The 139,158-nt window shown below is 47.1% G+C and overlaps 10 protein-coding genes and 2 long non-coding RNA genes across 15 annotated transcripts in view; 2 read left to right on the top strand and 10 right to left on the bottom strand.

The window, feature by feature from the left end:
• Nucleotides 1-51,377: 51,377 nt before the first annotated feature.
• Hoxa1 (homeobox A1) lies at nt 51,378-54,099 on the bottom strand. The gene is made up of 2 exons (XM_051202839.1): nt 53,370-54,099; nt 51,378-52,894 (listed from the first exon to the last, which is right to left on the bottom strand). The coding sequence occupies exons 1-2, from the start codon at nt 54,019-54,021 to the stop codon at nt 52,539-52,541; spliced, it is 1,008 nt and encodes a 335-aa protein (XP_051058796.1). The 5' UTR covers nt 54,022-54,099; the 3' UTR covers nt 51,378-52,538.
• A 108-nt stretch (nt 54,100-54,207) lies between these two features.
• Nucleotides 54,208-57,736, top strand: LOC127235523 (uncharacterized). Its single transcript, XR_007835721.1, has 2 exons — nt 54,208-54,488; nt 57,604-57,736. It is a non-coding gene; the product is annotated as an uncharacterized LOC127235523 (long non-coding RNA).
• Nucleotides 57,737-58,163: 427 nt separating this feature from the next.
• On the bottom strand, nt 58,164-61,082 carry Hoxa2 (homeobox A2). 2 transcript variants are annotated; one of them, XM_051202826.1, is made up of 3 exons: nt 60,909-61,072; nt 59,912-60,125; nt 58,164-59,274 (listed from the first exon to the last, which is right to left on the bottom strand). In XM_051202826.1, exons 1-3 carry the CDS (start codon nt 60,918-60,920, stop codon nt 58,535-58,537), a joined length of 966 nt encoding a protein of 321 aa, XP_051058783.1. In that variant the 5' UTR covers nt 60,921-61,072; the 3' UTR covers nt 58,164-58,534. The 2 variants fall into 2 exon arrangements, with proteins under 2 accessions (XP_051058783.1, XP_051058782.1); XM_051202825.1 differs by having other exon boundaries at nt 59,912-61,082.
• A 3,730-nt stretch (nt 61,083-64,812) lies between these two features.
• On the bottom strand, nt 64,813-108,657 carry Hoxa3 (homeobox A3). Of its 3 annotated transcripts, XM_051202818.1 has the most exons (5): nt 108,518-108,657; nt 96,371-96,474; nt 79,356-79,438; nt 67,885-68,532; nt 64,813-66,503 (listed from the first exon to the last, which is right to left on the bottom strand). In XM_051202818.1, the coding sequence occupies exons 4-5, from the start codon at nt 68,411-68,413 to the stop codon at nt 65,695-65,697; spliced, it is 1,338 nt and encodes a 445-aa protein (XP_051058775.1). In that variant the 5' UTR covers nt 68,414-68,532; nt 79,356-79,438; nt 96,371-96,474; nt 108,518-108,657; the 3' UTR covers nt 64,813-65,694. The 3 variants fall into 3 exon arrangements, with proteins under 3 accessions (XP_051058775.1, XP_051058777.1, XP_051058776.1); XM_051202820.1 differs by lacking the exons at nt 79,356-79,438; nt 96,371-96,474; nt 108,518-108,657 and adding an exon at nt 75,578-75,677; XM_051202819.1 differs by lacking the exons at nt 79,356-79,438; nt 96,371-96,474; nt 108,518-108,657 and adding an exon at nt 71,376-71,390.
• LOC127235525 (uncharacterized) lies at nt 71,551-73,506 on the top strand. Its single transcript, XR_007835723.1, has 2 exons — nt 71,551-71,679; nt 73,012-73,506. It is a non-coding gene; the product is annotated as an uncharacterized LOC127235525 (long non-coding RNA).
• Nucleotides 85,807-87,285, bottom strand: Hoxa4 (homeobox A4). Its single transcript, XM_051202841.1, has 2 exons — nt 86,709-87,285; nt 85,807-86,218 (listed from the first exon to the last, which is right to left on the bottom strand). The coding sequence occupies exons 1-2, from the start codon at nt 87,217-87,219 to the stop codon at nt 85,872-85,874; spliced, it is 858 nt and encodes a 285-aa protein (XP_051058798.1). The 5' UTR covers nt 87,220-87,285; the 3' UTR covers nt 85,807-85,871.
• On the bottom strand, nt 97,340-100,252 carry Hoxa5 (homeobox A5). The gene is made up of 2 exons (XM_051202824.1): nt 99,320-100,252; nt 97,340-98,373 (listed from the first exon to the last, which is right to left on the bottom strand). The coding sequence occupies exons 1-2, from the start codon at nt 100,212-100,214 to the stop codon at nt 98,123-98,125; spliced, it is 1,146 nt and encodes a 381-aa protein (XP_051058781.1). The 5' UTR covers nt 100,215-100,252; the 3' UTR covers nt 97,340-98,122.
• Nucleotides 100,389-104,331, bottom strand: Hoxa6 (homeobox A6). Its single transcript, XM_051202843.1, has 2 exons — nt 103,675-104,331; nt 100,389-102,138 (listed from the first exon to the last, which is right to left on the bottom strand). Exons 1-2 carry the CDS (start codon nt 104,114-104,116, stop codon nt 101,879-101,881), a joined length of 702 nt encoding a protein of 233 aa, XP_051058800.1. The 5' UTR covers nt 104,117-104,331; the 3' UTR covers nt 100,389-101,878.
• Nucleotides 108,658-109,963: 1,306 nt separating the features above from the next.
• Nucleotides 109,964-112,949, bottom strand: Hoxa7 (homeobox A7). The gene is made up of 2 exons (XM_051202844.1): nt 112,419-112,949; nt 109,964-111,446 (listed from the first exon to the last, which is right to left on the bottom strand). Exons 1-2 carry the CDS (start codon nt 112,792-112,794, stop codon nt 111,130-111,132), a joined length of 693 nt encoding a protein of 230 aa, XP_051058801.1. The 5' UTR covers nt 112,795-112,949; the 3' UTR covers nt 109,964-111,129.
• A 6,572-nt stretch (nt 112,950-119,521) lies between these two features.
• Hoxa9 (homeobox A9) lies at nt 119,522-121,599 on the bottom strand. The gene is made up of 2 exons (XM_051202842.1): nt 120,808-121,599; nt 119,522-119,804 (listed from the first exon to the last, which is right to left on the bottom strand). Exons 1-2 carry the CDS (start codon nt 121,379-121,381, stop codon nt 119,566-119,568), a joined length of 813 nt encoding a protein of 270 aa, XP_051058799.1. The 5' UTR covers nt 121,382-121,599; the 3' UTR covers nt 119,522-119,565.
• Nucleotides 121,600-127,670: 6,071 nt separating this feature from the next.
• Nucleotides 127,671-130,469, bottom strand: Hoxa10 (homeobox A10). The gene is made up of 2 exons (XM_051202821.1): nt 129,238-130,469; nt 127,671-128,059 (listed from the first exon to the last, which is right to left on the bottom strand). The coding sequence occupies exons 1-2, from the start codon at nt 130,214-130,216 to the stop codon at nt 127,785-127,787; spliced, it is 1,254 nt and encodes a 417-aa protein (XP_051058778.1). The 5' UTR covers nt 130,217-130,469; the 3' UTR covers nt 127,671-127,784.
• A 7,745-nt stretch (nt 130,470-138,214) lies between these two features.
• Nucleotides 138,215-139,158, bottom strand: part of Hoxa11 (homeobox A11) — a 3,210-nt gene continuing 2,266 nt past the window's right edge. The window contains exon 2 of the mRNA XM_051202840.1: nt 138,215-139,093. Coding sequence (XP_051058797.1) covers nt 138,861-139,093 — 233 coding nt within the window. The 3' untranslated portion in view covers nt 138,215-138,860. The remainder of the gene's footprint in view (nt 139,094-139,158) is intronic.

Raw genomic sequence — 139,158 nt, 5'->3', positions numbered from 1 at the left:
TAAATAAATAAATAAATAAATAAATAAATAAATAAATAAGAAACAGAGCTGGGCATGGTGGCAGAGGCAGGTGAATTCCTGTCTACCTATTGAGTTCCAGCACAAACAGAGCTATGAAGAGACACCCTGTCTCAAATAAACAATTTTTTTAAAAAGAAGAAAAGAAAAACAGAAAGAAAGGAGAGAGAGAAAGAAGAAAGAAAGAATGAATGAAAGAAAGAAAGAAAGACATAAAGACAGGTGAGATGTCTCAGCAGATAAAGGTATTTGTATTTGTCATGGAGCCTGAGAATCCCAGAGGCCCATGTGATGGAAAGGAAGAACCAATCCCTACAAGTTATCCTCTGACATCCACAATTGTGCCATGGCACCTACATGCACCCATACATATACAGGTACATGTAAAAAAAAAAAACATACTTTTAAGATATACAAACTAAAATAAACTAAAATAAAAGAGACAAATGTATCTTGTTATCTTGGTATCTTGTTAGTTTTAAAAATCTACTTTTTTCATTGCTATAATTCCTTACCCCATGATTTAGGTAGATGACAAACATGCATATTCTTCTTAACCCACTCTATAGGTGTAGGAAACTCTATATGTGTGTGCATATGCACATGTATGTTTCTATACTGGCTGTCTTAGTCACTTTTTTCTTGCTGTCGAGAGACATCATGATGAAAGCAACTTACCAAAGAAAGCATTTGATGGGGGCTTGCTTACAGTTTCAGAGGGCGAATCCATGACCATCATGACACAGGTATGGTAGTAGGGAGTATGACCCTGGACTAGGAACAGAGGACTTACATATGACCCACAAGCAGGAAGGAAAGACAGAGACAGAGATGGGGCCTGGCTTCTGAACCCTCAAATCCCACCCACAGTGATACACCTCCTCCAACAAGGCCACACCTCCTAATCTTTTCTAGACAGTCCCCAACTTGGAACCAACCATTAAAATATTTGAGCCTGTAGGGGTCATTCTCATTCAAACTACCACATATGCATGTACACACACACACACACACACACACACACACACACACACTTCTCACTTTCAAATTCTGGCCCCAGGACTTGTACATAGTTGAATTCAAAAGTAGTTGCTACTGTAAGATCAGGTTGACCCTAGATTGCTCCAACAGTTACACCCAGGATCCTGCCTCACTGCCCTCAATGATGACCTGTGACCTGGAAGCCTAAGCCCAATAAGACCTTTCCTCCACTAAGTTGCTTTGGGGCAGGGTGTTTTATCACAGCAGAAGAAATTAAAATAGAAGGGTGGCCCTGATTATAAAAGAAAGGGCTGAAATTCAACACAGCAGGAGAGCCATGGAAATAACCAATGGGAAGGAGAATCTGACTCCTGCAAGCTTTTCTCCCACCTCCACTCATACCATGCCCCAAACCAATAAAATGGACCATACAAACAAACAAACAAAAACCCATGAAAAAGAAGCCGGGTGAACAAAACCCTTTCTGTCCTTCTGTTTTCTCCGCCTGTAAAAGCCACCTGATGGAGTGGAGCTGGCTTGAATTCTGCCTCTTAGCTCTTAGTCTTTACCCAGATGCCACCAATCAAATCATTGTAGATTCTTTTTTTTTTTTTTTTCCTGAATCACAAAATCATTACAAGATGACAAATACCACAAGACTTCTGCATTGATGTTGCCTCGAATCATTGAGCTTCTGAATGCATTTATTTTATACGTATGGGTGTTTTGTCTGTGGGGATCAGAGGAAGCCTTGAATGAATGTGTGAAGAACAAATGAATGATGCCCGTGTACTGTTTGACCTGGTGGCTATGACAAGAACCAGTGCTTCAAGCCCAGCCGCAAAGCCCTGTCAGGCCCGCTGGGATGACAACGCCTTCCTTTGGTTTGGGTGTGACTGCTAACAGTGTGCAAGCTCTAGTGTGTATAAAGCACTGAACAGTGTGCACAAAAAACCAGCAAGTGCAGCTTCTGCCTCCCAGGTGCTTATAGTCTGAGACAGCTCGCCTAGGAACTCCTCCTCCTGAGATGACTTAACTCCTCTCTATACACATAAACACGCGCATGTTCTGGGATGCCTGCCATAGTGGGTATCACTCTATCAGAGTACACTTGGCCCACCTGGCCTCAGCTTTTCTGTACCTATGTCTGTATGTCTGTCCTTTTTTCGGTCCCTTGATACCCTAGTCAGATCAAGGCCCCAAGCCACAACATGTGTCTATGCACCACATGCGTGCCTGGTGCCCACTGAGGCCAGAAGAGGGTGTTGGATCCTCTAGCACTGGAGCCACAGATGGTTATACGCTGTCACATGTGTGTTGGATATTGAACCCTGGCCTTGGAAAAGATTTAATATACTCCTTTAGGTAGTCCCCAGGAATTTCTAGGAATTGAGAAAATTCTTAGCAAATGTTTGCTGAGTGAGTGTTATAAGCTAATACAGCAGACATTTCCAATCCCTATGTAGATGACTGTATCCTGAAGGATTTACACTATGCTTCTTGGTCCGTTCGGTGTTTTCCCCCCTTATGCATTATGTAACTTTCCAACCCTGTTCCATATTGTGTGATCTTGCAGTCATTGCTAAGAGTGAAGGGGGCTGGAGGTATAGCTCAATGTTGAGTGTATATGAAGCACACATAAAATCCTGGGTTTGATTCCAAGCATACACAGACAACAACAACCCCAAAACAAAGATAGTTTGTGTGTCATCAACAATTAATGTTTACAGAGTAGTCACTGAAACAGATAGGATTTTTTTCTGGAATCTAGTGGATATGGCAATAGCATAGAATATTAACCATGCAGAATAGTTTTTATGAGACCACAGGGAGATGTGGAAAAGAAGTTGTTTGTGTGTGTGTGGGGGGGTGTATGTACATATGTATACTACATAAGTTATATATATATATATATATATATATATATATATATATATTACTTTTTTCACTAATTTCAAGATGCTGAGTCATTTCCAACTGTGACTTTTCATATTTATAATGTATCAATTGCTCCAAATGGTCACATGTAAATATCTAAGGCAGTCTTTTAATGATCTTTCTTCTTGCCAATCGGCACAGATTGTAAAAGATGCTCACCCAAGGGAGAAAAACCATTCTCTCATGAGGTTCTCCCAGAAGCTGTGCCCCAGCACCTGAACTCACTGACAATGGATTGCTTCAGAGGAATACACTGGACTGCTTGGAGCATCGGAGAGTGGACTCCATACATATGACCAAAGTGCGTCATTTATTTATACCTAGAATAGATTCTGAGATCAGGGTTCCCCCATTATCTTTGCTGTGGTTTCAGAACGTTGAAAACAGGCTCTTTGGACTTCAGAGACATGGCAATCAGATGTAAAACACTAACCTCGGGTGGATCTCAGACTGTTTGAAAGGGTTCCGACAGGTAGAAGTAAGGCAAAACAGGCATTCAATCCAGGTGGGAAGCAACTTCCTATGTGCTTGAAAGCTTTCCAAATAAAAACTTTTCGAAAGGCTCTTTTTCGTGTACTTTACTTAGACATGCTACAGGGTGACCTGGGAGAATAATGCATGAGGACTGATGTACCCTTTTGACCTGGTGGTGTGCTGTTTCAGCCAGGTTGCTTACCGCCCAAGGGCTGCATAGCTGGGGAGGACAATGAGAAATCAAATCCATCACAAACATATCAAGCAGGGTTATCAACACCTCAGTACACAGTGCCTTCAACCACCATGTCCAGATCAATATGTCCATCAGTGACAGATGGCCAGAGCATCTCTGTCTGCTCAGGTCATTCTTAGTTCAATGGTCCAACAGAATTTAGGAGTCTTGTATCATTAGACAGTCTTTAGAAAACAATCTAGCCATTAAAGGCGGAAGCCAAGTAATGTGGGATGTCAGACAGCACACTGTTGACAGCCTAAATATACTGAATGTGTTGATTTTTCTGTGGGCTGTAATTACATTTTTTTTTTTTGCGGGCAAAGAATATATCATTAAAACATAAACGCATGTTGAAAGCAAAGCCATAAAAAGACTTTCTGTCACAAACCATTTCTAGACACAGCGTAGCAAGAAAGAAAAAGTAATATCGCTCAGCATTGATTTGATCAAAATTGTAATTCCTGTGGGAAGGAAAGGGGACTTTTGGCCCAAATATAATTTTTAATGTGGTTTCCACTTCCAGAATCTGATTTGGGGTCTACTTAGTTTGGAGACAGCACATGAATGGTGTGCCTGCTCTGAAGGAGCAATCTTGGGAACATTCCACGAGAAACTGGGAGTTTCCTAGCCTTCCTATGGTGACTGACATCCCTTGATCACATGATGACATGTTTCTACTGTCACCAGCTCAGCCTGCCCCTTGAGTCACCTAAGGAAAGGTATCATCAATTTGCCTCTGAAAGTGTGATTGCTTACACAGCACAAGGAAATACCTGTGAGGCCCTACATTTACTCTTAATAACCCTTCCCTATTTGAGACCTCCATACAGTCTACTTGCTAGTAATTAATATCTACGTGCAGCAGTTCTATGAATAATTGCTAAATTCATTATGCAAGGAAACCTATTCCAAACAGGGCCTATGAATACATCTAGCCACTCTATGTTTATGACATACAAATGACAGATGTATTACCATTATGGGGCAAATCCCTTCTTGCAATAAGTACCACAAACTTCATTATCTGAACATCGGACCTGGCTCAAAGTGTATTGACTCACAGTGTTTTCTTTCATGGTGGGATTTCCGTGAACAGTTGCTTTAAACAGAAGAAAACAGACTCAGGGTTGTTGAAGGAAGCAAGGGAAGGGGGAAGAGAGGGATAGGCAGACGCTGAACCCAATGGACCAGCTCTGATCACAGACAGGTCACAAATATTCCATTTAAAAGGAGATTTAAATATTTGTAAGAGGAGGGAAAAAACAATTTCTTTAGGAAGGAATATCCCTTAGACAAATCTCAAAACCAAATGGCAACATTTATACAACAATTGCTATAATGCCCTTCACACCCATTGACAAGAGAAGAGACTTGAAAATAAAAGAATTCTGGCCTCTAAAAGGGCAGTGGGAAACCTCCAGACCTTAGTTTAATTTCTTCTGTTTAGACCATGAAAAAAACTTCTGAAACCTCCCTCCTCTGCCATTAGGAGCAACAAGGCCAGCTGTGCAAACAGCAGGACTGTGCAGACAGACTGTGGGAAGATGTGTGCCCCAGTTCTGACTGGCAGGATTTTTGTCAGCCATGTGCATGGGCCTCTGAGCTGGGAGACCATGGGCAGGCAGAGGTAACACCAGACTGACCAGAGAAGCGCAAGGTACGGGGAGAGGGAGCGCTTTTGATGGCTGACAGAAAAGGAAGAACATTTCTGAAAGCCAGCCACGGAGGAAAGTAAGCAGTATCATGCGTGTGCTCACACGCTCTCTCTTGCTTTTAGTTGTTTGGGTTCTGTTATTGCTGTTATCTGTTGGTTGATTTTGGGCTTTAGAGTTTTTGAGACAGACTCTCATGTAGCCCAGGCTGGCCTGGAACTGTCCATCCTCCTGCCTTACCCTCCCCAATGATGGGATTATAGGCATATGCCACCATGCCAAGCTGATTTTGTTTTTGAGAGAGGGTCTCAAAACAGCCCAGACTATTCTAGAAGTCATCTCCCTGCTTAGCCACACCCAGCTTTGTCTTTTTTTGCCACCTTCTCTTCTTACTTGTGAGAAGTCTTTGGGGCAACTTCCAGGGTTTGAATTCCAGGAAATCGTGTATCTGTTGTTCAGTTTGGGTCATATACCTAACATCTCTACGCCTCAGCTTCCTCGCCTGTAAAATAAGATCACAGCTATGAGGACAGTGTGATCATGAATACTCAGTCCCTTGTTGGGGGCGGCATTTTCTCTTTTGGATTCTGGGAACAGAATCCAGGGCCTCCGTGAGCTGAATCTCTGTCACTGAGGTCACGTAAGGACAGAGAAGGTGGCAAGGTCTCCTGGAAACCACTTAAAAATACATCAGCAACCTCTCCTCCTTGTAGCCACTGGTCTTCCCTTGGTCTGCCTTTCACAGCTGATGTACGTTTGAACCCTTCCCCTCACAACTCATTTTCTACAGTCAGGGATTTGGGGAACAGAATTTCATAGTACCTGGAGTGGGTAGATGCTTGAGTGCAGGGCTAATGGCCTCCACATTTGCCTGAGTTTAGATAATGAGTTTTGTGTTGCTCTAATGAAGAACAGTCTGGATTTGTTTTTAGATTTATTAATTTTGTCTTATGTGTATGAATGTTTTGCCTGTTGGTATGTGTGTGCATTCCATACATGCCTGGTACGTAAGGAAGTCAAAAGTACCCTGGAACTAGAGTAACAGATGGTTGGAAACCACCATGTGGGTGCTGGGAATCGAACCCAGGTCCTCTGCAAGAACAAGCATCCTTAACCCTGAACTACCTCTCCAGCCCCAACGAAGTGTTTTTAAAATGGGAAATTTCTGGAATCTGGGAACTAGAAAAGAGGAATGCCTGGTTGATTTCTCCTGATCAGAGTTTGTTCTTGGATCTTCTCAAACAATGTGACCTTAAGGTCGAGTGAGTCAGAGACTCAAGGCTCAGCACAGACTTCCACCCAGCCTGAGTCCAAGCCTCCTGCCAATGACACTCAGGCTGGGGGGTTGGTGGCACTGGCTTATTAAGTTAGTTAGGAAGCAAGTTTTAGGGGCAGAGATGTGAGTTACACTGGGTACATAGAGGGAAAAAGCTAATTTTGTGTGGCTCTAACTGAAACCAATCATTTCTGCATGTGTTCACTCATTTCTGCATTTGTGAACTCAGTGCATATACTGTCAAGTAGTTTGGAGGGACCTAATGTCACTGCAGAAACAAGTCGTTACTTAAAATGGAGGTTAAGGTAGTTAGAGAAAAAGAAGGAAACTTCTGGGGGTGGGGGAATGTAGTTCTCCTTGACTGGCTCTCAAGAGATCCCCCTGTCCCTTCCTGGGCGGTCTGGAGAAAAGCAAGGGGGGCAGTTTGCCTAGAGAGTAACACTACCGACTGCTTCCTCGTGGGAACTTCTAGGGCTTGGCTCTCTGGACATAAGCTCTATCCATTTGTCCTTGCTTGGTGTTCATCCTTACGGCTTTCTCGTCTTACTTCAGAAGTCCTGTCAGAACCATTTTTAGAGACTTGCTGCCCATTAAGAAGTCTACCCACATGTACACACAACACTAACCCATCCTGTCTTCTAAAACCTACCTGCCATCCCGCCATCCACACCCTATGTACCAGTTCCCATAGCAACTCTGACGTCATTCACTACTCCTTCTACTCCCTTCTTCTACCTGTGTCTTAGGGTTTCTATTGCTGGAAAGAGACACCGTGACCACAGCAACTCTTATAAAGGAAGACGTTTAATTGGGGTGGCTCTTTTTCAGTCCATTATCGTCATGGTGGGTGGGACATGGAGGCATGCCGCAGACGTGGTGCTGGAGAAGGAACTCAGAGTTCTACATCTTGCACAAGCAACAGGAAGTGGTCTGTCTCAATGGGTGTGGCTTGCACACCTATGAGACCTCAAAGCCTGCCTCCAGGGTGACATACTTCCTCCAACAAGGCTACACCTACTCCAAGGCTACAACTCCAAGTGCCACCCCCTTTGGGAGCCATTTTCTTTCAAACCACAGCGATCCCCAAATCCAAATCTATTGCCAAATACTGTTAACTTTGCCTCTCGAATCTCTCTAGTTTGTACTTTTTTATTCCCATTTAGAAGGGTTTATATTTTCTGATCAGCCCTGGTGTCAGTGATCTCTATACCACCTAACTAATATTTTTCTTTTAACAACTTGGATAACATCTCAGAGTCCTCTGCTTCACACACACACACACACACACACACACACACACACACACACACACACACACACACTCCAAACACAGCTTTTATAACTCCTTCAGCTTTGTGATTCCACCTCTGCATCCCACAAGCCTTGTTTCAAACCCTAAGTAAGTCACGCCAGGCTGCTTGCTGCCTTCCAAACGCAGCCTGATTCTTTCATTCTTCACTGTCTGGATAAAACGTTTTCCCCTGCCAAGTGGGCTCCTGCACACACCGAGATGTCTGTCCTCTGTGAAGCTTTCCTTCACGGACCCCTGCGATCTGGGTCTAAATGCAGGCTCCTTTCCGGACCTCTGCTGGGGCACTTTTACAGAGCTACTTCCAGGACTGGCTTCTACATTTGTCTCCCTGGAGAAACAAAGGAAAAGATCCTTGAAATTAGCCAGCACCAGCTCTATCCTCCTCTTGGTGTGCCCAGCTGTTCACCAAATACTCAAAAAATGCTAATGGATGGGAGGGGGTCAGTTTTCCACACAATGAAGCCGGCACCCACCAGGAAGTACCTCCCTTTCCTGGAGAGAGCTATTCAGGCTGGTGGAGACTGACCCTTTCAATCAGCCCATAGCTGGAATGAGGTCAAAGCATGTTCCTTTACCTTAAAAGACTGGTTGAGAGGGTGCAGGACCAAGAGCCAAAGGACGAGGAAGGGCTGGCCATGCTTGGTGACTCTCGAGCTTTCCCCCTCCTGCTGCTAAATTCTGACAATAAACAGTGCCTTCTCCTGAGCTGTTTTTGAGATTCTCAGGGAGCACGTGAAGAGACTAAATTGCGGTGAACTTAGCTTCCCACCCCCACCTCTGCCCCTGCTCCCCGTCTTTTTCCTGCTTCAGTTGAAATCACTTGTAGTTAAAGCACAGGAAAGCTAAAATGGCCACCAGAAAATTCTTCTAGCCTCCATACCCAGAATCCCCCTAGAAAAATATGTTGACTCTGCGGTCCTAGTGTGTTCCACTGGGTGTCTTAACTATACATCTAATGCAGCAATTGTTCCTCTAAATATTTCCTTAATTGTATGTGAGTAACAAAGGCAACCTTTAATGACTACAGGCTCCCAAATGACTGATTTATGTGGCACTGCTACCATACACTTTTTTAAAAAAAATAAATAACTAAATTTTTCTAAATAGCTTCCATTAACATATAGAATAAAAGAAAAAAAACATTTGTTATTTGCTTTTAAATGGCTGGGGGGATTCTCCACCTCCTGCCAGAACCGAGCTTTTATAACAATTCTCTAAGCACATTATGTTTGAAAATGCAATATTTATACAGCAGAAACTGTATTAAAAACCTAACCTGCTTTCCTAAGTTTGTCCTTTAGAAACAATTTAATGTTTTTAATATGAGACCGCTTTCCCCGCCAATTCCATATCAAAGCCCTAAGACTTTGCATGTCTACAGAACAGAGTTCATGAACTCCAGCTAACCTTGTTAACAATCTACCAGGCTTCTAAAGGCTCAGCAGGGGTTGGAGTTAGAAGGCACTGCCACTAACATCAATAACAGGAACAGTGACACTCAGAGAACTTTCCTACCACGCTCTCCAAGGAGGGCTCCGAAAATTCAGAGATGGTACCACAGCGGAAAGAAGGCTGTGGTTAGTAATTCCAAACAGAATCTAGAGGGACGCCTTACTTCAGACTTTGTTTTTAAACAGTGGGAGTTTTACAAATGGGCTTTTTAAACAGTCAATCTGTGGACAAGCTATATCTGAAGGAATTTGAATTCAAATTTTTCTTTAGATTCACAGGCAAGAAATGAATGAAGTCACAAATGTTCCCAAGGAAAGGCAGAACAGGAAAATGGTTTCAGTGTTCAAGCTGGGCCCAAGACAGGTGGCCGACCAGTTCAAAAGCATGCCAGACCATGAGGCAGAAGAGATGGCTCTGGGTTAAGTGTTTCCTGCTTTTGCAGAGACTCTGAGTTCAGTTCCCAATCTGCTGGCTCACAAATAAGTGCCTGCGATTGTAACTCCAAGGGATGGATACAACACCCTTTTCTGCCCACCAAGGTCACCTACACTCACAAGAAATGTAGAACACATAAATAAAAATAATCTTTAAAGACAACAGAAAACCCCACATAAAACCAAACAGAATGTTAAGAGCTAATTTCAAAGCATTTGAAAGTGCTTTAATTCAATTTCAGGCACTTCTTAAAGCAAAAAAAAAAAAAAAAAAAATACTTTGCACAATATTAATTTATCTATGAATTTTTGCAAGCAGAAAAGTATGTTTCCTACCTTCCTTTTAAAATAATTCTCAAGCTGGGAATAATGATGCAAGCTTTTAAAGCCAGCACTCCAGAGGCAGAAGCAGGCAGATTGTTGTGAGTTCAAGGCCAGCCTGGTCTACATAGTGAGTTCTAGGACAGCCAGGGCTAGAAAATTAAGAGCACTTACTGCAGTTCCCAGCACCCACATGGCAGCTCACAGATATCTGTATTTCCAGTTCAGGAGATCCAACGCCTTCTTCTGGCCTCCTTGAGCAGTGCACACACACACAGCACAGACACACATGCAGGCAAAAACACCCATACACATAACATAAAAATAAGTGAATCTTTTTTTAAAAAATTCTCGCTCAAGATGACTATAGTGGCCCAGCACTTGGGAGGTAGAGGCAGGCAGATCTCTGTGAATTCAATGCCAGCCTGATCTACAAAGTGAGTTCCAGGACAGCCAGGACTACATAGAGAAACCCTGTCTGTAAAAAAAATAAATAAATAAATGTCAATCAATTTCCTCTCTTCATTCCTTTCTTCGCAAAATTTGAATGAATGGCTGAGATTTTAGTGGGGTGTGGTGGTGAGATGACTTCAGGCAGGGGCACCAAGCCTGAGTTCACAAGTTTCCCTTTGACCTCTATGCACATATACATGCAAAATGAAAGGTTTTGTAGGTGAGGACCCACACATACAATATCTGTACTTCTCCGTTGCCTGTGACAGGAAGACAATGTGGTGTCTTCTCACACATTCTCTGAGGCACTGCAGGCCCATGATGGTGACCTCAAGGGTAGCACGTTCTCAGTGGTAGCTGTCTGTCCACGAGGGTTGCAAGCTGGTCTTCCAGGCCTTTAATCTTGAGGAAACTCGCTGTCCCTCTATCTATAAGCCCAGGCTTGCTTCCCTTTCAGCTCCTCAGCACTAGAGTCAATCTTGCTTGCTAAGCAAAGGCTTCGGTGAGATTTTATGGGGCTCTTGTTAACTACTTCCAATCAGGCTAAGTAGTAAACTCAATTTGGGATTCTTTCAGAAGAAGGAGAAGGAAAAAAAAAAAGCTAATTCAATACAGCCCAACTGTGATTTCATAAGAACTTCCACCCAATCTGGCCCATCCAGGAAGCATGATCAGGGTAGCCATGGCAATTTGCACTCTGCAGCTGAACTGTCTCCTTGCTAATTTGCCATATGAATAAATCTTCCTCTGGAGAAAGCTCCCTGTTACTTGCAATCTCTGAACAACCTATTTATGGTGAAGACACCTGAAGTGTCCAAAAAAAAAAAAAAAAAAAGGAAAAAGAGAAGGCTAACTTGCTGAGAAGGTAGGAAGAATTTACACACGCTGACAACATGTCCTTAATCATGCTCTTTCCATACCTTTCAGAATAGCAAAGGGCCACAGGCTGAACCACACGGTCACCTGCTCCATCATTAGTTGGCATTTCTATTAATGTTGCTACAGGAAAACAATGTATTTTTCCCCTTTTGAATTTAAATTGATGATGTTTTGCTCCTTTTGTTGTTAACTTTTTAACAGATGATTTTGTTTCCTTTTTACTCAATTATGATTATACAGTCAACAGTTTTAAAATGTCTTTTTTTTTTTTTTTTTTTTTCTGAGATGGAGTTTCACTATGTGCCCCTAGTTGGCCTGGAACTGTCTATGTGGAACAACCAGCCTGACCTTGAACTCGGAGAGATTCTCCAATCTCTGCCTCCTGGGTGCTTGAATTAAAGGGTAGACAGGGCATTACGATTCTATGTTGAGGGGCTGTCTATCTCTTCTCCTTTCTGAAACTTATTTCCAAATTTTATATCTGACCAAAGAGAACTTTACATCCAGGAAAGCATTATTTGAAAACAATGCCAAAATATTTTGTTAACTTATTCAACTGTACATCATTTATCCCATAAATATTCCCCACATACCTGCCGCTGTGCTCCGTGATCATAAACAAAACACAATCCTTGGACACCGGAAGTGCACATACACTGGGAAAAGAGAATTGGCCCAGTAAATAAGGCCATGGCACAAGGCCTAACATGCTAGAGTGTCTTCAACAGTGCAATACAGCCATGCCACAGCACATGCCACAGACGCCTCAGGGGACAGGTCCAAACTCATAGTCTTTCTTGGGTGACAAGTGATAGCAGGTAGATAAATGTTAGCTCAACCACTGAGTATGTGCTTAGCATATTGTTGAGGTAGTTCCCAGCACCATGTCAGGTGGCTTACAACTGCCTGTAACTTCAGCTGCAGGGGATCCTCAAGCACAGCACACACACACACAAACACACACACACACACACACACACACACACACACACACCACATGAATGAATTAATAAAACTAAAAAAAAAAAAAAGAGCCACAGTCCTAACACAACTGGTCCACACTCAGGAAAACCCACCTCAGAGAATTATGGTGCTAGATCTGAGTCCAACTTGGACTCTCAAGCTCTGTTGACTCATGAATAAGCAAGCTATTCATCCATATTTCTGAAATTGCCCCCTCCAAACCTTCAAAATATTACTTTCAAAAGCATAAAATTGAGCCGGATGGTGATGACACACACCTTTAATTCCAGCACTGGGGAGGCAGAGGCAGGCAGATCCCTGTGAGTTCGAGACCAGCCTGGTCTACAAAAGCTAGTTCTAGGACAGCCTCCAAAGCTACAAAGAAACCTTGTCTTGAAAAAAAAAAAAAAAAACAACCAAAATTAAAAAAAAAAAAAAAAAAGCACAAAATTGGGGCAGGCAAGATGGTTCAGTGCACAGCTAAGAAGGCTCAGCAAGGCCTTGTCACTAGGCCTGAAGACCCGAGTTCAGCCCCTGGGCTTCATGTGGTGTAAGGAGAGAGCCAAGTCCTGCTAGTTGTCCTCTGATCTAAAAGTCCTCTTCTTTTAAAAGAAGAAGGGGAGAAAAGAAGAGAAAGAAAGGCCTTTCCTAAAATTTCTATCTGGCACATGGACAAAGATAAAACACCCTGCTTTAGCTATTTGTATACTTCATTGGTCTTCACAGAGAGAAAAAAAAAAAGTTCAAATTTGACTATCTTCCCGACTCACTTGGATTCCAATGAATTGAAAAACACTTTTCTCATGTGAGATAAGCCTGTAATCTCACCATGCAAGAGAGGGATCCTGGGTTAGCTCTACAGCAACCTAGGCCACACAGTGACACTGCTTCAAAACAGAAACAAAGAACCAAAATTTCTCAACCATCCTTGGAAACGTTTCCTAAAGTAACAGAAGATACAAGTATGCCCGACTCATTCCAAGTGCCTAACTGTTTTTAATAAACATATCCATAAAAGCCATGGTTTGAAAGGCTTTTCCTGAAAATCGAGGTTTGAGAAATCCCATGTGTCAATCATACTACGGCATGTAGTAGTATGCCGTGTCGTCTCCATCCAGCACTAACACTTTTAATAAAGCTCAAGGGACATTTTTCTTTCCTCTCATTTGATCCATTGTTCATTCTCTTTTGAGACAGGGTCTGATGCAGCCCAGGAGACTAGAATTTACTATGTGCCAAGAATGACCTGGGATTCCTGACCCTTCTGCCGCATCACCCAAGTGCTGGATTAGAGTTGTGAGCCACCGCAGCGACTGGTTCATTTAAAACAAAAGGGTAAGGGGGCGGGGCAAACATGCTAAGAAGAACCTTTCCGCTTACGTCTAAACATCAGAGTAATACAACATCAGCAGGGTATGTGTCAAACAGCTTTCATCCCAGCACTCAGGAGGCAGAGGCAGGGAGGTCTCTGTAAGCTCCCGGCCAGCCTGGTCTACATAGAGTACCAGGACAGCCAGGACAGCCAGGGGCTAAGAGCCCCTGTCTTGAGTGTGGCAGTGGGGACGGGGTCTTCACTGACCATGAAAATCAGGAATCAAGAAATGCCTTGCAACATAAATAACGTAAATTCAAAATAATCGACATTCCACCCAATCCACAAAAGCGTATTGGCGTAACACTGACAAATTCACATTCTAATTTCTCAGGCATTTCCCTTCAATTTTTTATGTCTATCCATTTCTAAGCATGTTTGTGACCTGTGACGTCATCAACAGACATTCCTTATCTATCTACAGTGGAAAACCAAGGTTTCACACCAAAATGACAACCTAAAACCCCACACATGTGATTTCTAACCTGGAAAAGCCTAAGATGAAACTTCTCTCGAATCTTGTCATCAAGGTAAACAATTACTATGTTACCAAATATTATACAACTAAGATATATTGTTTCTGTTTTAAACACTTTGCCCTTTACTGGGGTATTTTATTTGACCTGTGTCTGTGGTACAATGACAAATCCCTGGCTGCTAGGTAAGGTGTCAGGGCTTACTCAGAGGTTTTAGAATGAGCTGTTGGACTGTCTCCTTAAACTGCAAGTTACATGATCAAATTGGTAGCAGCCTGTTGAAAGAGCTTTACCTGTGGATAATAGCCCTTATCTCATGCTATCAATTTCTTTATTACCGGAGTTTACCTTTGGGCAGCTCCTACACCAGCTGTCAATCTGTCCTCACCCTGAGACAGCAAACCAAGCTCAGGTGTGTTGCAGTTTCACCAGAAAAGATTGTTTTCCTTCTTTTCCCCAGTGAACAGCTGTAGCCAAACTGCAGCCTCTGGCACTCCAGATGTGCTCCATCACAAGGCAGACCCAGAAGGTGCTCAATTCCTGCCTCCCAGATCACGACTTTACAACTAAAGATAGTCTCAATTTGGCTCTTTATCCTATTTTAACCTTTGCTGCCTCCCAGCCCTTCACTAAAGCATTCCAAACAGCAACTGTAAAAAGCTTAAACACTTCAAATGTCCATCAACGGAGACCTGCTTTAATGTAATGACATTCCATAAAAGGAATGACTAGGTACTGAGGAAGGAAGGATGAAAGGGGATGGAAAGGAGTGAAAATGGAAATTTCTTTGAAGAGACAATAGGGGATGGTTTTCAGTACACTGGAGAAAATGGGGGATGCACAAAAATGGAAGAATGTTATCTTTTGTATTTTAAAAAACATAATTGATTCCATACTCATGTAGAAGCTCTGAAGATGCATTAACAACCACTAATACTAGAAGTGGGATTCGACTGTGTTTGAAATAGGCTTGATGAGAGCCAGGCATGGGAAAGAGGAGAGCCAGGCATGGGAAAGAGGAAAGAATGTTCACAATGGCCTTTCTTATACATGTTACTTTTGAACTACGTAAAAACATTACCTATTCAGAGGAAAGAAGAATAGTGACTCCACAGAGGCCACTACAAATGGAGAAACAAATGAAAACATCTGGCCATGGGCAATGCAGTTTGACCAGAATTATTATTATCAGGAAAAAAATTAATTTTTAAATTTATTTTGTTTTATGTGAATAAATGTTTGCCTACAGTATGTCTGTGCATCATGTGTGTGCCTGGTATCCAAGGAGGTCAGCAGAAGGTGAATCCTCTAGAGCTGGAGTTACAGGTGATTATGAACCACCATATAGGTGCTGAGGATCCAACCCAGGTCCTCTGCAAGAGTAAGTGCTCTTAACAACTGAGCCATATCCCTAGAGCCCAGGACAGCAAAGGTTTGAAAAGCACCAGAGAAAGAAGTTCAGAGTAGTTGTGGCTATGGAACAAGCTAAATGACTCTACAGTATCAGCCACCAACCCTATGGCTTTGTAACTAACTTCTGTGTTTTAAAAGTGAGGGAAAAAAAGTTTTGAAGGAGAGAGGGATTGATTGCTCTCTCCTTAGTCATTTTCTTCCATTTTCTTTTTTCTTTTCTTTTTTTTTATTTTATTATTTTTTTTATTTTACATGTCGATCCCAGTCCCCTCTCCCTCCCTCCCTCTCTCCTTTTCTCCCTCCCTCTCTCTTTCCTTTTCTCCCTCCCCCACTCCCTCCCTCTTACCCTCCCTCCCCCCCTCACAGGCACCTGACCACCCTTCTAAAGGCTGTTCCTCAGGCTGCTTGCCTTGCACCTTGATGGCCAAGGTTGGGGGATGCCTGAGCCCTGGGGCAAAGCTGAGTAGAGTTTCCAGCACTACCAACCTAAGGCTGCCTGGCCTGTGCACATTATTCAACCACATGGTGCCTCCTCCATCACCTGGTGCATCAGGGGCTATAATATCTGAGGAGTTGCTAGCAGTCAAGGGCGGCTGATGGAGGAAGCATCACTCTCCTTTGGGGATATGGTCACTAGTATATTGCCCATACTTCACTGGATGGTCCCACATCCATGAGCTTTTAGACAACACTAATTGGAGTCAAGAGGTTATTAATAACAAAAAAGAGGGAGGTACATGAAATTGGGAGGGAAATTATGGGGGCACTAGGGAGTGTTGGAGGGAGATAGTGGTAGATAGCTGTGATTAGAATACATTCTAAAAAGAAATGTACCTTTCAAATACTTTTTTTTTAATTTTAAGGAAAATACCTGCCCTGGAAAGTGCCTGTGAAGGTTAAATGAGCAAAAATGATCACAAATAGCTTTTGACTCACCATAAATTGTCTTCTACTTTATTTTCTCCTTGACTCTTGTTTGTTTTGTTTTGTTTTGTTTTGCTTTCTTCTTCTTTCTTATTTTATGCATTGATCCCAGTTCCTTCTCCCTCCCATTTTCCCATGCCCCCCACCTTGTTTTTTGTTTAATAACAATCCCCAGCTTAACGCTCTTTCCTTTACCCTTAGAGTTTTAGGGTGGTTTTTTTTTCTGCTTTCCTTTCTTCCCACCTTCCTTATTAAACTAAGGACATAACTTCAAAATGCTCCTACAGAGTTCATGAGACAAGATCACCCTAAAGAAAGACACTCACAAAGGAAACGGAACCTGTGATGTTTGCCAGGAACACTCAGAATTAAAAACATCAGCATGAAGGTGATTCCCTGTGTTTCCAGCTCACTCTGCAAAGCTATAGATTAGTTCATTTGATTCTCAACAGCAGCCCTCTGAGATCACCGGGACAAGTAAGGTTCAAAGGGTGGCCTGAAGCCGCCCTGAATGACAATATCTCACCATGTTGTTAGTGTGGCTACAGTGTTCCCCAGATTCCAGGATGCTCCGTGAAGAGGGTAAGTAGGGCATACCTCTTAGTCTCATGATGATGGAGCCACTTAAAGCTATCATGTGGCAGAAAGGATTCCTAAGCAGGGATGGCAAGAACTTGAGCAGACCACTTAACCAACCCTGAGCCGATTTTCTCATCCTGAAATTAGTGAATGATTCTTTACCATTGTGTGATTGTAAGGGTTAAATGAGAGGCTGGCTATAAAAGTATTCTGTAAACTGTAAAGCTCTACCCCAGGTATGGGGGGGTAGGGGAGATGTTATCTGCTTTAACAGCGGAATGCAAGATCAAACGTGGGTTAGAGGTTGGGGGTGGGGGCTGATTAAAAAAAAAAAAAAAACTTAAAAGACCTCCCAGGGAGAGTAGCAACATTACAACCATCCACCCAGCTTCCCCTGCAGGGAGCACCCACTGAGGCACAAAGGCAGAGCGCATGGTCAATCCCACCTTGAACAAATGTACTCCTTTCCATTTGCTACAGCTGGTTGGTGGTAAGAGGTGAAGGGAGCAGGCCAGACAGCTGGCAAGACATGAAACAGAGAGGTCCATGTTTCACACACACACACACACACACACACAAAAAAAAAAAAAAAACCTGTGGGAAATAAAATAGTGAGAGACTGAGAGTAGCAGCAAGTGCTTGGGGCATTTCAGCTGGGAAGTGAGATGGAGGCAACCCCAAGACAGATGCAACCTGCACCCTCCATCTGCAATCAGAGGGGCTCACATGTCAGAGTTGTCCTCCCTTAGGGCAATCTTGAAGGCTGTCAATGTTCTAGCCATGAGAAAACAAAAAATCTATATGGAACATTCCAACATGTGGAGGCCTGATAGAGCTGAGATGTTCTTTGGGAGCCTGACTATTGCAGGCTTCTCACTTGGTGGACTGGGAATACTTCACTGGGGAGGGGAGAGTGATGTCTGAACCTGCCTGGGAATAGGCCACTGCTTCTGATCTAAGGAGCCAGCAGAGCAGGAGCCAACAACCTGGGTTCGAACCCAATCCCACGGCTTACCTCATGTATGTAAGCCTTGCTTCATTTTTTTGCTACATTGCTTAACTTAGTGGCAGAGGTGATAAACTTGGTAGGCTTTAATCTCCTGCTCTGTAAACAGAGGCAAATAACAGTGCCTTCCTCTGGGCTGTTGCATTGACTAAATGACAGTTGATAAGGCAATTACTAAGTGCCCAGCACAAAAATAGCCATCAATAAGCATTGGCTATTACAGAATTATTTCAAAAGGGAAACATATTAACTCACCTGGTTCCGAAGGCCTAGAGATGAGGGCTGGATGGAAACCAGCAAGCATGTAAAGGACAAAGGACAACCTGCAAGAATCGGTTCTTTCCCCATGTAGGTCCCAGGAGGATTGAACTCAGGTACTCAGACTCAGCCACAGTGCCTACACTCACTGAGCCATCTGGTCAACCCTCAATGCCTCTATTTTATGAACTATTTTAGATAACTCAGACATACACACAGAAGAGCAAGAACCTAGTGTCTTAATACTCATAGCAGAGCTGTGTCTAGACCCAACTCCATCTCTCACATTCTATGACACCTTGAAAAAGTCACAGCTTTGTGACTCTGTTCCACATTCATAAAACGAGAATAACAAAAGCAATATCTAGCAGTATGGTTGAAAATAAAGTAAGACAATGTACATGCTGGTACAGGTTATCATACAGTCCTTGGCAAATGAGTGGTGCTTAATAATTGGTTGCTATTATTGTTTCCTTCACTTCAAAAACAATAATGAGCAGAGGAGTATTTATTATTAAACTCAAAAGGTTTTTTAATGATTCATATTTAGCATTTGTATGTATGTGTGTGGAGGTGTGTAGACATGTGTGCAGCCTGTGCACACACAAAGGCCAGAGCTGTCCTGCTCTAACCCTTTCTACATATTCCTTTGAGTCAGGGTCTCTCGCTGAACCTGGACTAGGCTGGCAGCCAGCAAGCTCCAGTGACCTGAGTGTGTGTCTCTGCCTCCCACACTGCTGGGTCACAGGTGTGTGCTGCCACACCCAGATACTTACCTGGGTGCATGTAGTCCAAACTCAGGACTTGTACAGCACTCTTACCCACTGACCCTCCTCTCCAGAGTCTCTTCCATTTCAAACAATAGTGTTGTGGACAGACCTCTGGGAGACAAGTGCTGTACCATTCAGCTACATCGCCAGTCCCTATTCATTCAAAAAAAGAAAGAAAAGTGTCCTAAGCAGGTCTCAATGGTTAAGAGCATTTGTTGTTCTTAAAGAGGACCAGAGTTCGATTCCCAGCACCCACTTTGGGTAGCTTACAAGTACCTTAGCCTTCAGTGGGACTGGTGATTTTGATCTACACACACACACACACACACACACACACACACACACACACACACACACACGGAGGGAGAGAGAGAGAGAGAACAATTAAAAAATAAATTTCTTTTTTAAAGTTCCCAAATGCCTACTACTTGCCAGACACTTGAACACTACCTTCTGCTATATAGACAACTCATCTTTTTCAGCCATTGCTATTGAACTCATGAGTTCACGATGCCAGAACTCTACATTTCATTATTACCCACATTTATTAAAATCCCTGCGTGATCTGGCTGCAATCAGACTGAATCGCTTAACAACAACAACAAAGCTGTCACTTTAAGAATTTGTAATGTTTTCCACATTAACATTCCTCTCTGGTTTTATGCACTTGGTCTGGGCTGTGGGATGGAGCATAAATTATCTGCCTTCAGCAAAAGGAGCAGCTGAAATGCGTGGCTACCCTGACAGTGCTTGTTAGCCCATTAGCTGCAGTGAGAGCTCAGCAGAGACTGCCTGCCTTTCAGCTGTCTCAAGAAGTCTTTAAGTGATTGGAAACTGGTAACCTAGTACCCAAGCAAGTGCAGTACTCAGCATGATGACCAAGGGTTAATTAATAAACAACCCTCCAATGTTTATTTTTAATGTAAATATCACCACAAATTAATGTCTTGTTTTAGTAAAAAGCCTGCCATGGGGTGGGGGTGGGGGAAATCTATATTTTAGTAACTAAAGATTTAGTAACTAAAGAAATTTGTTTAATCATCTTTGAAAGCAAGCATTGCCACCAGAAATATGGGCAGATGTGCATAGTTGGGACTCACTGTTTCCATGGTGCTTGGGCTTAGAGCAGGGCTGTGTACCTCCCAGGCAAACCTCTACCACTGGATTACACAGCCAGCCCCAGAACCGAGATCTGAGTGTCTTCGGATAGTGAGCACTTCCTGCAAGTTCTGTGTTCTCACAGAATTCAATTAGCCTTGGTCCATGGGGTGAGAGGAATCGGTGGTCTGAGCCCAAAGGTCTGAAAGGTTTGCATCTTCTTCGCACATTCAAGATCTTCCGGGCACCTTTGCTAAGTCCAGCAGGGTTTCAGGTGACACACTGGGCATTGTTGAGCTACACCTTGCACAGTGCTCAAACCTGAAGTCAGTAAATGAACTTTTTGCAAGAAGCATCCACAAGAAGCAAATCCCTCAACACGTGTCACTTTGATGGTCCAAAGGCTTGGTGAATAAGGCATCATTTTGCATAGAGGATCTGAGTCCTGAGATCTAGCCAGTTTGAGATGTTTCAAAGAGGCATATATCCTCCTTTAACCTTTCAAAAAGAGGTGGAATGATGAAAAATGCTACCAAGAAAGGAAGGAAGGAAGAGAAAAAAAGAAAGGAAGAGAGGGAGAGAGGGAGGGAGAGAGGGAGGGAGGGAGGGAGGGAGGAGGAAGGAAGGAGGAAGGAAGGAAGGAAGGAAGGAAGGAAGGAAGGTGCTGGTTGTGGTGGCTCACACCTTTAATCCCAGTGCTTAGAAGGCAGAGGCAGGTAGATCTCTGAGTTTGAGGACAGCCTGGTCTTCAGAATGAATTCCAGGACAGCCAGGACTACAAAGATAAACCCTGTCTTGAAAAAACAATATATGTATGTATGTATGTATGTATGTATGTATGTATATGTATGTATTCATCTTTAGGCACACATCGGGTGGGGTGAAGGAATGGAGAGAGGGAGAAAAATAAGAGAGGGAGAGCCTCTATTAGAAGAATTTTACTGAAATATAGTTTCAGAAAAACTAAACTTAAGTTTCAGATCTCGGTTCTGGGGCTGGCTGTGTAATCCAGTGGTAAAGGTTTGCCTGGGAGGTACACAGCCCTGCTCTAAGCCCAAGCACCATGGAAACAGTGAGTCCCAAGTATGCCCATATTTCTGGTGGCAATGCTTGCTTTCAAAAATGATTAAACAAACTTCTTTTTCAAGCACTTGACCTTCAGCTTTGAGAAACTCCTTCCCTTTCTCTCCTCTCTCCAGAACCCTCCACGTTCCAGCTAGAAAAGAAAGTAATCACATTTCTAAAATGCAAAAGCAGCTGTTCAGAGGCTGGAGAGATGACTCAGTGGTTAAGAGAACATACTGTTCTTTCAGAGAACTCTGCTTCAGATTCCAGCGCCCAGGTCAGGTAGCTCACAATGACTTGTAACTCCAGCTCCAGGGTGATCTGATGCCTCTGGGCTCTGCCTGCACCTGCACTCATGTACACACACACACACACACACACACACACACTTAATTAAAACATAAGATAAATCCTTTAAAAATAGCTGTTTATCTAAACCTTAGTCTTCAGATAGCATCTCTGCAAGCCCACGTTCTTTGCTTGCTCTGTCTGGAACAGCTGGTCAAACTGTCTCTCACGCACCACTGGTCTTCCATGCCTGGGAAAACCCTTCTCACCCAGCTCTCCCCCCCCCCCCAAGATGTTTCCACACGAGAATAGGAAGAAATATGAACACTCAGAGAAACCTACGCACCAATTCATCACCTCTTTCCCACCTCCTGGTCCATCTTACTTTATAGTTACTGATGCCAACATCATTCTCTTCAGTTCAATTCTGAGTTCTTTCGTCTGGCATACCACACCGTTTTTTCTCTCTCTGCCTCTTTGAGTGGGGTTTCACTATGTAGCCCCAGCTCTCTGGTTGGTATGAAACTTGTTTTGTAGACCAGGCTGGTCTTGAACTCACAAAGATCTGCCTGCATTACAGACATCCACCACCATGCCTGGCAGTGGTCTATGCCCTCTTAATGGTCAGATGAGGGAGTCCTAAATGCAGTCACAGTTTATGTACCTCAGTTTCCACCTCTAGGGAATGGGCATATCTGTTCTGCTTAACAGTTTATCATGCTCTCAGATAAGACAATAATAAGATAATAAACACATATAAGATTTGTATGTGAGTATGCATGTGTGTAGGTGTGGATGTGCATGTGTGTATATGTATATGTGTGAATGTACATGTGTGTGGGAGCATGGGCAGACCAGAAGTCAACCTTGAGTCTTGTTCCTCAGATCTGTCCATGTTGATTTGTATGACAGGGTCTCTCACATACCTGGAACTAGCCAAGTAGCATTATAGTGTACACTACTAATGTCAGCTTTGCCTTATCTATCTATCTGTCTGTCTGTCTGTCTGTCTGTCTGTCTATCTCTATCTCAGTTCTGGGGATCGAATTCAAGTTCTATTCTTGTCCAGTAAGTACTTTACAGACTGAGCTACATCCCCAGTCCTGAAAGTTTAATTTTTTTAACTATTGCATATTTTGTCTGAGTCTATTTGGACTTTTATTTTAAAAAAGTAAAAATTTAAGTAATTTATATACAAACTTTTAATATATTTTTACCAAATTTTTAGAACTTCATATATGACTACAATGTATTTTGATCATATCCATCCTCTACGCCTCCCAGATGTACTCCATTACCTCCTCCTGACTTCCTATGCCCTTTTTATAGCCCACTGGTTCTAATTTGTGTTGCCCATGTGCTCAGAAGTATGGGGCCATTCACTAAAGCAGAGCCCACCTACCAGAAGCCACACCCAACAAAACTGATTCTCGCTCCCTCAGAGGGGAAATAGCTCTTCAACTAAGGGTGGGGCTCACAGTTCTCCCCCTCCGTGTTGGAAGGTTGACTGGCTTGAGCTTCTGCAGGTCTCATGCAGGCAACCAGAGCTGCTGTGACACACCCAGGAGTCCATGTGTGAGCTGTCCTGGCATGCACACGTGACACTGTTTCTGGTCCTCTCTGACTTCTCTGCTCTTACAGTCTTCCTACCTTCTCTTTCATGGTGTTCCCCGACCCCTGGATTAAGGAAATGTGACACAGAGGTCCCATTGCAGCTGAGCACTCCACAGACATTTGCTCTCTACACTTTGTCCACTCATGAGTTTCTGCATTGACCACTGTCCACAACACAAAGAAGCCTCTTTGAGGAGATCTGAGAGCCGCACTCATCTGTGAGGAGAGGGATAAATTTTGAGGGTAGCTTGGTGCTACTATAAACAGAAATTTACTGTTTGGTGTTTTAGAGGCTGGTAAGTCCAAACTTCAGGCCCGGAAGATCTAGTGTCTGGTGAGGACGGTGCTTCACATGGTGTGTCTTGCTGCATTCCCCCACACAGGGACAGACAGGCCTCATCATGCTCCATGGCAAAGCTTAGCTTTATTCATGAGAGCAAAACCAGCCTGACCTAATCATCTCTCCAAAGGTTCCACATCTTGATCATACTGAATTATGAATTAGGCTTCAGCATTCGAGTTGAGAGAGGGGACATAATCACATCAAAGCACAATCTATGGCAAATTAATTTGACAGTGTTTATCAAGAGCTTTAAATTATTTCTTGTCTAACTGTTCTACCCATTATCAATCTTAAGGAAAATCACAGATATGGTGTATGTTGCACAAGTGGAGTTGGATACATGACTCAGCAGTGAAGAGAAATTCCTACTCAGCCAGAGGGTTTGGTTCACAGAAGCCATGTTGAGTTTCTGACAATTTTCTGTAACTCCAGCTCCAAGGGATCTGACACTGTCCTGTGGCACCCACACACACATGGCATATACTTACACAGAAGCACACACATACACGTTGCATATACACACACAGACTCTCTCACACACACATACATATGGTATACACTCACACCAATACACACACATACACACAAACACACAGGCACACACTAATAATAATAAGCAAAATTTTGTGGATGAGGATTTGAGAATTTGTGGTTCCCTTTCCCCTCTCTGCATCCCCTCTGTCTTAAACAAAGTTCTTCTGTTTGGAAGACTTCTATGTACCCATGAGTTTGGCAAGCTTAAGTGCTTTGAAGGACAAATGTCAAGGTTAACAAGTTTTTCTAAGATAGTTGGTGTACTAAATGTTTTAATGAAGAGAAAGAAAAGCAAGTATCTATTTTTTTGTCAAAATTCTCATTCTGAGATGGCTCAGTGCTTAAGAGCACACGTTGCTCTTACAGAAGACCAGTTTGGTTCCCAGGACCCACATGGTGGCTCACAAACCAGTAACTCCAGTTCTTAGAGGATCCAATGCCCTCTGATGTCCTCCTCTAGCAACAGGGAGGCATATGGTGCTGACATACGTGCTGACAAACACTCACAAAATAAATACATTTTAAAACAACATTTTGCCCTCCAAAGACTTGTTTTGAATGTGTTTTGCCTTAAATATAAAATTCAAAATGTTTGCCTTCATTTCCAAGTACTTTGTGTACATTTGGGAGTGATGGGGAAGGTTAGTTTATTTTATTTTTGTTTTTGACCCAGGGTCTTATTGTGTAGCTGAGGATGGCTTTGAACACGGGATCCTCCTGCCTTAGCCTCTCAAGTGCTAGGGTTACAGCATGTACCACCAAACCCAGGTTTCATATGCTTTTGATGCTCATCTCTTACTGGTGGCTGCAACTCTCAATCCCTTCCTAAAAATGCCTATAGTATTAAACTTCATAGAGAAAATCTTAATGGAGGGGAGACAAACAGCACCTGAACCTCAATCTTCCTGTTACATCTCTTGAAGTGGAGAACTGCTCCTTTGACGGTGAATCTCTGAGGAGTTCATGCTACGAATGTGCTTGTTGAGTGAGTTCTCTTGCACCCATCTGGCCAGCTGTCACATCAAATCCCTGAAGTGGGCTTCCGGATGAGAGCCGCTGGTGGTACTATCTAATACACAGAAAACACCAACCAGCTCTTTCTGCCATGCACCATCTCTGTGGCAGAGACACACTGTATTTTCCATGTGCAGGGAACAGCGACAGCCAGCTTAATTGATCCACTGTTTTCCTGCTGGTCTACACTAATGCTTACCAGCAAAAATAGGGGTGATATTCAGAGATGGTGTATTTTCATTTATGTAGAGAATTTATAATTGCTTGCTGCTTCCAAGGGTGAGGAGGCTGTGTTTCCTTGGCCTCTGTGTACCAGCAGCTAGTATATACATGTTTGCTAAGCCAATGACATAAGAGTGTAAGTGACTTATGAAAACTAAGCTACAGGTTGGGGGTGTAGGTCAATTTGTAGAGTTCTTAGTTAGCATGCACAGGCTCTGGGTTTAATCCCCAGCACCTCATATAACCAGGCATGGTGGCACACTTCTGTAACCCTAGCACTGGAGAGTTGTATGTACATGTATGCATGATGAGATATTACAGAAGAACACCGAGCATAGATAACCCCCAAAAAAAGGCAGGAGGATGAGAAGCTAAAGTTGAGGTACACGGTGAGCCTAAACTACATGAAATTCCTCCTCTCTCTTCCCCTCCCTTTCCTCTCTCTCTCTCTCTCCCTTTCTCTCCCTTTCTCTCTCTCTCTCTCTCTCTCTCTCTCTCTCTTTGTGTGTGTGTGTGTGTGTGTGTCCCTGCTCCCATCAGTGATGGATTATAACCAGGATATATAAGCCAAATAACCCCTTTCCTCTCCAAGTTGCTTTTGATTATGGTCATTATCACAGCAACAGAAAATAATCTACTACAAACAGCCAAACCTTGAACTAGTACAAACTTTCCTCAATCCCTTTCTGGAAAGGTTGTCACAAAGTTATACTTCTGAAAATGACCCATGATTGTTATAAAGGGTCCTTCAATTCAAAATAGTTACCAAAAATAAAAAAAATAAAAACCACTGCTACTTTTTCGATAACAGAATTTTAATAAATTATTTTGCAAAAAAGAAAGAAAATGATACAAGACAAAGTGTTTCAAATATATCTTTTCCAAGGAGCCTCAAATCTGAATACAATAGAATTTTCATTCAGATTTACGATCCCATTAGCTTTCCCTCTCTGGAAAGTTAACTGGCTTCTCTGCAAATTTTTTTCAGTGTGGAAGTGGAGATAATACTACTCCCAGCTTCCCGGGGGTGCTGTGTGAATTAACTGGTTAATGTTCTTAGAGCCTAGCCTAAGTGCTAAGTGTTGCAGTGTATATCTGGCTGTAATTATCAGCATCTAAAACCTATGGCTCGTGAGGTGCCTCCCTCCTGGGATAGTTACAAAAGGTAAAAGCTCATGAGGAAACAGAGGGAGAGAAAGCATTAGGCTAATTTAGGACAGAGGAAAGAGACATTTGCAATTTGGCACATTTTATCGTTCTTTGTTATACAAGTTATGAATGTCTTGAAAATTGTGGATCATTGTGCTAGAATAAGTAAATCATCTACACACACTGTATGTAAGTTGAAAAACCACAGATATAGCTCAGTAGTTATCACAGCTTACTATTCCTGGCAGAGGACCCAGGTTCAGTTCCCAGAACACACATGACAGGTCACAACTGTATGTAACTCTGGTTCCAAGGAATGTGACACCCTCTTATGGCTTTCACATACATGGTTCACATAAACTCAGACATGCACATAAAAAACAATCTTTTTTTTTTAAAGAAGAAAAAACCCTCAGTTCACAGGACTTGGAAGGCAGAGGCAGGCAGTTCTCTATGAGTTCTAGGCCAGCCAGGGCTACATAGCAGTAGCTCGTCCCCAGATTCAATTAACTGATTAGTTAATTAATTAAAATAATTAAAAATTAGTTCAGGGCTGGAGTTGAAGCTCAGTGGTATAACACTTGCCTAACATACACAAGACTCTGGGTTAAATCCCTAGCACTGTGATTAATAAGTAAATAGTTGAGTTACTCCTTCCCACACTGCCATTCTGCCTCGGTGGCCTGTTCACACACGTTCCTTCTGACACATCCTGAGAATTCCTGCATCACATTCTCCTTTCACAGCTATGTCTGTGATTCTGAAGATTGTGGCAGTTTGGCCCAGAGGCTAGTTCAACAATTCATACAGCAATGAGCTTCCCACCCAGTTGAAAAGCTAAGGTAGAATAGTGGAACTACGGAGATTTCTTTTTCAAAAAGTATCGATCTGGGAGCCTAGGAAATGATTAAGAGCACTGGTTGCTCTTCCGGAAGAGCAACTCCCAACATCCATATGGTGACTCACAACAGTCTATAAATCTAGTTCCCTCTTTTGGCCTCAGCAGCCACCAGGTACCAGGCATGCATGTAGTGAACAAACACACACAAAACGTCCAAATGCATAAAGTAAATTCATTTAAGTATATATACATTCTTGCTGGGCATGTGATGCCCACTTTCAACCTCAGCACTCAGGAGGCAAAGGCAAGCAGAACGCTGTGAGTTCAAGGTCAACTGAGTCTACATATCAGATTCTGGGCCAATCAGGGCTACATATTAAGAACTCTCAAAAAAAATTATTTTTTGATCTTGAAAGTGAAGAGGATATTATATATATTTATATAATACTTTGCAAGCATGCCAAGATAATGCAACAAAACCTAATACTTCCTTTAAAGTGAGCTCTTCCTATGTCAAATCTTGGTTTAGCTTTGATTTGATCTTAGAGCATACCCCTTTTCAGGTGCATGTAAGTGTTTCCCAGAGGCCCCAAAAGGCTAGCATCTGTTATGAATCATCATATACTAACAGTTTGGGCTAATGGGTGAGAACTAGATCAGTGATCATATTATCGTCTTCAGCTCTATGGCCATGGCAAACCACTTAACATCTAATCACATCTGTTTTTCTTTCAAAATGAGCAATAATTTTTGAATTAGGGAAGCACCAATAAAGTATGTCTATAGTAAGAGCCTTCCATTAAAAATGAGAAATAAATACAAATTATCATAAAGACCTAGTTCTTGGATTACATCTGAGATTATAGACTGGGATTTAAGTCAGACTAGGAATGTATTAAGGCACTTTGGTAAACAACAGAACATTTTGACCAAAGGGCTAATGCTATAAGTTTTTAATATAAAGAAAAAAATTCTTTCAAAAGGTTCTATAGTTCTAAAAACCCGTGGCAGTAATTCCACAGACTTGCCAACTATGACAGCAAAACTTACAAGAACCCTGCTATTATACAACTCACTCAAGAAATATAGAATCGAAGAGCAGTTAGCATCTGCTGTGTGAAAAGAACACCTTCAAGCTGTTAAATGAGTGAATAGGGATCTGTTTATAAAGTGATCAAGAATACTACTCACATGTGGATCATCCCCATTGCTATTAACTGTAGAAAATGGATCACTTAAAGACATCAAAACTGAACGGAAATGTCTTCCAGTCATCGAAAAAGAGAGGGTGTTTGCTTCACAATAAAAATACTTTTGCTGGCGTCTCTATTGCAGGAGCTTTTGCAAGGTTTTTCTTGAAGTAGATTCCAGACGGTTTTGACATTTTGAAGCTCTATTTTCCCATTTCTATTTTATGGGAATGCTGTCAAGAGGTTCTAAGATGGAGCAATTTAACAGTGTTTGCAGTCTGATCATGAAGACTCTCCCCTAGCAACAAACACTGCCCTGGCATAACACTATTCAACAGCTGCTTATCTCAAGTTTAGACAAATCACAATAGTACCCTCTCATCTAAGACTTTGTTTTCTGAGATTTTAGTTATTCTCCATTAACCACAATCCAAAAAATCACTCCATGGAAATTTCCAGAAATAAACAGTCCAAAGATTTTAAATTGCTAAGCATTTTTAGTAACGTGAAACTTGCACTGTCCAGCTCCCTCCTGCCCAAGACATGAACCATCTCTGTGTCCAGAATGTCCGCCCAGTATATAGCACCTGCCCAGTAGTTACTCAGGAGTTGTCTGGGTTATCAGATCACATGTGATGGTGACGGCAACATGATGTTTGTATTTAAGTAACCCTTATGTTGGTCCCAAAGGCTGTGTGGTAATGGGGTCATTCACCTCACTTCTTCTCATTATGTAGAGAGTGTGCCATTCCTTTGCACTATGAAGAGAAAGTCAGAATACAGTAAACCACTTAGAGTGAAACCACACTCACACAAATCTTTATCATAGTACATATCATAATGGTTCTATTTTATATTCCCCATGGAAGGTGATACAGTTGTATTTATATCAAAAAACAAATGCTAAATTTTCTAGTTTTTTGTTTGTTTGTTTGTTTGTTTGTTTGTTTTTCTTCAAGACAAGGTTTCTCTGTGTAACAGCCCTGGCCATTCTGGAATTCACTCTGTAGATCAGGCTGGCCTAGAACTTGCAGAGATTCACCTGCCTCTGCCTCTGGAGTGCTGGGATTAAAGGTGTGTACCACCCCACACCCAACCCCAACTCCATAGCCTCCTTCTTATAAGTGTTAGATTCAACATTAGGAATTTGATTTTTTTTTTCCTGTTTTTTTTTTTTTCTTCTTTCTTTCTTCTTTTTTTCATGAATGAGGCAAATTATTAACCCAGCATTTTTTGTTCTAAGGCTTTTTGTTGGTAGCTGGATAGGTAGATCCCATCCTGAACTCTCTGTCCCTGGGGTGTTCTTGTGGCTCTAATCTTGGTCCTTTCCCACCATTTTCAGCCCCTCCAGGGCTTGGAAAACCCAGAAGGCTACACTCGTGGAGCCTCTGCCGAAGTGGCTAGGCATGACACCGTTTCTCTGCTGACCTAGAATCTGGACCTTTCTATATGTTAGACAAGTATACTACCACTGAACTAAACCCACAGCCTTCCCAGCCTCTTTGAGACAGGGCCCTCTTATGTAGCTCAAGTTGATTTCAACTCCTTATGTGGTCCTGACTGGGCTCAAACGTTTGATCCTCTTACCTCTGTGTCCTGTAACCATCTTACCGCCCAGATCAGGCAGCAAATGGACCGTTTCAGAATTTCCATGATTATTCTACTTTGTCTAAGGGCTTAACCCAATGGGAAGGAAGTTCCTTGTAACCACAGTCCTTGATATTTCTTCATTAATCACTCACAGTGCCTGGCACATCAGAGAAGCCCCAACAATATTTGTTGGATATATAAATCAATAACTATTTCTAACTGCTCTCTCAACCTGCCTCATTTCACCAGATCAATATCAATGGATATGCCACAGAGACCAAAGTTTCATGGGATTTTACCATGCTCCCAATGTTCGCAGGCATCTTAGTAAAAACTACATTATGTATTTCACTTAAAAAGATACTTCTAACCTCCCATGGGCAGATTTCTACGTATAAATTCTCTGAATGCAATTCCAATTAACAGAGAGAATCAACTTCCTCTAGTGGTCCTTTGATCTTCACATTCATGCTGCAAGCACATGCACACATGCGTGCACACACGTTCACACAAAATAACTAAATAAAAACTTGATAAAAAAAATTAAAATAGGCTGGCTGTGATAGTGCATGCTTTTAATATCAGCATGGGGAGGCAGAGGCATTGAAACCTGCCTGGTCTACAGAGTGAGTTTCAGGCCAGCCAAGGCTACATAGTGAGACTGTCTCAAAACAAATAAACAAAAATAAAAACAATGATGACAAAAATCCCACACACTAAGTTAAAATAACATTTGAGCTGGGTACTCATAAGTATTTTTCTAAGGCGTCCAGGCTCCAGGAAAGAAAACATTCACACTGAAAGTCAAACTCTTAATTCTCCAGGAGAAAGACCACAATTAAAGATGGTCAGATCTGGGGATAGAGAGAGATGACTCAGTGGTTAAGAGCTCTGACTGTGCTTCCAGAGGACCCAGGTTCAATTCCCAGCACCTCATGGCAGCTTACAACTGTCTGTAATTCCAGTTCCAGGGGACCTGAGTGACACTCATAGCAAAACACAATGCATATTTTTAAAAAATGAAAATAATAAATAAAAAACCTGCCCTCCCAAAAATGGTGAGATCCATAAACTTAGAACTACAGAACCTTTCAAATGTCTTTGCTGCTTCAACAGGAAGTGAACCAAAGTCCTGTCAGCCACAGACCTTATCTGCCCTCTAGTTCCTTTCTATTTGTTCCTTGGTTGCTCGAAGACATCTTGCACAGCCTGAGAATGAATGGAACACAGCAGATGGTAGTATGTAACCATGGGATGTTCTTATGACATCACACGAACTCCAGCCAGCTTCTCTTGAATACTGCTCCTGTCCTTTCAGTTATATGAGCCCGTAAATCACCTGAAGAGCTCAGCCTGGTCCATAGGTTATTGGTTTTCTATTGTAATTAAGCCAGGCAGTGTAGTAAACTAGCTTGAAAACAGCACCAAGGCGTGTGCTCCAAGGAAGCTGAGAACATGACTCTTACTTATCAAAATATATAAATGGGTTCTTGAAATGTGGCTTCAATGGCCATTAAATTCTGTGATTAATTCATCCATAACAGAATGCTTTCGCTGTTACTGTGCTAAGTGCTGATTACAGCGAGATCAGGACAGCTCAGTAATGAGAAATGAATGCAGTTCTTAAGTATATCAGTTTCTCCAACTGCCATATCTAACTGTGCTTGAAATGTTTATAGCAGAACATTTTAAGACTATTGCAATAACAAAGCTTAGTGGCCTAACTTCCCTCCTGAATGACAGCGGCTCCGATGACATTCTCAGACTTCAGTTATAGAAAACAGAGATGAGGACTGGCATGTGGCTCAGTTTGTAGAATGCTCGCCTCATATATGCAAGGCCCTGGGTTCAATCCTCAGCACTTCCTAAACTGGGCATGGTGGAGCACACCTGTAATCCCAGCACTCAGCAGGCAGAAACAGACAAATCAGGAGTTTAAGTTTCTCCTGGGTAGTATAGCAAGTTCAAGGCTAGTATGAAATGCAAGAGAACATGGCCAAAGAAAAGAAAGGAAGAGGAAAACACTTGAGAAATACTTCCTGATTGCTGACTGTGTACCAGCTGGTTTTATGTCAACTTGACTCAAACTTTAGTCATCTGAGAGCAGGGACCCTCAGCTGAGAAAATGCCTACATAAGATCCAGCTGTAAGACAAAGTCTGTGGAACATTTTCTTAATTAGTGATTGATGCAGGAGGGCTCAGCCCACTGTGGGTGGGGCCACACCTGGGCTGGTGGTCCTTGAAGCTATAAGAAAGCAGGCTGATGACTTTGACACGGGATGGCTAACTTCTCTCTCTCTCTCTCTCTCTCTCTCTCTCTCTCTCTCTCTCTCTCTTTTTTTTTTTTTTTTTTTTTTTTTAAGACAAATCTTAAGGCTGTTTGTTAGGTTTGAAATCATAAAGTGACACATCAAAGCAGTCCAGACTGGTAAGGACATTAATAGCTTCACTTGAATTAAATCAGCTCTTGATAGGAAAACACCAACCTGAGTCTCCTCATTTGCTTTTCCAGTGGGGTAGCCACCCCATATTCTAGAACAAGCAGGGGTGCCTTGCTTAAACAAAACTAGTATTTAATATATAGTTGTGTGAAAGGTTTATGGATAGAGCTGCATTTCTGTCACACTGGGGGAGTACCTTCTGCTTTAATACTAAATAGCTTGTTATTTAAATATTGGACAAAATGGCTGACATCAAAAATAGTCATTAGTAAAATTAACTTTATGTATACCTGTGTAGAAGAATTTAAAAAAGAAAGAAAGGAAGGAAGGAAGGAAGGAAAGAAAGAAGGAGAAAGAGAAAGCAGGCTGAAGAAGCCATGAGGAGCAAGCCAGCAAGCAGCACCCTCCATGGCCTCTGCATCAGCTCCTGCCTCCAGGTTCCTGCCCTGTTTGAGTTCTTGTCCTGACTTCCTTCAGTGATAGACAATGGATGTGGAAGTCTAAGCCTAAAAAACCCTTTCCTTCCCAATTAAATTTTGGCATCCATTTCATCCGAACAATAGGAACCCTGACTAGGATAGACTGGAAGCAAGGAAGATTCCAAGATAGTTTTCAGAAAGAAAAGCTAGAAGCAAATGGCAGAATTTTGTTAAAGCAACAAATGAAGGGTGGCAGAGCATGTAAATCTCTTCAATGGCCATAGTAAGATTGTGCTAATGTCCTGGGGTAGACAGGTGTCCAGGGGGCACACTTATACATGTCACTCATTCATTTAACAGTGTTAGTCAATTAATAAGGTCACCAGCACTCACTAGTTGTCATTTCTTCTTTGTAGGCACTCAGGACCAGTGCTGAACATTAATGAATAGGTCTCCAAGTACAGTGGCCTGATCAGATGGAGATGTTTATAAAAGGTCATGAATTGGATTAAAATCCTGACTCATCAGAGAGCTGGGGAGGCAATGCTCTCCTTTAGCTACAGATTCCTCTGCACCATAGGGGTCTCATAGATGCTCAGATTAGATTTGGTTAGAAACTATCAGAATATGCAGATTCTGCCTGCTTCTCTCATTAAAAGCACAGCAAGGATAGAAATTGTGAGGTGCTGTCCTAGGGAAAGCACGGGCATGAAAGATCACAGGGCTGGTGAGTTCAGAATCTTCTAATGGCCCTGGAGGGAGGAGGAGTCAGCAAAAACCTATGTAAGGGTTCCATTCCAAACATTTACCATTTACAGGTGATGCAAATATAAGCCCTCTGCCAGTCGGAGTGGGACCTCCAAGTCTGCCCCGTTTGAGGATCACAAACCCCTCCCCGACCTGGGAATCTAGTCCCCCCTGGTGCTGCCAGCGGTTTCACGGGATCTATGAACAAGCTTCAGTAACCTTTGAGAAACTGAAAATAAAAGGGTTATTGGTGTACTTATAGTTGATTTTCAATCAATTTTACACATGGAGATGTTATGGTTTGAATAAGAAATGTCTCCCACTGGTATATGGGGAGGTTCTGGAAATTTGAGGAGGTCCTTGAGTGCATTTTGTCCCTGTTCCCTTCCTCTCTGCTTCTGTTCGTGATGAGGTAAAGAAGACCTTCCTCCACTCTCTTTTCTACAATGTTCACCAGGTGCAGAAGAGCCGTGGGCTGCGCTCTCTGAAAGTGTGAGTCCACATAAATGATTCTTCCCTCAAGTTCTCTCTGTCGTAAATTTGATCCCAGCAAAAAAGGTGACTAATATAGAAGGGTTGTTCAGAAATTATCAAGTGCATTTTCAGTGACTGACATGTAAACGTCTTAGTTACTATGTACAATCGTACAAATAGTTTAATCTCTTATCTTTTTTTTCCAGTAGGTACATTTGCTTCTCATTCATGAAAATCCTAGAAAAACAATTCTCACAAGGAAGCAGGGAACTCTATACTTTATTCACTGAATGCTAAAGGTACCAAACAATTTGGGTGCTTAGTTACCACTACTCACTAATTACTGATTTATTCAACAAACCATCAGAGAGAGGAGACACAGTTTAGAGACAGGACCTTGGTATGAGTAGGACCTGGGTTCAGCACACACACACACACACACACACACACACAAAAAAAAAAAAAACCTTAAACAAAAATAAAAGTAAACAATGAGCGACTTTAACGAAGCCTTTCTGTGACAGGGCAGTCTGGCAGTGACATTCACAGCCTCCCTCTGCAGCCCCATGTGTGCATTCCCCTCAACTACCATTGTTTACCCAGCTACAAAGATTGAGACAAGCAAGACAGGCAAAATGTAAGCAGGCCTTACGGTTAGAGAGCCAGGAAAAACAAAATAAAGGGCATATTTTATCATAAAATGACATGTGACATTTTAGGCACTTCAGAATTAAAATTATTGACTTGTGTATGTTCAGAGAGAATTTACATCGTCTTAGGCAACTGAACACAATGTCAAATGAGAACATTTTAAATAATATAAAAACTCAATTGTCCTGGGTGTTAAGACACTGCAAAGCAGAGGTAATAAACAGGAAGTACAACTCTGTTTATTAATAAAGAGTGTGGCATGTGCCTTCTGTTGGCCACCCCCACGCACCCCAGACCCTGGAGTGATTCTGCAGTTGCTGTGCAGTGAGAGTCTCCAAGCCTGTCAGACACCTGATTCCTAAGCTCTGCAACTGCTCTTGCTGCTACACAGCTCTGCAATAGATCTCACTGCTGCGCCCAGCAGCACTCAGGGTCATTCCTAGGTCATGGTGGTTCAAGATGGCTGTCAATTCACGGTTGGGCTGGGCCTCAAGTCTCCTTTCTCTGTGTCATATTGATGATTTCTAGTGATAATTCAGGAAATTAACCATGCCATCCATATGCATCTTAAGTGATGCCTTGTAGGGCATATGTGGCTGTGTTAAAAGCTCAATGTGCTAGAGCTGAAAAATCTGTTGCCCCTTAAAATCTAAGGACTGGAACAAATAAATACCTTTTTATCTGAATAAACATTTATGGTTCTGTGCTGCTTTGCATGTTTTAAAAAGCAAGGGGATGTTAAAAAAAAAAAAAAGGCAGGTTGAAACTAGCTGATCCTGCCTTTTCTTGGTACAATGATAATAACTATTTGATCAAAACTATGTGCTAAAAAGAAGAAACTGCAGAAGGAGATGTCATCACCCCGAGTGGCCACCTGGTGCTTTTATTGTAACGAATGCCCTTTTGGGTCCCCATGCTTGCACAATTCTGTTTGTCACAGTTCGCTGCAGTCGAGGAGAAGGACAAGACTTAACTGTAAATGTGTGTGTGTTATTGCCAATGTGGTGGCTTGAGTGCATTTAGTAGGATTGTCACTCCGTCTAATTACTCTGATTTGAACATGGACCTATCACAGATGAAATTGATAGCACCAATTAGATGCACCATAAACCCTTTCTTCCTCTTCCTGGGTGAATTTCAGGTCCCTTGCATGTTTTCCCTTCCCCACCCCACCTTTTTTTTTTTTTAAGAGACAAGGTCTCTCTCTACGTAACCCTGACCATCCTGGAATTCACAGAGATCCACTTGTCTCTGCTTCTCTAGGGCTGTGGTTAAAGGTGTGTGCCACCATACCTGTCTCTTTCCATATGGCCATGTGTATTAGATGGGAAAAAATAATAGTAATAGGGTAGACTTTTCAAATTGCTGCCTTCCAAGTCAAGTTATGGTAGTGATATGCAAATGATAGGTGGACATTTTTATGTTTTCCTTCATTAAGAACTGTGACATACAGCCAGTGGCGGCGGCGGGGCACACGCCTTTGATCCCAGCACTCAGGAGGCAGAGGCAGGCAGATCTCTGAGTTTGAGGCCAGTTTGGTCTTACAAGGTGAGTTCCAGGACAGCTAGGGCTACACAGAGAAACCTTGTCTTGAAAAGTGAAAGAAAGGAAGAGAGAAAGAAAGAGGGAGGGAGGGAGGGAAAGAAGGAGGGAGGGGGGAGGGAAGGGAGGAAAGGAGGGAGGGAGGGAGGAAAAAACTGTGATGTGCAAGGAAAGCATCAGACAAATAGGGAAGGAAGGGAGTGAGTGAGCTTCCTGTTTGAAAGTTGTATTTATTATTTTGTTTTTGTTTTTCTCAGATAGGATTTCTCTGTACAGCCTTGCCTTCCTAGAACTCACTCTGTAGACCATGCTGGCTTCCAACACACAGAGATCCTCCTGCCTCTGCCTCCTGAGTGCTGGGATTAAAGGTGAACGCCGCCGCCGCCACCACCACCACCACCACCCCCCCCCGGCCTCAGAGAGTATTTTAAAGGATTCATTATACTTTCCCCTGAAACTAGTGAGCAAAACTTAGAAGCTGAAAGCTGGACAGTAGGTTCCAGGCATGGGCAGATGAGCCAGAGGTTCAACAGGACCATGGTCACAGCCGGTCATTGACGGAAATTGAAAACTGGCAACAAGAGAAGTCTTGGCCTGGAACCTGTAGGAGAGTGGTGGTGTGGCATGTGTCGGTAAGTGGGAAAGTGACACACTCTGCTTGAGGGAAAGAAAAAGCTCAGTGGCACCACCTCAGTGTTCAATGTTGCTACATTCAACTGTCTGCTACTTGAGTTCATTTTCCTATTCTACTTTATGACTCACTAATAAATACTTTAACAAAAAAAGAGTTACCAGGTGGTTCTAGTCCAGGGTTCTTTTGTCTTTCAACTAAGAAATGCTTGCACATGATATCAATAAAGTGAAGTAGTCTGAGAGTTAAATCGATAAACTATAAATTAATGTAAAAGAAAACATCAGGTCACCGTCCTGACACAGATTTATTATTAAAGTAGGTAATGCCATAGCAATCTAGTACATTAGTTTTTATAAAGTAAAAGTCATGAGAGATCAATGGTAATGTTGCCTTGCTGTTGCTCTTAATGGTTCATTTATAATAGCTACTGATCTCCTGTTATTTCAGCTTGCTTTAATAATGTCAGGCCAAGAAAAAAGATAATAACCATTATGGGAATATGCATTTAATTCAAGTCTCTCTAGCTATTCTTTAATCTGATTCATGTATTTGTGGAGTGGGCAGAAATAATTGAAAATGCTTAGTGATTCTCAGGTATGTGAAGCCCTCACTCTATAGAACATATTAGATTCAGAGTCCAAACATCTTGAGGGGCTTTGTCTATGCTTTCCTGGGTGGGTATACTATTAGATAAGCAAATGTTTCTGCAGTGCCTACCATGGACCACTAGCTCAGACCTACCCGCTGCTGTCAACAGCAAGGGTAACGGCTGAATCCTAAATGAACCATTTAGTCTCATTGTGCTTGCAGGAAACTGCTGTCTTTGCAAACAAAGGGCATAGTTTTCCTCCGGAGGTGGAACTTTACCCATACTTGCCACTTTTGAGTGGACGCTTCCTTGACCTCAACGGACGATGGTGAATGAACTTGACTGCTTCTCAGCAAGACTCAGTGCAAAAGGTCCTTACCAACCAGCTTCCCAGATACTGTCTTCTAGGGAATAGGGGTAAAATAGATATTAAAATGGAGAAGAGACTCTCAAGCTAGAAAAGGAAGCCTCCCTGCTACCACCGCGGTGGTGAAATGGTAACTGAAAGGCACATGAGTCCTTTTGGCAATATAAGGCCGTTCCACCGCCATTTGCTGCTGGTGACAGCTTTGTGACGGCTCTGCCAGAAGCATGAAGAGTATGACTGACTGTCACTGATTCTCCACAACTTCTGGGTGGCACTATTAGTTCTGTACATACGATTTCCGTCTAAGTATATAAAACAAAGCATCAGGTCGCTGTCCTGGCACAGTGGGCTTATTATTAAAGTGCTATTAAAAGACACAAAAGTGTTGGCAAGGAGGTGGAGTAATTGCAATGCTCCAGCATGCATGATGAAGGCAAAATCAGTATAACCACCTTGGAATCTGCTTAGCAGCATCTATGAAAGGGTCATATGCTTAGACTATGCCACAACGATTTCACACTTAGTAATAGATCCAGAGACAAGTGCATGGCAACAAGAATGCTCATAAAATATTTACTTAAGTGGCTAAAGAGGTGGCTCAGTGGTTAGGAGTGCACACAGCTCTTGCAAAGGACCCAACTTCAATTCCTAGCACCCATGCTAGGCAACTGACAACTGCCTGTCACTCTAACTACAGAGGGATTCGGTGTCTTCAGACTCTGTGAGCACCTACACTACCATCCAGGTAAGATACACACAGGTTAAAAAGTAAAAAATAAAATCTGAAGAACTGATTTGCTTAGAAGCTGAAAATGTAGCTCAGCAGCAAGCACTTGCTTGACATGGGTAAGACCCTTGAGTTTATTCTCCATTAGCACAGAATGAGGAAGAGAGGGAGGGAAAGGTAAAATCCCTAAATGCCATAACAGTAGATAACTTACATGCAGTATATTTATTTCTACAATGAACTACTACACAGTGGTCTTTTTAAAGAACAATTATTGCTAGCTACAAATACTAATGAATCCTAGAGATATATAATACTGAGCTTGGATGTAGCTCGATTGGTAATGTACTTGCCCAGCATATAAAAAGCACTGAGTTTAATACTTAGAACAACATAAATCAGATATGGTGGTACATGCCTGTAACACATCTGTGTCCCAGATATAGAAGTTTCAATAAGCTTAATAAGATATAGAAGGGGGATCAAAAATTAAGGACATCCTTGTCATCATAGCAAGTTTGAGGCTAGTCTAGGACCCATGAGACTGTCCTGGGGGGAGGGGTAGGGAGGGAAAACTTACTGTACAAATTGGTTTGTATGAAACACAAAAACAGGAATACTAATCCAATGGTAAAATTTGGTGATCAGGATTAAATGGATAAAGAGTATAACCAAGCTTTTTGGGGTACTGAGAAAATTATGTATGCCTTTAATTTTAGCACTCAGGTGGCAGAAGCAGGTGGGTATCTGTGAGTCTGAGGCCAACCTAGGCTACATAGAGAGTTCCAGAACAGCCATGGCTAAGCAGAGAGACCCAGTCTCAAAAGGAAAATAAGAAGGAAGGAAGAAAGGAAGGAAGGAAAAGGGAGTCTAATTTCTGCTTGTGGTTTGCTATGGGAACTACTTTTTAGTTGTTGCTGTTGAATAAAACTGTACAAAATTATTTGACTTGGAATGCGCTCCAAGACTCGCATCTCCAGGATCTGAAGAGAAACTGCTGGTCAATTGTGGAGCCAGAAGTAAAAACCTAGGACATTTGGCTCCTGGGCTCTGCTTCTAGTGTAAGGGGGGAATGCAGTAAATAAATAAAAAATAAATAGATGGCAAACTGATCATTTGGTACAAGATAAACAACATGCTTCCAACCAGTTGAAAAACTACAGATCTTGTTACCTACTGACTTTCTACTTCTAAAATGTTTAGAAAACAAACCAGAAATGTGCAAAACACCCTGAGCTACTTAAATAGTCCTATGGGATAATCTGGTAAATTGAATGTTCTTTGGTATTATCCATTTATTATAACATACATATATACACATATATGTATATGTATATGTATTGTATATGTTACCCACCCACCCCCATTTAAGGAGCTCAATTCAAAATCAAGTTGTGTTTATTGTCAAGCCTTCCCTATTTAGGGCATACCCAGCATCATTTAAAGTTCTAAGAGGATTCTGTAGAGATGTTTTAGGATTCAATCTAGTTTATGAAACCCTTTCTTTAGTTCCTCTAGAAATGTAATCCCTTTGTTAGGAAACTATTCGTTAAAGTGCGCACACACACACACACACAGATCTTACATTCTATGAAACACTGTCCATGGACTAAAGAGTCCCCAACACTGTCTTCACAGAATAAGCACCTGTGTCATAGTCCAGCTCTCTAAATATGAAACATTAAGGAAACAGAAAATCCATGTCACCAAGTCTCCTTTGCTGTGTTTTGTAGCTTCCCAGATGACCTTTTGAACTCCCATCCCTGGGAAGGCGCAAACACCGACTTCTCTCTGACCTCTACCCCCTGTCAAAACAGAAAAGACCCTAGTATCAGTTATTTACACTTTTTGATTGACTGATGGGTTACACTTTAGTTTCAATAAGCTTTAGTCTCTATGTTAATTCAAGTGACATTCCCATTTTAAGCCCTTTCCCCTTGTTACATAATAATAAAAATAAAAATAAAGGAAACAGTTGACTGATTTTTCCTTAGAGAATTTAAACTTTAATTTACCTAATTTTGAACTTCAATTTTAGTAAACAATGAGAAAACATTTCAGAAACAAGGAGAAAAACTGCAGCCTTGTGAGGGAGGGTGTCACAAACCACATCGAATGTTAGAGAAAGGACCCAAATGGGTCATTCATTCACAAATTCTGCATATACTGCCAAGTACTCACCATGTACCAGGATGGTGGCAGAAAGAAGCTGGGGCTGACATGATCCAGAACCACGCAGTGGTTGGAGTGATGGCTCATCAATTAGGAGAATTTAAAGCTCTTACAGATGACCCAAGTTTGGTTTCCAGCACCCACATGGCAGTTCACAACTGTCTGAAACTCCAATTCCAGAGGATCTGACCCTCTAGAGCCTCTGCAAACAAGTGCATGCTGCATATAAACTCATAGATGATAGATGGATAAATGATAGATAGATAGATAGATAGACAGACAGACAGACAGACAGACAGACAGACAGGCAAACCAAAAGCATAACACAAATAAGATAAATAGCTTTAGTCCAGCACCCAGGAGGCAGAAGCAGAGGGATCTCTGTGAGTTTGAGGCCAGCCTGGTCTACGGAGTGAGTTCCAGGACCGGCTCCAAAAGCTGCACAAAGAAACCTTGTCTCAAAAAAAACAAAACAAACTATAAATAAAAAAATAAATCTTTAAAAACCAATAGGAATAGTCACCAACATGTCAGAAGAATGTAAGAGCTAACAACGGGAAGGGAGAAATGTAGAAGGAGATCAGAGCAGAGTCATTCACCTGAGGGAACCTCAGAAGGCTGCACAGGGACTCTACAAGTCCAACCTGAAGGGGTCCGACAAGCTAAACGGCCAAGAATGGAACAGATGGACTTCCCAACTTGTGACCAAAGATGGGAAGCAACTGGAGGTGAATAGCAATCTTTTATGTGCCTACAGGGTTTAGCACATGACAAGCTCATGACACATCCAGTGTCTCCCATAGCCACAAACGAAAACAGTGGTGGTGGCAGCTGGGGCCCTTCCTTTTATCTTCAATCACACAGAGAGGCCAGTTGGTGACAAGTCTCACCAGAATGGTCTTAATGACTTACAGGGGAGGACAGGTGCTTGGTTTCCATGAATTTCCAACCCTAGTCAGTGTTTGTCAGAAAGTTACTTTTGTATCAGAATACACTAATGGAACATGACTTTTCATCCAGATTTTTATAAATTATACTTTGGTTTTGCTTTCTGTTTAGCTTTTAGAATCTCATTCTTTGCTGTCAAATGTAGGATAACAAAGGTTTAGGACAAAGTAACATTCTTGTTTCAAAATAGTCCCTGATACTGTGAGATTAGTGGGAGGTCCTCCTTGCTTTTGCAGATAGCAGCATTTTTCTGGAAGACACAGAAATTCCCATTCCACTGTCCCCTAAGTCTAACACAGCCAGGTGTGTTCCCACAGAGACACTGCCCTGAACTGCCTTATACTAACTTTGCACAATTTCTTAGCTCAACTCTCTCACCGGTGGCTCCAGAACTGATCCTCGGCTTCCATGGTACCTGAATCACACAGGGACTGAGAAGATGGCATGCTGTATAAGTAGCTTGGGCAAGGAAGTTAAGGAGCTTGACTCCTATGATGCTGTCTCTGGCTCACCTAGAAAAATATGTTTTATTCTGAAATAGGCCAGTGAATCTCTGAGTCCAAGGGCAGCCTGATCTACAGAGCCAGTTCCAGGACAGCCAGGGTTACACAGAGAAACCCTACCTGGGGGGGAGGGGATCTAAACTAGAACTGAAAGATGGCTTAGTGGGTTCAGTGAGTGTCTGAGTTCAGATCTCCAGCACCATATAAAAGCCAAATATAGCAATACACTCCAGTACCAGGATTACTGTGAAGCAGGTACGGAAAGACAGCATCCCCAGAGGTCACTGAACATCCGGTCTAGCCATAAGCATGAGTTCCAGGTTCAGTGAGAGACACTACCTCAAAAGATAGGGTGGAGAGCAATACAGCAAGAAGACTGAAGTCCACCTCTGGCCTCCACGCCAACATGCACAGGTGAGTACACATGAACACACATGTGCAAACACCATACACTACACATACACATGCACAAAAGTAAAATTTGAAATTCTGGAATGGAAGAAAAAGAAAATTGGCCAGTTTCTTGTAAGATATGAGAAAATGTCTGACTAAAATCTGGTTAATCATATCTGCTTATTCTTAATAACATTTAGACATTATATGTAATATTTAATATATTTATGTTATATAAATATATAAAACCTTTAATATTTAGTTACTATAGTAATTGCTTTGCTTACTGTAGTAATTATTGATGTTACTATATCCAGCATGCAATTAATTATTAAAGTGTGTGTGTGTGTGTGTGTGTGTGTAAGTGTGTGTAAATGTGCACCTGTGTCATGGTTCAGGTGAGGAGGTTAGAGGACAACCTCTGTGTAGTGCCCAGCATCTTGTTTCTGAAGCAGGGTCTCTTTTGTTATTTGTCACTGTACTATGTACTCCAAGCCAAAGTTTCTGGAATATTCTCTTGTCTCTGCCTCCCATCTCACCCTAGGAGTTCTGGGCTTATAGGCCTGTGCCTATAGGCTTTCACACAGGTCCCAGGTATCTGGACTCAGGTCACCAGGCTTATACAAGAGTCCCTTTACTGGGGAGTCATTGCAATCAGCCTTAACTAATTTTTGACTATTGTTTTTACTTCAGGCTTAAAAATATATTTGAGATATGTGTAAACATTACATTCTTGCTGCTAACATGTTCTGAGCCTCAATAGCTTCACTTTTTAAAGATAGCTTAAGAAGCTGGGCTGTGGTGATGCACGCCTTTTATCCCAGCACTCAGGAGGCAGAGGCAAATAGATCTCTGTGAGTTTGAGGCCCTGATCTACAGAGTGAATTCCAGGACAGCCAGAGCTACACAGAGAAACCCTGTCTTATAGTTGTGTTTTCTTTTACTCTAGCCCCGTGATGGAATGCCAAAACATTGTTGCTTGGGTTTTTACTCTTATTACTCTTTCGGTTCTTGAGCTCTTTTGGGGGGCCACCACCCAGCTCCCAAATAAATCATACATGGAGTCTTCTTATTTATTATGAATGCCTGACCTTAGCTTGTCTTGCTTCTTGCCAGCTTTTCTTAAATGATCCCACTACCTTTTGTCTCTGGGCTTTCCCTTTTCTTAATTCTGTATATCTTACTTTCACTCTTACTACATGGCTAGGAAGTCCTCCTTCCTCTCTAGCTACTTAGTCTCCTTGCCTCCTCCCCCAGTTCTCGTTCTATTTATACTATCTGTCTACAGCCCTGCCTATTCTCTCTCCTGCCTTGCTATTGGACATTCAGCTCTTCGTTAGATTATCAGGTGTTTTAGATAGGTCAAGAATCATGGCTTCACAGAGTTAAACAAATGCAACATAAACAAAAGCAACACATCTTTACACCATTAAACAAATTATCCACAGCATAAATAAAAGTAACACACCTTAAAACAATATTCTACAACACTGCCTCGAAAAGGAAAAAAAAAAAAAAAAAAAAAAAAGCTTAAGACATCTGGCATCTTTAGACAGAGGCAAGTAGATCTCCATGAGTTCAAGACCAGCCTGGTCTACAGAGTGAGTTCCAGGACAGGACAATCAAGGCTACAGAGAAAACCTGTCCAATAATGATGATGATGATGATGATGGTGATGATGATAAGACAAAAAAACCTAAGAAGTTTTTTTGGTAGAACATTTATACTAATTCCTTTGGTTAATTCTGTAAGGAAGCATACAGCAAAGAGAGTAGAGTCTGTGCTCTGGATTCAGCAGATGAGTTATACTTAAGATCCTGGACCACTCCTTTTTTTAATCTGCAAAATCAAGACAACAAAAATACCTTCTTCTTGGGGCTAAGTAAGGATTGTATGAGTTTGTACTTGTAAAGTATTTGTTACAGGGCTTGGCTCAGAACAATTCTAGGTCAGAATTTTAGGAAATTGAAAAACCACATAAATTTAATGGGACCACTTAAGCATTAGCAAAAGCAGTCGTTTTATAATGTAACAATCTGAGAAGCAGAGCTATAACTCAGTGAACAGGCACATGCGTGAGGCCTCAAGTACAATTTCCCACCCCTTCTCTCTAAGTTTACCCTGTGAGTGAGAAAAGGAAAATATGGGCTTGTGTGCTTAATTGCATTCTAATCTAAATGTTGCTCTATAGAAGCTGAGTGTGGAATAATGGTCACCAGAGGCTATGGAGGACACAGGGGAGAAAGGAAGGGAAGGCCTGCAAACAGGCACAATGGTACTCTTTGATAAAGGCATAAATTCTGGGGCCCCACAATACAGTGGCCCAAACAACTAATAATAATGCCTTACATATTTCACATTAGGAATTTGAAAATACAGCAAAGCAATGGTGAAGGCTTAAGTTGTTAGGTTTTGCTGTTTGCCCTAAGTAAAATACAATGTATACTTGAATCACATTATAACTGAGACTTGTTTGTTTGTTTGTTTGTTTGTTTGTTTTGAGACAGGGTTTACTCTCTGTAGCCCTGTCTGTCCTGGAACTAACTCACTTTGTACACCAGATTGGCCTTGAACTCAGAGATCTACCTGCTTCTACCTCCAGAGTGCTGGGGTTAAATGTATGCACCACCACTGCCCAGTTTTATTTTATGTGAATTAGGTGTTTCATCTGCAATTTTATTTTTATTTTATGTTCATTGGTGTTTTGCCTGCATGAGGGCATAGAATCCCCTGGAACTGGACTTACAGATAGACCACGTGGGTGCTGGGAACTGAACCAGGGTCCTCTGGAAGAGCAGCCAGTGCTCTTAACTGCTGAATCATCTCTCCAGCCCCATAACCCAGAGCTGTTTTGACTACAACGAACTGATGATACTCCAAGTTATCAGAAGTCAAGAGCTGTGTCTTCTTGAGATACACATGGAGAATTAAGACTGACATTATGAATAGCCTAGTTCACATCCCAGGTAGGTGTTATTAAAGGGGGGGGGTTATAGGAATTTAGCAAAAAAGAATGGAAAGTACAACAGGAAATTTCTAGAAATAATTTTAAATTTGATTCTAGGAATAAAAGTAAGACTTGAGGAAAAGTTCTATGGTAGAGTCTGATTCTGCTGTGTAAGTAGGAGCTGCCTTCCTGAATCTCTTGAGTTGAGCTGAAGTCATAGCTTACTCGGTGGAGCACTCCCTCACACAGGAAGTCCTCAGAGATAGGGTGCTCATCTGCCATCCCAGCACTGGGTGCGGGGGGGGGGGGGGGATGGAGGACCAGAAATTCAAGGTCCTCTACTGAGTTCCAGGGAGGGAGGGGGAAGAGGGAGGGAAGGAGAGAGGGAGGGAGGGAAGGAGAGAGGGAGGGAGGGAAGGAGAGAGGGAGGGAGGGAAGGAGAGAGGGAGGGAGGGGGAGGGAGGGAGGGACCTAATGTTTGTAACTTTCTCTTCACCTCTCATCCCTGACCTCACTGTGTAAGACTGAACTGGAAGAGTAAAGTTACAAAATGAAAGCTCATTATCCGGTTTCTTGGGGGCAAGGGAGGAACTGAGTGGCAAGCTACACTGCTTCAAGTCTTAGAAAGATGTACCTGGAGTCTGGGTGTCTCCTGCTAGTTCCTTCTTCCTCCTGAGTCTTGGTTCGGAACCCCTCAGATCCCACAGAGGTAAAGAAAGAGCCGCCCTTCAGTAGCGCCTGGAAGCAGGGCTGTGCTGGTGAGAAAAAAACACAGAGGCTTCCTCTTTTCCTTGAGACAGAATTGGGGCTTTTTGCAACCATGGAAGGGGTGTCCCCTACTCCCTTTCAAATGACTCCCACGCGAGCTAGCAAAGGCATGGGCCGAGAGCGCGATGCTCTCCTCTCAGAGAGTGAGGCTGAGTTCGGAGGCTAGTGAGGAAAGCGGCTCTCAGGACCCCCGTGGCTGGCCAGCTGTGGGTACTCTCAGTACCGCCAAGCCGGAGCCAAGCCGGCACCGGTTGACATAGCCGCCCCTGAAGGAGGAACCCCATTTGCTCCTTAGAATGGAAAGCCCCTTTCAAACTTGACCAGAACAGCACCCTTGCTGCTCTGCGAGATCGCGGTAGGGGACAGACCAGTGGAGTCCCCCACTTTAAACCGTTCTCCTTGTGGTAAGCAATGATTCTTCCTGACCACGAAGCAGCCCATAGTTTGAAAAGGGTCCAACGCAGCTAAAAATAGCCCTGTTTGCAAAGGAAAATGCCATTTCTTTTTCATCTCCTGTTGCAAATAGTTGCATATTTTTCCTAAGCCATTAACCACACACGCCTGACATGAAAACCCAAGAGTCTGATCCCCATAGATTAGCTTTGTGATTGAACCTCTGTGAAGCACGTTTTTAATAGGAATAACGTAAAATTTTGAAAAATGGAGATAAGCATTTTAGCTGTGCCTGGAAACGCTGAAAAAGAAACATGGGTCTTTTCATGTATTTCCAATAAACCCTAAACACAGTATCTGAAGCGAATTCTATATTATATAATTGGAGCTTTGGGTTGTCCAGTATGTCCACTCCCACTCCCCAGCCCCCCCCCAAGTAAAAGCAGTTAAGGGCTAGTCCCCACACAATGGAGTTGCTGAATGATACTTGGTTTGCAGCCCTGCAATCCAAAGCCAGCTGTACTTAATGATGTTATTAAAAATAGGGCGCTAACCCTCTGAGGGTTGCAGTTCAGCTCTTCATTGACAGCCCTTGATGTCCTTTGGGCAACAGGTTCTGCTGAGATTAGTGGGACCCTGTGGGGTGAGATGAAGGAGAAAATAGAGAGTGTTCTCACAACAAATCTGTATGTTAATGTTTCAGGTTTGGAGTTTGTGCATCTCAGGAACGTGAGTGAGTCATGGATAAATTAAGAAATATGGGTCAGAACAAGTCAGGAGGCAAACCCAACAAGAAAAAACAAAACAAGAAAACAACAAAAGACTCAGAGCTCCTGGAATGTTGCTTGCGTTTTGACGCTCCTTATATTTTGAAGACCTTGTCAATTTAAGGGAGACCAAATTTAGGTGGAGAAAACTATTATTTCACTTATTCTTCTCAAATCTGAGTTTTAAAAGTAAAGTGTGTGTGTGTGTGTGTGTGTGTGTGTGTGTGTGTGCTCTTTCTGTATATTTTAAGACTATATGCCTTTAAGAGAAGGAGACCAAACTGTACTACTTAAACAAGATGATAGGAAACATTTGTTTAAAGATTCTTTCCAAAGTTCTGTAGTCCCAGTGTGACCAATAGTTAAAAGAGAGAAAGCACTGAAGGATAAAGAGTGGAGAAAAGAGCAAAATTAGAATTTCAGAAGTGAAAAGTGGGCTGGATATGGGTTCCGTTTGAGAATTGGGTACTGATCATTGGCGCTCCTTCAAATCAATTATCACTGGATTCTTTTTTCTGCTTCTTAAAGTGGGTGGTTAGCTGGACGGGCCTCACTCAGTTCTAGTCATATAGACACAAGGAGTTCTGAAGCAGAGCTTCTGGGAGGCATTGAACAGGCTTACTATCTATGGGAAGTCACCAGGGCTAGCCATCCAATGTGTAGCTTGTCCAGCACTGGTGTGCTGCATTGTTTTTGTGTGCATTGGGAAAGCCTGAGCTTTTCTAGGAATGAGAGGCATTTTTACAGTCCCATCCAATGTAGAAAAAGATACTGTCCATATACTGACTTCAAATTTTTACAAAAGAAAGGTCGCCTGTCTCTCAAAATGGTAAATTAGACACCCAGAGTTCCTACTGCAAGAAAGATTATTCTTAGGGAAGAAACACAAACACCAGTGGCCATTTTTCTCAGGCATGCTCAGTCATCAAGAAAGCTTAATAAACCCCTATTTAGTATGCATTTATGCAGTGATTACATGAACTTTGACCTCTGAAGAGCTGTAGCAATTAGGTTCAGTGTCCGGGATCTTCTACACACCATTCCCCACAGACTTCTGTCCCTCTCTCTATAGTTTATGCTCTAGGAGGATGTAATTAGTAAAGCTTGTTTTCCAGCTCAAGATCTTCTTCTACACAAGTCAGTTTTGCCCACCACTCCTGTCTGAACAGCCATCTCAGATATTGGGGCTCCTGTTTCTATAACTCCTCAAAAGCAGTGCATTTCAATTCAGTCCTTGCACTTTCACAATGACTAGCGCTAATGACCCCACGAGTTTCATTGCTTAGTTCATGGCATCTGAAAAAAGTCAGAAGTCTTCTGTCAGCATAACTTAGCATTTTAAAAAGTATTCGGTATCGCTTATTGGGGTGGCAGGAAAGAGGAAGAGCAGTGGGAGGGCAGCCAGAAGCGCCTCCCCCCCCCCAAAAAAAAAGCACTAAAGGGAAGAGGAAAGTGTTTTAAGTTTCTAGTAAACATTGTTTAGCAAACGAATAATAGGAAGGTTGCCCCTTTCCCAAGGAGGGATGGAACTGTAATTGTTGCCTTTAGCTGAGAGCTCAGATAAACTGCTGGGACTCATTCTAAAGTGACCCATCACTGCATTCATCTCTTCTTGAACTTTTGGTGAACCTGAGATTAAACAGGGGTGAGCAGCTAAGCAGTTTGTTGTTAGCAGCCTTTTCAACAACCCTTTCAGACTGAGTAAATATTGATCGGTTTGAATCTGATTGCCCCAGAGGAAAACACCGCTGCATCTGAATAGCCTCCAAAAGTAAACTCTCTGGAAGGTGAAGCCAAAGCAGACTTCACAGTCCCAGAGAACTAAGTCAGGATAGTTTGAGGACAATCCCACTTTATTCAGTACTTTGGGTAAAGATAGAGGAAATGGGGGTGTGTTTGGAAACTCATTCTGTATTGCAGTTATCCGGTTCCCTGATTAAGACCTTTGTTTCATTTTTAAAATGTATGAACGAAATGTTATTTTCTGTTGTCCTTATTTACGTTATTTCTGTTACAATCGCTGTCATTTTTCAAGGTGTTAGCTTTGCCCCTCAGAGACCAGGACAGAAAAAAAGAGACCTTGAAATAGGATGTGTTAAGCGCCTTTGATTTAATCGATTGGGACAGCTAAAAAAGATACAAATGTTTTCCTTGTTGAAAGGTATATTAATGTCTCCTAAATGCATTGCTTGTTAGCTGATTTATTCTACCACCTAGGAAAGGCTAGGGATATTTAGCCATAATTTATCGTTCTCTTCCCTCTCAGCTACATTAAAACCAGCACCTTGAAGATAGGAATCTCTAGGATTTCAGCAGGTCAGACCCTGCTTTCAGATATTGAAATCAGGACAGTGGTATGCAAATGGCACTTTAACACATTAAAGAATTTGAAAACCAGCCATCTGTTTTGCTTTGTGGCCTTACACTAATAAACAAAAGATACAGTATAGCCAGGCGGGAAATGAAAGAAAGGGGTGGTGTCTTTGAAGTTCTCTCCATCCACTTGAATCTTTTCAGGCCACCTCAGAACCAGCAGCTGAGGGAGGGTGCCCAGAGCCCTTGATATGCACGAAGCAACTGCTCCCACAAAGTCCATCCCATTTAACAGGGATGTGCAGGAAATCTCACAAGTGTTCTAGAAGGCCTGCAAATTCCGAAGGTTTGTAGGTTTTTCTCCCCAGCCCATCTTTGCAAAACACCCTTTGAAAAGGAAGGAAGTCATATGTCTGTATCTGTGATGCTGTAGATTTTCTACTCTGCTCTGAGGGCTCAAAGCCTCCAAATATGTGTGAAAACTGAGGATGGTCCAACATTTGCCTAGAATGTACAAAGCTCTGAGCCCCACCCCCAGCACCACCAGGAAAAGAGTTAGAAAATGTTGGTTAAACCCTGAAATATGTTAAAAATAAAAAGAAATAGGCAAGAGGTCTAGAAAAGCCATGTTGAATGTCATCATTTGTTGACTCCCTCTGAGATCTGAGGCATGCCTCAATCAGAAACAACTTGGATATACAAAGATGTGAGCTGGTTTCCACAAGGTCAGCTAGAAGAATCTGAATTTAGAGAAGAGAGTATAAACTTCTGTCCAGCCTGTGTGGCATGGAATTAGAAAGGAGAGCCTTTGCAGTCATGTTGCGTGTTGGCATGACATGAAGGCTGAATCTGAGGGTAAGATGTACAAGGCAGAGATGTGAGGAAGTGGTGGAAAGGATGGGCATTGATAGAAAGAATGGGGGCAGGGAGGCAAGGCTGTATTGAAAACACACCATACTCAACTTAAAAGATAGAATATATTGAAACACTGCCTGACAATCCAAAACAGAAAGGGGGGATCCTTACCAGGGTTTTATACTGAAGCTGATTAAAAGTGAATCTCTCTGCTCTTGGTTCCCTGATGTGAGGAGAGACTGACTGAAGACAGTTTTTAGCTTTTGAAGGGGCTCTGTTTATATATGTGTCAACATTCAGTTGGAGGTGAAAAGGTTAGCACTTGACCCAGGAAGTATCCATGTTTGTTTCAAAAATAGATCTCCTTCATTCATTCCTTCATTAGTTTTTTCCATTTTGAACTTTGATTATAATAAGGAGCTGTTGTTATGATAAAGAGATCAGTGCATTAGACACTGGCTGGATGAAAATCTACTTACAAGGAATGCTGCAAGCTATATGACAATGGAAGGCCCACTTCTTTGAAAATAAATACCACCCTTCTGTCCTTCCCCTTATAGTAAGACACAAATTATAGCCCAGACAAATACACAGATGCTTAAGCATACCTGAAACTTGAATATTTTTATTACAGACATCTTAAGACCCGTAAACTCTGCTCTGGATCACATCCCTCCAGGATCTCAGAGCTGTTCATGATTGTACAAGAAATGGGGACTATCATAGGCTCACAAAGGATAACTGATAGAACTCAGTGTGGTACTTCAGGGACATCAAAACATTGTGCAACATGCAGAAGACTATTCACGAATCACACAAAATATACATTCATTGTGCCATCACATTAACAATTAGCTGAAAATACATTGTACCCAGCCAAGATAACTGTGGAAAGAAAGGGTGATTGAAAGAGTACCTTTAGGTTACAAATAATCCAGCACACTTTTTAAATGGAGGGTGGCCAGAGAAGCAAGAAGAAATCGGTAGTTTGGGAAAACTTGGCACAGCAAAGGTTCTGAACTTTGGGCTTCTCAGGCCTTCTTGACTCTGCAAGAACAAATTGAGGCTATCTTCTGAGGCATCTGGTTCTGTTTGAATGAGAGGGTTCCCCCCCCACTTTTCACCCATAATCACACATAAACTGGACCAGTTTTGGGAGTCTGGCCACCCTGTTTGATATAGTTCTACATGTTTCTAGAAAATCTGTATAAAGATAAATCTCTCCAGAGAAAGCATTAAGAGCCAGCAAACTCACACATATGAAATCAATAAAGTTAAGAGGTGAATTAATTGTGTAAACACACTCAGTGAATCTCTTCTTCATGAGCCTTTGGATACTCTTTTTGTGTGTCCTACTCAAGAGCCAGGTAGAGAAGAACAATACACAGATAAAAGATGAGATGCCTCCCTTCTGCAAATGCCTGCTGACAAAGGGAACTGTCCTCCATAGGACATCTGAAAAGAATCTTAGGTTGTGTGTGGGGGGAAAAAAAACTCTCACAACTGTGAGGAAGGGATGTTGGGGACCACCGGAAATTGATGTGGGCACTCGATGTGGATTAAGGACTTAACTTCCAACCAAGTCTCCAGGATTCTCTGGAACTACATTATCTTGGCCAGGAGCTCCCTGGGTTGGACCAGAAAGGAAAAGAGAGACTGTAAAGAAAGGAGGATAAGCTAAAGATGTGCTTTGGGTAAGACATCCCAGCCCAGAGAGAAGCCTGGACTGAGGAGTTGGGCTGCAGTGGTCTCAATGGGAGGTAGCCAGGGTGTCTGAGGTAGATGATGCCGGAGAAGGAACGCAGGGCGAGGAGCTGGATTTCTCAGAAGATTCTTCAGCTTTCTCTTCGCTTCCAGGAGGAGTGGCCGGAGAGATGGGCAGGAGCCCCTCCTTCTCACGTTTCTTCTGCTTCATGCGGCGATTCTGGAACCAGATCTTCACCTGGGTCTCATTGAGCTGCAGGGATGCGGCTATCTCCACCCTGCGAGCTCGTGTCAGGTACTTGTTGAAGTGGAACTCCTTCTCCAGCTCCGTGAGCTGCTTGGTGGTGAAGTTGGTGCGCACTGCGTTGGGTTGACCCACATAGCCATACTCTCCAACTTTCCCTAGGGTAAGGGAGGAAGAGAGGAAAAGATAAAAATTCTTAAGCCCTTATGCGATTGCCCCAAGTTTGGAACAATATTCGGTTAACTTCTCAGCACAAAGCCAGCTGGGAAGCGCTAGTGACGATGTGTATGTAAAGTGTTAACCTGAAGTTAACCATCAGCGTGGTCAGGCTCCTGATTAATGGAGCCTGTAGATATTAACAGAACTCCTTCACCACCACCGACACCTCCCACCCACAACACACACACACTTCCTACTTTTAGACCACTTAAGCCTCAGCCCCTTTAAAAATGCCAAGTCCAGAAACTCCTTTGCCCCAACACACCTGGGCACCCTACACCACACACTACAACCCCTGACGACACTACATCTTTTTAAAACCCATCTTTTAAAATCATTAACTTCCTAGGAAACTGGGCACTCCAGCCCCTTTCAAAATCAGGCAGCATTTGTTTGCCATCCGGCAGGACTCACCTGTTTTGGGAGGGTTTCTTTTAACTTTCATCCAGTCAAAGGTCTGCGCTGGAGAAGGTGTCTCTGAAGCAGGGGAGCGACAGGCTTCTTGGTGGCTGGCGTGGAGAGGGGATAAGGAGTTATTATACGTGGCCAGGGCCAGGCTCTGATGCTCTTGTCCATAAGAGTGGTGAATGTACTGAGGCGAGCCCACCGTGCCCCCAGCATAACCCTGGTGGTGGTGGTGATGCTGGACCATGGGAGATGAGAGATTTCCAGAGTAAACAGCGGGAGCGCACGGGGGGTACCCACCACTTACGTCTGCTTCCTGATTTAATCCATAGGGTCCATAAGCCGCACTGAAGTTCTGTGCGCCATAGCTTGGACCACAACTCGAGTGGGAATAGGAAACCCCCAGGTTCCCAGAAGTCTGATAAGTAGCCGCTTGGGGGTGGTGATGGTGGTGGTGGTGGTGGTGGTGGGGCGAGCTGATCTGCACCCCCCTGCCCACTAGGAAGCGGTCGTCGCCGCCGCAGCTGTTGGCACTGACCGCGCAGGATTGGAAAGTTGTAATCCCATGGTCAGAGGGGTAGGCTCGCGCAGAGCAGGTCCCAGAGTCGCCACTGCCAAGGATGGGGTATTCCAGGAAGGAGCTCATTCTTGCATTGTCCATCTGTCACTGGGTGACTGGGTCCTGCGAAGCCCTGGGTGACCGTGCCAACTTTCTCACTTCCTCCATGGGACCAGAGAAGAAAAATGATATGAATGTACAGTGCGCAAGAGGCGGGGCGGGAAGGCGGAGGGCTCAGGGGAACGGACACGTGACTTTGTCAGCCAATGGCTGAGCCGCCTGCGAAAGTTTACCGGCTGCGGCGGTGATGGATCACCGTTTCAGTGGCATTTAAATCCCCGGCGCTCCTCAGTCTAGGTGACGCGCGGTCGCCCCCCCAGGCAGCCCCGGCCGCGGCGGCTGCTGCGGCCGCTGCCAGAGCTGACTTGGAGCACTGGGGCCAAAGGGAGTAGGGATTGACTTCTGCGCGCGCCCGACTCTGCTCGCCTCCGCCTCCAGGATGTGGGGGATGGGAGGAGACCCTCCGCGGCCCTTTCCCCACCCAGCCGAGAAAGCTGAACTGGCAAGAGGTGAGAGGGGACGAGGCCTCCCGGCTCTCTTGAGGCGGGCATCGGTAGGCCAGAACTCTGCTCGGAGCCAGGAGCAAGTGGGGTGGGAAGGGTAGGAATCTAGCAGACATCAAGCCCTCAGCTCGGGATGGCCGCCGCCACCCAGTCCCTACAGAGACTTGAGCCTGGGACCGAGGCGCCTAGGGCAAGGCAGCGTTACTGGCTCGCCCGCCTCGGAATGTAGGGGGACGTGCGCAAAGGATCGTCTGGGAGGAACCAGGGAGGGTGCGCACGGGACCAGAGAAAGAAAAGAAACTACTGTCCTCATCCGGGGGGTCTCAGAGCCCTCTGCCCTGACTCCTACGGGCCAATAGCGTGGCAATGGGACCTTCTGTAATTCGACCCCAGGGGGGCGGGGGAGCCCTAGGAACCTAGCTCTCTGGGAAAGGCCGGTGTCTGCTCTCTTCTCTGCCTTGTATTTTCCCTGGATCTCTTCCCCTTTCTCCTTCCCAATCAGCTTTGCTCCTTGTAGCTCAGCAGGATCCGGAGCAACTCTGCTGCTGGAGTTTGAGGGTGGAAGAGAAAGATGACTCTAGCAGACGTGAGGCCGGTGTGAGGGCCGGTGTGAGGGCCGAGCCTTAGCTGCAGGCCATCTGCCCGCTCTTAGAGACCCGGGAGCTTTCGCTCCAGCGTGGGCCTGGAGGGACAGATCACAGTTCCTACAAAGTATGATGACCTCCCACGTCATATTTCTCTCTTCCAGGAGAAACTTGTTAGGAGTGGGAGAGCCTCCTCTTCCCACCGCCCCCTATTGCATGTCTGGAGTGTGGGGGGGGGGTGAGGCCTGGCAGGTGGGAGGGACAGTAGACAGATGGCTGAGTGGATAGGATACTTTCCAACGGACTGTGTGGTTGCTTGTGTGAGAACTTCGGGTCACTCCCTGGAGAGACACGTGCAAATGTGAGCATCATCCCAGGACCGGGGTCCTCCGATGATGCTGATGGTGTCGGTAATTGGTGTTTACTGCTAGGTGTAATGTCAGCCCTAGGGGTGGAGAGAGAAAATGCCATACTGAGATGAGAATGGACACATTCTTAAGCAGGAGACAGTCAGTGGTCACCTAAGAAGCCTTGCAGATAATTCTGCACAGGTCTTACTCTGACCATGCTTCTAGCATTGGATTCAGCCATGAAATTACCAGTGTAATTTATGTATGAGTTTGAGTGTTCCCTTCTCTGTAGAAAAAGGAAGTTTTGTTCAGGGCAGTCACTTTTCAAATGTGTAGTCACTCTTCAGACTTCTGTGTTTTGTTCTTCACATACAGAAGTTGTGGTCCCCTCCACCACCATCATCCCGGTTCCAAACCCAACCATCCTCAGGGAAACCTAAGTAAACCTTGTCCCTGGTCTTCCTCAGTAGCAACCACTTATTTGGGGAGTAGTATTTCTCTGTGATCTTTGTCTCACCCCAAAGTAGGGCTAAGGGGGAGAAAGAACTAGAAAGTTTCCTCTGCCTTGGCTTCAGCTCTTGAGGAATCATATCAGAGGAGAGCAAGGTAGACCTCCTGGTGGAGGTTGTCTTAGGAGGGCAGCCCTCCCTAGCTAGGAGGAATGAAGAGACTCCTGTGTGTCAGGAACAGGAGTGAGAGGCTCAATGCTGCACTTTCCTGGCCTTCCACGGGCCTCCTCCTTCCCTGGGCCCCCTCTCTCCGGATTTGCATTATCTAGCTCCTCAAAGCTGCCCCAGCTAGCCTACTCATGCTATTCTCTTCCTTCGGTCCTCTCCCTCCACCTCTGTATTCCTGGGCAGACACTGGAACCCGGCCTACAGACGCCAGGCCTTCCACTGACCTTGCCCTATTAACTGCAGGCTCGGCTCGGCCTCTGCCGGCTGCAGACCCATGCTTTCCCGGGTAGGCTGTCTATGACAACCTCCCCCAGCCTGGCCTGAGTAGGGTTCTGCCCCCGAATTCTCTCCCTGCCCCCACCCGGAGGAATCATCGGGAAGGCCACTAAGTGGAATAAAAGACCTTTAGTCTTTAGAGCAGGGAGGCCAGCGACCCACGCAATACCAATCGAGCAAAAGTCTCTTTAAATAGCCCCCAGTAGAGTGGGTGAAAGGCGAGCTTGGGCCATGAGTAAAATAATCCTCTGCAAGCGGCTTGTTTGGCTCCAAGTGCCTCTTTCAGGGCTCTTCCACTGGAAAGGGAATGAGCAAGGAGGAGACAAACCGAGGCCTGGAGCTGTTCTTGGCATCCGCGGCTCAGCCAAGCTGTTGTTTTAAAAGAGCAATAAAAATGAATTATGACTAAACGCCTTCTAACTTAATGCTTTCGGACGGGGATCCCCGGCAAATACGTAAGAGGATTTTTATTTGTGCATGTGTTCCTGCAATTGATCTCTTTGATGACATTCTCATTCATAAAAAGCGTTTGATTTATGGGCTTAGGACGAATCGCATCCAGGAGCTGAATAGCCCTGCCACAGCCAGGGACGCCCTGGTCGGCTCTCTTGGAGCCTGGGGCTTGAACCTCCACAGTTTCCATACCAAGGCTGCTGAGGGCCTGGGGGAGTAAAGGTGGAGGGAAGGTAGGGAGCATGCCCCTGAAAAAGATGGAGGTTTCATTGTAACTCCCAAGCCTTTGCAGTTAGAGCTGGGTTCTTAAACACCAATCAGCTCGCCCCACGCACATGTTGCTGCTGTTTCTCACGGTAAGTAAGTCATCAGAACAGAGCCCAGAAAATAGTTAAATAAATAAATAAATAAAGTAGGGGCAGACAAAAGAAGGGGGAAACAGAACATCCCAATAACACACCCTAGATCATATTTTATTGATACTTCATTTAAAGTGCTCCTTCTCTGTCTAAGAAACTGGGTTAATTAATAACCTAAGGTGCAGAAATTCTGTTTTAAAATCTCAACTTGCTAACCTGACTTTAAACCTTTAATGGTTTATTATTAGCAATGTAAACAGATCTAAGAATTAAATTTTGTGTGTGTGTGTGTGTGTGTGTGTGTGTGTGTGCTGTGTGTGTGTGGGCAAGACTCTTGGAATACTGGAAAGAATCCTTCCTGGCATGCATTTTCCAGCTAGTAACCATTGTTTTGTTTTATTTTGTTTTCCTCTATCTTTTAGGTCTGTTTTGCCTGAGCCCCTCAACAACTGGGAGGTTAACCAACCACACTGAACATGAGGAGAGGGAAGGGAGGAGTTGGAATGTGGATGTTTGAAACAAATGTGTATAAATAAATGAATTTTTGGTAACTTGGTTATTGACCCAGAGACTGGTAGTTTGTTAAGGGAACTCCATTTTACTTATCCTAGATTTGGGAGTTTCTGTAGGCACTTTATTTCTCCACTTTCAAAAGCTTGGGCTGGCGCCAACTCAGGCTGCCCAATCCTGTTTCTATTATTAATTTAACTCTATGGCGTGAGTCACAACACTGAAAACCAAATCCATTCCCTTAGGGGGTTAAAAGCCAAAAAACACTTGCCAGAAGCCCTAGCCACATTCTGGCTTTCTGCTTTGTTGCTGTCTATTGCAGACTTTGAACATGCCACCCTAATAAAATATATTGAAATTGAAAAAGGTAAACTGTGACCAGACTTTTTATTTGCCATATTAGACTAAAAGAAGTAAAAAGAATCAGTATGAGCCTTGAGAAAGAGGGGAAGAAAAAAATAAGAAAGCTACGTATAGCAAAGGAGAATTTATTCTACCAAAAATACGCATGACAATGCATCCTAATGTGATACAAAAATAAAAAGAAAGTGACCAGACAATTTATGGTCACTTCCTTGCAGGCCTCATGTTCTGTTTCCAGGAAAATCACATAGAAGCTTGTTGGGTTCGGTGTAAAACGACTAAAACTCCAACGTAATTTGTAAGAGATGGCTTTAAAACTGGGTCCGGGTGAACATTAAACATAAAATCCTCAACATTTAAGAGAGTTGGGGGGTAGATCAAAATAAAATAAAACAAAAATAAACTCCAGGAATAAAAGAAGGCAAAACCACCTGGTCAAAGGGGTTTTGTGTTGGGGCGCTTTGTTTTGCTTTAAAGTTCTTAGTAATTCAGATGCTGTAGGTCGATTGTGGTGAGTGTGTCTGTAAAAAAGTCAAAGCTGTCAGCTGAAATATCTACAGGACTGTCCAGGGAGCCTGGCAAGCTGGGCGACAGTGCATCTGAAAGCTGCAGGCAGGAATCTGTAGAGAAAACATTAAAGTCTTGCAAGGAGGGGACCTCCAGGGCCTCGGGACTGTCATTGTTTAGGCCAGCTCCACAGTTCTGGCCCATTGTTGACAAGCAGTTAGGAACAGTGGGTGACTGATGCTGAAAATGTTTCAAATTTTTCTCATTGCTGGTTAAAGGCGAAACTGGGAAAGTTTGGGAGTCGCCATTGTGTCCGTTGGGAGCCTGCTGTTGAGAGAGCGCATTTTGCTGAAAAGTGTAGCCTTCCCTCTCCAGGAGAGCCCCGGAGACGCTGAGAGCTTGCTCAAAGAGTGACTTCTCCTCCTCATCCTCCTCCACCTTCTCTGAGTCCTCCAGGCTTTTATATTTCCCTTCGCTGTTTTGGTTTTCCTTGCACTGGGTCTGCCTCTTGTGCTTCATCCTCCGGTTCTGAAACCACACTTTCACTTGCCTCTCAGTCAAATCCAGCAGCGCGGCGATTTCCACCCTCCGGGGTCTGCAAAGGTACTTGTTGAAATGAAATTCCTTTTCCAGCTCCAAAAGCTGAGTGTTGGTGTAAGCAGTTCTCAGGCGCCTGGATCCCCCGCCACTGCCATCAGCTATTTCCAGGGATTCTGCGGAAAGGGAAACCAACAAGAGACACACGTACAGTTGAAGGTGGAGGGGTCTGAGCAGGGTTATTCCACTGGAGAATAAATACAGCAGAAAAGATCAACTGCAACAAAATGGCCGCCCCTGGATGCAGAGCAGCTATTGTGCTTTTTCCTGGGAGCCCGGCCCGGGCAAGCCCAATCTTCTCCACCTCCATCAAATCCTGACTGTGGCTCCCCCCAACCTCTTCATCCGGGAGCAAACTTTATATTAGCTACAACACAATTTATAATTAATGCATCAGCTGCTTAGCTGAGCAAGAGCGGTCTATCACTCTTCATTACTGTCAAAAAGCCAAACTCTAGGACAACTAGACAAGAGGAGGTCAGTTCCAACTCAAATAAATCATCCTACATTACACAAGTTAGGGAAAGTCCCCCCCCTCCTCAAAATATATATGTCTCATTGTGGAGCACAGGATCTATTTTCCCCTCCATCAAACCCTCTCCTGAGCCCACAGGGGCAGGGGACCCGCCACCAGGCACCTCTCTCTCTTCCTCTTCCCTCGAATCCCATGGCCCCCTCCCCCATAACAGCTCTCGGGGAAGCCCGCAGGGGGAAGAGGGTCCCGGGGACCTTGGGCCAAGTCTCCGGACTGACCTTTGTGGCCGAGGCAGGCAGGGCCTGTGGAGGCGGCGGCGGCGGGCGGTAGCGCTGTTTTCTTGGCCGCCTTCTTCTCCTTCATCCAGGGGTACTCAGGCGGCTGCAGGGCGCCGGTGGGCACCGGACTGCCGCGACTGCCCGCGGGGCTCGACTTGGGGCGGCCGCCAGCGCCGTGGCGAGGGTGACTGCCCGGGTTCAGGCTGGGAATGGTCTGCTCAAAAGGAGGAGGAATCAGTGTCGAGTGTGAAAGCGTCGAGGTCTTGATTGATGAACTTTGAAATGTATCAGCGACAGGGGGAAAAGATGTCAGGCACTCAGCGAGCGACGGCTGGCTATTGATAAAACCAATCTCTCGCTCAAATTCGTAATTCATGGCCTTCTCCTTGGAGCCCCCTCGGAGAAAAAGTTCCCTCTTTTGGAGGGGCTTTGGGGGGGCAAGGCCCAAGAAAAAGGCGAGCGCGGAGGGAAAAAAAATCTATCATAGAAGCTCGCTGCTGGGATGTTTTTTTTCTAATTCACTGATTACAGCCGTATGGGGACCGCGCTACTATTAAACTATTGAATTCATGGAGACAAGGTTGAAATTGGACCGAATTGGCTGTCACATGATTGCTTCTGCCCAATGACAATTTGGGCTTTAATCAAAAGAAGCCACTGTCTGTTTGATTGATCCAAAAAAGTCAGAAAGGAACGCCTCATTGGGGGCCATCGAGGCTTTATTTACACTTTTTTCAGGGCAAAAATACATATATGTGGGTGTGGATGGGAATGCCCCGGAGTGCTGCGTGGGGGAGAGAGAGCCTGTTTGCCTCCTGATCTGCAGGATCTAGTGTGCTCCCTGGAGTGTGTGTGTGTGTGTGTGTGTGTGTGTGTGTGTGTGTGTGTGTGAGAGTGTGTGCGTGTGAGCCCTGCTGCTGGTCCCGCCAGCGGCTGCCCTCTGCCTCCCCCGCACACTCCGCGCATTGTTTGGGACTGTCGGGAAGACGCCTCGCACCTCACAAATCATTTAAGCACCTCAGCCTGACGCCCGCAGTCATTAACAAAGTAATCCATTAATCTTCAAAGTTTTGACACCCGAGGGCCCTGCATCCCAGCCACATAAGTTCTGCTAAGGCAAGAGAAAAGAGCGGAGGGGGAGAGAGAGAGAGAGAGAGAGAGAGAGAGAGAGAGAGAGAGAGAGAGAGAGAGAGAGAGAGAGAGAGAGAGAGAGATTGGGGGTTTCCCTTTCTTTTCCTTCTCTACTTTTCCTAAAATTCAGTTCCTGGATCTCAGAACCGATTCTCTCTCTCTCTCTCTCTCTCTCTCTCTCTCTCTCTCTCTCTCTCTCTCTCTCTCTCTCTCTCTCCCTCTTTCCCTCCCTCCCTCTCTCCTCTCCTTTCTCTTTTTCTCTCTCCTTCCCCCACCCCACTCTGCCCTGTCCGCCTTCCCTCCTCGAAGCCCCTCTCTTCCTCTTAATGACCAGCCTGGGATCTGCGCCCCCCCAGCCCATTGTTAGCTGGCTTTTTCCTCTGCAGCTTTGCATCTGGCTCCTGCGGGCAGCCGAAAAGGAGAGGCGGCTGTCGAAGCTTGCCGATCTTCCTACGCCATCAACTTCTCAGGAGTGTCTGGAGAAAGATAGATGCATGTGCCAGGAGAGACAGCAGCCCCAGGTCCTTGTGTCCTAATCCCCGTAGCCTGGGCGGCGGCCAGCCAAAGAAATGCGCCCCGAGCAGGCTCGTGCGGCTTCTGGCACTCTGGGTTTCATACCCGTAGGGCTCGGGTGCGGTGAGTATTTCTGATTTCCAGGAAGACTGCTGGAACTTATCAGCAAGGAGGGAGAGGACACTCTTGTTCTTCTCTCCCCTTTCCCTCTTACTCTTATTCGAGTACTCGTCGCTCTCGTTGGGGACTGGTTGGTTGAGATGCAGCGAATGTTTCTTGACAGCCTGAATTGCCTTCCACACCTTCCTGTTCTTGGGCACCAGGGAGATCTGCACCCTGGTTCTGTTGTAGGAAATAGCATTGAGGGGAAGAGGGGCGACTCAAGAAGGAGTTACATCGCTTCAACTTCTCCTTCATTCTCTCTCCTCCAGTTCTGAGAGAGGACTTCAGATTGACTGCTGGACAGTGCTGAAGGATGCAAAAGATAACACCTTTAGGTACCAAGCAAGAACTTAAAAGGAAAAGAAAAAGAAAAAGAAAAACAAAACAAAACAAAAAAAAAAAAAAAAAAACCAGAAAGGACAGAGAGAGAGAGAGAGAGAGAGAGAGAGAGAGAGAGAGAGAGAGAGAGATCTGATGAAGGTACCTTCTTTCCCACAAAACCCAAAGGATGGCGATTGGTTTTTTGGGTTTTTTTTTTCCCCCTTTGAAATGGACCAAGTGATCAGAGTGCCCCAGGCCGGCAGGCATCAGTGGCAGGAAAATAAATCATTCTGATGGCCAAGGAGAGAGAGGTTGGTGGGGGAGAAAATTCTATGCAGAAAACAAGAAAGGCCGAGCAAGGAACAAGGGCAGAACTCCATCTCTGAGGCCAGAGATCTAAGGGGTTTGGGTTGAAAATGAGCTATAAAGTGATCTCCAACCTTGACCAACCCAGAGCCTTGCCTTGCAGATAGAGATGCTATTTTGGAAAATGTAAGGTTTTCCAGTTTTCTGCTTTTATTCCAAACAAAGCTCTGAAGGAAGTCTGGGTGCGATCAATCTTGCTCACCCAAAGCCTTGACAGCTTCTGGCCCTTAAGAACACATTTCAGCTTCAAGCTTTTTCCAAGCTCAAAAGTGGCCCAGCAAAGAAGAGAGCAGGAAACGCAAGTAAACAAGGAAATTTTGTCTTTTTAAAGATTGGGTTTTGGCAGTATTTGGGGATTCTAAGACAACACTTGGGAAAGGTGCTTTGCAGATTTGAGGGTGGTGGTTTTGGGCATTTGCTTTTACCAGAGAGTATTGAGGGACAGGAAAGGAAAGTTAGAAAGCCCACACTATGGGGCTTTGTCAGGCTGCGTGGGTGAGAGCATTTTACTCCTCTCAACTGCATTAATTCAAAAGCCATCTGGAAGAAAACCCTTTTCCAAGATTGCCCAACATTCAGATCTTCCCCAATCCGTTACTTTAGCTCTGGAGATAGTTTAATAAAGATTTCTTTTTAGTCTCTAGGAAACTGAGGACAAGATGAATTATTTTTTTTTCTTTTCCTTTGGAAACCAAAATGAATGTCTTGACTGGCAAGATATGGAAAATAGTATTAGAATTTCCTTGTACAATCTCTGCCCCCGAGGGAAGAAGGAAGCCTCCAAACCATTCTTGCCTTTCTTAAAAGGAAGATTTTTAGGAATGGGTTCTAAAGCTGAGATCTCTGAAGGATTTTCAGGTGGAGATCCCCTCCCCCACACACACCTTTTCCCTGATGCTGGCCCTTATTTTCCCAGGTAATTTTGCTTACATAAAAAGACTACTGTGTCTGTACGACACCAACAACCAAAAGGCTCCAGCCCTGTCCAAAACTGGTTTTCCAGCCTCTGCATTTCTGATAGGTGCACCATATTTCCGCAGAGACATTGGGTTAAGGTAGCAAATCCACTTCCCCACAGGCCAAAATCTTTGAAAAGAAAACACGGGCTGAAGGACAGACACGGAAAGAGCTCCTTCCGTGTGAGACTCCCAGTTTTCTGCAGTGGCCTGGTTTTGTATTCTCCAAATGTTTTCTTTTTCCTAAAACATGAAGAGGCTCCCTAAAAGCTGCTCTCTGAGACTCAGCAAGTACCCAGAAATGACTCCAGTCCTGGCTTCTGAGGATTTTCTTAGGGCACTGGGGTTGTGGGTGGATAGAGGCCATGATGATGGATATTTGAGGCTGCAAACAAAATGGCGACATTTTCCTCTTCTGCCTCTGAAAGATACAATCCGGGGAGAATGGGGGCTCAGACCCTCCCAATTCCCAGACATAGACTGTTCACCTCCAGCTCTGAGGGGTTGATGATGGGGTGCAGCTCTGAGGCTTGCATTTTCTCAATTTGGCTTCTTGAATCTATAATTCTTTACCCTAAAGATGAAAATAGTTTCCCCTTTCCTGTGTCTGCCTTTGACTCTGCCAGCCAGTCGGTCTGCATCCTATCTTAAATCCAAACGTAGAAATGTAATATTAAGCTTGTGTAGCAGCAAATGAAAGAAGCACTTGTACAATTGCATTTTTATTAGAAAGATACCAATCTCCTTTCTCTCTCCTCCTCCCCCTGGGGCCATAAAAACAGAGGAAATAAATCCACAGAATGGCAAATGCTGAATTCCGGGAGGAAGTTGATGGTGAGATTCATAGAAGGGATTTCTTTCAGTCCGAGGAAGGCCTGTTGGACTCTCTGGAGCTCAGTTCTTTTGCTGGAGACCTGAGGGAGCATCGTCCCTTTGAAGCTAATTTTTAGGAGAGCCTTTTTTTCTTCCTCTCCCTTCTCCAGCCACAAAGCCACAAAGCATCTGTGATGGGGACCTGGAATGCGATAGCTTGTAGGAAGAACACAAGACCCGGTGTGATTCCTAAGGTTGAAGCCATAGCCGATGAGTTTTCGGTGCTGGGGAGTGGAGAGGAGCTCCGGGTACTCGCGTCGCCCCGCACCTGTGCCCCCCGCCGCGCCAGGGCCACCGCCTTTGTTTCTTCCACGCCGCCCGGCACTTCGCAGCCAGGCGTCCTCCGCCTGCTTGGGTGGCAGCTGGGAACCAGGCAGCCCAGCGGACCCTGAGCACAGCATTTCCCGAGCTGCGGCGGCCTCCTGGAACCGCGGCCTCTTTCTCCTGAGCTTCCGGGAGACACGCCGGCCAGGCCGCGCGCTGGAGTCACCGTGCGGTGGCAGCGGCTGCCCGCTCGCTGCCGCCTGTACTCCACGCAGAGCCCCGTCTCCAGCCAAAGAACCCCTTTTGACACGGATCTTAATCAGAATAAAAACTTTATTTTTTTTATTTTTTGTTTTGTTTCTCAGAATGTGAGCAGCAAGGAATGTAAAACTCTGAAAACAAATCTAGCATTTTTAGCGTTCAGTTTTGCCTGTTGTTACAAACCTAAACCACTGTGTTCAAACGTTGGGTCTTCTCTGTTCTTATTGCATCGCTACGGTTTTTATAAAGGAATTTTATTTCCCTTTCAAATAAATTTTATATGTATGCCAATACACCATTGAACAAAAGGCTCAAGAAACCTTCTGAACAACCAGGGTACAGAATTTCTTTAATATAAATACGAACGGATGGGGATAAATAATATTTAAAACTTAGACTATTCAATGCTTGCAAAAAATATAAATAAATCTGACTGTTCACAAGCATACACACACGGAAAGACGTACACTTAGTCATCTTTGCACAGGGGATCCCTGTTTCAAAGCGCCTTTGATTTCTTTTTCTCGCTCATTACAAGAAGTGCAATTTTAAAAACTAAAACTTAAAAAAAAAAAAAACGTAATCGCTTCCTCTCGGGAGCCATAACGTACAAACAAATTCACATTGAAAACTCAACTAGAAAGTTTGTTCATATACCCTGTTTCTTATCAAAGAGTGGAGAAGAAGGTAAGGGTGCTGGGCTGGAGGGGGGGGGGTAAATGTCACTACTGATACTGACAGCCTTTCCAGCAACCAAGATTGCTACGTCACATAAACCATAAAAACGCATTACCAAAGAAAACAAAATGAGGGAGGGGTGCAGCGGGAAAAAAGGGAGAGGCAGGAAGAACACAAAACAATTTGAAAATCTGAAAGGAAAAAGAACCAAAGGAGGTGGGGAGGGCAAGTCTCCTGGCACGCAGCCAGAGCCCATAATCACAGGTGGGTGAGCTTGGGCGCTTCCTGAATTCTTCCCTGAGAAGGATGGTGGGCAGTAAGGTCCGTGTAGGTGGGGTGCGGCTCCCCAGGCCCCGGCCCGTGGTGGTGACCGCTGCCCAGCTGCCCGGTGCCCCCGTAGTCCATGGCAGCCGAGGTGGTGTGGGGGAGGTGACTTAGGCCAAAGAGTGTCGGCCCGGAGTTGCTCATGGGTTCCACATAGCTGCCCCCCACGAAGACGGGGCTTCCCTGTAAGTGTGGGGTCCCATAGCTGCCGTTGCCCTGCAAGCTGTGAGCGTGCGGGTCGTAGTCAGGGGTGCCCCCTGCGCCTGACCCCGCCGCCGCCGCGTAGCGCTTCTGTGGGGGAGGTGGGGGGGCACAGCTGGGCAAGGGAGCAGGGTAGGAGGCCGGAGGCAACCCGTAGGCTCCTTGGGGGGGCTTGGAGAAGGGAGGGGGTGACTGGGGCTCATAAGGAACACTGTTGACCAGCGAATGCATGGAGTTCAGATAGCCTCCTGCACCGGGAGGCACGGGACTGCGACTTGGGGACTGGCCCCCAGACGAGGTCAGCATGCCCTTGCCCTTCTGGTCCTTCTTGTACTTCATTCGGCGGTTCTGGAACCAGATCTTTATCTGGCGCTCTGTGAGGTTCAGCAGGTTGGCCATTTCCACTCGGCGTGGCCGGCAAAGGTAGCGGTTGAAGTGGAACTCCTTCTCCAGCTCAACCAGCTGCGCGCTCGTGTACGCCGTGCGCGCGCGTTTGGACGCTGCTTGCCCAGGCGGGCTCTTGTCACCAGCGCAGCTCTCCCCTGCCGGGACACAGAGAGGAAGAGCGGTGTCAGGGGCTGCTGGCGACCCCGCCCAGCTTCCCAGCCCTAGCCTAGCCCCTCCTTTCTTCACCCCATCGAAGCCTCTGTCCACACCAGAGAGGAGCAGGACCGCTGACCCTCTTGAAACAGCCCAGTTAGCCTGCCCTTCCTTCCTCTAAGGGCTTCTTCAACGGGAAGACAGAGCAGCGGGGCCTCCTGCTTGCCTGCACTTCCTCTCTAACCCTTTACTTGTGTGGCTTATTCACTGACTCATCAGACAATAAGCTTCCTGTAGGCAGGTGTCACTATCTTTGTTCCTTCAGTTGCTGAAATGTAAGAGACTTAGTGTATGCGTGAAGGCCTTTATCCTCCCTGTGTGTCTGAGAGTGATCAGCCATTAGCTTTAACTAACCAGCGTTGCATGTACAGAGAGGGGATGGACAGAGTGATGAGGTCAAACTGGAAGATCTTCTCTGACGGAAGGAGACCAGACCTCAGTCTAGACAACTTCAGTCTAGTCCTGGTAGGGAGGCCCAGGACCTTGAGGAGGCCTGGTCATTAGGGCTCTCAATGTCATCAAGCAGGCTGTCCAGCTCGGCCTGTCATCTTTGTGACTCCTGTCATCCTAGGATGCCCAAATACCGACTCTGGGTGTTCTAGACCCTCAGGCTCAGGGGAGAGCAATGGAAACTGGAGAGGGAGGGTCCAAGGTAACCAAGAGGCTTGGAAGCCCAAGGCCTTGAGACTGAGGCTCCTTCACTGCAGCCCAGTTCCCAGAGCCCCAAGTGGTTACCATTAGGATGATAAGCTGAATCCCCTCCCCCCAGGAGATGCCTGGCTGCCTCCTTCATTGTACTAAGACTGAGCAAGGCCTTCCCAGAGGTAAAGCAGCCACTCCATCTGCTACAGCAAACACTGGCTCTGATTATAGACAAAGCATTGATTCTGACTTGGGTGATGATTAGGCCTGCGTTTATTCTGCCACATTGCTGTATGGGGAGGATGCCACTGTTTGTTTAGAAAAAAGGAGTTTTGCTTGGAGAGACAGAGGCCCTCAGGATGGTTCTACCTAGAGGTCACAACTCCCTACACTGGGGCAAGGAGAGATTCCAACTTCACCAGGCTCAAACTGCCTTAGAGAGGTCCAGAGGGACTTCAGTCAGGTTTATGTCTGGGGGAATCCTTGCCATAGAAACCTTATCACCTCCCTAGGTAGCAAAACTTCTGGAAACATTTTTCTCCTTGTGTGTATATGCATGGGGGGGGGGGGAAGAGTGGGGAGACAGAAAGTTCCACTGCTCCTAGGCTGTGCTGGTAACTGCTAAAGGAGGCTTAGGGCTCAGAGCTTGGCCATAGGCCCCGCCTCAAGGCACCCATTTACCTGAGCTGGAACCGCTGGTTTTCTGTTTAGTGTTCTGTCTGGACTCCTTCATCCAGGGAAAAATTTGTTTGCCCACTGTGGGAGAGTTGAGCAGGGGGCTCTTGGCTGTGCTGGCAGGGGTAGGGTTGCTGTTAGCACTTTGAGGGGGAGAGACAGAAGAGGGGAGCGGGGGAGCTGCAGGGGTGGGCGCAGGGGGCTGTGGTGGGGGCTGTGGAGGCTGTGGGGCTGGGGGAGCTGCCTGGGGAGGAGGTGGAGGCAAAGGCGGATCACCCAGGCCTGGGGGCTGGCTAGGAGGGCCACTCAGGGTGCGCAGACACGCTTCGCTCAGTTCGTGAGCTTTGGGGTGGCCTCCAGCGCTGGTGGGGGACTGGAGGGAGCAAGCGGGTCGGTGGTACTCAACGCCATCGGTACCCAAAGCCGCAGGCGGAGCGTATGGCTGCTGGCTGGCATTGTAAGCGAACCCATTGGCTGCTTGGTAGGGGTAGCCACCGTAGATCGCCGAGCTGTCGTAGTAGGTCGCTTTTTGCATCGCGATGTTTCACGATCGTGATCGCACACTCTGACAGGGGCTTGACACCCGTAAAGGAGCACATTGGCACGCCCCGCGGTCACGTGACAGTCTGCCGCCAATGGCCGCCGCGCGCAAACCTGGGGGGGGGGGGAGAAGTGCAGCGCGGTGAGGGCTCCGCGCAAATCCATCTTACTCTCAATAGCTAAGTGACATGAAAGCCATAAAAGAAAAAGTGGTCAGCAATATTTAGCAGCACGACGTGGCCCCGGGCGCAGGGAGCCTCGCTATAAAAAGCTGCTGGAATTTACTGGCAGCTACAAATATTTGCTTAACTTGCGTCTGGAATTGGGGGATTTTCCGCGGAGAGAGGAGCTGAACCAGTAAGGGCTGGAAGCTGGGTCTCTGGAGTCGAGGTCCAAACTGAGGAAAGCTTTGAAGGCTAGGTTGGGGTCTTTCTTTTCCAGTAGAAACCTTGATGGACCTTTGTAGAAATTGAGGCTCTCTTGATATCTTGGGGAAACTCTCAAGAGGGCAAGGGGTCGCCATTTTTCTCTAATCTCCATTTTTAGGATTTATATTTGCCCCAAAGACCTAAGATATTCAGACTTCATTCCTAGACAGCCTTTTCCTGGAGCCCTCAAAGGAGGTTTACACACACACACACACACACACACACACACACACACACACACCGGGCGGGGGGGGGGCAACTGACCTATCAGACCAATGATGGACTTTAGAAGCTGAGCCTGTTAGGCAGTTACCCTGCTTTAGTTCAGGGTAGAGGACCAACCTCCTCCAAAGGAACCCTATGAGGTCAAGAAGTGGGTATGAGGGAGAGAAAACTTTGGGTGTGACTTCTCTCTCTCTCCCTCCCTCTCTCTCTCTGTCTCTCTCTCTCTCTGGGGGATGTGTTGGGAATGACTAACACCACCACCACCCCACCCACAAGCTACCACTCAAACCCTGTGACTTTCTATACCCTTTCTCCTATCCTGTTTTTCAGGCTCCTTGAAACAAGCCACCCCCAACCTCTTTTTCCAAGTTACAGGAGGTTCCCAGACTCTCCTGCCTTGGACTTTCTGAGGTGCTGTTATTCTGGGCAACTATCAAATTCTACCTGTTAAAACATGATGGATTAGAGGGAAAAAACAACCCACCAGGAACCTGAAAAACCAGCGTTCATCTCCATGACCACGGCTTGAACTCTCCTTCCAACTTAACGATAATAGGTTCTGTCTTAGAAACTGCTATGCAATTTGATGTATGGGGGTCATTTGGCTCCAGAGGCGGCATGCAAGCACAAACTATAAACTCCTGCCAGACTTCCCTGATCTTTGTATACTGTTGTTGATCATATTTGTTATTGGGTCTATTTACCGCCTTCAGAAATACTAAGTAAAGAGAAACCTAAGAAACAACTAAAAACCTCTTTTATTTAGAAAGCAGTTTGTAAGAGTGATATCTGTGCTCTCTTGGTTTTCAACTTTTGCATGAGAAACTTCTAATTCCCAGCAGGAAAAGTTCCTTGTGAGTCTTACATACATACACACACACACACACACACACTCACACACACACTCAGAATGCTAGTCCCTCTGACCATGAAGAAAATTACCAACAAATCCATACAGATAATGTTTTACATTTCAAAGTCCAACTATGGCTATTTAATCCCAGTCATTTAACTTTTCTAGAAATAGCAGACATCAACCAGAAAAAAAACAATATAACAAGCATCCACCAATGAGTGGTTATAATTTTGTTTTTAATAATGAACTCCCTTAGATCATTATTAAACCAACAGTCTGATCAACATCTGGAAAACAGGCACAATTAATTTTCCAGAACCTCAATAAAGAAGCAGAGCAACACTTATCCAGAGTTATTGTGCATGGTCATGAACCCTGGAGTGTTGTTTTCCTTTTGGAAATATTTAGGAAGCTACAGATAACATTATGGAAAGTAAATAAGGGGTAAAATAAAATTTAAAGTGAATTACAATTTAATGTCTACTTTTCTCGTTCTTACACTGAAAACAGTTCCTATTATAATTGGCAGTGTTAATGCCTGTCATCATACATTTTTGAGTTACCAAGTTTGATTAAGGTAAAATGTCACGTTAAGAAAATTACTCTAGACATCTGAACAGCAAGATATTAGATGAAACAAAATTGAGTTCATTTTGAACGTGCAGCATTTCTAGTGACTTTCTAAGCCATTAGCACAGGCTATACCAGCCTGCTGCATACTTAAGCCTTTTCATCAGACTGTATATTGTCTTTTAAAATAACGACAACAAAAATCTTTTAAAAATCAAAGAGCATAAGGCAGCGTTCACAAACTTAAAACGGGAATTCAACTTAGAGATCCCATTGTTTGAGGTCCGCAATCACCTTCGAGCCCACACAACCCGCCCCCTCCAGCCCCTAAAGTTTTCAACCTAGTAAAGAAGTTGGAGGTTTGCCAGCCAGGAAACTTTGCTTTGTCCCCCCAAGCAAGGGTTGAGGGTGGAGGGAGATTCCTCCGCAATGATCTGTTCCTGGACAACAACCTCCAGGTGCAAGAGCTGAAGCGAATTGAGGAGGCTGTACTGAGTACAGGAAGCAAGCCCTGTTGTCTCTGCACAAGGTATGCCCAAATTCCACCTCCTTCTCCAGACTCCGGTTCCTCTCCTTCCCTTAGCTGCCCTCACCCGAGTTTGAAAGGGGACGTCGAGGTAGGAGCCTGCTTTCCCAACCCACTCCTCCCTTTCTCACCAACCCAGAAAAGTTGAGGCTGGGCTAGGGGAAGAGGGGAGAGTGGGGGCGGGGATGGGAGCGCGGCCTGAACTGAAGTGTGAGGGTATCAGTCACTGCCGGCGAGGAAGCTCCGGCTTGTGAACTCTTCTTGAACCGAGATTTAAGTCTGCAGCCATAAATCACCCAGACATACACTCTACCATTCAGCGCTGAGAGAGGCCGGCGGTGGCCCAGCTTACCTTAACTTCTGACGGCCGCCGCTCGGGCTTGGGCTGCGGCCCCGGGTCCCCTCGGCGCGGGATGGCCAGCGACCCTCAGCATCCGCCGAGCCGGCGGGCGGGCGGGCTGGCGGGAGACCCCCGAGGCCGGGGCTCGGCGGAGAGCGGGACGACTAGCTGCTCGGGCGGCTGGCCCCGGGCGGACTGGGGCTCCTGGACCCCCTCCCCTCCCCTCCCCCACGCCCGCCCCCGCCCTGCCCGCGGCCGCGGCCCCAGATAAGCGCTGGCGCGGCCGGGCTCCGCGGGGCTAGTGGCACCGACTTGGGTATGTTTCTTATGAATACTGCGCCGAGCAGGGGTCGGTCGGGGGGTGCGGTAAGGGGTGCCGGGGCGGGCGGGAGGGGAGAGCCGAGCGGCTAAGGAAGCGCCGGCGTGGGGGATGGGGCTGAAGCGAGGGGAGGAACAGGAGCAGAGCGAGCTCGGCGGCAGCGGGAGGAGGGCGGCCTCCCCCACCCCACGCCCTCCCTCTCCTTCCTAGGCGTCACTAAAGTCCAGGAAAATTATGCTAATGAGGACAAACGGCTCTCACAAAGGGGCTCTCTTGCGGGGCTCTATTTCTTAAGAATCTGTCTGAGAAACCACGCAATTCCCTGCCCAGAACATTTTTCCTGGGGGGTGGGGGAGAAGGAGAAATGAGTTGTCCTGACTTTGTGTAGTTTACTTCACCTGCCGCTCCCAATACAGACACCCCCAAAGCCAGTCTCTGCGGTGCAGGGATAGGCGGATAGGCCCTATTTCCAGACACCTCCCCAAGTGCAACTCAACTACCTTTGGTTATATTTCTAGGCTGAAAGCAGAGAAGTGTCCTGGGGAGACAGAGGACTGTCTCCACAGTAAAATGAACCTCTCTGAGCTCAGGCAGACACAAAGATACTTAGAAACTTGAGTCTGCACCCCTTGCGTGCCCATTTCATAGTGCTGCACGCAAGGAGGTCGCCTACAAGGAAGATAGATAAGGCTCTGACACCAGCACAAATGGACATCCATGATACTTCACCCCCCAATCAGCTGTGGCCTTCCTTTTGCTGGGTTGAGCAAAGGCCTACAGTTTTGCTTGGTAATATGCTACAACTTTAAAGAGGATGGGATCAATTCCAATCCCCCCCCCCAAGCTTTCTAGCTTCAGAAGCAAACTCCAGGGCAGGAGTGTAGAAGAGAGAGAGACAGAGACAGACAGACAGACAGAGAGAGAGAGAGAGAGAGAGAGAGAGAGAGAGAGAGCGCTTTCGCGCAATTCTGAGGCGTCAACAAGGGTCCTTTCTCAAAGGAAGGTGTTAAAAATATAAGTAGTATGTTTAAACTGTCAGGGAGCAAAAGTGTCACCTTAGAGCAAAAACAAAGCCAGGGGAAAAGGGAGAAATCAAAAAGCACTCCGGGCCAGGGTGGCCTCATGCATACCAATGGTTTTTGTCATTTATGGCTGGGCAAGATTTATGACTCGGCTCCCCAAAGCTGTAAACAGAGCACAAAACAGCAAACACTTGCTCCTTACGGCATATTGCAGCGGCGCAACTTGAAAGGGAAGAGCCGGGACGTGTAGGAGGTGAGACCCGGCCGCAAAAATCCGCTCGGCGGCATTTTCTCTTCAAACCCTCAGGGTCGGATGTGGCATTTGAAGAAAGAAGGCGTGGGTCAATAATCAACCCGCACTTTCTCCTCCAAACTGCTGACGCGACTCTAACCGCCTTCTCAACTAAGCCAGCTGCAGGGAAGGCCGTGAGAACCAGACCTAGGAGTGGACTATCTGGTCCAAAGGGGCTGAGAGCGTTGGAGCGAGGGGCTAGGGCATCTGCAACGCGTACCCTTCCGGCTCGACCAGATCAAGCCCAGCCACCCAAGAGCTGGGACCAGACCCGACCTGAGGAGTTGCTGGAGCCGCGGGAGAGCTTGGGTGAGAGCTCAACTCAGACCAGGGCCTCCACCAACCCGCAGCTAGGTGGATTCTGGGCGGTGGGCCCAGGCGGGCCAAATAGAACTCTGATTTTAAGACACGGGTCTTACCCTGGCCTTAAGCCTCTCACCTGAAATCCAAAAGGCTGGCTTTGGGGACAAGCATAGGCGAGATTATTAAAACTGATGATTTATAATAGCAGGTTTTGTTGGTTTGTTATTGTGTTGTGATCGAAAATACGCTATTTGATTTCCACCCCTAGAAATTGCTCACTGTCGCTTTCTAGGCAAATCCCACCGTTCACCCGGCTTCTCTAAACCCGCCAAGTTTTTCTTTGCTCATCAACCCTGAGGTTCCCTAAGTCCCATGATTTCCACAGGGACTAGAAGAAAGCATTTTCTCAGGCTCAGACGAGTACTTGGAGCAACGAAGGTACCTGATGGAACCTTTCAGCCATTCAAAGGGTGTTCTACCCATCTCTTGAGAGGACTCACTGCTCTAATACTATCTGTACAAGTCAGGGAGAAAGGTGAGGAGTAACTTTGAGAGAGATGCCTTAAAATCAAAGAATGGGGAGGGAAGGCATGGAGGAAATAAATACTCTGGTTGAAGCTGGTGCTTTGAGTGCCTAGGGGGACCAGTCTTTTTAATAGCTAATCGTTTGGCCATAACAGAGTGGCTTTAGCTCTTTCCTGGGAGGGAAAAAAAGTGCTCTATGAAAGCAGTTATTGGCTTCTCACTGTGCATGTTTTTATATAGAACCAGTTTGGAGAGTCTGTCATTAGATATTTATTCGGCTTGCTGACACTGAAGCCACAATAAAAAGACGCCTGTAACAAACCTTTACTCCATATCTCCTTCTTTCCTGCGAAACTATATTATTTATGAGTCTTTAACTGGGTCAGAAATGCACCAGAACTGGGTCATAAATCATACGAAATGCTGACAAGTAATTGAACAGCAATTAAAGCTTACATTTTATTTCCAAGGGGTGTTTTAGAGCACTTGAAACAGCCTCAGTTAAGCATAGTTACCACCGAGGTTGGCGTGGGGAAGGCAGAATCGGCCCTTCCTGGGAAAGTAAATCTCTCTCAAGTAGAGGAATCCTTATTTGTTTTTGTCTTTTTAAATAAAGAAATATGATTTTTTTTGCTTTATTAAAGAGAGCAAATTTGATTCCAACTTCTCACCAGGCATCCCTTTCTCTGCTCCGAGGAGCAAAGTAAAACCCAATTTCTTCCACCTTTCCAGAGCTTTCCACTCTTCCCCGGAGCAAAAGGTCCCCAAAGCCCAATTAGTCCCAGCCTGGCCAGTACTTTGGAAGCAAGCAGTTTAACTCATCTGCCTCCATGCTGGCAATAGCTACCTTTCAGGGAATATAAAGCTAGAGAAATGTCTGTCTCTGCTTGCTAAAGGTTACATACATAAAATTCCCTCTGATTTGTAATTCAGGCTGCTTAGGGGTATATGGAAAGCACCCAAACCAAAAACACTGATGGAAGCCCAAAGTGAGCCCCAGGCCCCTTCTGAAAACCACAGCAACCCAACCTCCAGGCAACTGGCCTGATCACCAGCACCCTTAGCTTCGCCTAGGTCTGAGCTGTCTTTCTCCATCACTCCCAGGCACATATTGCTGTGGAAACAATGGTATGCCCTCCAGGTTGGACTCCTTGGGTCCTGAGCAGGGGAAACTCTGCCCCTGCAACCGAACACTGAACAAAGTGGCTGGAAGCATCACCAATAAAATGGCAGCACAGCTGCACCTTTTCCTCATTGATTTTCATCTTCCATCTGTTCAGACTGCCCAGGTCAGCCCTAACCCTCCAGCCTGCTCACTAAACGCTGGCCAAATGGAGAGAGGGACTCCCTTTCTCAGCTACTGGCCCCCATGAGCTCTGGCCCTTCTAGCCTCTTGCCAGCCACCTCTGCCTGACCATAGCTTCCAGCTACCTCAGACATCAGAGCCTTCCCTCTGCCTGGGGCTTAGCTTCTGGGACTTCAGCCGGTTGCAGTGGCACAAAGCAACCCTAATACTAGAGAGTACTTGGCCCATCTAGTAGCCCCCAAGTGCCCTTTCCTTTACACCTCACAATATGTTTCCAGGGAATTCAACTCAGGAGCTCCTGGGATCTTTCAGATGCTTTCGGTTCTAAAACAGAAACAAAGGAAGACAGAGGCTGAGGGGTCCTGTCCATGATCCAGTGTCTCCTCGCCTGACCTTTGTCTCTCATAGCCATAACTCACTCTCGATATGAACAATCAGAGGAAATACCTTAAAATAAATTCCATCCTCCTGGTATGGCCTGGAGTTCCATCGCTAGCTTGCCCAGAACTGCTCCATGAGAACTGAAAACTGCAACCCGCTGGAAGAGCAGAGCGCCTGCTCCGGAGAAAGAGAAGGAGGAGGTGGGTGTGTGGGGGTGGGGGAGAAAGCTCTCGTTCTAAAGAGAATTTAGAAAACGTAATCACAGACGAAGCCTGCCTGGGTCTCCGCTCCGAATACCACAATAATGTGCAGTATTATGTGCTCACGTGGTCATACGTCAACTTAAATCTTTTATTTGAAATAGGGAATCATGGAAGGAACCAGGTTTCCAAGGAGAACATTCAGATTTGGGGGAAGAAAAGTAGGGGATCTTGACCAGGGTCAGAGGGTCAGAGTTTTCTGCTTTACCAGCAGGACTAGGAAGGGTTACCCCCACACAAAGGCGCTTATCTCCACTTACATGTCTTTACACACACTCCAAGCACAAGGGAACAGCAACACTGTCTGTCTTCTTAGTGTCCACTTAACTTTCCCTATGGCCTGTCTTCTACAGACAAATGGAATTCAGCATGTCCTACCGTTACCCAATCCAGGCCTCTCTGACCCACAGGCCAGGATATCAAAAGGCAAGAGCCAAGCCCAGGAATGACTGGCTAGTCAGTAGATCTGATCAGTCAGCAGATTTCTTTAATGGCGTGCAATTGTACGGAGTTTGCTAACACCCATGCACACACCAGAGCCACTGGAGAAACCAAAAAGGCCTATAATTACCTGACAAAATCTTAAAGTCTCTCCTCCGAGTCCAGTTGGTTTTGTTCAGTGGCAGCCCACTAGGAAAGCTGTGCTCCTCTGCAAAGTTGTGGGTCAAGGGTTTGCAAAATCTGGAGAGACCTAATGCCCTAGCCAAACCCATACTTATGCATTTCCTCCATGCATAGCTGAATGATACATGAAATTATATGCTTCTAAAGATGAAAAATGTAAGAGGAAATGATCTAATTGCCTCTGAAATGGGGGAAGCACTGAACTCCTCTGGAGTCTCCTGTGCTAACCTACAAGACAGCCTGAGACCCTCCCTGCAAACTGTTCTGTAGAATCACCCCTAAGATAACTCCACATCTACCAGCAGGAACTGAACTGAACCAGTTCTGCTTAGGAGAACCTGGCTAACACAAATAAACTGTCCTCCAAGTCTCCACCCCTATTCTTGCCTTCTGTATGGTGACTTTGCCCACATGGTTCTACCTTTTCACAGGCTGTCTTAAAAAGTCCTACTTCTGAATGTTGAATGTTCTGAGCATGCCATAATCTTATTCCTGGAGAGTTGGTCTTCAGCTGGCCCTAAGTGTGGGGACTTACTTGTGGAACTGCAGGAGACTGTATGTGAGCGTCCCCATCTTCTCTCTCCAGAAGGGACCCAAAAGGTGTCTGTTGAGAATATAAGGCCCTAAGTCAAGAGACTTTCTCATGAGGAATGGGAGTGTTCAAATCACTTAAGCTAGTGAGTACTAGTTTAAGCTGGTGGCAGCACACTTCTAAGGTTCTGGCTAAGTATAGCTGGAAGACTTCCATAGCCATGACCTGAGTCAGATGCTGGAAAGCAAGAATCCAAACCTGTCTGGCCCAGGATGGAGAGATAAAGAACAGATCAAATGCTGGCTGCCATAATATATTCTTCCTGTCTTTCAAGGATTTAATCCACTCATTTCTGTGTCTTCTGCCCCATGGGATACCCACTCCTCAGTGCCAGTCATTCTTACTGAGCTCTCCAGATACCATAGAGGGATGTAGAGATATGGCCCAATAGCAGACAACTCTCTGCCCTAAATTTCTGCAGAAGCAGTCAAAGCTGAGAAGGGCCCCCTTTGAACTCTCTCAACAGTTTCAAGCAAGCTGAGACTCTCAAGGCCATAAGTCCACAGTAGCAGACTCTGGTGTTACTTCAGAGAAGCACCTTAACTTCAGTGAGGCCTATTGGCATCTCAGTCCCATGCTGGAGCCTCCATGTCCCTGGCATCCCCATTAATGCTCCAACTGCCGTCTAACCATTAACATTAAGGCTAGGTGTGGGTGATTTGGTGGGATAAGAAGGGAAAAGAAATCTGAGTAAGTCAAGAGAAATTTAAACTCTTTTAAGAGTGAAGTTTGGCAACCCCCACAGGCACCCACCAGCTGAGAATCTTCCTTCAGCACTCCGAATTCCACTTTCCTGAAGCAAAACTGGGGGGGGGTGGCTGTCATCAGACCCTTTCCACTCACTCCACTCTGGCCAGGGCTGAGAGAGAACCCATGCTGTGACACCAGAGCCAAGTTGGGGGAAAGCTGGCTTGGCAGGAGCAGGTGACCAAGCATACAAGCTATTAGTCAATATTTGCCAGGCTGTTGGCAGATTAGATATATCTGTACTCAAACACTGCAATCTGATTTCTCTATCAAAACTATACTTAGATGATGAATCCCTATTTAACATGAGATATTTCCTGTGGATACAACTGCAGTACAAACGGGCTCCAAGCTCTCTAGACACAAGTGGGTGTGTGTATCACGTTATACTCTTGAAGCTTTCACTTAATGACAATTGTTCTGTTTCTTGCAGATATGCAAATCATGTACAGACACTGAGTTGTAAATACCTAAAATGTTCCACCTATAGCTGAGAAAGTAACTCCACGACTAGGACTGTTTACTTCCTATCTGATAAAAAAATAATGGTATCTCAAACTGCATTCCAGCCTTAAAGCACCATTAGATAGCATGTTGGAATTAATTAACAATCTTATATCTGTCTGGAGAGCAAATTTTAGAAAGATCTGGACCTAGGGAACAGAATATAAAATCTGAAAATTTTGTTTGTTTGTTTGTTTCTTAAAGAAGTAATCCTTGGGTTGGAGGTACATCATAGGTCAATGGTAAGTCTGCTTGCCTAGTATGTGCAGAGGCCCTGGGTTCCATTCCCAGCACCAGAAAAAAAAAAAAAATAACCCCTGGAAGATCAATGCAAACTCATTCATTCACACTAAACTTCTGAAAAAAAAAAAAAAGATTCCAGCAGCCCCACCCCCAAACAGGCCCATAATTTATGGCTCTTTTACAAGGTAATAAACTACAGTAATTACCTCCCCAAATCCCAAACTAAAAGAACAAATTAAGCCAGAACTTGAAAAGAATTTTAAAGAGTTTCTCCCCCCCCCCTTGTTCCAAATAGAAAAAGAAAACATTCAGACACAGAAGATGTGAGCTTTTCCTGTGGGAAGTGCTGTGGAACTACTCTAATAAAAGACTCTGTCTGAGCAGGGCCTACACCCTGAGAGAACTGTCATCTCTCCTTCTGAGGAGAAGAGGCAGAAAGATCAGAGAAAAGGCAGGTTGAGAGACAAGTTCTCTCAACCCAGAGCTGGGACTGGCTGGCAATTTTGGGACTCACAGTTTCCAGCCTCCCCAGCCACAGCCCACATTGTAGCCGACTGGCTGCCCTGGCTCCTACTGCTTCTGCTTTGCAGTTGGGGGTTTGTTTGGGGCTTGTAGGAAGACACAAACACAGCCCCTCTGGCTCACCCTACCATTTCTGCTTCTGCTCTCTCTACTATGGGCTTTGGAGCCCGCTCTTTGTCTGCCTCATGCCCACATGGTCATCTCCGAGCTCAGCTCCAAAATCTGCCAAAGTTAAAGATTGACCAAAACCTCTTTCAACCAGCTCTGGTTGCCAGGAGTGGGGGAGGTACACTTCTCCCTTCATCCTGGTGCAAAGTCCCAAGCCTGAGGAAGAGTTGGGTATAACACTTACCTCCAAAGATGTTTAAATCTGAACCAGGAATGAGCTCCAAATCTAGGTGTTCAGGGAATCCCTTTTTCCAGTGTCCAGGCACTCTGCAGACAAATAAACACCAGAGGGTGAATGGAAGCTGTGAAGGAAGGGAGTGAAGACTGGAGTTAGAAATGTGTCCTGTATGGGCGCCAGGGTGGCCCCAGGGTGACGCGGACACGGAGTTGTCGCCAGGGCACTGGTCCATGAGAGACACTCATAGCTCGAAATATTCCAGTCTACAAATGGCCTGAAGAAGGTGATTTATTTTTGTAAAACAAATACATACTCCATCTCTGCATCCACAATCTCCTTTTCCTTTTGTGTCGCTTTTGGTGGGGGTTTGATAATGAGAACTAGAGAAAGGGAAACAGAAGGCGGTTTTGCTGTTGATGCAGGATCTGCTGGCAGAGCTCCGCTTGCACCCCAACTTGGGGAATGTGAACGCAAGCTTTATTTTCTTTTGCAAACAATGGGAAGCCTGTCTGGAAGCATTCAATCACAGACTCTGCTGAAACCTCACTAATAGTGTTCATTTCTGTTGGCGGGAAATCAGACCCCTGCTCAGTCAGTCCACAGATGAGAGGCAGTCTTGGGAGGTTTTGTTTTCTGGTTCATTCAAGGTCTGGACAAGCTATTTCTTGGTCCCAGTGGTCTGGCAGGACTAAAGCAGTGACAAGTCCCTAAGAAAAGACCAACTACTACTGCTAGAAACCAAGCAAGACCAAAGTACTGTACAATTAATGCCAGCCCTACCTGTGCAAGCCTCCTTACACCCACCCCCAACCCCCAAGCCCGGACTCTACTGCAGCCTTATGACTCCCTAATTCAGCACTCCCTAGCCAGCTAACCAGAGATGGTCAAAGTGCCCCTAGATGGCTTTCTGGAGTCAGAAAAGTGCAGAGAATGGTCCCAGCTTGTTGGTCCTCTTCCGGGACTGAGCAGGATTTTCTTCTACAGCCCTGACCCTAACCCAATCACTACCCACCTGCCAGCCTGCTCCAAACCAGCCCTGGGTAGGTCTGCCCTTCTCCTATGAAAGCCAGTGATAGAGAACTGCCAAGTAGCTGGGGAATTGCCTGACTCCTGGCTGGGGAGCCTCCTAGAATGCTAAGGTTTGGCAGCAAACTGGCAGCTGCCTTCTGCCACAAATCCACCCACAGTCTTTACCCTCCAGAAGGGTGCTTAGGACTCCTTTGTCTTGTTCAGACTCCCACTCTGTGTCTTCAAGGGGAGGGACCCTGGCCTTGGGACTCCTGATGTGATCCTAAGCAGAGTGGGGGCCTAGATGTTATGCACTTTGCCTCTCAACTTCATCCCAGAGGGATCTGCTGTGCCCCCAATCTACCACCATCACCAAGCATAAGACTTAGGAGTGCCGTAATTATTATGGTTATTATTGTCGTTGCTATCTCTTTATCCTTAAGTCTAATATTCATGGTTCCTGTTCCCCATAAATCCTTCAGACTAATGAGTCATGGAGAGCCTCTGTTTAGGTCTCTTGCTCTGCAATGGCTGCAGCCCTTGTGGCCTCTCTCGCGTTTTTGGCGGCTCCTTGCTCCCTCACTTGCCCAGTGCCAGTGATTTATGAACGCTGGGAAAAATTGAACAAAGCCGCATGCTCCTCCTGTGGTATCTCTGCAGCCTTCCCCAGCGTGAATAAGGATGTTACCAACTGTCTGCACGTCTGTCCCCACTTTATCACCCAAACCAGATGATGACCGCAAGAAAAAAAAAGAAAGGAAGAAAGAAAAGAAGAAAAAAAAGAAAAGCCAGAGTCCAAACTCACATTTCCCTGGACACAGAGACTCCCTGGGCTTTCGACAATCTTACAAAAAAGCCTTGAACCTGGTAAGCGCCCACCGGTCAGCTCCGTTCTCCACGTTGAAGTGGTCTCCTCTGTTTTCTGAAGGACTTAGATGCCTTTGGAGATATATCTGAAGGTGTGTGCCTTTAAAAATCAAGCAGGAACTTGGAGTCTCACTACTGAGAGAGTCATTCCTAGTGAGGCCCTGACGACTCAGATCCATTCCTGACGATCTGCATTAATTATTTAATGAGTCACGTGGCCACAAAGACCACAATTTCACTATTTCCTGCTCTAACAGACGCCACACCTTTATCAGTGGCAACCAAGGTCCATACCTGGCTTTGTTGTTGATGTTGTTGTTGTTGTTCCCTAGGCTTCCAAAACACAACCATCCCTGTCCTAAACAAGAATGTCGTGGAAGTGCTAGGTTGAGCATGGCAGAATTAGTCTTTCTGGAGTTACCAACACTGTAAACACCAGAAATCCCTCTCCCCTGAAGGCAGCTCTCAGCCCACCTGTTTGAATGCCATGAATGGGCAATTTAGTTACATTATCTCTAGGGCAGCTTTAATAATACAACCATTCTTTTTCCAGGCTATGCACACATCTACAGCCCCACACATCTGCACAAGACTAGATACCCATCTCCAGTCCTCTTTATTCTTGTTTCTCCTGCAGCAGAAAGATGCCTAGGCATGTGTACCCATCCAGGGTGATGCCAAAGGTTCTGCCACCTACAGTCTCATTAGCATAAGGAACTTGAAGAGAGTCATTCAACTGCCTCAGTTTCTTCTTCTGTAAATGGAGACAACTGAACCAATATGGCCACCAGTTCTCTTTCATCTTGAACACTTGACATCTTCAGACTAGAAATGGGGACTCTAAATTCCAAGGCAGATGTCAGTCACAGATTAGAAGGATCCATGACACCTGTCTAGACTGGTCCCATTTCTCCTCTGCTTTGCATACTTTTTTTTTTTCCTTTTGGTTTTTCTAGACAGGGTTTCTCTGTGTAGCCCTGGCTCTCCTACAACTCACTCTGTAGACCAGGCTGGCCTCAAACTCAGAGATCTGCCTGCCTCTGCCTCCCAAGTGCTGGGATTAAAGGTGTACGACAGAACCGCCAGGCAAACACCATCCTCTTTGAGGTACAAAGCATTTCCCCCTTGATGCATGCAAGGGGTGCCAGGAACCACAGTTGGAAAGGTTAGGCCTGAGTTCTTCCTTGCAGGTCTATATCGATGTAGATATCAAGAACATGAGGGTGAAGGCCTATTGCTTGCACAAAGCCCAGTCACAGGAACGGGAAGCCTGAAGTTGTCCTTTGCTACATTTATTTGGGGATTGTCTCTCCTTTCACTATAAAGGCATGCTGATCTATTTCTATGTTGGAACTGCTAGAGAGATAGCAGCAGGGGACAGTGGCACAGTTTGAGAACTTAGGGGAACACTGGTGTCCTAGAAACATGGGGAGGGGGGAAGAAGCAGGGGCAGTAGGGCACTCTGGGGTTGCTGACACAAAGACAGAGACAGCATGAGCAGGCCCACCCCATATAGCTGGGTAATCTTCCCATGAGCTCCATCCTGGGTATTAAGTACTCCACTATGCCTGTCACAGATGAATTCCTGCTGTAATAAAACCCCGGGTATATCGTAGATTTCAGCAAAACTAGCAAAGAAAGCCTGCAAACTGCCATTTTTCTTCAAGGGGGAGAGTGTTAAGTACTTAATTCAAACTGTGACCATTAAAATGTCTCCTACCCGATTTAGTTTGATTTCAGATGTTGACAAAACTTTTCTCTCTCTAGAGTCATGCACCGCTTGGCTCTGTGACTAAAGCGGATGAGTGTGGATTGAAGGAAGAGAGGGAAAAGGGGGGGAGCATTGCAAGTGTCATTTTGGTAAGAGAACTACAGAGCTTACACAAAACCCTGTCTTTAAAGGTCAAGGGTTTCAAGGACTAGTAGGTTTGCTTTTTAAAAAAAAAAAGAAGAAGAAAAAGAAAAAGAAAAAAAGAAAAGAAACAATTAATGAGATAGAAAATCTGTCCTCTCAGTGAACTCCTATGGTTGCCCTGACAAAGGGCAGACAATGAATGATTTTAGAGTGCACAGTGAGATTTTCTAAACAGTTTTGGTGAGCTCCCTTAAAGGATGGCTGGATTTCAAATAGAACACCCACCATGAAGCAATGGCAGAATCATCTGCAGCATTTTCAATAATTTTGGTTTTGTAAAAACACCAATACCTTAATCATCAATACAAAAATGATGCTTTATCCCAAAACAGTAGAAAAAGGATGTCTCTCATTTCCTTTTCTGCATGGACAAATCAAAGGCATTCCCTTTTACCTACCCACCAACAACTCCAGAATGAAGCCAGTGAATGTCTCACATCTTCCTTCCCCACTGAGGAGAAATACAAGAATTTACCTTAAATGATGAAAGTCTGCCATTTGAGGTTTTCTACCTTGACATTCAATTTTCACTAAGAGCCAAGGCATGCATATATATATATATATATATATATATATATATATATATATATATATATAATTTCTTTGCCCAAGAAAGCATTATTTGCAAGAGAATCCCTCTCTCCTCCAAAGACTTTTCCCAGAGAATGCCTTTCAAAGAAGTATTTATTATATGAGGTGATTAATGATTCTTGGGGAAATTGCTATTTTCAGTGTGATTTCATTTTGCTTTATAAGTGCATGTAGTAGGGGGGGTTAATAAGTTGTAGCAGTAGCTACACTCCTCCAGAAATGCTTAGCGCCTGTTCCTTCACCTTATAAAATGCATATTCTGCCAGGTTCTTCCTAACTTGGGAAGGCATGTGTGTACTCATTTTTTTCCAGGAATTTTCTTGGCCCCTCAGAAACCAGAGTCCATCCTTTCTTTCTTAAAAGCTGACTTCCCTATAAGTGAAGAGCAGACATGCCTGGCTTATACTCAGTGCAGCGAGGGTGGCTGAGCTTGTGCCACTTATGGAAATGGCTTTAAATCTCCTCTGATATTACAGAAGTAGGTGAATATCCCTTCCCTCTCATATATTTACTACTCTGTTTCAAGGCCAGATGGCAGTTCTAGTATTCTGTGCTCTCTCTCTCTCTCTCTCTCTGTCTCTCTCTCTCTCTCTGTGTGTGTGTGTGTGTGTGTTAGAGAGAGAGAGAGACACACACACACACACACATACACACACAGAGAGAGATGCCTGAGTACCAAAGCACCAAATTTTAACCAATGAACAAACACTAGGAATACAGAGATTGAGAGGTGAATTTCCACTTTTCCCCCACCTTTAAATCTAGCTCTCTGGGCATGCACTGAGGAAAGTGACCCTAATCAGGGTTTGGCTTTCTCCCAACAGTGACCTCTTCCAAAATGACCTTGCTTAGGGTGTATTTGGAGTGTCATTATGCTTCTTACTCCCTCAGAGGATACTTTGGGGAGTGTGGTGGGAAAGTTCACTTTACTCTCAAAGCTCTTCCTAGAGAAGCAAACTAAGAATTCCCAAGCTGTGCTCAGCGAAAAGACCTTAAGACCAGCCAAAACCCAAAAAGCAATCTCAACCCTTTGCATAAACTATTTTTTATCTCCAGGGAAACAGGCAGATTAAGTGTGAAGGTGCAACAAATGCCAAGTATGCTCAGAGTTCATCCCTCGGAACAGCTGCAGAAACTCCTGGGCCTCTGCTCAGCACGGGTTCACCTTTCATTGCAGAGGCAGACGTGTTTCTATGCCTTACAGAGACTTGAAGCCTGATCGCCTGGCCAAGTTTGGAAAGAAGAGGAGCCCTCTCCGGACTCAAGAGCCTTCTGCTTTTTGGAACATTTCCACAGTGGGCCAAGCTTGACAAGAATTCAGATCGAGCTGAAGACACACACAGACCCACACAGACACACATTCTGAGAGTACGAATGTGACCCTAGCTCACGCTGTCTACAAGGCTTCTGCACACAAGGTCAAAAAATATCTCCACCAAGAGGAGTTGGAGTTGGTTTTTGTTTTTATGAAAAGCTTGGAATACACACAAATCTATCTCTTAGGTTCTTACTGTTTTTTAAAATGTTTATTCTTAGCACATTCCTTTTACACAGCCATATCACTTTGTACAGTTGTAAGTGGGTCCAAATGCATTTCCCTCTCCCCCAAGATTGTGCCCAAGAATAAGACAACAATATCTCGATAACAATATGTTAAATAAACGCAAGGAGAGGAAACTACATGCCACACCTACCATCAAGGTCTACACATTTTGAGAATTAAATAATCTGGTGAGGTCCACAATGTCTACTCAGTAAAGCTCACGTGAGCTGCCTTAATGTAGGAGAGGGAGGTCAGGAAGCTGGGGAAGGGCCTGCTTCTTCCCCTTGCAACAAAGATACACGTCCCCCAGTCAGCACGTGCTGCCCAGCTGACTCAAAGCCATTCGATGACAAGCGCTTCCTCCCAGGTATCCACCCCTGGCAAGGCTGTCCAGGTCAGCAGGTTGTTCCACTAGGCAGTGTCCAGGACAGAAGTCCTCTTGGGGATCACACAGACACTTACCAAGGTTAATATCTTCTTTTTTTGGTTATGGTTTCCACCAAGTTGAATTTTGTTTTGGTGTCTGTTATGGTTTTCTTGGGGAGGAGTAGATGAGGACAGGAGCAGGAGAGAAGGACAGGTAAGTGACAGAAACTGATTATATGGAGGAGGGAATCGGTGTGGAGGCACTAGGGAGAGGGTGGGGATGGGGGTGGGGGCTGTGAGTTTGTGCTTTTCCAGGCAGGCCGGCAGGGACTGAGGTAGGGTTGGAAGATCGCATCTTGGTGTTGGGAAGTTTGTGGTCTTTCTTCCATTTCATTCTTCGGTTCTGGAACCAGATCTTGACCTGGCGCTCAGACAAGCAGAGCGTGTGGGCGATCTCGATGCGGCGCCGCCGGGTCAGGTAGCGGTTAAAGTGGAATTCCTTCTCCAGCTCTAAGACCTGCTGCCGGGTATAGGCGGTTCGAGAGCGCTTGGGCTCGCCTCCGTTATAACTGGGGTTGACTGAACGCCAGAACCCCGAAGGAGAAGGCCAAGGAGGAGGGAGTGGAAGAGAAGGAGAGGAGGAGAGAGGAGATAGGGTGGGGAAGAGCAATTGGACATCATCATTATATAATAACCTGACACCAAGTTCACGCAAGATACATAAAACGGCAAAGAAAATGTTTCACAGGCTATTGACAACGGGAAACACCCGAGAGCCATAAAGAATGGTGCTGGGCATTGGGGCTGAAGAAAAGCTTCAAAGACACATGGCCCGGAGCCTCTGCCAGGGCAATTAAATTTATGGGGGCTATAATTACTGCCCTAACAGTTTGGCGTCTCGTAAATCTTGAGATAAAGGGACCCTGGGTACAAAAGGGTTCTCACGTTGGGACCAGGATTCGGGCAGCCTGCACATACCCACAGCCAAAGCGCGGGCCAGATGGGGGGTCCCTCCCAGCGCCCTGCCCCGCGCCCCCGCGCCCGCTGCCCACCCGGCGGCGCCACGTACCGGCGCTCACGTGGATCTTCTTCATCCAGGGGTACACCACGGGCTCCTTGCCCTTCGGGCCCACCGGCCCCTGGTCCGCCAGCAGCAGCGGGCACGCGGGGGCGCTGCCCCCAGTCGCGCCAGCCGGGGTGGCGGGGCCTGGAGCGCAGTGTCGTGGGGGCGCGGGGGGCTGCGGGGCCGGGCTGGGGTGCGCGCCGGGGGCCGGGGTCTGCTCGGGTCGCGCGGGGCTGCCGCCGCGGCAGGCGTAGGGACAGGCGGCGGCGGGCGCGGGGTACAGGCCCCCGGGGTAGCTAGCCTCGCGCGCCCGCGGCGCGTAGTAGGCGGGGGGCTGGCGGGCAGCGTGCAGGTTCGGGGCTGGCAGGTGCGGGGTGGTCTGGGTCCGCGGGAAGCCGGGACCCCCGCCCGCGCCGCCGTCCCCACCGCCCGGGCCGCCGTGCGGCGCGAACTCCTCGAAGGGAGGGAACTTGGGCTCGATGTAGTTGGAGTTTATCAAAAACGAGCTCATGGTCATTAATTTGTGAAGTGCAAAAATACTAATTTTTCTCGCGGTGTCGTTTTTTCTGCGCTCGCCGAGGCCCCTCCCCCTCTCGCCGCGCTTCCCATCCCCCCCCACCCTCAGCGCCCGCCCCTCCCCCCGCTGTCAAACGCCTGCCCTTCCCCCTCCCCCCGGCGCCCGCCGAAGTTGGCGCGGCTCTGCCCCCGCCCCGGCGCACACCCCGCAGCCCTGCGCGCCCCGCCCCGCCCCGCGTCCCACGTGCCGCCACCCGGCCAATGGGCGATCCGCGCGCGCGGACCCGGATCAGGAAACGCGCGGGGGCGTGATGGATGCCGCTCTGCACCCGGGCGGGCGGGAGGAGCGAGCCGGGACTCGGGAGCCTCGGGCCCCCCAACTTGGATTCCGGCTGAGAAGTCGGGGCCTGTTAGGACGCGGGTCCTTCCGAGCCCTCTTCCAGCCCACGTCTGTCCTAGGCCTCCGGGCAGCTGGTCCCCACGGCTCAGCGCTGGCCTCCTGGCCTCCCAGGCCTCGGGTGAACCTCCGAGGGTTCGAGGCCCTCCAGCACAGGGAAGGACACTTGGACCAAGAGGCAGACCCTGGCTTTCTATCCTAGCCCCGGAATAACGAAGGAAGCCTACAGACCCATTTTTCTCGCCTGCGATTCTTTACCCACACCATGCACATCCACTCGGCTGCTGGGGAGTCCCTACTTTGAGTAGCCGGCCTGGAGCCGCACAGGAAGGGTGGGTGGAATGGGCCGCTGAGCCATCCCAGCTAAGGATGTACAGCGAGGGCTATCCAGTAAAACCTCATGGATACTTAATTTTTTTTTTTCTTGTTTTCCAGAGGCAGAATTTGTACAGCATTTTTTTTTTTTTTTGTTTTTCATTTACGATTTGGAACCTCCCTATATTGCAGTTGATGGAGGTGCTAACGAGAGGTAAACATGCCTCCTTTACTGGGCGCTGCTGTGAGACCTCCACCCTGGAATGGGAACGGAGGGGATGATGCCAGCACAAAACCCTGATTTGAATCCAGTAACTTCGCATTACAGAACAAACCCCAAACAAAAACAAGCTTGAGACAGAGTAAGATCCTTTCGGGTCTGATCGTCTACAGGTCTTCTAACGTTTTGTTTTTTCTCCTTTTGGATGCTCCTTCTTCAGACTGTATCAGGGATGAAGGCTATATTTACAGGACAGTCTGTAATTTCTGAATTGCTGAAAATTAGCATATTAACGATATCAGTAGCTCCGGAAAGGAGAGAGAGGGGACTGTTGTCTGCCATTTGGTAATTGAAATCTGATGGGTAAACTAATTATGTCATTATTAACAAATAAATTACGTATTAATTCCACCTAATGTTGATCTTTGAAGTAAATATTGATGCTTTATTCGTACTGTGTTGGTCCTCTTTCCTATCTTCTGAATAGCAGGCACGCCTAGATCCCCTTTGCATGATGGTAAAACAGTGCAAACTAGCATGTCACCATCCAAAACATAATTCTCCTGTTGGCATACAAAGCAAAGACATTTGAATTGGTGCACCTAGTTGATTTTTTCAGACAACAGGATAAACCAACAACCTTCTCAGAAGTTATAAACCCAAGCCTGAAGACACTCCAAAAAGAATGTCAGTTCTATATTCATTTATATTGGTTACTCATTTAGGCTACTAAATGCTGGGATATATCCATTTGATGGATGGTCATTTAATGCTTAGCCACATAAAGACTATTATATGAGACTAATCTTTAAACTAATTTAGAAAAAGAGGTTAAAAAAAGGATCATGTTAGTTTCAGACTAGAATTGTCCTGAAATGGCACAAAAAAAGTCTTCCACACTTAGTGCATGGGCGCATAGAGAGCTGTCCACTGACATGAGACACCCTGAATTTTTTTTAATGAAATCTGAGCCACAGACAGAAATCAACACTGATTATAACCTTTAGATAGCCTCTCTAGACTGGAGGGAGGAAATCTAGCCTGTGATGTGGCTGCCCTCTCTAGCAAGAAAATATATACAGAACATATATTACTTGTGTTAGGTAACACATATTACCTAACACAAGTAGCACACATATATACTATATATACAAATATATATGCATTACACATCTGGCTATGTTTCAAATTGGAGGAAAAGCATGATGAGGGAATCTTGCCTGTCCCTGGTGTCACCAAGCACAAGAGTCCTAACCATGTCTGTTTAATATTATTTATAGGCACTGAGACACAAACTTCGTGTTGTTTAGCCTCAGAGTGGTCTACAGAGTCTTCACTTTTAAGTATTAAGGAGACACTGGCACTGCTTTGTATACGGTTAAGCTGCATGAGTTAACTATGCCTGTTTCTGTTACTTGAGGAAGATGGGCTTACACAGAATCCCTCAAGGCCTGTAACTTGTCTTTGCGCTTCTATCATAAACACAAACGGAGCCAGGACCACCAAGTGTTATCTCACACACCGACATTTTGACATTTTACTGAAAGATTTATGGCTGTAATAAACAGTCTCAGTACCTTTCCTGAACCTTCCACAGCCTCCCTTTTGCAAGCATGCATAGCATAATCCCATTGAATCGAATAATCTTTTGAAAAACATTAAAACTAAGAAGCACCCCTTGCCTTTACATAATGTCCAAGACACCAAAGGAGAGCTTGGAAGAAACTAACTTAATGAGAAAAACAAACCAAAGTTTACCAGCAGCATCTTGCCAAGGGAAAAGAAGGGATGCCCTGGAATGAAGGAGAGAGGGAACATGCTAATCTTCGCACACCAACTGGCTAGAGTTCCAATCGGGGTTGAAGCACTATCTCTTCCTTGGGAAACTGGTAAGCACCTTTGTTCATTTCAATATGCAGGGATAACATATATTCCCCAAGAAAAGCTTTCTTAAAATCCCATTGAGTGAAATAACTTTTCATCATGTCCTCGAATCCCAGATGAAGAAGGCGAGTCGAAGGGAGTCTGAGGGAGAGGGGCAACTGGACGGAGACAGTGTTCACCCCTTGGTTGGAATCTAATTTAAATCATTTTGAATATATTTGGAACAGCCTCCCCACTTGAATGCAACCCTGTCCCAAGTTTCAAAGTGACCGAACAGTGACACCGTGTGCATTTTGTTTCTTATTAATCTTACACATTGACAGTCTTTGTTAGTCACAGGCGCGCCCTCACCAGCCGACATTTTCATATTTGTTAGACGCGCTGACCTGAAGTTCACCTCAGCCTTGGACTTTGCGCTTCTAAAAGGTCTATACAGTGTCTTTTAGAGAGCCGAGTGCTTTGCCCAGGTCAGTCCTTCCCAGGAAAAACCAAGGGGAAAAGGCAAAGGAAATGTAAGCATTATGGGATGTATTGACTGTATTTGTCCTTTGTTCTTTAGAGTGAGGGCCTCCAGGCTGTCCTCTATCTCAAGTCCTTCTCTGGAGCAAACTGGGGAATGGCAGGGTTTTAAACTGCCTGGTAGTGGCTTTTAAGGGCTTCCTCCCACCTACACTAGACGTTTAGTTATAGAGAAACAACACTTAACCAGACATTTTTACCAATTAATTTGTTTAGTTTGTAATTCCCTGGTGATGGTTTAAAATAAAAATACAACCCAGACATAAAGACTGATACTTATTTTAGAATTATTACATGATAGTGTTCAAAATCCTCTGAAGAGCTGAGCATTCTCAAAGCCAGTGACTTCCACGGGTCCAGTTTTTTAGTAATGATGCTAAGGTGTGTCACATGGCTTTAATCAAAACTACAGTGAAAAGATTCCCTGGGAGAGACATGCTTTCTATGTGAGGAAGTGGGTGCTGGGTCCTAGTCTTTTCATTTCAAGAGACCAGATGTGAAGTGCTCACTGTTGTAACAGCAGTGACCTTCCATTTCACCTGGCAAACCCCATTTGGCTCCAAGCTCCTTGCCAGAGTAAAACCTTTAGGCATCGCACAGCAGAGAGACTCTGGTTACTTGCTTCCATGGAGGCAGCATTTGGGAAATATTTACTCTGCCACTGAATATACACCTGACACTGTTAAATCTAAGTAACCTGAATGTGTAGGGATTTCCTCAGACATACCTGCAAAGTTGAAGTTCTGAGTCCCTAAATTATTTCCAAAATTAAGAAGAAAAATGCTTTCTCTTTCTCTTGTTGTTTTCGTACCTTGATCGTTTGAAGGTCAACATATAGGAAAGGCAAATATGTCCCCTAGACATTAGATTGCAACCCAAACACTTAAGGCTAATCTAGATGTATGAAAAATAAAATATTGGCTAACACTTCATTTGCAACTGACAAATGAGGCATGGGTCCTTGTCTGCTTCTTTTGCTCACTGTTCCCCTCTCCTCTGTCCCCCCAACCCTCCTCCTTAGCTCCTTCAGTCACCCCCCCCACTCCTGTTCCACACCTATTTTTTAAGAAATGCTTTCTGGAGAGCAGAAGCCTGGTGGTTTTACAATGTGGCATGACATGTAGGAACCCAGCTCCCTGCCTGCTGCGCCATCACTCACTTACAGATTGCAGCAGTCCTTGTAGCCAACAGTGGTTTAATAGTAAACATAACAGAAAAATTTCCAACCGCATGAACATAATAACACTAATAAGCATTTCCCTACTGGTAGGGTGGTTTTGGGAAGCCAGTCCCTTTCAGCAAGGGCTTCCATCCACCTCCCTGCTCTGACAACCTTTGCATTTAGTGAATTGCAGTTGGGGGGGGGGGTATAGCCTATGCTTGATAATTGCCAAGAATCCTCTTTGCAAGATATCTGCCCTCTTCTCCCACACTTTAGAGATCAGTATACGTATTGCAACATAAAAAAAAACACCCTGACTAATCAGAATCACCCCCCTTTTTTCATATAAAGGGGGCATAGTGGAACATTAGACACTTGCTACTTGGTTTTTTTAATGTCCTCTGATGAGTTCCAAGCATCTTCATTTTGTGACAAGCCCACAAACCATGCTTGATTCTCCAGCATTTAAGGTTTTGGTGTTTTGGTAGTCTATGCCTATTTAACCTGTGCTATTCCCTCAGAATGGGAGTGATAATTCAATATGAAATATAGCATGTATTACTCCCGAAAAGAGGAATTTTCTACCCTTTCCTCCGTAATTGAGGTCATTCAACCACTAGGGTTCACCTGGAGTCCACACCGTGATACACGTGTCACTCTGAGCCATTTTATCTTTTGTGCTGATAGTCAAGATCGCAGCTCTAACATTGACATCAAACTCTGTCTGGGCAGATGACTAAGAGTGCTGCACAATGTAAACTTTTGACCCTCAACTTTTTGACCTGCAGTTGTAACGCAACTAACCACAAAGATACAGCCGGAGTCCCCTCCTTTAGGGGGAAGGGGCCTTCTGGGTCTCTGAAATTAGAGGATGGAGTGTACATTTCTGTGTGTTTGTGACTATGTTTCCTGTCAAACCAGTCTCCTGCTTCTTTCTTTTTTTCCTCCCCAAATCAGGAATTAGGAGCTAGATTAACTTGAAATCACTGGTGACTCCACTAACCAGGACAATTTAGGGGAGAACTGGAGAACCTTTTGAAGCAGAAGTATAAGAAAAGAGATGGGGGAGGGTGAGCTGACAAGGAGGTGTGGAGCAGTTTTTGTTTTATTTAAAAATAAAGCCGCAGCCTTAATTGTTGGGAGAGCTGGCCAGGGCGGGCAGGCGGGCCGGCTGACTGTGAACTTGTGCTAAAGCGTGCTCTGCTGGCGGGTCCTAGGGTGTGCAGATTTATATGCTCTGCATTTACTTAACCCGGCAGTGAACTGCATGGGCGCCATTTGTTAGGCGATGACAGACTTCACCTCCAGCAAGGGCTGCTTCACAAAATCTCAATAATTACCCAGTAACCTTCATAACAAATATTATTATGGAAAAGGCCAGTTTGTGAGGAAAGGATCTGATAGAAGGGCAAATTCTTTTTAGAAAACACTAAACAAATCTGGCTTCCCCTCCAGTTCTGGAGCTTATGACTGTGGATCCCCCTCCCTGTTTGTCTGAACCCCTAGATTGAACCTTCACTTTTGCCTTGGCATCCTGTTTATACCCTTATCATTGTCTAGAAGAATCCCCCCCTCCCCAGAAGTAGAAGGCCTAAGATACTGCCTTCTTTATGGTGGGCAAGCCATGGGTAGACCCCAGCCAGAGAAGGGGAGATGTTTAGGGCATCTTGCAAGCTGAAAGCATTGCCTTCCTCTCTAACAGCCAATCTTGGTACTGTGGTTGATGGGATGTAACATTCTCCAACTCTCAACAAGTGAGAACCACTGGTTCTGAGAGAAAACTCTCTCTCTCTCTCTCTCTCTCTCTCTCTCTCTCTCTGTGTGTGTGTGTGTGTGTGTGTGTGTGTGTGTCTGAGCCAAGTGAAGCAGGACAACATGAGAAATATAGGAGAAAAGGGGATCTTGGCATAATGTTGTGAAATTAGAGCAAGGAAACCCTAACAAACCCCTAAGCAAGTGTGAGCAGAAGCTTCCTCTGATACTCATAGTCAAGGGAATAATTTTTGGGGGGCTTGTAGAAACAAACAGGGCCCTGCACATTTCTGCCACCTTCTCCTTTTACAAGAGAACACACAGATTTCTGACACCAGCTGAAAGCTGGAAGTCTTCATAAAGCCCTCAGTGGAAGAAGTTTTTTTTTTTCCCCTCTAAGTTCCTCAAAAAAAAAAAAAAAAAAAAAAAAAATACTCAAAAGAATCCACAAGAAGATATAACTCATCTCCAAAATGAGCAGGTAATCAACCAGCTTCTTGAAAATAGTAGGAAAGAAAAAGATTTCCTCAGTAACAGTCACACAGATCTGACTGGATGCTGTGTCTCTCAAAACCCACTTAACTACATGTGGGCCGACCTGCCCTCTTAAATTCTACTTAAGCCTTGTGAAGATTAAAACAGACAGAAACAAGCAAGCTGACAACACTCATAGTCTGTGGGTTTTTTTTTTTTTTTAATTTGTGGGAAAGATCCCTAGGAATGCATTACGTTGGATATGATGATACCATCAGCCCTTTTACTCATTCCCACACCTCAGGGTGTGGTCAACGGATGTGGTATTAACTTTCTTTTTCCTAGGTACACCCAGGAATACCAGCATTTCTATGACCTTTCAGGGTTTTTCTTTTCTTCTTCTTCTCTGATTTCAGCCACAAAAATTATGCAAGCAAAATCACCAGACAAATAACCAAAAAATAAATAAATAAATAAATAAATAAACAGAACCACAGCCCAAACACAGAGCAGCAAAACAGAGAATCCAACATTCTCAGACACATCAAGTAGTAAGAACCCATTTCCATGTACATTTCTTACTCCAGTTTTTTCTAAGAGGTGGACACATGTTCCAGAGTGCTGAGGTACCAATATTCACTTCACACAAAAATAACTGGATTCTTCAGCTTGCCACTGTTTAGAGGAAGTGGAATTATGAGAGAGTTTGATTTTGTTTTTTCTTAATGTCCTAGGCTTTGCTTTCTTTGGATCTCTGAATTTGGGGTTCTGTGGATTTATGCTGAATGAAAGAGATGTCTGCATAATAATGTTTGTTGGGATTTCAAATCAACACTTTAAAATGTTTCTCTTTAAGTACTTGGTAAATATGTTTACCAACTAGTACTTGAAGGAACTACCCAGCTCCAGAGAAAAAGAAGATCCCATTTTTATTTTTATTATTTGCTTCATTTTTAAATATAGTTGGATATTTTGGCTGAGCTCCTCAAACAGGATTGGGGGGGGGGGAGGTTATCAGGTCTCTGACCGGTACCTACCCTGAAAAACCCCAGCATAGGCCAGAAAGTCGCCAGTCACTTGGTTTTGCTTTGCCATTGAAGGACGTGGGAGGCTGGGTGCGGATGGAATTGTACCCAGAAAATTTTATTTTACCCAACTTCACTCATTGGTGCAATTTTGGAGACTGTTTTGGAAAACATATATTATGTAAATTTCCTGGGATCAAACAGAAAGAACAAGTAACAAAAGAGACAAGGAAATCTCCTACTGGCAAACGAGCAATTTCTTCCTAAACCACCCTTTATGATGTGTCAAGAAAAACAACCTAATGGCTCTAGGGACTTTTAAGTTGGGCATTGAAGACACCTCAATTTCCTTCAAAACTTCAGGCACAGTTTCAGAAGAGAGAATTTGTCTGCATGTTGAAGAGGAGCACATTTCTCCATCTTTAGTGTTATCTAGGGAACCACTTAAGTTGCCTTGGAGGGTCCTGAACATTGATGTCTTAGTCCTACAAAGAGATGGAGGAAAAGGAAAGAAGGGAGGCAGAAGAAAGGCAGGGCGGAAGAAAAGAAAGCGCTTTAACCCCTTTCAATTAGCCTGAGGATTCAAAGACTAAAGTTAAATCCGGCCATAAAGTTTATTGCTTCAGACTCACAGGCGGGTGAGAACACTGCCTGGGAAATGAAAAGAACTGGCGAACAGGGTTCAGGGCCTGGCCCGGCGCGAGGAAAGCTGAGCACCCCTTACCTCCTAGGAGGGGACCTGCTGTCCCCAGCATCCTGTGGGTGCTAGCAGCCCGGTCTCTGCCACAGAGCCAGGGCCCCAGCTAGCTTCTTCTCTCTCCAGCTAGTCTGAAACCCAGCCCGAAGGCCGCCGCCTCAATTCAGTCCTGCCAAATGACCCTGGATCTCCAAGACATATTGCCAAAGCCCCATAAGGAATCCCGCTAGTTTCTGCCTCGGCCCTGCTCGGGCCTTGCTTTCAAACTCTCCAGTTCAGTTCAGCCCTCTACTCCAGTAGCCCGAGCCCCTTCAACTCCCAACCCCCCATCACAGAGCTCTGTGCCCCCAAAAACCTGGGCCTGACCAAGCTTAGAAAGATGGGCGGGCGGGGGCTGCCAAGTTTTCACTTGTAGACCCATCCTCACGCACATAGAAAATCATCTTTTTGCACGCGGGGAAAGCAGCGGAAGTCATTAACATCCACGATTGTGCAGTAATTAAAGTTAGGCCCTGGTTGCGGCTCGGCCATGGCCGCTGTTCACCGTGAGGCCTCCTCAGAGCTGCCTCTGGCTTTGCTAATTTGGACAGAGGGAAAAGTTTGTTCTCCCATTTTGAATTCAGACACAGCTTCAGCATTACTGAGCCAGAGAGAAAGAAGAGCAACAAACTTTTTAGAGTGCAAATAAACTCAAGAGAAGAGCTTACCTTAACTTGGAGGGAGCCATTTTTCAGAGAGTTTTGAGAACTCGTGGTTTGGACACTTCTGGACCTAAAATTGACAATTTGAATGACCAGGCAGCACACGTAGCCTGCAAAAGAGTCAAATGGAGTCCAGCGTTAGTGAGATTATATGTTATGTGGTATATAATGTTGGATGTCAACTCCCCAAAACCATAAAACTTACTTTAATGGCCCCACGTGACGTTTTATAGCCAGTGAGCCGATCTGTCTGTGCTATGGATGATTTTACGATCTAATTCATAGACAAAACCCTATTCATTTGGCACCCAAATGTCATATAGCCGGAACTGGGGCTTATAAAGTTTACTGTTTTATAACTTTTAAAAGGAAAGACGGCATCCGTGTAAGCAGTCGGTAAATGTGCAAATCTCTAGTTGCGCTTTAGCTGCTCTGAGGAGTTTCCCAATGGAGCTAGGATGGGGTAAGTACTTTCCATTTGTAGCAAATTAATTGTAGCAAAAGAAGGCAACTGGGTTGAGTGAGAGGAGTGGGGAAGGGGTTTCTGGGTGGGTTAGTGGGCAGGGGGCTTGGGGTCTACATCCTGGCAGAGAATCCCCTTCAGCAAGGCCTAGGACAGCCTCGGGGATGAAGGATCTGTGTGGGCCTGAATGTGGCTAACAAAGCCATGGCTTTTCCCTCTTTTCTCTTCTTCTCCTTTTTGGTTCCGTCTAAGTTAACTTGGTTTCCTCAGAAATGGATATGGACGGGGTGGGACTCAGGCTTTGAAGCCTCCAATGCTTGGCTTTTGCCACCTTCTGGCCTGAATTTTCTGATGGCTCAGAATTAGGAAGGCTATGGGTCAAGGTGTGGGTGGGAGGGCCACCATGAATAGGCGAGCTGCCCAGGTTGCCTCAGACTCACCAGCTTCCAGCACTACTAGACAGACAGAAAGCAGAAAGAGGCGCTTGCGATTTGGCACAAATCAGACCAAGAGGACTTACAATAGAAAGTTTATTTTTTGTTTCCAGTCAGTATTTTTTCCTTAAAAACAAATACAAAAAAAAAAAAAAAAAAAAAAAAAAAAGCTGATCACAGTTTGCTTAAACAGCCAGACTTGGACAATATTTGTAACTTTGTTCACAAAAACATACATCACTGAAGCTGCGCTTATCAGAGCCACTTCCAGAGTTCGTGCAAAGGGTCCTACAAAGGCACGCAGGGACACACCGCTTGAAGTCACAGTTTTCGTCACAGTCACTAGCCACTACACGTTGAACAAGTTAAGTTGTGTCTCATCAAGTCACCTCTACAACAGCATTAATTACACAAGGAATATAGGTAGTTTGAATAAAAATATCTTTAACAGCTTGGAGCTATTGAGACAGGAACACTTCCACGCACATGCACATTAAACAACTCAAGTGCAACACACAACATTGGCACTAAACGAGGTGGGAGGGGGCTTTTGTGTGTTTTTTTTCTCTTTTTTGTTTTAGTTACTTCAAGTAACACAGCTTGCTTCATATAAATAAGTTAAAACATCTATTTTTTTTTTTCAAGACAAAGCCATTCAGGACAAAGAGATGAACAGAAGCAGATCTACTTATACAGGCGCTATAATGGCAATAAACAGGCTCATGATTAAAAGATGAATTGGGGCAAGGAGAGCAGGGCTTCTTCACAGAAGGAACACAAGGGGATTTTCAGAAAGTCACCTTAGTACTGACACTAGGAGAGCTCCTCTAATACTGCTCAGTCCTTTGAGCGCCCAAACCCTCAGGGGCGGAAGGCCCCTCCCGCCGCAGCCATACTCATGCTTTTCAGCTTATTATCTTTTTTCCACTTCATTCTGCGGTTTTGGAACCAGATTTTAATTTGTCTCTCGGAGAGGCAAAGAGCATGTGCTATTTCAATCCTTCTTCGGCGGGTCAGGTAGCGGTTGAAGTGGAACTCCTTCTCCAGCTCCAGCGTCTGGTAGCGTGTGTAGGCCGTCCGGGCCCTTTTACCTTCTGGGCCACCTATGTTGTCTGCAACAGAAAAGTCAGCGGTTTAGCTACCAACTAACTCCTCAGCACCTGCTTTCAAGAGTCAGCCATGATCCTGAGCTGGGGAAGAGGCTCAACAAGTCCTCCCCTCCCTCCCCACCTAACCCTTTCAGATCTTCCTTCCTCTTCCTTTCTGAAGAGAAAAACAACGTGATTTGGACTCTGGGAACAACCGGCCCACCTGAGGCTGGAACCCTATCTCGAAGGACAGCCTGGCTCTCCCTCTTTGGCCCTACACCAGTGTCATAAGCAGGGGCACTGCCCTCTCTGGCTGCCCACCGCGCCAAAGCACTGTCTTTTTCTGAGTTCCCAAGTGACCTCCAGGTCACTCACTCCGTTAAAGTTCCAGCCGCCCTAGCCTGCTCCTGTTCCAGCCTGTACGCTTGGGGCGTCCGCTTTCTTTTTTCTCCTTTTCCTTCCCTCTCTCTCTCGCCCCCAAACTTGAGAATCTCGCCTGCCCTCGCCTGGATTATTCCCCCCAAGCCTCTTTTAGGGGCTCTAATTAGTAACGCTGTTTCCCCAGCGTAGCCCTTCTCATAAATTATCCACCCTGACAAGCCCGATTCACGGCCCCTACTACCATCCCTACCTCTCTCCAAGCCCTGCTCGGCTGGCTGGCCTGACCCTTAAGCACTCTCCTAGGCGCTGGGATTCCAGATGGAATTTCTTCCTCTTTCAACAACCTCTAAACTTGCTCGGCTACCCCATTCCCCCACCCCCACCCCCCAGTATTTGTGAATACAGGATGCTGCTGCAGTAATGGAGAGGAAGTAGAGGAAGGCAGGGAAAGGAGAACCGCAGGGAGAGGCTCTGCAGGCTGGAGAGAGGCGAGATTAGGAAAGAGATTCGGAGAGAGGCTGCAAAGAACAGAGAGTGACCGAGACCCGCGCCCCCACGGACGCGTGGATCAGAAAACGGCTGGCTTTACCGTGACTAATGTGCAGCTTGCGCATCCAGGGGTAGATCTGGGGCTGAGCCGGCGGCGCCGGGCTGGGCTCGCTCTGGGCGCTCGCCTGCTCGCTGCTGGCAGGGGCGTCCTCCTCGGTTGCGGACGCCGTGCCAACCCCCTCTCTGCTGCTGATGTGGGTGCTGCCGGCGTTGGCCGAGGCGCCGCTGGAGTTGCCCAGGGAGTTTTTCCCGCCGTGGTGGCTGTCGCTGCCGGGCGAGGGAGCCACCGCCGAGCAGGGCAGCGGGTCGGGCGGAGGCGAGTGCGTGGACGTGGCCGGCTGGCTGTACCTGGGCTCGGCGGGCGCCGCACTGGCCCCGGCCGCGTAGCTGCGGGCGCGCTCGCCAGAGCCAAAGTGGCCGGAGCCCGAACGGCCGACGCTGAGATCCATGCCATTGTAGCCGTAGCCGTACCTGCCGGAGTGCATGCTCGCCGAGTCCCTGAATTGTTCGCTCACGGAACTATGATCTCCATAATTATGCAACTGGTAGTCCGGGCCATTTGGATAGCGACCGCAAAATGAGTTTACAAAATAAGAGCTCATTTGTTTTTTGATATGTGTGCTTGATTTGTGGCTCGCGGTCGTTTGTGCGTCTATAGCACCCTTGCACAATTTATGATGAATTATGGAAATGACTGGGACATGTACTCGGTTCCCTCCTACGTAGGCACCCAAATATGGGGTACGACTTCGAATCACGTGCTTTTGTTGTCCAGTCGTAAATCCTGCCTGATGACCTCTAGAGGTAAACTCGTGCACTAATGGGGGAGTTGGGTGGAGGCGAGAGGGGTGGCGCGCGCGCCTTGGGCGCGTGCCCGCCACCCGCCGCCGCCGTTCAGTCGGACTCGAGCGCCACCCTCTGGAGGCAGGGAGCATCACATCGCTTCCGACCTCGGGCTGCAAGGGCCGGGGTCGAATTGAGGTTACAGCCCATTATGGCAAAATTATTGCATTTCCCTCGCAGTTCCATTAGGATGTACCAATTGTGAGGCCGTCAGCTGCCGATCGCACGCCCGGCGAGGATACAGAGGATTAGGGGGAGGTGGTGACTTGGAATATTTACAACAACTTTATTTCCCTGGCTTTGTAGACCCTCTTATTTTTGTATAGAGGTTGGGGTCGGTTCTGCCCGTCCGGCCCGCAGCTGTGAATTTTGAAAACACAGATATCACCTTCGGGGAAGGGAAGAACATTTAGCCAATGGAAGAAATAAATCCTGCCCACAGCAGCAGCCACAATTACGGCTCTGTTTTTGTGAGCATGTGAAGGACAGAGTCCCTGCCGCTCTTAAACGACAGGCGTCTATTAAAGACAGCTTTTGTGTAGTGTTTCTCCGAGGCGAGGTCAAATTCCATACATTCGTATAACCAGAGTCGATTTTTCTTCCGTGTAAATATGTTTTTCGTATCATTAGTTTGTTGTCTGATTTGATTATTTATCCAGCCCGGAATGTCTTCATCCCTGGTCCGGTTCCTCCAGCCAGCCGGGCCCCAGGTAGCAAGGTTCTTGGTGAACCCAGAGAGTGGACCCTGACTCTCTACAGCCTCTGAGTCTATTTGAAAGCTGGGATCCGTGGGTAGAGCTATTTGGGTCTTGCTTAAACCTCCAGGAATAAATTGCGGGAACTAATGGAATCATTTCGTGGCAGTGCCTAGTATCTCCGTAGCTATTTTCTTGGACTCCGAGAAAGACCAAAGTAAATCACAAACGTAGCTGAGAGGCAAGCAGACTCTCCCTACTAGAGGCCTGGCATCACAGGCGTCCTTGGCACGTGTGGAAGCTAGGACTCTTCCAGCTCCCCTGGTCCTAGGTCCCCTCTTTTGGTCCCGAGAGCTACTAGGTGGTAGCGCCGAAACTGTACGAGGCAGGGCGTGGGATCGGGAGCTCGAGAGGCTATCCACTCCTGCCCAGGTTGGATCTCCTCGGCTGAAGCTGCGGTTCTCCCATTGACGGTCATGCGCCAGCAGAAAGACTTGGTTCTGTCGGGGAAGAAGGGAGTTCCCCTTTGTTCCTCCAGCTTCTTGTTTAGGGGCATCCTGAGAGGCTGCGACAGGGCTGGGGCCCAGCTCTTAGGCCCTTTCTTTCCAGTAGCCAGAGCCGATTTGGCGATACCCTTCAAGATTTGATGGCGAGGGACCAAGGTGGAAAAACACAGACACCAAACCAGGCATTGCCTGGGGCTCTTTCTTCCCCTAACAACCCAGTGTCTGTAGCTCAGGGAGCGCAGAGGCGCTAACGCAGCAGCAGGGCCAATTCTGGGTGCACCTCGGGACTCCCAAGCTGGCTCGAGCAGCTTTGGGGAGAGAACCTGTGTGTGTGTACAGTGCGTCTGTCCCACAGCTGACATTGGGTGTATGAGCTTTTGTTTTGTTTGTTTTCTGTAATAAGTAAATGTGCAGACATTTGCAAAGCCTTGGATTTCCCTAAGCTGCGGAAGCATCCGGGAGCAGGCTGGAAGAAACTTAGGGAGCAGGCAGAGGCGCCAGGGGGCAAAGCCAATGGAGGTCAGGACGCTGGCCTGGTCCCTCCTGCCCTGGAGTCTACTCGCCCGCCTTGGCCTCCGAGTCTTCCCCGCTGGGCTGTGTGGAATTGATGAGTTTATTTTCCTTTTTCCACTTCATGCGCCGATTCTGGAACCAGATCTTGATCTGGCGCTCGGTGAGGCAGAGCGCATTGGCGATCTCGATGCGGCGCCTCCGAGTCAGGTAGCGGTTGAAGTGGAATTCCTTCTCCAGCTCCAGTGTCTGGTAGCGCGTGTAGGTCTGGCGGCCTCTGCGCCCGTGACTCCCATACACCGCACCTGCAGGCAGAAATGCGGTGCGGGTAAGCAAGGCCAAACGAATGCACTCCAAGTGCCTCCCTCCAGCAGACTCTAAGCTTGAAACCACCCTCCTTCCACCATAGCTTCTAGCACCACCACCCAACCGAGGGCAAAAGTCGGCAGGATGGCAATGGTAGTTTCATACCAAGCGAGATGTTTTTCACCTAACAACGACTTGGGGTGGGAAGTTACTGCTTTTGACAAATGTGGTTTGTGAGAAAACCATTACAACCAAGAAATAGCATGGGCATTCTTAATTTGAGGGGCTAAAGTCACTGTTTCAAGGGAGGGTAGCCTTTATTTGTCTGTAGGTGGAATAGGGATCCTGGGAGTAGCATGAAAACCGAATTCTCACATATGGTGTCTGCAAAAGATGCTAGGGAGGCTCCTCATGTCAGATCTCAATGTATTTCTGGAAACTTGAATATGGCCAGCAAGTTATGTGACTCATCTGAACATACTCCACTGGGAGAGGGAGATTTAAAGCAACAGCACTATAGGTTTTTAAGTCCCCATTAGGCTCTGTCCTGCTGCAAGGGGCAAGGGGGACTGACTCCCTGTGGAATCTTTGAGAACCTGGGGTTAAGAAATGGTCGTGTAGGTGAGGTGTTGGGGTTCTGGTTGTGCTGACTGTATGGGCTGTCTGGGTGCCAGAGGCACCCAAACCAGGTGTGAGGCTCAGGTAGGGTCTCAGGAGGAGATGGATATTGGCTAAAAGTGTGAGTTGAATGGAAGGTAAAAATGGGAGGAAGGAAAGAGAGACAGAGAGAGAGAGATAGGGGAGAGAGGAGAGACAGAGAGGAGAGAGAGACATAGATAGGGGAGAGAGGAGAGACAGAGAGGAGAGAGAGACATAGATAGGGGAGAGAGGAGAGACAGAGAAACAGAGGAGAGGGGGGGGAGAGAGGGAGAGACAGAGACTGTGAATGCTCTGAGGAGGTGGCCCTTCCTAGTCCCATAGCTTTGGTGGAGGACCCTGAAAGGGCTCAGATGAAGAGGGCCTCTGCCTGCCTGGGCTTCCGAGGGGCAGAAGACAGAGGAGTGGGAATGTGAAGGGGCTTGTTCATGGTGCCTGCTGGAGGCCTCCTTTGCTTGGAACCCTGAGGGGTGTTACAAGGGTGCAGCTGAGCAGGCTTTCTCATCTCAGCCAGCTTCCTTCTTCTGTTGCCCCTGGTCCAGCTCTCATATAGCTTGGCAGCGCATCCTTCACCCTCCCCTGAAGTGTCACTTTACATGATTTCATAGCCCTGTCTTTCCTCTGGCTGGGCCTGACTGCTCCACTGGGGGGGGGGATGTTTGGGTTTTTTTTTTTTTTTCTTTCTTTCTTTTTAAAAATTTTCTTGAAAGAAAAAGAGAGGAGGAAACTTTATTCATCCTTTCCTTCTTCCTATCCTCTCTCCTTCCTTCTTTCCTTCCTTCTTTCCTTCCTTCTGTCCTTCCTTCCTTGTCTGCCTGCCTGCCAGCTTTTCCTTCTCCCTACACTCTCTGGGGTGGGGGAGCAGGGAAATACCTTACCCGCACAGGAATTCATCCGCTGCATCCAGGGGTAAACAGGGCTCGTGTACTTCCGGTCGGTGCCTTCCTCATGGAGGGCTTTGCCCTGAACGCTGCTGCTGTCGGGTTTGTACTGCTGCTCGGGAGAAAAGTGCAGGTAGTCCCCGGGGCCCCTCTGCTTGCTATTGCCCGAGGGTGAGGCGCCACTGAGGTCCTTATCAGAATAGAAACATGAGGCCCCGTACTCGTAGGATGCCCGGTTGCAGGCCAGGACCGAGTTGGACTGTTGGTAAAAACAAGGTGAGGTGTACGTCTTGTCCGGAAGACTCGACGCCCCATAAGAGGCCGGGAAGGGCCTCAGCGCGTCATAACCGGCGGGGTAGAGGGGCAGCTGGCCCAAGAAGGAGTCCTGGCCGCTGGGCAGGCTCCCAGGGAAAGTGGGATTCACAAAATAGGAACTCATTTGCGCGCCCCTCTGCAGGACTGTGATTTGTTGTGTATTAGTACATCTGGCTATAACTATTAGTAGTCATCGAACTGGTTTGTTTCTGGATGGCCGAACGCCAAAAGCGACAGCAGCAAATCGCACCAGCTGACGCAGCGGCGGCCAATGGGAGCGAGCGCCGGAGCCCGCTCCCCGGGGACCGCGGCGACCGAGGCAGCAAAGTTACAAACAGCCCCCAGCCCGCCCGCCCGCCGCCCGCCCGGCAGATTAATGGGCGCACACAACCAGCCAGCCCCTCGCTCTCCCCCACACACCCCCGGACGCCAGCGGCGGGCACGGCCCGGGCAGGGATGTGCAGATCAGAGTCATGTAGAGACACTAGTGCCCAGGTCAATGAGAAGGCCCCACCAGGCCTACTCTTTCCTCTTAGCCTTTTTGCCTTGTTGATTTTTGCTGCTTTTCCCTTCCAAACAGGAAACCTTTGACAAGCTTGAGCCAGAAGGGGCGGTGACTAGAATTGCTTTGCTCTGCTTTGCTGTCCCAAGCAGGTCCTGAGTTACCCCCGCCCCCTTGTGCTCCCTTAATCATGGGTGTAGGGGTCTTGAGCTGGAAAGGCCTCCACTCTCTGATTTTCAGCCCTGTGCTTTAGGGATCCGTGAACGCCTTATCCCCTACCATTCTTACAGCAGGTCGGGCCTTACTGTCAAAAGCTGAAATACCTCCCACCCCTCGCTGACCAGGCCCAGGCCAAAGGCAGGGCCTTCCTGCAGACCCTTCTTCCCACCACACTCCTTGCTTGACTCGCCTGAGACGGCCTGTGCCTGCGTAGGCTTAAACCGGCTGTGCACTGCATCCTGCCTTTGAACCCAGAGAAATGAAAAGCTAAAACCCACGGTTTCAATGAGAGATGATCTACAGAAGTGTTTGAGGTAGGGAACTAGGAAGCCAAGCACAGGACTTACCTCCCCTCACCCAGCGTCCCAGGACTCCCCTAAGCTACTAGAACTGCTCAGAGTGGTGGCAGACAAAACTCCAGATACAATCTCTCCCTAGTCTCATTCCAGAAGCAAGAGAGGGGCAGGGCCCCCGGTTGAGTAGGGCAGCTCATGGGGCCCAAAGCTTTGCCTAGGGTATCAATGGGCTTGGTTTCCTGGTAACACTGTCCTGGGGCATACCCTCTTGTCCCCCACCCCTAAAATACTCCTACTGCTGCTGTAGCTCCAAAACTAGAATATTCCTGTCACCCTGTCACCAGCTAGAAAACCCTGACTTGCCTTGACCACCCGCCCAGGCCTGGCGATCCCCAGACTGGACATGGAAACCCTCCTTGGACTTGCTTGCACAAGGATCTGTCTCATTTTGTAAATGTGATATCGGTTCGATGGCATTTTCACGACTGTGTTTGTAGGGCTTGTAAAAGCTCTTAAATCAGCTTTAAAAATTCCAATTCTGTGGGCGGCAGAGAGACTATTTACGAGATTTGGTTGGAATTCAGGAGGTTGTTTGCAAGATCTGTAAAAAGCTAGCTGGCCCAGGCTGACTGATGGGATTAGGGTTTGGGGCGAGGTGACAGTTGGTAATGGCCCTGTAGGAATCTAGTAAAGACTTCCTTAATCTCTTTGCTTTTCTCTTTTTTTCCCCCCTGACCTTCCTCCTCCCGAAAAAGGGAAAAATTGGAAAAGGGGTGGCCTGAGGTCGGCCCCCAGAGAGCCTACGGAGGTACACAGCAGGGAGGCTATGCTAGAAAGAAACCTTGTGCCTAAGTCTTTATCTCTGTAACCCAAGAAAGTTTTTTCTTTCTTTCTATAAAACCAAGAATTATCCAGGAGAGAATAAAATTTAGCATTTTCACAGAGAAGATGTAATGCATAAAAAATGAAAACTCGAGAAAAAATGGGAGATTTTTTTTTCTTAAAAAGCTGTTTGGATAAAATAAGTTTGAGTTATTGACTCTTTAACAAAAGAAATCAGACAATTACTTCAACCAATATTATTTGAAGTGAAAATAGTCACTTTGCGGGTATTAATTGTTTACATTTATCATTTCTCTTCCTTTCTTCCATGTCCTGCACAGGCTTGGAGCTGGTGACAGCTTACCACTATTATTGTTATGCTTTGACCTGGATTCTAGATTTAATTGTCTCAGCCAGTAAGAGAATTTGATTCCTCAGCTAGGAGCCAGACAATGTATTCCCAGCTTTTGTAAACATTAAGATAGAAAAACATTAAATTGAAATCTTTACATGTAAGACAAGGCTAGGGCATATTTAAGTTGGCGGTCGATCCATTTATTCTTCCATATATGTGTATATACATACATGCATACATAATACTTGTGGAGAGAGAGAGGGAGTCAGTCACTCCTGACTGATCCACTGACAGGAACTCCACACCCTCAACAGAGCCTCTCCTGAGGTGATGAGCGTGACCACCCCAGGACTCTGTTAGGTCACAGCCACACAGAAAACTTACCTTTCATCTTCTCTTCAAAGGGTAGTCTGGCAGTAGGGTCGTACAGTTTGCCCTTGCCCTGGGCTGCCCATTGAGCCCCTCCACTTCGACCAGCCTGGAGCCGGGCCTGCAGGTGTGTGGCAGGACCCCGAAGGTCCATCTCCAATCAGCCAAATCTCTAGCCAAGAACCCAAAGCACACAGGTGTGGCTTCTGCCAGTCAGAGGCCCTCTCCAAGAGCCGCCTTCCATACCATAGCCAGTTTTCAGGGCCGACCAGGCCAGCAGGCCTCAGAACTACAATTGGTCTTTCCGATGTCAGAATCTCAAAGCCAACGCGTTCCCCAACTGGCAAGTGGCGGGCGCCCCCGGGACGCCTTTGGGACGCGTAGTTTGGAAAGAAGCAGCCATGACCAGCCAGGCGGCCTGTGCAACCAGTCTCCATGGTGCTGGGTTGGGGACGAGGGAAGGACCCGAGTCTATTCCGGCGGCTGACGTTTCTATTATGGGTAGCCGAAGCAGGGAGGTTTCACAGCCAAACAGACCCTGGGAGACTCTCCCTGATGTCCCCTTTTGTCCCCCCCTCCCCTTCCCCTGCTTCTGGGGAATCTCTGAGGGGCCCGTACAGCAGTCGCGCCAGGCTCGAAGAGGCGGGCCGCTGCTGGCGCCGGTCCCGGCGACGGCCACAGCGTGGCAGCAGCGAGCTCCCAGCACGGTCGCAATAAATAATCTGCCCGAGGCAGCCACAGTCAGGCAGTCAGCGGCCCTAGGAGGCAAATGCGGTGCTTTATCTGCCCCTGCCCCGGGCGCACCCACAGCGTTGTCCAGCGAACACACCAAATATCAACGTGTCCTTCTTAATTGTCTGGCCTAGGTCGAGATACTATCTTGAGTTAGGAAAACAACAACAACCAAAATCCAAATAAACAAAAAGAACTGTAGCTCAGAACCTCACAGCTGCTTCTCAAGTGGCTGTCTCTCGGGGGCAAATCTGATCTGGTCAGATGCCCTTTCAGGCCCAGCCACCATGGCTGGCACCACCACGCGATGCAAAACAACAGCCAAGCCAGCAGTACTCAGTGCCGCCTCTCTGCTAATTGTAGTCCTCTCCCTGTGGCTTGGGAGACGGGGACATCAGGCTGCCACTGTCCTTAAGTGGATTGGGACTGCTATCCTGTTATTTCTCAGACTCCGTTTTGCAACTTTCATCCATAAACCTTAGATGTGGTCCTTCCACATGCGCCAACACAACAGTCCTCTGCACCGAAACATTCCCCAGTAACACCCAACTAATTCGATTCTCTCCTCCAACACAGAATTCCACAGATGCACCTAGCCCCTTTCCCGGGGCTCCAGCCACCACTCTGGTCGGGAAACCGGGCAAATGAAGCAAGCAATCATCGGAGAACTCTGAATTAGTAAGTTTTGCTTTTGTGTTTGCTTGTTTAGCCTGCTCTCCCCTCTCTCTGAGACTAGCCCCACAGGACAGAATAGTGTGTTGAAGCTAACAAAATGCCCGTGGGTTACCTCGCGTTGCTCTGCTCTCTGCCCACATTTCCAGGTCGGGAACTAGCTCTGGTTATTGGGGAGTCAGCTGAATCAATTGGGTCAGGAATGAAATAATCCCAACCCCCAGGGAGGCTGATAGGGAACAGTAGAATGCCAGATGCCTTTCCTTTGGGCTTCTTGGGGTCAGTGTGGGGAAGCGAGAATGAAGACCTAAGCCTTTCTGCCCAGTGCCAGGGCACTGTGCCACAGAGAGAAGGCTGAGCTGCCTTGAGGGAATGATGCAGGTGATGGCGGTAGTAGGGGAGAATGAGTGATGTGTTTGGGCTGTGCTGTGTTTGGGGCCGAGTGTGAAGGGCTAGTACCGATGATGGTGAGAAATGTCCCCATTTCAAAGTCGTTCTGTGTGCCCTCTCCCAGCACTCACCCACCTTTGCCCTGTCTCCTTCCCACACGTCTCTCACCTTCAGACCTCGGCTCCCAGAAGCTCCTGCCTCTCTGACAGCTGTCGCTTCGGCAGCCCAGGAGACGAATTGTCCTCCTTCCTGGTGCCAGAGGACGCAGGAAATTAGCCAGGTTGTGAGTTGCAAAGCGGCGGCTGCTGCTCCAGGAACTGGACGCGCCCCACCTCCAGCGACAGCGGCCGGCCTGGGCCTGGCAGCGGCCTCCCCTCGCTCGCCATCGCCGGACAAAGCGCAGCCCAGGCAGGCTGGGAAGGCAGAGCTCCGAAGCACGCTGGATGGAGCGGAGCAAAAGAATGCGGCTCTATTCTCACAAGGGAAATTATAAAAAAGTTCATGTTCACGGTTCCTATCCACATGACCGACAGCGGCCAATGGTAGGGCCGAACAACTCATAAAGTTGTATTGCAAAGTTGTAAATTTTCATAAACAACAACGGATTTATGACCCTTTCCCCATCACTAAGAGGAGGCAGCTCTTACACCGGCGCCATCTTACCACCGAGGCTGTCCCGACTTGGGGCTGCAGGTTTTCCAGACCCTTTTGGGTCCGATTTTCATTTAAAAGGAGTCCCAAGAAGCTGACTCTTCCCAACCAGGAGATAAGAAGGGAGGTCTTCCGCGGGCCACGCTCAGGATGCTCTATGCTCCTTCCACAGCCCTAGCCCTCGTCCCTGGTCCCTTGCCGCTCTCCCCTTCCACAGCACAGTCCCTCCTCAGCAACAGGACCTGCCTAGGTTGCACAATCAGGTCAGAGGTCCATGGCAGTCCCAGAACCCCTCCACTGCAGTGTTGGGCCCTGGGGCATCTTCGCCTCTATTGAAGGCTAGTGCGGGTACTGCGGCAAGGACCCCAATCCCATTTCCTACTCTAGGGTTGGACTCAGGGAGCATGCGGAATCAGTTGGAGGGCAGGTAATAATACCCTTTGAGAGCTCAGTCTACACCTTTAGAGGAAAGGTTGAATTTGGAATTCGTTCTTGGAGTTTGTGGAAGAGTAGGAGTCCATAGATAGAATGGACTGTGTTAACTAATAGCTGTTTTCAATGGATCGAGATATTGGTGCACACACAATAGCCAGACAAAAACGTCTACAAGGAGGAAGGCACGTGTATAATTATAGATGCAGAAAAATGTGCGAACACAGAGACACACACATCCGATTATAGACATGGAAAATGTTAACACTCAACACAGGTACACACATCATGGATGTGGACATGTGCAGTTAGGAAAACTATAAGCAATCACACACAAAAATAGAAACACGCTTATTCATATAAATCTACACACAAAAAAATGGAAAGGGAGATGTGAATATCTAAAATTTGGACTCAAGGACAGTCTCTGCACATTGGTTTCCCTTTGGTCCTTTGACCTACAGCCAGGGCTTGCCCTTAAGTTATGACCACCTCCCCTTGCCCCAGCCCCTCTGGATAAAGTAGTCCATGTTTCTTTGTCGCCAAGCATCTTTATTGTTACATAAAACATAGGTAACCGGGCTGGGAAGCATGCCTTCCCTGAACCCCAGTCTGGGTTTAAGGGGGACATGGAACAACAAGGGAGATAATGGGCACCCAGGGTGGGTATTGGACCTCTCAGCCACTACAGAATTAGTTCAATACGACACACCATGCTACAAAGTCACCCCATAAAGCATCTCCCCAAGTCAAGACATTCCTTTACAAATGAGTTTCACGATTATAGAAATGACAAAAACAATCTGTTCAAATATACAGTGTTTGCCCTCGGTAGGAAAAGTCAGGGTATAGGTATACAGATTTGACATGGCTGAACAGTAGGACACAGAAGCAAGGGGAGGCACAGTGAGGCTGAGAGCATCTCCTTAGCCGCACAAAGCCAAAGCTATCCCAGAGGTCTGCAGCCAGGTCAGGGATGTTTCCCTCCAGAAGGAAGGGCAATGGCCCTGAACTTCAGGTGCCAAAGCCAGAGAAAGAGGGATTCTACGATGCAGCAGCATTTGATATGCTTTGGAATAAATATATTATTTCTCAATTTAAATAGAAGCCAATGCTCTGGTCCCTGAACCTCATTGCCTTGTTAGTGAAGCCTTGGTGACCCCAAAGACTATCAGCTAAAAGCGTCAGGGCCTGGCAGGAGAGGCAGGAGAGCCGGCCAGCACAAAATAGGTAGTTTAGGCCTAGTAGGTAGTACTGATCATGTATTTGCAGGGATGGGGGGTGGCGGGTGCTGGGTGTCTGCCACTGTTGGGACGTGGAGGGGGCTTCTTGGGAGTGGCGGCCCCCTGGGGCTGGGACCATAGGTAGTTTGGGGGTGCCTCTCAAGGAGGCCTGTGCTAGGTAGTATTTTGGTTGTGCCAGCGCACAACACTGGCCCAGGGTTGGGGGTATCTACTGGGGTCCTCAGAGGCAGAGAGGGTCCCCAAGGTGACCTAATCTCCCCCTGGGAGCTAGAGTGGGTGATGGAGTGGGTAGAATGAGGGCGGGGACTGATTCCCTCTTTTTTCTTTTCTTTTTTTCTTTCTTTCTTTTTTTTTTACACTTTATTTCCCCCCATTTTTGTAACTAAAATGAGTGAGTCTCTTAACGACGCTTTTCCGACTGTCCTGTGCAGCCAGGGCCCTGCGCTTGGGCCTTTACTCCTCTTCCTCCTCTTCCTCCTCCTCTTCCTCCTCATCCTCCTCATCGGCCTTGTCAGCAGCTGCGGTGGAGACGGAGGGCACCGCATCTTCGGGAGCTGCAGTGGGAGCCTGGCTCTCATCTTTATGCTCTTTCTTCCACTTCATTCGCCGGTTCTGGAACCAGATCTTGATCTGGCGCTCGGTGAGGCAGAGCGCGTGAGCGATCTCGATGCGGCGGCGGCGCGTCAGGTAGCGGTTAAAGTGGAATTCCTTCTCCAGCTCCAGCGTCTGGTAGCGCGTGTAGGTCTGGCGTCCCCGCTTCCTATCCGGTCCTGAGAGCAGAAATGTGGACATATAGACAAACAGACAAGCAGACTGGGATGTGGATAGAAGAGTGCTTTAGTCAGGCCCACAGTCCAAGAGCCTGTACCTCACACCCAGCCCTAACCCAGGCGCAACCCCGATCGCCCCCAGTTGAGCTGGGGGAGGAGAAGTGTGAGCGGAAGACCCCGGGGCCAGACAGCAAGCCTGTCTGCGAAGAGCCTTGGAGCAGAATTCCAACTTTACAACCGGCCTTTCCAGCCGGCTACGTTTCTACAATGTCCTGCTTCCCCTTGACAAAGGGAAATTGTAAATATAGAGTGTGGCAAGTGGGAGACTCTGCACTTTTGCCATTCAAAGGCAAGCCTGGCTAGAAAGTGTGCAGCCCTCCTTGGCAGCCCCATGCACAAGACCTTCCTGTGGCAATCCCACCCTCTGTCCCATTTGCTCCAACCAGGGTCTGGAAATGGCCTCTGGTACAGGGGAGGGTGTAGGATCCCGGAGGTCCTGGCTCTCCTTGCCTTTGAGAAAGAAAGCTAGGCCGAAAGAAAAGGAGGCGGTGGAGACTTAGCTGGATGGAGTCAAGAAAGGAATGGAGAACAGGAGAGAGGGGGATGGAGGAGAGGGAGACTGAGGGAGAGAAAAAAAGAGGGCGGGGGGGGGGGGAGAGAAAGAATATGAGGATGAGAATAGCGAGAAACTTACTGTAAAAATTCCAAGGCAAATGGAGTTAAATAAATTTACGAGGATCGAACCCATTAATTGGGCCATAAAAAGTTTTATGAGCCTCATTTACATACAATGCTACGGGTCTCTCCACGCAATGGCGCCTCAGCTCTAATTAAAACCAGAAAGGCAGCGCCACCGGGACTTGCGGGGCTGCCGGCTGGAAGCCGCCAGGCTGGGCTCTCTCGGGCCCCCGCGCCCCGTGCCCACACCCCCCGCTCCGCTCGCACGTCGACCCGGCGGGCCGGGGCGCCTACCTGAACTGCGCATCCAGGGGTAGATACGGAAACTGGCCTCGGCCGGGCCGTGCAGCACGCCCTCGTCCGCCTTGTCGCAGGCGCCTTTGGCGAGGTCACTGCAGAGCCCGGGGATGTTTTGGTCGTAGGAGGCGCAGGGCAGGTTGTAGGCGTCGGCGCCCAGGCCATAGCCCGAAGCGAAGGGGCTCTGATACAGGGGGCTGTTGACATTGTATAAGCCCGGCACCGTGGAAGCGAAGGCGCCGGCGCCCGGACCGTAGCCGCTTCTCTGCGAGTTGGGTGCAAAGGAGCAAGAAGTGGGCTCGGCATTTTGGAAGAGAGAAGCCCCCGCCGTATATTTGCTAAAAAGCGCGTTCACATAATACGAAGAACTCATAATTTTGACCTGTGATTTGTTGTCCGGCAGCTTTCAGTGTCGGTTTTACGAGGTAGCGTGATATATGATAACATTACACCCCCAGATTTACACCAAACCCCATTTTCTTTTGGACGGATCTCGGCGAGGCACGTGACCGCCCACATGACCGCCTCCGCCAATCTCAGCAGCCCTCACAGGTGGTCTCGCGCCACGGGCCGGCGGCCGCCTAGAATGGAAGGGGAAGAGGCTCAAATGCGCGGCCCACGCAGCGGCCTGCACCCCGTGGGCCCTGGGACGCCTGACGCAGTCAGAGCTCCATCCTGGCGCCTGAGCCTGGTTCCCGCAGGGCTCGCCCCCCACAACCTCGTACCCATTCCTGAACCCCAGATCCAGTGTGTGGATTGCTCCTGTTCATGTCCACTCTGCAGACCCAAGCCCCTGCAGGGTCTCTGCAACCTGTCGGCCCAAAGATGGTCTTGAGAGAAAGATCTTGCCCACCTCTCCCTGCCAAGCAGGAGAACGTTTGAGGCCGCCGCTTTGATGCTCCAGCGCAAACTCTGCAGGCGCAGCGGCTCCCCTAGCTGAGCAGCCAGAACGCTGCCACAAAACTGGAACCATGTGGTTCGAATAAAGTCAATGTCTCCCAGCTTCCTTTCTTTAATCGGCGGAGCACTGTTTATCCGCCCTAAAGGAAGCAGTGAAATATTTATCTATTAATGAGCCTCATTTGCCAACAGATTTATTAACATGGGATTCCCTTTCCTCCTCCCGCACAGGAGCGAAGGCAGTCCCCCTGAATTCACTCCTGGGCACCTGGCTGGCCCGCAGCAGCTCAATCGGTGGCTCGCTCGACACCCCCTTTGTTATCCCTGGATCACCGGGGAAGCTGGGTCATCCTCCTGGCAGCCTGGAAGTTCGGCTCCACAATTTTCTAAACACATCCTTCATATACTGGGAGGTTTCTGGCAGCTCTCAGCCAAGCTACCCCTGGACTTGTGGGCCAAGGAACAGCAGACTGATAGAGTTGATTTAGAGAGAAGGGGGAGGTATCAGGGACTGGGGTCAAAACCCACCACAGAACCCCAGCTTTTAGGAGACTATAAAAGCAAAGGAGGGAACTTAAGCACTTAAGCACTGGTGCACAAACGCAGTCTTATTCCTTCTCTCCCCCAAATAGTCACTCACCCTGGGGGCCTGCCTTGCGGGGTTCAGACCCCCACGGCAGTGATAAGTCAGATGAAGGCCCTGCTGCCCAACGCTCTCTGGAGGATGTTTGGGTGAACCCTTTCCCTAAACGCCTCATAAACTGCCCAGGCCGTGCTGGAACACTGGCCACCTTTTACTGCTCAACTCGATTGCACATCATAAACCCGACTTCACAATGGAATTGCCCCGGAAATTCTCCTCTAAATTATAGAGTTTGGTTCCTGGTGTACAAAGCATTTTCCTTATCACTTTCAGTGGGTCCAGGCTGCCCCCACCCCGGTTCACCGCATCCTCTCAGGGGGTCTTAGGAGCACAAAAGAGGAAGGACGGTTCAAATCCTGCTGCAAGGGAGACCCAGGATCTACCTAGCAAAGGGCCCAGGCTTTGGTGGGGAGGAGGGCAGGTGGGAGCTGGGTTATCTTTCCCAGAGCTCAGGGACCCTGGGGCGGCAATATCCGGGATCCCCTCTATGGTGGATCAGGATGGGAAACAGAGGGGGTAAAACAGGAAGGGGGAAAAATCCAAATAACAGCATCTTCTAACAGAGAAGTAAAATTCTAGAAAAGCGAAAGGAAGGCGAAGCAAACAAAAAGAAGTCTAGGAGATCAAAGAGTCGAAATTAGGCGGCTTTAGACCAATAAATTGTTCCTGGGGTGACACCGAGCAAGGCGCAAAGTGAAAGACTAGGCAGGCTGCCGCGGTCTGTCTAGACCCACACGACTGGAGCAGTTCAACACGGCTATGTTTAAAGTGGAACTTTCCTTTAGAAGGAGACCTGACAACCAGGGTGCGGAGCGATTTGAGGTAGCACAGAAAAAAAAAAAAAAAAAAAAAAAAAAAAGTCACACTCACACGCCTAAGAAGGTCTTCTCGATTTGGCCCTGGCGCGGACCGAGGAGTCCCGGCAAGAGGCTCTGCCCCCGTTTGCCAAATAGGATCCAAATTCTGCTGCTTTCAAGGCCTTGGCACTTCTGGGCCCAAGTCTTCCATCTGAGGTCCCCTGAGGTCACCGAAAACCTTTCCCTTCGTTTCTGGGTCTCTTTTCCCTGGCTAGACTTCACAACACAAAAGTCTGAACAAAATCGGACTCTCAATAAGGCCTATTTATTTATATGCTCCCTGGCCACTGGTTCCCTATTTATTTGACAGAAATATATCTGCTATACATAAGATTCACATACTACTTAACCCAGGCCCTGGAGAAGACGCCTTATAAACTAGATTTTAATATGCAGAACTATCTAAATATTTCTCAACGCTTTCCCAGAGTTAGCTTTCAAGCCTACTGTCAGAGTTTGTTTCCTCTATTTCCTGTCGCCAAATAGTATTCAATGTTTAAATCTAGATTTAGAATGTTAGCCCAGACCTTGGCAGAGAATGACGCCTTCTTGAGAGTCCAATGATCCCAAGTTTGGGGTCTTTAAATGTTTCTATCCTCCTTCCCAGCAGAGGCTGCGGACTTCAGCTTCTGTCCCCCACCTGGTGAGAGGTTTCAAGCTTGGACGCCTATACCAGTTCCTCCCCAGAGCGAATAAATGAGCTCGATTTCTTGCCGGGTGTTGCCGGAGCGAAACCTCTGAAACAACGAAGACCAAAGAGCAGCCTGCCGGCTGCCAATCAGCCAAGGGCAAGTAATGCTGGCGGCCTAGGCAGTTAACCAGGCCTCTGAGCCCCTGGAGGTCCGCACCTACCTGGGGCCTCTGTGATCGGCGCAGAAAAGGGGTGCCGCCAATCTGTGACTTCCATTGTTAGAGAAATGGAGCTTTCTATTTGTGTCCACTGATCAGCGATTTCTCTGATTATGTGCGGTTGCATAAAGAGTGATTTCTGATAATTAGGATAGACTAGTACGGGTGACTCTCCAGGAAGCTATAAACCCTTCCTACAAGCAGAGGCTGTGGAGTAGCGTGTGTTACATACGAAAATATAAATATAATGATGATATGTGTTTATAATGCCCACGTGTATATAGGAAGATTTTTTAAAAGGGAGTAGGAGGGAGAGAGAGAGAGAGAGAGAGAGACGGAGACCCAGGAGAGATTTCAGTCAAAATCGAGTCCCTAGTTTTACAGCGTGTTCAGCACAGAGATGCGAGTCATAAACATTTTTGTGGGCTTGGCTGAGAATATTACGACCCAAATAAATGCACAGCACAGCCTTTTTTAGCGGCGCTTCGAAGGGTTGGTTCTGTGTTTGTTCTTGTGTTTTTCTGAAACCATCCTAAACCAGGGGCTGATCCTCAAACCCTGGCAGCCTTAGCTCTGGGTATATCTTCCCCCTCCCCAGCATTAAAAGTAGGCTGGGAGTGAATGGGGATTTTTGCTTTTAGCCTCCACAGCCGGCGAAGCCAGAGTAGCCTTGGCATTTCAATGCCAAAGAAATTCCTCTGCCAGAAAAGCAAGAGTGACTTCAAACGCATGAACGCCGATCATGGAGTTAGGGTGTTGTTCTACGTATTTAAACATACCATTTATTTTCGATTAGTTCCTAGTCTATGCCCTGAGTTACCCCATCACGGCCAAATTCGCAGCAGATCTACACTAGACAGCAACCAAGTATGATTTTATAACTAACCAATTTTCAGCCGCCTAATTTTAAAGTGAGACATTCAAACCGGCCGAGTCCTGATGTCTGGGCTTCCACTCTCTTTCTGGTGCTGGCTCGCTAGGTCCGGTACCGGTCTCTAAAACAGGGCGCAGGTTTGGGGCCTCGAGGCTCGGCGGGACCCGTGGCCACCGGCTGCGTTCTTTGTGGGCTCATCTGGTCCTAGGGCTGTAGGTGTTCATCCCCTTGTCGTTCTGTCGTGAATGACCGTCCCTGCGCTCCTCGCTGGCCCTAGATCACTGCTGTGATAAGTACTGTGACCCTGGAATGGAACCAGCTCCCTGAGCCGCAGCTCCGCACCAAAAGAACCACACCGCTGCTGCCACCAAGCATCACAGCGGTCTCGGAATGGGGTCTGGGAGGAGTGAGCGCCGATGGTCAGGCATGCCCCGGCGCATGCCTGTGTCCCCGGGAGGCTTTCAGGTTGGCATGAGCAGCAGGGAAAATATACGACTGCTGTTCACGCAGATCCCATTCCAGAAAGGCGCGCTTGAAGTCGACATTTTAGGAGCTTCCTAGGTCCCGGTGGCGGGAGATGGCGGCGAGAGTGCCTCTTGCGTGGAGCCACACTGCCATCTCCTGGATTTCTCTTGGCACTGCAGCAGCAGCTGCTCTGGCCCGCGTGAACTTCGGCAACACCAGTGACCCCACCAGCGTCCCACTCCCATGGGCGGAGCAAGGGCCCTGTCCCCGGGGATCCTCAGGGAGCCGGGAATCTACGCTGCAGAAGGGGCAATGCCCATAAAAGAGGGCTGTTTCCGCAGTCTCTTTATCGGAGGCAGACAGAGCAAACAAATGAAAGGGTTTTGGTGGGATACCCTAATTGGAGCTGGACAGTTGTAAACTCATTAAGAGCCGAATTCCAGACAGTTCGCAGACCTTCCTTTATAGCGACCCTTACTGCCCAGGCTTTGAAGTTCTTTCTGTCTGCAACAACAGAGGGCGTTCCAACCTGGCGGCGCATTGGGGGTGGGGGCGCCCCATTCACCCGCACCTTGGTCCCCCTTTCCCTCGTTAGAAGACCGGTCAACATTGCAGGGGGCGGGTGAAGAAAAGGAGTTGTGGGGGGAAGCGAAGCAGAATCCTCTGGCTACATCTGGAAGGCGCTTGAGCCTCCGAAGTTGTAGTCAGTCCCCCAACGCAGCCCTTTACACCCCATAAAGGGTAACAGCCCTCATTTTCTTTTATGGCGCTTCGGGGCTTGTCGGTTGCTAGGGCCTGCTTCTGTGGGGACTTAAGCTCCGGAGATGGCTTTTAGCAGTGTAGGATGTTGACCCCAGCCCCCCAACCCTCCCGAGCCGGTTGTCAGGACCCAGTGGGGCATGAGGGTGCAGCTTTTCCATCTCCCGAAAAATCCCTAAATATTTGAAGGGGCCACCTCGTTGTTCATTTCTGGCTCCTATCTATCTCCCGAGCCTCCTCAACAGGCCACAGGCCCTCAGGTTTTGGTCCCGCATCCCTCAGCTCGACCGCCTTACTTCCAAAGGCCTCAGTCCTTTTGGTGAGTCCAGGCTTGGCAAAATTTTTGAGGCACCAAAATAAAAGAATGTCCTTCCCATCGCTGCTGGCTACTGATGCCCAGTGTTTCTGTCCAGGAGCTCAGATACAAGGCCCGAGTGACTGACTGGCTGTGTGAGAATCTCCCCAGGTTTCCTCCCTGCTTCTACGGACCAGCAACCGCCTGAGTCCGGAGTGATTAGGCCTGACCCGACTGGTTTCCACAGATGCCGGCTCCAGCACCTTGCTGAAGACGGAATTAGGGCTCTCTCCCCTCCATTTCAGCCCGGCCCCAACCCAGAAAAGGAAGGTGCAAAGAGCAAACTCACACAAAGTAAAAGAATCAATATATTTTATTTGGCAAAAGTTAAATATCTCAACACAACAATTTGGTCAGTAGGCCTTGAGGTAACTATTGCAAAATATACAGTGTATGTTCAGTCAGATGGAAACCCCAAATTCATCAAGGATACAAATCTACAGTAGCCCAATGGCGGTTTCATGGTGCATAATTTATTATCAATAAAATTAACTCCATTACAATAAGCACTCATTTTCTCCCAATTAAAATTAAACGTAAACCATAGGTAGTAACCCTCTGCACATATGTATAGCTCCGAATCTCCTCACTTCTCCTCTGGTGCAAAAACAATATTCAAGCTTGCTTGATTGTGAATATTTCTTTAATATGGAGATGCTATATACACTGGACACGACTGGAGTCTAGAACATGTAAAGATGAAGACGCCCACATTTCAAAAGTAGAGAAATCATGAATCTATGCATCCTAGAGAACTACCTCCCTTTTCTTTCCAAATGTGATTTCGCTGGGAAATCCTTACAGCTCGTTTACAATCCAAGGTTGACAGTCTAATCACACAGTATTCCACTACAGAGCTATACTCTATGCAACTCTTCTCTCCCCCCCATAAACAACCTGAGTTCAAATTGAATTCTAGCTTCCACAATCACAATGGGTGCCTCACCCAACACAGAAGTTTGAGTCACAAAACGTAATTACCACAATAAAACACAGTGTTCAAGTATTTTGGCAGAGTGATCTGCCACACGAAGAGCAAATTAAATTAACTACAGAGACTAAAAACTATTACAGCCCGTCAACAGTTGTGCATTATATATAAAAAGGTAGTTTTTTTTTCCCCTTTTGCTTTAAGTCAGAAGCAGGTAGATTTTTTTTTTAAATATATATACAAGCAAGCACATACAGCCATCAGCGCTAATGCCCTCCCTTGTGTGTGTGTGTGTGTGTCTTATAGAAAATGGAAAGCTTACAATACCTCCTCCAATAAAGCCGCAGGCCTAGGAGCCAGCCTGAGCAGGGACTGCCAGGCGGAGATGAGGCCTGGGGTTTAGAGCCGCTTTGGGCGGGTAGTGGAGGCCGGGGTTGGGGGACAGGAGGGAGAAGGGGACACCTTTCCTTTTCTTTCTAGCTTGCTCTTTTCTAAATGAGCCCTGACAGGCTCATTCGTCTTTTGCTCGGTCCTTGTTGATTTTCTTCATTTTCATCCTGCGGTTCTGGAACCAGATCTTGACCTGCCTCTCGGTGAGGTTGAGCAGCCGAGCCACCTCGTACCTGCGGTCCCGTGTGAGGTACATGTTAAACAGAAACTCTTTCTCCAGTTCCAGCGTCTGATGTTTTGTATAGGGGCAGCGTTTCTTCCGTGTGGAGCGAGCATGAAGCCAGTTGGCAGCCGGGTTATCTGCGGGGGGGGGGGGGGGGAGAGACACTGGGTTTAGAAGGAGAAGTATCCCGGATGGGTGTGGAGGTGACTCTTGGGGGGTCTCTGGCCGAAGTGCAGGATGCCGCTGAATTTGATAGAGAAAACACAAGGAAGCCCTGGCAGACAGACCGGCAGAGGGTCACTTACAACAGCACCCCCCCACCTTCTCCCTCCTCTCTCCGGTCCCCTGCCCCCTGCCTCCCACAGTCTGCACTCTGTGAAAGAGTGAAATTTGGAAACAATGTTCTTTTTGCCAGCAAAGCAAAGAGCAGGCTGCCTTGTGTTCGTGGGACAAAAGTAACAAGAATTCTCTGTCTCTCATCTCTCTCTCTCCCCTTCCCCGGCTTCTCTGCGACTGTCCCCACTCTGTTTGACCTTCCCGGAAGGCCGTGGGAGCCAGGCGGGAGGCAGGATGCCCCAAGGCCTTTGATCGTGTCTCCACTTTATTTGAATAAATCTGGCAAAGGGACCCTCGTGGCTCCAGAGCCCTCAGCCTCGTCTTGGGCAAGATTTACGCAGCAGCCACCGGCCGAAAGCAAGAAGTGGAGGGAACCGGAGGTCTCCCCAAACGTCCCGGGTCAGCTTGCCCGGCTGCTGTTGCTGCCGCAGTTCGTGAACAATCTAGCTGCACAAAAGACGTCTCTGCCCTGCTTTCGAAGAGCCGCCCAAAGTCTGTCTGTCCCGGGCCTGGTCAGTTTAGGAGAGGGGCGGCAGGTCTCGGCTCTACTCGCTGCGCCCGCCCCGCCCCCTCTTGCTGCAACACCCTCCTCCCCTTCCCCCAGCCGGCCCGGCCTGCTCCACACAGTTCCCTGGACTTGGGGCCCCTATCTGAGGTGTTCCAAACAGCAACTTCTGGTTCTCGACCCCAGATCCCCAAGCTCCCATCGAGGACGAAGGCAGGCTCGAGAGAAAGTTGACTGGCTGGTAGATCCTGGCGGCCAGCGTGGAGGCAGCGGCCGGCTGGCAGGAAGGAGAGACTTACTGGGATCGATGGGGGGCTTGTCTCCGCCGCTCTCATTCTCGGGATTGTTTTCGGAGAAGGCGCCTTCGCTGGGTTGTTTTTCTCTATCAACTGGAGGAGAACCACAAGCATAGTCAGTCAGGGACAAAGTGTGAGTGTCAAGCGTGGGACAGTCACCCCTTCTGGCCGACAGCGGTTCAGGTTTAATGCCATAAGGCCGGCTGGAGGGCAAGCCCGCGAAGGAGAGCGCACCGGGCGTGGGCTCCAGCCAGGAGCGCATGTACCTGCCGTCCGGCGCTGCCGCGGCCACGGGCGCCTGGGGGTGCACGTAGGGGTGGTGGTGGTGGTACACTGCCGCAGGCACCGCACTGGCGCCCGCCGCGTGCACCGGGTTCCACGAGGCACCGAACACGGCCGTCTTGGACTGGAAGCTGCAAGGGCTAAAGTCGGGGTGTTCGGCCAGCGCTGCCGCCTGCCTTGGGGGTTGGCCCAGGGTCCCTGGCGCATAGCGTCCAGCGCCCAGCTCGTCAGCAGCGTCGGCGCCCAGCAGGAAGGAGTCCACGTAGTAGTTGCCCAGGGCCCCGGTGGTGGCCATCGCAGTAGCCCGCGCCTGGCCGGCCCAACCCGACCCGCCGAAATTATGAAACTGCAGATTTCATGTAACAACTTGGTGGCACCAAGGGGGGGGGTGAAGTACAGTCACCTAATAAGTTGCCGGCGCCTGCGCCCCCATTGGCCACGCGCGTCACGTGTCCGCCCGGCAGAACAATAACGCGTAAATCACTCCGCACGCTATTAATGGCCCGGTGTTTTGCAGTCATAATTTTTATAGCAAAAGCCATATGTTTTTATGCAAAGGGATCGCGCCGCTCCACGATCTGGTTTGTTTTAATTGTGGCCAACGAAGATTAAAAGATCAAATCTGGCCTTGCCTCTGTACTATTCCTCGCCACCACCCCCCTACACACACACACACACACACACACACACACACACAGACCCACACACTTCTTAAGCGGACTATTTTATATCACAATTAATCACGCCATCAGGAAGGCGCGGGTCCCGCGTGTGAGTGCGGCCAGCAGAGCCCCTCACATAAAATTAGACAATAATTGAAGCCATAAAAAAGCAGCCAAATCGCATTCTCACTCTACTGTATTTAAATCTATATTTATGATATTTCATAAGGAGTTATTGTTTCGGAAGCCACACAGGCTGGTGGGAAGTCAGGAACGACCAACAGATTCGTTTGCCTCGCTGCGGCTCCCTGTAAAAATTTACGAGGACTTGGAAAGGTTAAATTAGACTGTTGTGTTTGGTTGGTGAGCACCCTGTAAATAATCTTTTCGGTCCTCAGAGACGCGAGTTTCCCCCCAGGCCTGCCTTAAAAAAGTCAAATACAAGGCTTTTCCCACCTCAAACAGCGTGGCCACCTCCCTGCTGCAACACACCATCCCATCGATGGTGCAACCGCCTAGAGTGTGCTGTGGAGCCTGGCTGGACTGTGAAGCCAGCCAGGCGCTCGCACAGCACCCAAATAGTCCCTGCTCCACAAGGGAAGGCTCCACAGAGGAACTGCCAAGGATAAAACTGCCAGCTGCCCTCAAGGGTTTGAGAACCTAATTGTGTCACAAGACCGCCTGGGCCCTGGCCCACGACTTTGAGCACAGGCGGTGCAGTGGATTTGATTCCTCAGCCAGCCACTCTGTTCTCAGCTCCATCATCTGTAAGCCCTCTCCCCAGCCCCGAGCTGGGGGAAACAGGAGAGTTTGTCCTGCTAAAGGGCAACCTAGCCTAAAAGAGGTGCATGAGTACTTGCAAGCGGCCCTTCCAGGGCCCAGTGTGAGCCCTTGGGGGTCCTTCCCTCCTCCCCCCTCTTTCCTCTCCTTTCTCTGACACCCCACCTCCTTTCCATTCTTTCCTCTTCCCTTCACTCTCTTCCCTTTCTTCCTTCATTCCCTCCCTTTTCCTTCCTTCCTATCTCCAGCACACACACACACACACACACACACACACACACACACACACACACACCCTGGTTATTCCTGAAACAGAGCAACAGAGATCCCCAAAACTAGGAGGAGCAGTGGACATTGTCTTTAATCATATCCTTTGGCCAAGTGGAAGATGGTATGTCTCACCCTTAGATTTTTTCAGGAGGATAGAAAGTTAAAAAGGCCACAGCCACTATTGTTGTGTGTGTGTGTGTGTGTGTGTGAGAGAGAGAGAGAGAGAGAGAGAGAGAGAGAGAGAGAGAGAGAGACCCCATCCCAATTCAGAACACAAAGTAACAACTCCTAGAAATTGTAATTAAATTCACGTGTGGATTCTGCGCCTTCCAAGAGCGTGTTTCTCATTACTTCACTATCAGCAAAACCGCTGGCCCCAGACACTCCCCAGCTTTCTCTTTTGCCTTCTTTCTCACAAATAGTCCAAGCAAACACCTTCTAACCCTCTAACACATCCCTATCCCAGAAGACAGGAGTCCCCACAGTATTAGGCTCTATCTCTCTATCTCGGAGGAAGGCTGTGAAAGTCCAGGAAAACAAACCCTTCTTTGCTTGTCAGCAGGAAGAAAGTGCCCAACATCAGGAACTGGATGTGGTTTGTCCCAGATGCCTCAGCGCCCTCCCCCTAATATTTTCCTTTCCCTGCAAATTCCTCCACCTTAATTTCCCCCCACCCCCACCCCACACTCCAGCACAGTCCAAGGTGTTCTAAATATCCTTCAGTCCTCTGAGGTTCAGATTTTCATTGAAGCAATAACCCTGAAGTATAACTCTGCTCTTGATTGTAATTGTCTGTAAATGGCAGAGCATGCCTGGCTGCCCTTTTTGCTTTTTTAAACTTAGTGAGACATGTATTATTATTATTATCATTATTATTATTATTATTTATCATCTTTATTAATTAAAATAGTTTTTAAGACTACACTAGTCTCCAAACAGAAGAATTACAAAATAAGTAGTAATGTGTATTAAGCTTCTGTTTACCGGTGGGCAGAAGGAGGAAAAATTCCCAAAAGCAGATATTGTTCTTCTGAGCTCAGAGATCAGATATTGGAGTATTCAGCTTTTTATTCCAGTTTTTTTAATGTGAAAAGGATTATTGTATGCAAATGCACATCTAGAAACAATAAAGGGGTAAAATTATAAACTACCACATTCTCAACTGAGAATCTTCCTAAAACCTTGGCCTCTGAAAATAAATCCAATACCTGATCCAGAAAATGGCAGAGAAGAGTTGGGAGATAACAGGTTGTTGGCCTGAGCAATGAAAGCAATCCCCAGGCTGGGCTGGGAGTTTTGTGGTCTCAGGGCAGTGTTGTGGGGGGAAGGAGGTTTGTTTTAAGTTTTCCGTGTTGAGAGTGGTTAGGGTGGCTTTCATAGTTTACAATTTAAAACCAATACTCAAATTTGTGCCCTCTTAGTTCCTGAATTTGGCATTGTTTTCGCTCATATAAAACGATCGGGGAAAGTTCCCCGTCTCAAACACCCAGCTTCACGGAGGGGGGGGCTAACATTTTCCGAATCTGCCACCGCTGGCAAGCCAGCTAGCAGTCAAGCCTTGTCCCCAGCGAGGCTCTTTCATCACGGTCAAAGCCCGAGTTAGGACCGGTAAGGCTGGCAGAGCCGGCCTGAACCTTTCAACTGCAGCTCTCTCAGCAGCCAGAAGCCACAGAACCTAGGCTGGGCTTCAACTCCGATTGCAGCCAGTGGAACTGGCGAAGGCTTTCCTGCCCTCGGTGTGGGCACACAAAGACGCCGCGGGTGCCCCCTCAGCGGATCTCTCAGGCAGCGGCTAACGCAAGGCCGCCGCCATCCGGTCGTGATCATAACCGAGGCCTTGTCTGCGCAGAGGCCCACCAGGCCGAAAAACACCGACCTAAACAGCCTCCCTTATGCACCCCTTCCTCGGCACACTCAAACCTGTACACCGAGGGAAAAAGAAACGCTCCAAGCATTCTCCAAGCCACCCCTCTCCCCTCCGAAAGAACGATTTGGAAAGGAAACAGGGAGAGAGAGAATTGAACCGAAAAAAAGGAAGATGCAAGAAAAAAAGGAAACGGAGAGACAGAGAATTGGACCGAAAAAAGGGAAGATGCAAGAAAAAGAAAGGGATAAGAAAGAAAGAAGGAAAGAGGATGAAAAATACGTAAGATATACAGCGGCGACTGGGGAGCAGAGGGCGCGCTTGCAGAGCGAAGGGTAAGCAACAAGGCCAGGCTACCCTCCCTGGCCGGTCCCAACTAGGCCTGGGGCTCTACTGGCCAAAGAATATTCCTTCAGCTCAAGGCAGGGTAACAGTAGTGAGTAGGGGTTCTAGCCCAGCCTTGCTGGAGAATGGCAGAACCCCAGACAGGCGCAGGTCTACAGTAGGGAAAGCTCAGGCTGCAAGCAAGCGCCCCTGACCTTGAATGGCCCGGGGCCCAGAATTCTTACCACGCCCCCGGCGTCCCAGAATCAGCCCCTAACCTGACCGTACCTGCCCCGGGCCTGGTGCGGGGCGGAAAGCGGGAGGCGTGCTGGATGGCACAGTGCTGAGGACTCGAAGCTCCTCCTGCATTGGGGATCCTTGGTTGCCACCGCGGGCCTGGCACGATTAGGGCCTTGATGGCCCGCCTGGCTACCCCGGCTGGTACCTGGAGACGCTTTCAACTGAAGTAATGAAGGCAGTGTCGTGCTGTCGAGAGAAAGGTGGATCCCAACAACAGGAAACTACCTAAATCACCGACCAGTTCTGTAGCTGCAGGCGCCGGGCTGCCTCGCCCGCCGCCGCCTCCGCCGCCGCCACCGTCGCCGCTAAGGAAAGAGACCTGCGATCTTGCCCAGACCAGCCCTCCGCAACCTGCGCCAGCCACTGCCCTTGAGTCGTGGCGGAGCAAGAAGCCCCCAGTCCCTGAAAAGGTACGCCCAGGAGAATGGGAGAGTAAAGGGGAGAAGGGAGACCGAGAAAGGGGGAGGGAAAAGAAAAGGGGGGCGAGAAGAGAGGGGAGACCGAGTGGCGTGCCCAGGGTTCCCCAGATCCTGAAGCTTCGCTAAGCAGAGCAGTGCGGCCGTCGCCTCGGACGATCGGAAAGCGCAGGGGACAGCACCGAGCCCAGTCCTGCGTCTGGCCGGGCCTCTTCGACTTGCTCCCAGCAGCCGCTAGCTCTCCCCCCTCGACTCCCTCCTAGCAGCCCGCCCGCTGAGGCGCGCGCTCCCGCGACCCTCCCCCCCTACCAGTGTCGCTCCCCCCACCTCCGGCGAGCAGGAAACGCGTGGCCTGGCGGAGGGCCGCCAGGTGGGGGAGGCCTGGCAGGGGGAGGGGGTGACCCTGGACAGCTCGGCCCCTGTCCACTTAACCGCTGCCCCAAGCACCAGTGGTGCTCTGTGAGTGGGCCCTCCTCGGATTCAGGGCGTGGGGTCTTCTAGGACCTGGACACCCGCAAAATAACTGGCCTCTGCAAGTCTCTCTGGGGCTCCCGAAAGAAATCCTGTTTAGCGTCCTCTGTCTATGCAGCTCTCCTCTCAACTGAAACCACTGGTCCAAGACAGCCACAATCCAGATATACTAGCAAGTCATAAAACTGAACAAAAGCCGACAAACCTTAAGGCACCAGAGCTATAGGGCCCAGACAAATTACGACCGTCTAGGTAATATTTAAATAGATGCCTAAAGTAATTGCAGGGGGCTCGGGCTAGCCCTCCTGTTGTAAAAGTGGTGGACAGGATAAAGTGGAAGGTGAAGATAAGAAGTCAAAAAAGAGGTAAAATTAAAAAGCTTCATTCCACAGCTTTTATTCTATAAGAACATAAACATCATCTTTTCCACGCACAGCAGCAATACAATATTAATTTATTCTGATTTAAGATTTGAAGTAAATAAAGCTAGAACTAACATTTATAATAACCATAGAATGCATTTGCTTAAACAAGATTGGCAATTTTTCATAATAATAGACATTTATACAGATTTGTACTTATAGTTTTTTCTTTTTCTGCACCTACAGGTTTGACCCTTTTATGCATGTAACTTCACAGTATAAAGGAAATCCAAACAATGTCTCCCTTCTCTAATCTATTTGCCCCAGCCCGCCTAGGCTTCCATGAATTTCAGAAAGCCTTCAAAACAAAAAGAATGAATTAAAACAAAACAACGAGGAAAAAAAAAACCCAACTCCATAAAATAGGGAGAATTGTGGTGTGCTTTTCGTGTGTTACCAATTGGTAACCATTTTAATGACAAAAATCCACTAATTCCATATGTATAAACAAACCTACATTATTTATCAACAGCCAGGATATGGAAATTCAAAGGTAAAAGAAGGGTTTTAGTCAGGCAAGCAAGACCTTAGGCAAAAGGGAAGAGAAGGTTTCTTCTCTTGGCCATTTTTTATTTTCATTTAAAGCTGGGAGCTCTTTCTGATTATTTTTTCTCACTTATTTTTCAATCAGCCAGGTCAAGCCTTTAGCTAACCTGCATGCCCATGTTTTGATACTCTGCTATTGGCCAAGGAAGAAAAGAAGGAAGAAAAGAGAAATCAGGCCTGTACTCCCTGATTAAACACAGCCCAGCACTCCAGGCTGGCGAACCCGGTGGCGGCTCCTTGCACCATTGACCTCAGGCCAGACACCTCAGCGCCTACAATGGAACCTAGGGCTTCCGGCTAAGTTTACCCAAGGCTGGGCAGGAAACCAGTTCCGTGCAGGAGACCTGGGAACCCCGAGGCAGCGAACCCAGCCCAGTCAGGACTTGACAATGAGGACAATCTCAATCTCTATAGAATTTTAGCGTTATGGCTTTTTCCCCCAGAAAACAAGTAAACCAACACCAAGCAAACAGACAAAGAAAAAGTCAGAACAAACCAGCCCTGCATAGACGAAACGGCCCGGGAGTGTGGAAGAGAGTAATGGGGCTCCGGCACAGGTGCGAGTTCTGGGGCAGAGGCTAGAGGCAGAAGGAGGGGTGCAGGCGCTCTGGAAGCGAAAACGCGGCGTTGCCTGGGAGTTTCATCAGGAAAAATTAAAGTTGGCTGTGAGCTCCCGGATTCGGTTTTCTCGGTTCATTTTCTTCAGTTTCATCCTGCGATTCTGAAACCAGATTTTCACTTGTCTGTCCGTGAGGTGGACGCTACGGCTGATCTCTAGGCGCCGCTCTCGAGTAAGGTACATGTTGAATAGAAACTCCTTCTCTAGTTCCAGCGTCTGGTGCTTCGTGTAGGGGCAGCGTTTCTTCCGGCCGCTCTTCGCCGTGAGCCAGTTGGCTGCATTTTCGCCTTTGGAATTGCCTGGAGTTTAAGAGAATACAGAGGGGAAGGTTAAGTCGGGGCCACTCGGGCTGTGCGAGGGGGGTGAATTCTGGGTCTTTCCCATTAGAGGGATGCCCGAAGTCATAGAGAGAGGGTTATGCCCTCCTTTGACTTTCGGAGAACAAGAAATTTCCTCCAAAAGGCATGACAAAATCGAGTGGGCCTCAAATCCACACCCGGTCCTCCCAATTTACATTTTCCTCTACTTTTTTTCCAGGCACCTGTTTTAGCACCACGCTGCGGGGCGCTTGGAGAATGAAAGGCCGGAGTAGGCAAGGCCGTACATCTTGAACTTAACGCCTTTCTCTGCCTCTCACCCAGTGGCAGGGAAGCATTTCCTGCGGCCCCCAGACTGGGGGTAAGGGATGCTTATTCGGACAAGAACCCTGCAGCTTCACTGACTTACCCTAGACCCCTAGATTGCTCTAGGCCAGAGGAGAAGGACATGGTTGGGCCTAAAGTTCTGGAAAACCTATCCTAGGGTCAAGGGCTGTTCCGCCCCTGTCTCTCCAAGAAACTGGGGTGTGCAGCTGAGCGACACCGAATTCCAAGGGAAGGGAAATGGCCACTCCTAGGTTTTCAGTTCAGGGCCCAGGCGTCCTGGCGGGATTTGCCTTTTCTTCTTGCAGCAAGAATTCCCGCCCCTCCAGGAACTTTGAAAAAGGCATGGGGGATCGTAAACTCGAACTTCGCCGGTTAATGGGCTTATTTATTGGCGCTGGCGGCTGCTTATTTTGGATGCCTTACAAACATCCGTGCTATCTGCAGGCGAGCCACTTTCCCTCCCCGCCCCTCCCCCCGCGTGGGCCGCGCTGAGCAGGCTGGGCTGGGGACCAGGGCTTGGGGGGTACTCGGGGCCACAAGAAAGTGCATGCACAGGAGGAGGGCAGCTCACTGGTGTCCTCATCCCCCGAGTGAGTCTGGGTGATCTGGGGCCAGCGCTAAGGACGTCTTGGTGTGGGACACTAAGCCGGACATGGATTTTTTACAGCGTCCCCACGCCCAAATATTAAAAACAAGTTCAGAAGGTCAGCCTGCCTTCAGCTTGGGCCAAGGCCTGCGGCTGCCGCGCGCGCGGGCTCCTGCTCCTCGGCTCCTTCCTCGTGGGTCTGTCTGTCTGCCCGCCTGACCTGAGCCCTCGGTTGCGCTCTGCTTACCCAGGGAGTCCTTCTCCGGCGACGCTTTACTGTTTTCAGAAGGGGCCGGGGACAGCTCCTCAGCCGCCGAGGATGACGCGTGCGCCTCCTCGTCGCCCTGCGAGCCGCTGCCACCACCGCCGCCACCGGCGCAAACCAGCGTGGGTGGCGGCGTGGAGTCTAGGGCTCGCTCCTTCCCGGCTGCCTCGGCCGAGCTCGAGGCCAGTGCGGGCGGAGGGTCGAAGCCGCGCCCCGGGGGCTGCGCAGGGAAGGGACTGGCGAGCTGCTGCGTGCCACCGCCGCCGCCGCCGAAGCCCTTGGCCGTGCCGTAGGCCTGGGACAGACGGAAGTAGCCCGGCACTGGCACTCCGCTGGAGACGCCCAGGGTGCAGCCGTCGGACGGCGGGCCCCGCGGGAAAGGGGCCAGGTCCGCGGTGCCCGAGCCTTTGGGGCATTTGTCCGCAGAATCGTAGAGGCAGTAGGAGCTCTCTTCTTTGATGTTCTGCGCAAAAGAACACGAAGTGGCCTGCGGCGGGGGCTGGGGTGGCTGCGGCGGGGGCGGCGGCTGCTGCTGGGGCTGGGGCTGGGGTGGCGGCGGCGGCCCGTCGGGAGGTTCCATCCGGCAGGAGCGGGGCGCGTCCAGCCACAGGTCTAGGGGCGCGGGCGCGTAGCCATGCGTCCCGGGACCCAGGCCCCCGCTGCCACCACCACCACCTCCTCCGGGCGATGGCGCTTCATTGCGCTTGCTGCCTAGCGCGGGGAAAAGCCCGCAGCTTTGCAGCCCGTAAGGCAGGTCGCTGGCCGGCGGCAGGTAAACCCCGCTGTGGGCGTAGTAGCCGCCTCCGCCGCCCCCAACGCTACCGCCACCGCCACCCGCCTCGCCTCTGGCCGAGCTGATGAGCGAGTCGACCAAAAAAGAGTTCGCGGCAGGGCTCTCCGAGCATGACATTGTTGTGGGATAATTTGGCGAAGGGAGCAGATAGCCCTTTCTGGCTGACATTTCTTGTGCAAAACATGCTGAATACGATTAGCAATCCCCCCGCACCGCGGCGGGCGCCCGCAGCCAATCCCGAGCCAGAGTTTGCACGCGACCACTCCCAGTTTGGTTTCGTAGGCGCGGGGCCGCTCTCTGAGGGCGCCCTCGGAGCCCGCGATTGATATAAATATGTAATCTGTATTGATGGGCCAGAAGACGCACGCCTGACACCTATGGCCCGAAGGCCAGAACTGTGGGGGCTGCCTCAAAGTGGCAGTCGGGGATCTAGCTCTTGAGTCTGCAACACCCCACCCCCCCCCCAGCAAAGAATATACATGGAAGCGCCCTTGGGCCCTGTGCTGTTAACAAGTGGGGTGTTTATGATGTGCACCCCAGCCATCTTTGGGTGCTCCCATGTCTGCCGTGAAGTAGCCACGAGTCCCTGTCGCCCCTTGATCATTTAGGCAGGCCCTGTTGTAGTCTCCCCGTTCTGTTCATTTCTGGACCTGGAGGTGGTCCTGGTTCTTAAATTTGGCTTCCCAAAGTGGCTGGTGTGGTCCTAAGCCTGGCAAGACCCTTGGAGTGTCCAGAATCCACAGTAACCTGGAACCTGGCTGGTACCACATCTCACAAAGAACGCTGTCTGAAAGGCATTGGCTGATCACTGCCTGGCTCCTCAGTCCCAATGACTTTCTTACTCCATCCTTGGGCAACCAAGATTTTTCTCCTTCACTATGCTCAGTCTATTTCCATCTTCCAAACTTGCATAGCTGGCTTAGTGAACTGAAAATCAACAGTCTGGCAACCCTAGCAAAAGACTTCCCACCACCCTCGGTTCAGAGTCAAAAGCATACATACTCCAGTTATCCAGAGGAGACCCACACTCACTTCTTTGGGGGACTAGAATGTCGGCCTGGGGCCTCTAGTCTTTCTGCACTCCATGGGAGAACTGAGGGGGAAATCTTGGAAGAATGTGCCCAACAAATATCTCTGCCACATTGCTTTCTCTCTGGCTTTACTTTAAGCCTTAGCATTCCTATGCTTCCTGAGATTATGACAAAAACCTGTCACTACACTCTTGTCTTGCTGTCCTCCTCTCACGCACCCCCCCCCCAAGGCAAGGCTAAGACAGTCCTTGTTCCAGCCATTTTGTAGTACAGTGTGCACATTTTAACAAGGTGGTGATGAGGCAATCCATTCCCTGGAAGGCTAAACTAGATTTGGGCCCTATTGTAAGAGACTCTAGAGACCAGGAGCTTTGCTTAGCAGATACTGGGTCCTACGCCGGGGTGCTTTCTTCAGCAATTGGAAGTGGTCAGACACACTAACCCCCAAGCCTGTGCCTCACATCGAGCTCAGGAAATGTGACCTTTTCCGGAGGGATCCAGCGGAGCTTGTGCAGTTGATGCTTTGCCCCTGACCTGTAACCCACAAGGTTACAAGGTCTCCAGGATACCCTAGGCCTGCCAGCTCCAGTTGGAACAGGGGAGTTACTGACTGCCCAGATCCCAGGAACTCCATTATTCAGACCTCTGCAAACGGCAGAGAAAGGTTCTTACAGTTAGATGGTCATGTTCCTGTTCCTCCCAGAATGGATCCAGCCACTGGACAAAAACAACCCTGAGAGTGAAAACCACACAGGGCTAGGTAGAGGCTGGCTTCTGGCTTCTGAGACTCAAGCAACTGAGATTGTTTGCAGCTGCTTAGACAGCCGCGCCCAGGAAGCTGTGCTTCTGCTAACATGGGGAGGCATCCTTGCCACTTCTACCTCTGTCTCCCCAAGGTGACAATCTGGGAGGGCTGGGTAGCTAAGCATTTGAATGTAAATGAGAGGAATGGAGGAAGAAGGAGGGGTGGATGAAGGGGACAAGAAGGTGAGAAAAAGGAGAGAGAGAGAGAGAGAGAGAGAAAGAGAGAGAGAGAGAGAGAGAGAGAGAGAGAGAGAGAGAGAGAGAGAGAGAGAGAGAGAGAGAGAGAGAAATTGAACACAAATGAGTATCAGCTCTCTGCAGCTGGAATTTTCTATCTAAAGCAACCACTCCAGAAAATAAAAGCTGGGTCTGTGTGAGATGTCATTAACTATCTGTTTTGCTTCTGTGCCCAAGGCCAGGCCTAGAGCCAGAGATCCAGAATGCAGCAAAGCTTCAGAGCTGTTGACGCTTATGGTCCTACCTTAGGCTTCCAGGATGTGCTTGGTCCGCACTCTGTTCACTAGATAGGTGGAAGTCTTGTGTTCAGCATATCACCTGGAAATGCCCTGATGCTGGGCTGCCTGAAAAAATGGCACTTTGCTCTTTAGTGATGCAGATCTCTCTATGTAGAGCTGTTATGTGGGGAAGTAGGTCCCAAGAGTGCTAAATGCTCCGTTAGGAAAAGGAACACCAGCAGGCCAGCAGGCTTGTGGACCAGGGTTAGAGCCCTCAGCTGGCCTGCCTAGATCTCAGGCAAAAAGGAGTTTCCCTGGCTGTGGTTTTTAAAGGACAAGTGGCCATTGGAGAGTGTTTGAGATAGCAGAGACTACAAGAATAAGAGAAAGACAGCGATAGAAATGATAGAAATATAGCATCTTTCTTAACCTTCCAGGGGTTCAGGGAGCCCTCTGAGTAATCCTAGGGTAGTTCTGACTTTTATTGTATGTAAAACACAAATCTGCATTCCCCTGATTTGACCCTTCACTTTCAAGGAGTTTATAGACTCCTAAAGCCTTCTCCCCAAATTCTCCAGAGCATCCAGGACTCCTCTGGGACTCAGCAGTCCCTGCCTATTTGTCTGGCAAAACAAGCCAGGTGCCCAGCTGCAAGCCTCTTGGGCTTATCCTAGCCAAGACCTTGTAGTATGTCCAAATGGGCTTCTAGGCTGGATGGGATCCAGAAACCTACAATTGCTGACCAAGGTTAAAAAGTCAGCTCCGGTACTGCACATAAAGGGCATTTCTGCTAAAGACTGGAGGAATTAGATTGCCTGCCCCACAGACCATGGCATTGGCGCTTGGCTTCATCAGCCTATGTGGAGAGCAGACATATTATTCTCAACGGTAACTTTCTCCCTTCTAAGAAACCAAACAGGGTGTTTCTTTTTTTCCTTGTATAAATATTGTGAGCCTTCATGGAAACCCCTCTCTGACAGACTTGCTGAGCAAAGGAAGAAGAGGACAGCCTAGCCATGGGATACTGTTGGGTATCTGGCCAATTGTCCTGGTGTGGCTGTCTCAAAGTAAATACAATGACTCAGAAATTCAAGTTAAATGTAGTCGGTGGGGTGAGTGTCCGCTCGGCTTTCTTGGTTTGGAGCCCCAGGCATCCCTCAGCAACCCTGAAGGCTCCAGCGTCTCTCCCTAGACCACAACAATGAGGTGTTAGCCTCCTCAATAAAAACATTCTGTTCATTGAGCTTCTTGACTTGCCATCCTCAAGACATAAAGTATAGTGATTCCCTCTTCCTTCTTTTCTCCTGTTCCCTTCCTTTCAACTGCTGAATTCCCTTTTCCTTCTTTAGATGCCTTTGACCTGAAACCCTTGGTGCCTGCTGTCCTTAACCAGACGCTGCAGCAGGCGCAGCATTGCTGCCGCCACCGCCAGAGTCTGTTTGTTCGGGAGTAAATATTGCCATTTTCTACCTAGAGATAACACCCGTTTTCTCCATGGAGCCACAGGAAATGCCAGGCACATGAACCGAGAAAGTTTGGGGATTGCCCTGCATTTTACTTGATAGCAGATTCCTCTTCCTGAGTAGGCCCTTGTGAGCTCCCCAGATACATTCTTGTATTTTTTGGTTGTGAGCCTTTTTTAACAGCTGAGCCATCTCCCCAACCCCCCCAAAAACATTCTTATTATGAAAATAATTTAGTTGAGTTATTCACTAGGACAAAACAAAACAAACAACGATAAGAAACAAAACAAAAAACAAAACCCTAGGTTCTGAGAATGATATACAAATCAGTTTGTATATGGAAACCATTCTCAACATTTTGGGGGTTCCAAAGTATCCAGGGGGCTGTAGGATGGATTGCAGCTTCATGAAGAAAAATTAATTCAGCTTCAGCACATCCAGAACAGTTAACAAAATTTCAGAAATGCTCCCATTTATACATGTATTAATAACTAGTTTTTTTCATAAGCAACATTCTTTTCCTGATCTTTAAGAATGTTGACATTTCCAGGGTTGTTTAATGTGTGTTTTTTTTTTTTTTTTTTTTCTTTTCTTGTCTTGTCTACCAGGTCCAATCTTTCTCCAGCTTAAAATATTTTCTATTTCTTTCTTTTTTTTTCTTTTTTTGTCTAAATCTAACCATCCAGCTGGCCCTTGCCCTTTAGTGGGGGACACACTGGGTCTTTTGTCAGCAATCTTGAAGTGCCAGTGTTCTTAGTTTTGTAGGTAAGGAAATGGCTCTGGCCTTAAAACTGGTGGCAACTCAGGAGTGTAAGGAGAGTTCCCACCCACTGCAGTTCACAGAGTAGGCCCTCATTTCTGCTCAGGGTTGCTTTTTATTTTGGTATGGCTTAGGAGCCCATGCTTAACAAAACCAGAGGTTCATAAGCACGGTTTTCGTTCACTCACATGTGAACAGGGGCAACACGTATTTGTTCTGAACTTCTTTTTACTCATCCATTGTAGGGTACATAGGGGAAAGAAATAAAGCTATTTCGAGAAAGAAATGAAAATATATTAAAATAAAAATATAAATTTGGGAGAAACAGGAGATTTAAATCTGGCCTTCAAAATGCAAGCTCTTTGGTTATTTAAAACTTGGTTTTTATGAAAGTCTTGAACAAATGCCTGCTGGGTCAGACTTGATCCCCACGCGGATTAAACAAATAGAATGATATTCAATAATGTATTTTTGTATAATTTGCAAAATATACAATAACCACGCCCCTCGTTTTAATAGCTAGGAAATTTTGTTGGAAAATGCCAGACAGGATTTTGATGCCACATTCCAAATACACAGTACGCAGTACTGGGCTGTCTGCAATAACATCAAAAAAAAAAAAAAGCCCACTAAAAACAAAATTCAAATACGACTTCTTTGGATGGCTTTTGGAGGGAGAACAAAGCTTATTTCCAGCTTGCTAGGCAGACTTCTAGACTACGAGACCTACGAGAAAACCGGTAACCTCTGGCGGTCTGCCCTGAGGAATAAACCCGCTCCAACCGTCATGGATGCTTGACCACTCCATTGTTTCCAAGGAGAAACTTGTTTTTCTTAGTCTACCATCTCTTTTCCCTCGGAACAGCCCTAACCCCAGCACAGCTGATTCTTTCGCCTGGGTTCTGACCATACCTATCACATCCAGATCTGAATATTTCAGCAAAATAGAAATATCGCCAGGGGTGAGAAGCCTAGGTGAAATGCGGGCACAGGGAGCTAAAACGGACAACTTTTCCACTTAGGCCTCCCAGCCACAGGGAGCTATGGGGAGAGCGCGTGCGGGGAGGGGAGGGGGTGGCAAACGCGCATCACCCCCACAAACTCAGCCATTTGCTTAGCCATCAGCTACGTCCTCACTCCCACCTCTACTACAGTGAAACGGATAAACTTGTGGCCACTTACCTTGACTCATTTCTGAAATCACTGCCAAGAGGGCAATAGCTTTTCCACGCCGCGATGTGGAGAGGCCTAGCACAGGCGCTCTGCTTTAAATTACAATCCCAATCACTTCTTGAGCGCGAGGCTCCCTTTTTTTCAATGCGAAGGGGAGCGGGACAAGTGAAATAACGTACCGTGCTGCTCTTAGTATCACAAGCGAACAAAGGCCAAGAATCTCGCTGGGGTTCCCGGCTCCCTGGCGGCTTTGACATTGATCTGAAGTGCGCCATCTCGTGGCGGCTGCGGGCCTAGGCGAGGCTGGAGATGCAGCCTGCAGCCCAGAAAAGGAAGCTGGCTCCCGGCAGAGAAAGAGCAAGAGAATGTGCCCAACCCGCTGCTATTGAGATCTCATTTTTACATCTAAGAAATTGCTGCAAAACCCCAGCCGGGTTTATAGCGGCGCATTCCAAATATGCAAATTGGCCGGCCCAGGACGGGTTTACGACCACATTGTCACAGCCATCGGAGGATGGGCTTTTATAGGGCTCAGAAATCAAACCCGCTCCCGCCTGCCACCCGCCTGCAAGCAGTTCTCCTGGCTAGACTCTCTCTAGCAACTTGAGAGACTTTGGTTAATCTTTAACCATCCCAAAGGAAGTCTTTTCCTAAACCAGGCTTCCCTGCCCACCCCTTTTAGGCCCCCAGGAGGGCCCTTGTTCTTCTCACTGTGTCTGTCTGTCAACCTAGACATTCATCTAGGGGGTCTGTCCCTCTTCCTTTTCAGCTCACTTTCTCCCGTCGTGCCAGTTAGACAAACACACAAACAAATAAACAGAGTCTGGAGCCTAAGGCCTCTCTCCGAATGAGACCCTCTGTGCTGCTTTGGCTCTGCTTGGGTGACTGGAAAGAGGGTGGGGTGGGCAACAAAAGGCTCTGTCCTTTCAGCCCTGCCCCTCAAGGTTATGGGCAATGTCCAAATTTAAGGCAGAAGTTCAAAGGCAGCAAACAAAGAGCAAGCCCGCATCTTTCTTTGCCCCAGGGAAGGGAGAGGGAGCTGGAGCTGGACAGGAAACACACTTACTGGTTCCTGAGATTCAGCTCTGTGTTGGTACCTAGACTCACATCTCTGTTGTTGAAGGGACCCACAGGGTACACTCAGAGGGACTCTACTCAGTCCTGAGGTGATGGAGGTTAGACTGGGTCAGGCCATTGGCCATTACAAGCCCCAAGGCATTCCCTAGGGCTAAAGTCAGTTGGAGGGAGAAGTCCCACAGTTAGGCCTTGACATACCCTGTCCCCAAGATGTTGTCTTCCACGAGGACATACAGCCTCAGTTTCCTCTGCCTAGTTTCCATTGTAGCTCAATCCTCATTCTTCCATCTCTACCAATACCCCCCCCAGGATCCTGGTAACTTGCCCCCTTTTACTGACTGGTAAAATGATGCTAGCTAAGGGAGGATATTGGGCAGGAAAAAGCAAACAGGGAGATAAATGTCACACCAGGACCCAATACTCACATTTCTATCCTCTTTATTTTCCATGTGCCCTGTTGTCTGTGTGCATATTAAGACATATAGGGAGCATGGGGTAGATAAGAACTGGCTGAAGGCACTCATCACAGACAGAGCCACCAGGGGGTTCTTAATCCAGGGAAGCAGAAGAAATTCACTTGAAGAGCACCTGGGCTCCCCAGGGGAAATTCTCAGGTCTTGGTAGGCTGGCTCTAGGTATGCCAACTCTTCAAAGGTTACAATATTGTAAGAGATTAACAAGACCATCCCCAACATCCTTCCCATTCTTTCCAGAACCCTCAAAGAAATCAACTAATGGGGTCGTGGCGAGGTGAGGGGGAAGAGTATTGAAACACAGTAGGTTATGGTTTCTTTATTTACAAGTCTTTTGAACACCATCCCTGTATGAAGCATACATTCAAATATTTTTTTTAGCAGTGAGCAAGTTTAACTGTGGAACACTGTAAACAGAGAGCCTTTAAATATTTTTTTTTATTATCCGTGCCCCCTCTACATTGCATCTTAAAATTCGCTTTGGTTCCTTCGGGGAAATATATATATAATATAATATTTATCTTTTAAAATAATTCCAAATCACTCTCCGGCTCTTAGAAGATTGCCAGAAGCTTCCAAGCTCAGTTCTGAGTCAATGAGAGCAGAGTGCAACTTAGGGATGGGAATTTGGGAGCAGGGAGACTTCAGTCCCTCATAGCCACAGTCAAGGACCCACTGGCCAGGCCTGCTACTCGGCTGCCTGACACCAACGGAATCCAAGCTTCTCCCCAGCATGGCGGAGACTTTGCCAAAGTGTAGCATTCCACAGGCATTTCCTGCAGAGATTGAGGGACCAGCAGTCAGCACAGCCCCTGGATTTGTCAATGTCTTCCTTCTACCCCGGGAATAGTCAACTCTGCCATCAAACTTTGGGTTTGAATAGAGAGCCATCACCACCACTGGGAGGTAGGAAACCCAGGAGATGGCAGGAGGTGTCCGCTAGGAACTCAGGCCTGGGTGCAGAACAATGGGTAGCTAGGAAGGATGGAAAGACATTAATGTCACCTGGACAGAGTTCTCTTTCCCTTAGGGTTCCCAGCTTTCTCCCAGTTCACAGCCACCTTTTAGTCCATCTTTCTTTTCACATTACTTTCAGAAAGCAACCCCATTCTGGATGTCTAGTAACCCTTCCCTTTCCTCCTACCCCTATCACCAAGCTGAACTAGGCCAGGAGAACATACAACTTCTTGACTTAGGAGTCCTGGGGATGGGCAGTCTCTGTGCAGAGGGTCCTAAGGAGGTGGCCTCCAAGGGGTTTGGCAGGGGGCCCAATCCCCAGTGACCACACCCAGCCCAAAGCTTTTGCGGGCTTTAAGAGTGAACCACCAGGGGTCCCAAACCATTCATTCTGTTGACTCTCAACTCTTAGAATCCAATTATTAATGGGAAGCTTAACCACTGAGGTCTGAACCAAGAGTTTCAGGTCCCTTCCTATTGGGCTATCTCTGCAAAGGAAGCCTCCCATCTCTCCTTTTCCCCCCCCAAGTAACTGTGTGGCTTGACCTTGTCAAGGGCAAAATCTGCATATTATTTCACATGTATGAAGCCCCCCTCCCAATTCCAGGAGGCCGGGGCCTTAGAGAAGCGGATTCGCTGAGTAGTACTGTAATCGGTCTCTGTTAATCTTTTTTTCCTTCATTCTTCTGTTTTGAAACCAGATTTTGACTTGACGGTCGGTGAGGTTAAGCATGCGGGACAGTTGTAAGCGCTTCTCTTTGTTGATGTAGACGCTGAAGAAGAACTCTCGCTCCAGCTCTCGGATCTGATACTTGGTGTAAGGGCAGCGCTTTTTGCGGGTGCGTTGGCCACCTAAGGAGGGAGAGAGGCAAAGAGTGAGCAGCAAATAGGGACTACAACTCACCCCAGGACCCCCA

Source organism: Phodopus roborovskii, unplaced genomic scaffold, assembly GCF_943737965.1.
Source record: "Phodopus roborovskii unplaced genomic scaffold, PHOROB, whole genome shotgun sequence".
In the NCBI taxonomy this organism is placed as follows: domain Eukaryota; kingdom Metazoa; phylum Chordata; class Mammalia; order Rodentia; family Cricetidae; genus Phodopus; species Phodopus roborovskii.
The sequence above is the reverse complement of the archived record's forward strand: the minus strand, read 5'-3'. Positions and strand labels throughout refer to the sequence as shown.

Bases quoted from the DNA above. Each gene is read 5' to 3' on its own strand.
- Hoxa1 (XM_051202839.1), bottom strand. From the start codon at position 54,021: ATGGACAATGCAAGAATGAGCTCCTTCCTGGAATACCCCATCCTTGGC. The intron at 52,895-53,369 runs GTGAGTCCTGCC...CCCTTACCCTAG, and splicing joins AAGAAACCCTCCCAAAACAG to GGAAAGTTGGAGAGTATGGC.
- Hoxa2 (XM_051202825.1), bottom strand. From the start codon at position 60,287: ATGAATTACGAATTTGAGCGAGAGATTGGTTTTATCAATAGCCAGCCG. The intron at 59,275-59,911 runs GTCAGTCCGGAG...CCCTTTCCGCAG, and splicing joins TGCCTGCCTCGGCCACAAAG to AATCCCTGGAAATAGCTGAT.
- Hoxa3 (XM_051202818.1), bottom strand. From the start codon at position 68,413: ATGCAAAAAGCGACCTACTACGACAGCTCGGCGATCTACGGTGGCTAC. The intron at 66,504-67,884 runs GTAAATGGGTGC...GTGTCCCGGCAG, and splicing joins AACCAGCGGTTCCAGCTCAG to GGGAGAGCTGCGCTGGTGAC.
- Hoxa4 (XM_051202841.1), bottom strand. From the start codon at position 87,219: ATGACCATGAGCTCGTTTTTGATAAACTCCAACTACATCGAGCCCAAG. The intron at 86,219-86,708 runs GTACGTGGCGCC...TCTGGCGTTCAG, and splicing joins GAAGATCCACGTGAGCGCCG to TCAACCCCAGTTATAACGGA.
- Hoxa5 (XM_051202824.1), bottom strand. From the start codon at position 100,214: ATGCTCCCTGCCTCCAGAGGGTGGCGCTCGAGTCCGACTGAACGGCGG. The intron at 98,374-99,319 runs GTAAAGCCAGCC...TTTCTGTTGCAG, and splicing joins CAAGCTGCACATTAGTCACG to ACAACATAGGTGGCCCAGAA.
- Hoxa6 (XM_051202843.1), bottom strand. From the start codon at position 104,116: ATGAGTTCCTATTTTGTGAATCCCACTTTCCCTGGGAGCCTGCCCAGC. The intron at 102,139-103,674 runs GTAAGGTATTTC...TTCTGCCTGCAG, and splicing joins GCGGATGAATTCCTGTGCGG to GTGCGGTGTATGGGAGTCAC.
- Hoxa7 (XM_051202844.1), bottom strand. From the start codon at position 112,794: ATGAGTTCTTCGTATTATGTGAACGCGCTTTTTAGCAAATATACGGCG. The intron at 111,447-112,418 runs GTAGGCGCCCCG...TTCTGCTCTCAG, and splicing joins CCCCTGGATGCGCAGTTCAG to GACCGGATAGGAAGCGGGGA.
- Hoxa9 (XM_051202842.1), bottom strand. From the start codon at position 121,381: ATGGCCACCACCGGGGCCCTGGGCAACTACTACGTGGACTCCTTCCTG. The intron at 119,805-120,807 runs GTAAGTCTCTCC...CCCCCCCCGCAG, and splicing joins CAAGCCCCCCATCGATCCCA to ATAACCCGGCTGCCAACTGG.
- Hoxa10 (XM_051202821.1), bottom strand. From the start codon at position 130,216: ATGTCAGCCAGAAAGGGCTATCTGCTCCCTTCGCCAAATTATCCCACA. The intron at 128,060-129,237 runs GTAAGCAGAGCG...CTTAAACTCCAG, and splicing joins GCCGGAGAAGGACTCCCTGG to GCAATTCCAAAGGCGAAAAT.